Below are 144179 nucleotides of genomic sequence, written 5' to 3'. Positions count from 1 at the left end.
AACTGAGGGATGGTACATAGAAATGTGAGCTGAGACAGTGGTATTGACTCACTGTAGTATATAGCATACATTAAGGTGCTAAATTCTATGCCCTTGTTCTTACCAACATTGTTCCTTGTTTGAGCCATTTTTTATTGCTGTGTTATTAACATAAAGACTTTAAAATTAAATGTTAAATGTAAGTTGTGACAACATGATAGTTGATTAATTCAGGTACATGAAGATCAACATACACATAGCAGAGTAAAATTTGCAATGCACTTTAGCTATTAAGAAACTATAGGTGCAAGGAAAATAAAGTAGTGGGAATGAGTGTTATCTGTAGAAAAACTTCTTTTCTTGGAAGCCATATGGAAAAATGATTGAAAGATAATATTAAAAATTAAGAGGATGGCTAAAGATTATTCTACATCATTAAAAAAAGATTAAATCGTGAGAATAAAAAAATGCCTGGATCATGTACTTCATTATTTTAAAAAAATCCAGTTAGAAAATTTAATTTCATAAATTTTATAACAAACTGTAAAAATTAATTAAAGTGTTGCATCAAATGTAAATAAAAGTTTAATTATAGTTTGCTAATTTAGCAAGGACTTTTCCTTGTAAATGACTGATGAGAATGAAGTAAATGGAGATTCAGGGCGTTTGTACACATCTCTGTGTAGTTTTCATTTGTGGTGATAGATTGTGTACTCTAATAAAATTTGCCCGAAGATCAGAGAACAGAACAAGCCACTAGATTAAACATAGAGGCCAGACATTGGTGGCACACACCTTTCATTCCAGTACTGGGAAGCACACAAGCCTTTAACCCAGAAAGCAATGACTAGGCAGAAAAAGGTATATAAGGTATGAGGAGACAGGAACTAACAGCTTTTGGGTAGAAGCATCCCTTTCACCTGGAGGCTTTTTCAGCTGGAGCCTTTTGGGTGAGGTCGTAGAGGATTTCAGAGGTTTCATGGAATTGGTGAGGTGAGACATTGCAGTGGCTTATTCCTTTGTCTCTCTGATCTTTTAGCATTTAACCCAGTATCTGGTAATGGGGATTTTTTATTATAAGACCATTTTAGAATTTGTGTTACATTCATTAATCCAGATTTATGCCACCATAGCCACAAACTGAGACACTGGAAAGATCCTAGTTTTCTCTGATGGTGAAGGAAAGCCTTAGGGAAATTCAGGTGATTCAGCCCAGAATCCTGGATAAGAAATCGGTAGGAATCAGAGTTCAAAAGTGAATCTAAGTCATAAAATTACAAGAGTTAATATACTAATTTGAAGCCCTCCTTTTTTGTTTCAATTTTGAATGTTATAAGAACTGGGTAAGAAGATTTATTCCATGCAGTAATCCCAGAGTTAGGTGAGATATTTAATTTAATTAGTTACAAAGAATACTTTATTTTCATAAAATTATTTAGTTAACATTATATCTCAATCACTGTGCTCATAGATTTCTCTATAGTTTTTTGAGACAAAGTATTACACTGTAACTCAGTCTAACCTATAACTCATTATTCCCTTGCTTGAGGCTCCTGAGTCCTTGAGTCATGAATATCCAGGACTGTGCTCATCTTCTAATTTGTTTTTTACCAAAGAAATAATGATAATGATGATGATGATGATGATGTGCATGTGTGTATCTTAAATTTCTATAGTAAGATGACAATTTAAAAAAAAAACACATTGTCCAACTTGCAATAGTATGTAGAAAGATAGGATAATAACAAATATTTGGCATAATATTATGGAAACTAGAATTTTACTGAAGAATTCTATGTATTCATGGAGTCATGAATTAAGGCAAGTATGTGTCAAAGACTCAAAAAAAAAGGATATAAATTGATAATAATATGCAGATTAGAAATTAAGGTCAGAATGAATCTGAATGAATCTGGATTTACAATTTAACAATAAACTGATAATCTTCAATTTATCTAAAAATACTTAGGGCAGACCAGTGAAATGAATGGGTTCAAATCGCTTTACATTCTCATTTAATAGTTATATGACAAGTTGTAAATTCATAGTAGGTGCTCTAATTTATGTTTTTCTTGGATATGGCAGTTTTTTTTCCTAGTGTTGTGGATCCAGAATTTTATATTTATCCCAGGGCAATGTTATAATGTGTTTTAAAAAAACACCGAAATTGTGAGGAAATAATGGAGGGCTATGTGAAGAATTAGAGGAGGAAAGTTTAGAATTGACCAACACCTATGTACATACAGAATTATCAAACAATGAAAATAATATTGAATAGAAGCTCTGTCGCTATGAGATATATATTTAATTAGTCTAAGAAAGCAAGTGAATATTATTACTACAACTAACAATAATAGTAAACATCAATATTAATAAAGGTCTTCCTATGTTACACATTTGAGTATGGAATTAATTTTGATGATCAGTGTAATGATTATTGTCAAAGACAAACTGAAGAGATTGTAGTGTTAGCAGAGGAGCTTCAAGAAAGAGATGGGGAGACAATATTGTTAATGAAGATGGGAGTAAAGACTATAAAAATCATTAACAATCACTTGGTTTTAAATTGTATTTGTGTGGCTTTGATCCTGGTGTAAATTGAGAAGTTAACAAGATTAAGGCCAGCCGTCTTGGACACCCAAGCAAAAAGGAAGTTATGTAACTACATAGTCACATGCTTGTCTAGCATTCACAAGGCCCTAGGATGAATTGATAGTCAAATAAACAAACAGGTGAACACAACACAACAAAACAAAACACCTTTATTATAAAGTATTGTGACTTTTATATGAATCCTTTTTATGACCAGCTCCTATTATTTCATTTTCCTTGTATGCTATATGTATTTAACTTTCCTGGAGTTTTGTCAGGCATGAGAACATGAAAGCACTGATCTCGTTGGTTTTCTGATACAGCTGAATGTCCCATTTGCAATTATCTTCTATCATGGAACGTTCCAAAATTGAAGAAACAACCATAAGGAATTTATATGCAATTCATATGATGAATTATTTTTATTCCAGGTGAGAACATTACAAGACTAAAGAACAGATCTAACTTGTAGAGCCATACAGAGTTTGAGGTGAAGAATATAAACTGAAGCAGAATACTAATGAGTTCAAGACCATCATCTTTTTCTTTGTTGTTTATGTCGAGTGTCATCTAAGCTGTCAAGTTCTGCTGATCAAATTTCTTCTTTTTTCTTCCTGTTCTTTGTTTTTGTAACTGGTAACTCATGGCACATGCAATGATAAACCAGAGTTCTGTGACCACATTTATTCTTTTGGGCTTCTCAGAATACCCACACCTTCAGTCACCACTCTTCCTTATGATCATGGCCATATACACAGTCACTCTAGTAGGCAACCCAGGCATAATTGTGGCCAGAAAGATCAATCCTAAGCTACATATACCCATGTACTTTTTTCTGAGCCATCTTTCATTTTTGGATATATGTTATTCTAGTGTATTTACACCAAAATTACTGGAGATCTTGGTTGTGGAACAGAGAACTATTTCTTTAAAAGGTTGCATGGCTCAGTTTTTCTTTGGCTGTGCATGCGTGATTACAGAGATGTTCATGTTAGCAGTGATGGCATATGACAGGTTTGTGGCTGTTTGCAATCCCCTGCTCTACACTGTGACTATGTCTCATCAACTGTGTGCTCTCCTAGTAGCTGGAAGCTATATGTGTGGTGGTCTGTGTGCTGTGATACTCACATACACTCTCTCAGAGCTGTCTTACTGTAGACCTGGCATCATTGATCACTTTGGCTGTGAGTACTCTGCCATTATCTCTGTATCCTGCTCTGACTCCTCCTTCAGCCAGATGACATGCTTAGTCATTTCTATATTAAGTGAAGGTAGTAGCCTTCTTATCACCATGGCCTCCTATGTCTTCATAGTCATCACTATCATCAAAATGCCTGCTAAAGGTGGACTCCCAAAAGCTTTCTCCACCTGTACTTCTCATCTGACTGCCATTAGCATCTTTCATGGAATCATCCTCCTTCTGTACTGTGTGCCCAATGCAAACAGCTCACGGATCCTGGTTAAAGTGGCAACTGTGCTCTATACTGTCCTCATCCCTATGCTGAACCCCCTTATCTACAGCTTAAGGAACAAGGATGTGAAGGAGACAGTCAAGAGACTCATCAGCTCAAAGCTGCACTCTCACTCAATATAATACTGATAGAAAAATTTTAATTTACTATGTATTAATTCATAACCCAAATAAACATCTTTTTCATATACACTAGCAATGAAATATTAGTGTTTATTAAATATGTAATTATGTTTTCAGTCCTGTATTGGATTTTGAATTGTGACATCCTGATTGGTTTTCCTATAGTTTCACACAAATGTTCTGTACTCTGATTCACTTCCATTGAGCAGTTAAAGAAAAGAAACTTCAAAATCTCTGCGATTAGCCCTACAAAAATAAGAATGAAGAAGAAAACCTCTCCTCAGAACTCTGTACCTCTGATGCTCCTGAAGTTTTCTTTAGGCTCTTTTACTGCATCCACATTTAAGTCCTCACAATTAGCCCTTACCTTTTACTTGGAAAAATCTATAAAATAGATACTTAATGTTGACTTTGTTATAAATTAATGTCATAGATTTGTTTTATGAAAATACTCTATAAGGAAGCACATGTTGAAATGCCTATGTACATCTCTCATCTCTTTTTGTTGTATTTAATTTTGAGATTATAACTCCATTTCCATTGCCTTTCCTAACTCCAAACCCAAACATATTCCCAAACATATTTTCAGTTTGTATAATGTACATTTATGTATGTTTTCAGGGAGAACATTTGGCGCTTGTCAACAGATTATTGGTGTGCTCTTTCCTGGGGAGGATCATGTCTCTTGCTTTCAGTTCTCTGAGTATTAAAAGAGTCCAATTGATTCTGTCTTCCCCTATATTAGTTTCCCAGGAGTTAGAATTTTTAAATTGTGCCATTAGTCACTTACTTTTCCTAGGTTGTCAAATCATCAATGAACAACAGTAACTGCCTACTGAGTTGTTGAATCAATGAGAAAATAGTGTTTATTGTTGCATAAAATATCAGGAGTTTATTTCAAAAAGTCATAATGTTTAGGTTTTTTAAGCTTCATATACTGAAACTTTTCTTGGCAGTTATACTTAAACCTCATTCAGTTTTCTCAACCTTATTTAAGTCATAAATCAAATTTATCCATTTTGTTAACTTGAAAGCATAAAATCTTCACTTTGGGACACATTTTGTTCAAAAGTCTTTCATTGCATACTGAAAAAAAATGAGTCTTCTTGCCAAGCATTTCCACTTGTCTTAGCTTTGTAAATTGTTTTGAGAAAAAAATTAGTACATGTCCATATTCTGGGAGAGAGAGATTTGCTATTCATTAAGTTTGCAGGGCCTGATAGATTGACCGTGCTCCAGTAAAGGTCAGATATCCAAGAATATACAGGCAGCAGAAATTCATCTTGTTTCTCTTTTTCCTTTTTTTTTTTTTTTTTGAAAAGAGGAACATGGAAATTTGAGTGGGTATAGAGGGGAAGGAGATTTGAGTGAAATAAGTTATTGTATATGAACACATGCACACACACACACACACACACACACACACACACACACACACTACAGGAATAAAATAACAGGAATCAACAATCATATCTTATTGATAATCTTTCAACATCAACAGTCATGATTCTCTAATAAAAAGACACAGACTAATAGAATAGATGTGAAAACAGGCCCCATTCTCAAAAGATAAGTTTCAAATAGCACCATGGAGCCTGTCTTATCACCATGGATTAAAAATGAATACCACAAAAATATTAAAAAGCTTACAAATCCATGGAAACTAAAAAACTCACTACTGGATGAAAAAATAGGTCTAATACAGACATTTAGAAATAATTTAAATACTTTCTAGAACTGAATTAAAATGAAAATACAACATATTCAAACTCATGGGACACAGTGAAGGCATGCATAAGAGGCAAGTTCATAACACTAAGTGCCTACCTCTAAAATGCTCAGGACCAGATTGTTTTACTGCATATTGTAAGAGACGTTCAAAGAAATAATGCCAACATTTCTAGGATTATCCCACAAAATAGAAACAGAAGGAATATTGCCCAATTCACCCTATGAGGCTATAGTTACCCTAATACTCAAACCACATAAAGACCCCAAACAGAAAGAGAATTACAGGCCAATTTTCCCTGTGAACATAAATGCAAAAAATACTAAATAAAATACTTGTAAACCAAATCCAAGGACACATTAAAATGTCATTGACCATGATCAAGTAGTCTACATCCCAAAGATGCACAGATGGGTCAATATACAAAAATTAATAAATATAATCTACCATATAATCAAAATTAAAAAAGAAAAAATACATGACCATCTCATTAGAATCAGGAGAGACCTTTGACAAAATCTAACACCCCTTCATAATAAAAGATCTGGAGTGATTAGAGATACAAGGGAGATATGTAGCAATTTACGGAAAGCCTATGGTCAACATCAAACTAAAAGGAGAGAAACTCAGAGCAATTCCACTAAAATCAAGAACAGGACAAAGTTTTCCAGCTTATTCATATTTATTCAATATAGTACATGAAATCTTAGTTAGAGCAATAAAGCAACTAAAAGATATCAAGGAGATAAAAATTGGAAAAAAAAGAAGTCAAAGTATTGTTACTTGCAGATGGATATGATAGCATACATAAGTTATCCTAAAAATTTGGTCAGGGAACTCCTATAGCTGAAAAACACTTTCAGCAAGTGGCTGGATGATATATTAGCTAAAAAAAAAAAAAAATCAGTAGCTTTCCTGTATGTAAATGACAATAGAAAGAAATCAGGAAAACAAAAACATTCACATAATATAACCAAGCAAGTGAAAGACTTGCATAATAAAAATCTTTAAGTATTGGAAGAAAGAACCTGAAAAAGATATAAGAAGATGAAAATATTTCCTATACTCATGAGTTCACAGGATTAACACAGTAAAAATGGCAATCTTACCAAAACCATTCTAGTGATTAAATGAAACACCCATCAAAATTGTAACTCAATTCTTTACAGAACTTGAATGAACAATTACCAACTTCTTATTGAGAATCTATATTTAATAAAAGGTACCAAAAAAAATGAAAAATTAAGGTTCTAAAACATATTAGCTGTTGGTATGGGTTTTACATTTGCTGGATATTTCTTTTCTTTTCTTTTTTTTTCTGTTTCATTTATTTTAAGACAGAGGTTTTTTTGAGTGTGTAGCCCTGGCATTCTTGGAACTCACTCTGGCTCTTTCAAATTCATGACAAACTAACCTAGCCTCCAAATCTCAGAGATCTGCCTGCCTCTGCCTTGCCCTTGGGATGGGATTAAAGATATGAGCCACCACCACCCAGCCTTTGACAGGGTTTATTGTGCAGTATGTCATAATATCTGAGTTTGGATTTACCTTCTGGTTTTCTTTCTTTCTTTTTTTTTTTAACATGAGAGATAATTGCTATAATCAAGTTTAATGTAATAACATGGAATGCCAAAGATTAGAAACATTGTTAATAAAATATCTAATTGTTCTATTGTAAAAAATCATTTTTTTATTTTTTAAATTTTTTATTAAGTTTTTTCTATTCATTTTACATATCAACCTTAGACCTCCCCCTCCTCCCTCCTCCCACTCCCTAGCCTTCCCCCACAACCCACTCCCCATTCCCACCTCCTCCAAGGCAAGGCGTCACCTGGGGAGTCAGCAGAGCCTGGTACATTCAGCTGAGGCATGTCCAAGTCCCTCCTCCCTGCCTCAAGGCTGTGCAAAGTGTCTCACCATAGGCATTAGGTTCCAAAAGGCCAGCTCATACATTAGGCACAGGTCCTGGTCCCATTGCCTGGGGTCCCCTAAACAGTTCAAGCTAAACAACTGACTCACCTATCCAGAGGGCCTAGTCAAGTACCATGGGGGCTCCTTAGCTATTGGTTCACAGTTCATGTGTTTCTACTAGTTGGCTAGTTGTCTCTGTACTTTTTCCAAAATCATGGTCTTATGGTCTTGATATCTCTTGCTCATATGATCCTCTCTCTCTCTCGATCTCTCTCTCTCTCCCCACCCCATTGAACTCCTGGAGCTTTGCCTGGGACCCGGCTGTGGATCTCTGCATCTGCTTCCATAGATGAGGGTTCTATCAGGACAGTTAGGGTGTTTGGTCATCCTATCACCTGAAGAATGGATAAAGGAAATATGGTACATAGACCTAATGGAATATTATTCAGCAGACAAAAACAATGACATCATGAAGTTTGCAGGTAAATGGATGGAACTAGAAAATATCATCGTAAGTGAGGTAACCCAGACTCAGAAAGACAAACATGGTATGTACTCACTCATACATGGATGCTAGATGTAAAGCGAAGGACAACCAGACTGCAACCCACAGCTCCAGGGAGACCAGCTAGTAAGGAGGACCCCAGGAAAGCCACAGGGATCGCATAGCATTGGAGAAATGGATGTGATATACATTAGCAAACTGGGGGTGAGGGGGTAATGGAGAACAAGGGTTGGGGCACAGAGAGCTTAGGGGAATGGGAGGTTCGAGCTGGATCAGGAAGAGAGTAGGAGAACAAGGAAAGAGATACCATGATAAATGAAGACACAATGGAAATAGGGAGAAGCAGAGTGCTAGGGAGGTTCCCCAGGAATCCACAAAGATGACTCCACCATAGACTAATGGCAAAGGTCAAGATGGTGCCTGAGCTGACCTATACTGGTGGTTGGAGAGCTAAATAACCTTACTGTCATGACAGAAAATTATTATAATAATTAAAACAGGACAAATATCAGAATAATAGTAACATTATAATCACATTAAATAGATCTTGAATTCTCTTAATCACTATGGATGTCATAAATTTTTTCTTGTGTTAATATTTATTTGTATTAATACAGTTTTTGCTTAAAACTTTGATTATTCCTACCAAGATGCTTACTTCTTTCATCCTATTTTTATTTTTCACTAATTTCAGTTTTTTATATTCATTATCTTTGCTTAATTAAAATAGAATTGTATCATTGTCCAGCCCTGTTGTGAAATATTATTTTGAGATGTGCTTTATTTGTTAATGCTGTGGAATATTTGTTTAACAATACAAAGATGTGTTCCATTATTTTCTGTTGCATTTATTTAGCTCTGTAAAGCTGTGTACCTTTGCCTGTCTAAAACATCTGATTCATCTAATAAAGAGCTGAACATCCAATATCTAGGCAGGAGAAAGAAATAGGTGGGGCTGACAGGCAAAGTGAATAAATAGGAGGAGAAATCTAGGATCAAGAGAGGAGAGAAGAGAGAGGAGAGAAAGGAGAAGAAGAGACACTAGGGACCAGCTACCCAGCCACATGGCCAGCCACAGAGTAAGAAGGGAAGAGAGGTACATAGAATAGAGAAAGGTAAAATCCAAGAAGCAAATGGTAGATGGGTTAATTTAATAAAATTTGGCTGTAAATAAGCCAAGATAAGGCTGGGAATTAGTAAGTAAGAATAAGTCTCCACATTTTTATTTGGGAGCTGGGTGGTGAGCCCCAAAGAGTTAAAACAAATAAAGAACAACTGTTCCATTTCAAATTCATGGTATCTTGGTCTTTAATTATATATTTACAAATAGATAAATAGGTGCAACCTGACACATTAATTTAATATTGAGTCTCTATATAATTTTTGCTGACCACTGTGATTGAAGAAATGTGTAGGAGGCTTATCTCTAGGGAAGACTGATTATCCCCCTCCTAGATAGAGTTGTGGCCCAGTGAGATTTCTCCCATTCGATATGATATGCCAATTGGTATTGTCATTATTGAGTTAATTTAAGCAACCACATTGTTGAGACTTCGTGGGTATAGCTCCCCTGTCATATCTGGAAGACATAACCTTATAATAGATTCCCTCACCTTCTCTTACTGCTTTTTTCATTTCACTTTTCAGTATGTTTCTTGAGCCTTAGATGTTGTGGTTTCATTGTTGATGTATCCACAGGGGCAGAGTATTGTCATAGTCATTTGCCCTATGCATTTTCATTATTTGCTGCTTTTTAATTTTTTTTTTTTATAATTTTACATACCAGCCACGGATTCCCCTGGCCTCCCTCCTCCCCGCTTTGCCCCCCAACCCACCCTCCATTCCCATCTCCTCCAGGTCAAGGACTTCCCCCGGGGATTCAGTTCAGCCTGGTAGATTCAGTCCAGGTAGGTACAGTCCACTCCTCCCTTCACCCAGGCTGAGCAAAGTGTCCCCGCATAAGCCCCAGGTTCCAAACAGCCAGTTCATGCACTAAGGACAAGTCCTGGTCCCACTGCCTGGGTGCCTCCTAAACAGTTCAAGCTAATCAATTGTCTCACTTATCCAGAGGTCCTGATCCAGTTGGGGGGCTCCTCAGCTATTGGTTCATAGTTCATGTATTTCCACTAGTTTGGCTATTTGTCCCTGTGCTTTTTCCAATCATGGTCTCAACAATTCTCGGTCATACAATGCCTCCTCTTTCTCACCGATTGGACTCCTGGGGCTCCACCTGGGGCTTGGCTGTGGATCTCTGCATCTGCTTCCCTCAGTCAATGGATGAGATTTCTAGCATGACAGTTAGGGTGTTTAGTCATCCTATCACCAGAGTAGGTTAGTTCGGGCTTTCTCCCAACCATTGCCAATAGTCTATTGTGAAGGTATCTTTGTGGATTTGTGGGGACCTCTCTAGCACTTTGCTTCTTATTCCCATGGGGTCTTCATTTATCATGGTCTCATTTTCCTTGTTCTCCCTCTCTGTTCTTGATCCAGCTGGGATCTCGTCTTTTTCTGGTATAAATGCTGCTTCATTAATGAGAGGGAAGAGCTACACTCAACTGTCAGTGTGAGCATTAGCGTTGCGAATGAAGTTAATAATATTACTATTATAGGAAATTGGCATTAGTAGTTTCTCCTCTGAGACCCCTGACCCACTAACCTTGAGTAGTTGGATAGGTTTCCATATCAAGGCATGATTTCCTAGTAGGACTTAAGTGCAATCTGATAGCTCTTGGTTAATGCCAAGAAACAAGTGCAACTACCGCACCCTTGCAGTGCTATGCCGGTCATTGTTGTGGTAAATAGGCATCTCAGCTAGGTAGGACTTTTGACTGCTTTTGTTCCTTGGCAGATTACATAGCAGATTATGATAATATGACATCCTATTTCTCCTCTTAAGCTATGGTCTTCTAAGTCTTAAATCTTAAGTGTACCATGTATTCAGAAATAGAGACTTATCTCAAACACTTAGAGGAAACTAAGGTCAACAGCAACAGCCTATATTTCTTGGGAGCCTCCTAATCTCTCCTGACCAGTAACTCCAATAGAGTTTTCTTATGTCTTGTGTACATATATGCTATATATATTATGCATTGTATGTAAAATTGGCTGACTATAAAAGAAGATTCCTTATCTATTTTTAGACATCCTTAGTGTTATTTATTCATCACCTCTCCTTTTCCTTTTGTACTGACCACCTTCCCAGCACTAGTCAGGATTCTTGAGGGTAACAAAATGTACAGAATGTACATACATGTATATATAAATGGGCTTTATTAGAATGACTTACAGCTACTTTAACAAGATAGTCTACCAACAGAAGTTTGAAGGATCCAGCAGTTTTTCCACCATAGTACATGAAAGACTAATAGCAAAAGCCTTGTGTAATATAATACTCTATGTCTGATATTATAAGCAAAAAAAAAAATATATAAGTCATACACCAGTCAAACTGTATAATGTATAGTTTATATAAATGTATAAATACATAAATTCCAAATAATCAGAAAGTGTTTTACAGCATTCTAGAGACTGAAGGTAAATAATAAATTACATTGTATATTTCATATTGAAGTAATGCATATTCTGAAAATACAGAGAAGTAAAAATAGAATTAAAGTAATGGGACAGCCAAACTAGTACTTATTTTCAAAACTGTATGAATTTCATTGCATATGAATTACATTTCGAAATTTCGTCACTGAAAGAAATAATCCAATAAAGGATTTAAGATAATGGTTCAAAATGAAATGAATACAGGAAGATTGTTAGTAATGTTTAAGTATTGAAAACATTTTAGTTCATTTCAGTTTGAAGTACAGATAAAATTTTATAGTACATATTACACTCATATCAATTATATTTTAGAGTGTAAAATTAATTTTCAGCTTCTACCTGACACAACTCAACATGACTGTCATTAAGACTTGAGCTTAAGCTTTGCCTATGATTTGATATATTCATTAGGGATATATAGAGCCAGAAACACAATGACTTAAATGCTTTCATTACACCAAAGCCCTAGAGATGGAGCTTCAGAGATATAGACCCCAAATTTTCACTGGCACAATAGAGCACCAACTGCCTAATATTCATACACCATTGAACTGTTCACCTCAGGTAAGTTCCTGAGTTTCAACATTTAAAAGCACAAGGTTAAAATTATTGATCTTCTTTGGAAAACATTAAGAGCTGTATCCATGAACCAATTTCTCTTTGTTTATTTATATTAACACATTTTGAAGTATAATGAGTGGATGAAAGTTTTTATTTTCTCAAAAATACAAGACTTTAAACAAAAGTGTTAACATTTTCAAAGTAATAATTTTTAAATTTATCTTAATCTTTGATTATCTGACCAACATGAAGATATGCACATTAACTGAAGTTTTTGCTGGTGATCTTTGTTGATGATTCCTTTTTTAACAGGTTATAAAAGTACAACTTTATAAATAAAAACATGTGATAATTTGACTTCACCTTAATACCATGTAAGCCATAAATAGTACTTATTGAGCCAAAAAATAAAAACAGTATTCAGTGTATATCTATCCCTGTTTCCTGCTCCCCATATTTCATTTAAGGGTCCACATTTAAGGGTGCAAATGTATCTCATATTAAAAGACAAGCATATACAGCTCTGGAAATTTCATATTTCCTTATTCTCTTTTCAAATTCAAAATACAATTGTTTTTATTTAAGAACTTGACATAAAGCAAATGTAAGTGTATTAAGTTATAGATTTTCCAATTTGCTTTTAATATGTCTCTCTGAGTAATCAGATTCTAGTAGTTTCTGTCTAGACCATTCTTTGAAGCAAACATAAACAAGTGAAAATAAAACATATTCTTCATTGAAAACCTGATTTGTTTCCTTTGTTATTGAATGTTATAGACTACATAGCATCAGAATAAAATAACTTTAAGTTTCACCAGTTAGTGACATAAACTTTCATTGGTTTTTGAACTGACAAAAGTTTATTTCAGAATTTGTGGAATCTGGATACTTATTAATGTTTTTTTTTTCTAGGTAGATGTTTTAAATTATGGAAAAATCTAACATTTTATTTTATAGGCTTATATCTCTATGATTGCTGATTTGTCCACCTATGTTGAAGATTAAGTAAGTTTTAGTAAATCAAAATATATTTGCAAAGGAGTAAAGTGATTCAAAAATGTTGAAAATATAAGAAGTTACATATTTCACAGTAGTATCTGGATGTTATACCTCATGACAAATTAACCCTAAGACTATCAGATAGTTTTTATTATGATCAATATCATAAAGATCCATTTACGAAGTAAAATGTAACTGGGTAGATTTCTCAGGGAACAAAATTCAGAGAATGAATTATTTTCCTTTTTATAGATAACTAAGAATACATCGACCAATTTGAAAATATCTTTTAACATTTACACAAGAAGAAAGAAGAATGGATAGGGGAAATTGTTCCTCTGTGGATGAATTCATTTTCTTGGGAATTACCAATAACCCTCGCACAAATGTAGCCCTGTTCACCACATTCCTACTGGTTTATCTCATTACTCTTCTGGCCAATCTTGGGATGATCATTTTGATTACAGTAGACTCCCAGCTCCACACACCCATGTACTTTTTCCTCAGCAACCTCTCTTTCTGTGACCTCTGCTATTCCACAGCAATTGGACCCAAGATGCTGGTAGATCTCTTAGCTGAGGAGAAATCAATTCCCATGATTGGTTGTGCTCTGCAGTTCTTGACATTCTGTGTCTTTGCAGATTCTGAGTGTCTTCTGCTGGCAGTGATGGCCTTTGATAGGTACCAGGCCATCAGCAACCCCTTGCTCTACACAGTGAACATGTCTAGCATGGTGTGTTCCATGCTTATGGTGGGGGTTTACCTGGTGGCAACAACAGATGGTTTAATACACACAATCTTGGCATTCCGTTTATGTTTTTGTGGGTCTAATGAGATCAACCACTTCTTTTGTGATTTGCCTCCACTCTACCTCCTCTCCTGCTCAGACATACAAGTCAATGAACTAGCCTTATTTACTGTTTTTGGTTTCATTGAGCTGAGCACTGTCTCAGGAGTCCTGGTCTCTTATTGTTATATCATTTTATCCGTCCTGAAGATCCATTCTGCTGAGGGGAGGTTCAAAGCTTTTTCTACCTGCACCTCCCATCTAACCACAGTTGCCATTTTCCAGGGAACTGTGCTGTTCATGTACTTTCGGCCTAGCTCTTCTTATTCCCTGGATCAAGACAAAATAACCTCCCTGTTTTATACTCTTGTGATTCCAATGCTGAACCCTCTGATTTACAGCCTGAGGAACAAGGATGTGAAAGAAGCCATGAAAAAACTGAAAATAAAAATGTGCTCCTAAACAATTGTATTACATGTGCATGTTCACTTATAAATAATACCTTTTTTCTGGAAATATAATGAGGACATAGAAGAAAGCTGTAATTTTTTGTTTTAATCAGTAAAAATGTGTATTTGTTCTAACACCAAAATATAATAAATAGAGCAGACCTCAAAATATGGCATGTTTCAGTGAATGACCAATACTAATTGTTATGAATTATGCATGCATGGGAAACCCCCAGATGGCAGGGTCAGGGTACCCCACGGGTGCAGGGAACCAGGCTGGTATGCTGGACAGATGCAACAGCAGACATAGGAGACACAGTCACTCACACCCAGGCACTGCATCAAGGTGGAGAGAGTTTGTTAGAAAAATAGAAAGGCATCTAGGTTGTTTCCTAGACTGTGGAGCCCCCAGCTGGATCAGGCCCTCTGGATAAGTGAGACAATTGAATAGCTTGAACTGTTAGGGAGGCATCCAGGCTGTGGGACCAGGACCTGTCCTTGGTGCATGAGCTGGCTGTTTGGAACCTTGGGCTTACATAGGAACACATGCTCAGCCTGGAAGGAGGGGACAGGACCTGCCTGTACTGAATCCATCATGTTTAAATGAATCCCCAGGGGTGCCTTGACCCTGGAGGAGATGGGAGGGAAGGTGGGGGTGGGGGCGGGAGGGGGGAGGACAGGGGAACCCATGGCTGATGTGTAAAATTTAAAACACATAATAATAAAGAAAAAAAAAGAAAAATAGAAAGATAGGAGAGAGGGGGAGAAGAGAGAAAGAATGAGAAGAAGAAAGAGACACAGAGAGAGAGACAGAGAGAGATCAAGGGTGCTCATCTCATGGGAAGGAAAGGGAGAAGAGAAAGAGAGAGAAGAAGAAGAGTGTTTCCTTAAAAATGAGGCTTTTAGGCCAGGTGGTGGTGGTGCACATCTTAAGACTTTAATCCCAGCACTCTGGAGGCAGAGCCAGGTGGATCTCTGTGAGTTCAAGGCCAGCCTGGGCTACTAAGTGAATTCCAAGAAAAAGGCACAAAGCTACACAGAGAAACCCTGTCTCGAAAAACAACAACAACAACAACAAAAGAGGCTTTTATCAGGATGCAGGGCGGTGCCAATTGGCCGGTCAGAATATTAACATGAATGCATAGCACTCATGACTATTTCCTCATTATTTTTATTGGTGACTTACTTGTTTCATAATAGTTGTGTTTACCCTCCTTAATGAATAATTACTAGTTTCACTTTACCTGTTATATACCTCATGTTTCAAGACAAATTCAGTAGTTAATTTTCTAATGCTTTGTATTCTAGTAGAAGTAACAGACTTCAATTGAGCTTCAAAAATTTATAATGCACTTCAAAATAATCCTGAAGTAAATAAAGTGCAGGCTGTCTTCTACAGGAAATTACTTAAATTCAGTGTGCAGAAGAAAGGTATGGTTGACTGGAGAATTAAAAGTATGCATGTTGAAAAGATGAGCATATTATAGATTGAAGGTTTGACAACAGCCAGATAGAGATTGAGGCAAACAAGTCTATGGAATTTGGAAACTTCAGAGGTTTGCCCTGATTATGATGCTAAAATCAGTGACAGGGGTTCTACCATCAATGACATTCTTAATGTAAAAACATTGCTCTTCAAAATGAGGAAATTTTTGGAAGTGGAAATCTATATTCATAAATAGCTGCAACTCATGATCTGGTCATCTTCAACACTTAAAATAGAGACCAATGTCCCTTTATGAAAGCTCTTCAACTAACCTGGGCTTATAGGGCCTCACAGAGACTGAACCTCCAACCAGAAAGCCTGCAAGGGACTGACCAAGGCCCTCTGCATATATTTCACAATTGTGTAGCTTGGTCTTCTTGTGGGGCTCTTAACAGTGGGAGCAGGGGCTGTCTCTCACTCTTTGGCTGGCTTTTGGGACTCTTTCCCTCATACTGGGTTGCCTAGACAGGTCTTCAACTTGATATTCCATGTGTAGTCGATATCTATGGGAGGCTTGCCATCCTCTCAATAGAAATGGAAGAGGAGTGGATGGGAGGGCAGGCAAGGGGGAGACGAAGGCAGGGTAGAATGGGAGGAGATGAAGGAAGGGGAACAGCATTCTGGTTGTAATACATACATACATACATAATACATACATACATACATACATACATACATACGTACGTACATAAAAAGCTCTTGAGAGATTAAAGTGGTTTTGTGTGATGACCTTCCAGCTTCTGTCTATGTGATGGAACTTCCCTTCATCAACTATGTAGCATTTCCTTAAGGAAACATTCCTATTTCCTCCTCTCTATATTCATCCCTTGCTATAGGTTCTTCTTCACTGCCTACCTTTCTCTTTATGCTCTTATTTAATTTTACTCTTTTCCTACATAAGTATTTTCAAACTGCCATATTGATTATTTTTTTCTCCAGGTCTAAGGGTTTCATTCAAAAATCTAACATCATATTTTGAACAAAGAATGTTGAAAAATACCAAAATGAGATACTAAGTAACATAAAATTGTTGTATGTATTAGGTGTTGATAAAATTATTGGAGGTTGTAGTATGAAACATGCATGCACACAAATATATACAGATGAATGCATTTAGTATAATATATGAAATGACCTTAGATAAATAGGTGTTGAATACACACTAAAGATTAATTTGGATCGAAGAAATGAGCATATATTTGCATATTATTCTGTACCTCAACTCGTTCAAATTTTTTGACAGCTTAAGTACTTTTTTAGAAAAAGTCATAGCACATTTGAAGGGCCCAAGACACAAGTATGTTGATAATCATATACTCATCAGACAAACTAAATATCACGGACTGTCTCAGGCTTTCTTTCTGCCAGTCCAGGAAGTGCCCATTGCTTTCCCTGTAGGAACATGACAAAGGGTAACAGAACACCTGGAAGAAAAGTAACTATGAAGTATTCTTCCTTTATACAGAAGGCTTTATGATTTTTTTACCTCAGCTAACTGTAAATCTTCCTACAACATATGAATATGCCCATGGTTTGCTTCCTTATAGCTTGAAATTCTAACCCTCAAAATGATGGTATCAGGAGGTGAAATCTTTGAGAAATAATAATTGGTAAGTGTAGAGCCCTTAGAAACTGGACCTTTTTCCTCATAAACCATAACTGGGCCTCTTTCTGCCTTTTTGCTGTGTAAAGACAATGAAAACCCAGCTCTCTAAACCAGATAGTAAGATCTAACCATAAACACATCTGGCACTGACTGATTTTTGACTTCTGACTTTTTGACTGTGAGAAATATTTTGTTGCTCAGCATGAAGTAGCTGATATTTTTTACTGTATATGCACAGCCATAAATATTAAGTCAACAACATGGTTAAAGGTATTATTTGACATCTATTGAAATGTAAAGAAAAGCTTAACCTTTGCTGATTCCATGCAACTGACTTCTCTTTCTATTACAGCATTTAAAAACCAACTTGAGCTTTATGTGGTCCCCAATTTTATGTGAAGTGGTTGTAAAATAAATAAGTATGAAATGTTAACTTTAAATTCAACAGGATGATCTGGTTATAAGCATTATATCTCTGAATTCAAGCATTTGAAATGCTATTTGGTGACCCTACTTTAGGATTTTTATGACTACAATATAAGCTAACAAAGAGACTTCTGGATACATCAATGCTCAGGTTTGCCTTAGACATACTCATACTCTCCTCACGGCTTTTCTAAACTTTGTCTTTCTTTGATATCCACCAGTGACTAGCTGTGAGTATTATCCTAACACAATCATACCAGAGACTATGTTGGCAGGGTGAGAGATGTATCTATCTTTCTGTGTCTTATCTCTTCCTTCATTCTTGTTTCGGGAATAGATAAAAAATACATAAAATTATGTAGCCTATTTGTCCACCCACAATAACATATACTTCATTATTCTACATGAAACAGGATAAAATATAAATTATTTATATACATACTTGGCACCCAACATGTTGGCAAGAGTTTCCACCTAAAACCTGAGGGGGAAAAAAAGATGCTAAAACAAAGCTAAAAACAGCTTCCTAGTTGTCTCTCTCAAGATAGGGGCAGCCTGCCGGTTTGAGCTACTATGGTGGGTTCCTGGTGTGTGCCTCTGACCTGCAGTGTGGCAGAAATGAGGAGTCTACAAGCTGCACTTTACTGTGCTACGTGGTGGATTTAGCCTTTGCTAGTTTAAAAAAAAAAAAGGTTTCTGGGCTATGCATTGCTTTGATTGAACTGCTTCTGATAGTTGATGGTACACATGGCTCCAGAGCTGGCAGTAAACTATACCACTGCCACTTTGGGAAGCTGAGGTGGGTGGAGCCAGCAGCCACAGCCACATTTCAGTCTTACAAAGATGGATATTACACAGAAAATCTGGTTTGTGTCGTCTCTGGGATTTTTAACTACAGAAAAAGATTTGATTGTACAAGCTGTTGAGTTAAACAAATATGTAAATTTTAAAGGTACCTTGACTTCAAAATTTGGATATAAGGATATGTTGCTTTTGAAGAGTCTCTGCTTTTGTTTCCACAGAAAGCCAGAGGCTATGGATTTGTTCCAGATTAAGATACATCAGGTTTGATCAGCCAAGACCACCTGAAAGGTCTCCAATGACACCATGGCCTAGATGATCTGACATCCAGAATGGTTTCAAGGCAATTGGCTCAGAAGTTTACCCTCACAGACTACTGCATTGTCCTAAAATTTTCTTTGTGTCCCCATAAGATACAGTGCCCCCCTCCAGCAGGAAGTAGTAAGAGAAACTATGCCCAAATTCCCAAAATTATCAAGCTGGCTTTGGAGATGGAATTGGCTCACTCCTTCTCTCAACCTAGACATATTGCTAAAAGAAAAGCTTAAGAGATTTTTGTGTCCCAAATCAGAAGAGCCCTCTGGTGTGGGACATTAAAACAAAACAAAACAAAACAAAACAAAAACAAAAACAAAAAAAAAACCCACAATATTTTTATTTAAAGCAGGTTGATTATAAATGCATTCTCTTTCTAAACAAGAAAAAGGGATATAAAACTTTAGACTCACAAATATAAGATAGATAGGATATCTTCTTTAATATTATAACTATAATTCTTGCTTGATAATTGTTTTGTTATCTGAAATTTTACTATATAAAAGTTAAAACCTTGCTTTTTGAAAAAAAGAAAAGGGGAAGTGCTGTGGGATGTTCTGTATGCCAAATGTGTTGCTCTGATTGGTTAAAATAAATAAAGTCCTGATTGGCCAGTAGCCAGGCTGGAAGGATAGGGTAGGCGGGACAAGAGGAGGAGAATTTTGGAAAGTGAATGCTGGGGCAGAGATATACTGCCAGTGGCCACCATGACAAGAAAGAGACAAGGTAATGGTAAGCCACGAGCAACATGGCTAAGTATAGATTAATAGAAATGGGCTAAATATAAGAGTAAGAGCTAGACAATGGTAGGCCTGAGCTAATGGCCAAGCAGTTTAAATAATATGAATGTCTGTATGTTTATTTTATAACTGGATTGTTGGACTAACAGGGCTTGGTGGGGGCTGGAGAGAAACTCTCCAACTACACATACTATATCCTGCCTTTATGAATTATGATTTTACTATCTTGAGAGACCACTGCAAAATTAAGAATGTCAAAAATGTGCTGCTGTGTGCTTGTACCAAGATATTACACTATGTATCCATGCTTTTGGTTCTGAGTTAAATGTATCAATGATGCTAACTAAGTCAGTTAACAAAGGTAAAAATAAATAAAATGTCAACCATTGCTAAACTTATGCAGTATTTTCAGGAAGAAATTCCAAGCCAGTAATCTAATTAAACACTAATGTGTAACACAGAGAGGTCAAGGCAGAGTCTTATCAGTTTGAAGTCCCTATATTCACTGGGAGAAAATATGTCATCTACATAAATTTATATACCACTGATTAGAACAGAAAGACACATCTCAGGTTGGTTTCTTAATGGTTATATTTAAATAATACAGGAAAATACAAATATTTTCGTTTTAAAAAATCATTATTCAATGATGTCGAAGTTGATTCCATACATGTTCACTCTGTTAAATGCAATACATTACCTAATCGGCAAGGATATTTGCTTGTCAAAATTGTGTGAATTTGTATAACACTTTTGTGTGTGTGTGTAAAATCTGTAGAGGTTTTACCCATTTATCTTTTGACTAAGATTAGATACCCTAGAAGCAGCTAATTTAGAAATAAGGCAGTAAAGTTTAACAAGATCCAGATGCTCCTGCAGACATCCTATTGGAGGTTGATGGTCTTTGCAAATAATCCAGATAGCTTGTCAGCAGGTTGTGGTTTTGCTCCTAAAGTATAACCCAGTAGTTTCAAATGTGGTTTTGCACCAAAAGTCTATACCATATCCAAAAGTCATCTTGCCCGATATCCTTTTTAAAATTTATTCAATTTTTACATTTATTGCATTTTTTTCTCTTTCCTCCCTTCAATCACTCTCTTAAACTCCTCCATGATACTTTTCAAATTCATGGCCTCTTTTTCCATTATTTGTGCAACACTTTTCTCTAAGCACTTGGGAAGCAGATGCAGGTATATATCTGAAAGTTTAAGGAAAACCTGGTCTACAGAGTGAGTTCCAAGTCATCCCACTCTACATAGAGAGACCCTGTTTAAAAAAAAAATACTGAGAAGAATTAACAAATTAATTTGTTTGTGTACTTATCCTATTATTCATTGGTCTTTGTAAATGAATATTAATTTGTGCATTTTATAAAATTATGTCAAAACTGAGGAAAATAGTGTTTTTATGATAAAATAAAAGTTGGATTTCCACAACAAGTGAGCCAAGGACCCTTAATCAAAATTATATTACCAAGTATTGGAAGAGAAAGAATAGAAGATGAACAAAAGGCACATATTGCTAGTCCTTTGATTTGTTGGTTATTGACTGTGGAGTACTTTCCAACAGCCATGTGAGCAGGTTAATCACTAACCACAAGACTGGTGAGAAAACTATTGGTAACCTAACATTGGCAAGGGAAGCATCAATGAACATGTATATCCAAGAGTGAATCTTAATCCTTAATCTAAAAGGAGAAAAGATATAGCTTTACAGTCCTTCTTTTGCTTCATTTTTAAATGTTATGAACATTGACCTGATTTATTCCTTGGATCAATTTGCTTAGGTTCTTTGTTTTCTGCTGTAATCAACTTCAAAGAACATCTCAGTTACTATAAAAATTACCATTTTAACATTTTAACATCATTTCAACAATGAATGTTTTAGAAATCTTGATTATACTTTTCTTATTTTTGTGATGCTTTTTATTTTCTCAGCTCTGGAAAATTCCATGATTATTATATTCATCTAAACCACAGACAAGTAAAGATCATCTGAGTATTCCCACTTTATAATTAGCTTTGTAATGTATGCTTTTTCTTTGGGGATTTGGCTATTTTTTATAATCCTCTAACCATACTCCAGCTATTTAAAAATTTTCTTAGAGATGAAAAAAGCCTACTTGCTCTTCAGTAGATGAATAGATAATGAAAATACAGTATATATACACAATGGAATTTCCCTGTACTGAATAGTGAAAGTAATTATGCTTTTGTTGTCTTGAGATATGCTCACTATTGGCACATGGTTGCCTTAAATGCATGCATTTTCTGGGATATAGGTGTCTACTCTAATGTCTTTCTCCTATACTAACTCTCAAACTAATTGTAATATACACAAAGCTTGTATATTGGGAGTTGAAGTAGAATAACTTTTAAAATTGTAACAAACTTCCAAACTATAATAGGATATAAAAAAATTGAACAAATACTGGTGACTAGGGTAATTCATTCAAACTAAAATTATACCTAAGATTTCCAGACATGTAGAGAGTCTAGGATTAAGGGGAACATGTGTCAATGACCCAAACCATTAGGCTGAGATGTGAAAAATGCAAGAACAGGAAGTAAGAGAATCAAGCTGGTCAAATATTTAGTAATGAGCTAACACTTTCCAACTCTGTATAAAAATTCATTTTATAATGGCCCTTACTATTGGTGAAATTATGAAGGCCACTCCACATAGTTTAAAGGGAGGTTTATTTTGTGGGGTAACTTAAAAATGAAGGGATAGATAACAGGGTCGGGCAAAGGTATGGCACAGTCCAGCGGTGTTCTCTGGAGAACTCTGCTAGGTCTACCTCCTGCGTCCAGGGTCCTGAACCAAGAGAGACCTCTCCTCTCGATCCTGGGTCTTCAGCTTCCTCCCTCAGCCTGGCCTTGTGGGCGTGGCCATTATACTGAATCCTCAATGGGGGTTGGAACTTCCAGGCCAAGGCTGGGATGGCTACCCACTACACTTTACAGGTTCCTCCAAGGAATTTGGTCATTTTTTTAGAATTTGCTCATAATATCTAATGGTATTTGAAGAATGGTGTTTGTGTATTCTGAGCCATGTGTTATCTAGTGTGGGAAAATTAGTGCAAAAACAAGGAAAAGGGTGGAAGGATGAGGAGGTGAAATGGAGAACAAAGGCACAAGAACAAGTGTAAAGCTGCTTCTTAAACAGAAGAAGATTAGGCATCATGGCTTGAAATACTTGTAAACATACATGGCAGTAAACCAAGATTTTAATTATTCTGGGACATTCAAAATAAAAAATAAGACTTTTAGAAAGGAAATATCATAATAAATATCAACAATAAGAAATTTAATATTCAAAGATATACATTTAAATATAGATTTTTTTTTTTATTTTTAGACAGCATTTCTCTGTGTAGCTTTGCGCCTTTCCTAGAACTCGCTTTGTATTCCAGGCTAGCCTCGAACTCACAGAGATCCACCTGTCTCTGCCTCCCTAGTGCTGGGGATTAAAGATGTGCACCACCACCACCCGGCTTAGAATTAATTACTAAAAATGGTGTTTGGAATACTGTAGTCACAATACTAAAAAAAGATGTTGTAAAGGTATTCAAAAAATGTTGTATAGGTATGAGGAGTGGAACTATTGAGAAAAATAGTGGAAAACTCACTAATGAAGAGAAAATACAGGAAATGTGAAATTGTTCAGAATCCTTTGATTTTAAATCTGCTAAGTCTTATTTTGAGATCAGAAAATGTACTTAGATCATTTAAGTACCAGTGTTGTAATTATTCTGGAGGGTTTTTCTTCAATGAGTATTGTAGAACATTAATGGATATGATAGTTTTATCAAAACTATCTATATGGTAGCAGATTATTATTGGAGGCTTCTCAAATTGTATAGTTGTAGTACAGTATAAGTAATCTAAGTTTATAGATAAAATTTTGTCAACACATGTAACTGACTGTATAACATTCACAGAGTTCCAATAAGACAACATGCCATGGACAGTATGATCATACAGATAATGATCTATTCTTGGGTAATAGTAGTTACTGATATTATGGGAAACTATTTGTTGTTACAGACAAGATCAAGAGATGCATCAGTACTCTGAATATTCAACATGTGCTATTGTAATTATTATCTGATATTTCGAGAAAATAGAAAATTAGAACAGGCACTTAATTCATTTGCACATGAATATGATTCATTTTCTCTCGGAGCATGCCCTTAATTGACCATACAACTAAAATATTTTCAGATGTTTCAAATTAAATAATATATACATATATTATTGAAAATAGATTCTTAACATTTTTAATGATAAAGTTGTTGGGTTTCATTTTCATTTAAAATCCAAACAAATACCTGGCTATGTTCTTTTTTATTGTAATGTGCTATGAACATAGTGAGTGAATAATGAGCAAAACATAAGAAATGTGAACATTTGAAGACTATTCCAGAATTCTCCCACTTAGTGTCATGTTTGGCATTTGGAGACAAAAGTTGTGTATTTAGTGCCAAGGGCTGTGGGCGTTTACAGCATGTGACAACTAGTGTGTGACAAGTTGACCCACCACACACATAACCCCCTGCTGGGGAGCCCCACCTGGCAAAGCAGTGAGGTCAGGGGCTGTGGAAAACAGTTGTTTTCTGTCTGTAACTTTCTGGGTGCCATTCTTATGCCTCCTTAATAACGACAGCTATGGGGTGTTTTCCACAGCTCTTTGGTAGTTTGTTTTACATCTATGGGTGGACATTTAGCTTTGGATTTCTGTTTAAGCTGTATAATTCTGATGAACAGAAATATTATTAGAATATTCTTCTTTACTGACACAGAAAGCATCAGAATTCGAGGTCTCAAAAACAGTCTTTTACACATTTTGCAAAGACCTCAGAACTAGTCCAAAACAAAGATGCCCCTACAGAATATACACAAAGACTAATTCCCAGGTGTTGTTTATTGCTAAATCAAAGCCAAGCTGTTTACATAAAGACATATTCTTTACAGTAGATCCCTTTCTGCACATATCCTGACCACTCAATGTTCAGCCAATTGCTTAGTGTCTGGGACTCCTCACCAATTTAGAGCTACGAACATGGGTCACTGTGACATTACCAGCCTAAAAGAAACCATGCATCTTATCTTGTTTTGAGAATGGGTAGAGGCCTGAAAATGTAGCTTATAATTGTCCAGAGTTTGGCTAGAAAAGAGCAGCAGCAGTGACAGTGTGGAGAGAGATGGTTGTGAGGAGCTATGAGAGCTGCTGCAGAATGTGAGTGGTGTGTGTGTGTGTGTGTGTGTGTGTGTGTGTGTGTGTGTGTGTGTATGTGTGTGTGTGTGTATGCATTGGTGTGCTGAGTGAGAGATGAAGAAGCATGAGAGAAGTATGAGGTAGTAAGTGGGTGAAAGAATGAATGAGTAAAGAATGAGTGAATAATGCATAAGTAAGTGCAAACAAGTGAGTATGAGAAAGAGAGAGACCTGTGTGAAAGAGTTGCTGCTATAGAGGAGCTGTGCCTAGGAACTGAGTAAGTGATGTATGGCGAGAGAGCTAAATGGCATGTTTAGTTGTGCCTGTGTGAAGATTTATAACTGTGTGGGATCAAGGAAAATGAAGTTGTACAGAAGAGATGTAGAAGAGAAATATATGTAAAAGAAAGATGTGTAGACATGGAAAAAAGATGTAACTTTTGTATAGGAATGTATGGCTGTATATATGTAAAGAAAGGCATGTAGCTGTATGTAAAGAATGTAGCAGTGTGAAGATATGTAGTTGTGTGGAGACAGACCATTCTTATGATGAAGTAAAAGAGAAAGATAACATCAGAAATCATGTGCATTTCCTTATTTCACCAATTATAGATAGATTAAAACTTTTTTCTAATTATCCTCAGATAAAAAACGTTTCCTATCCCTCATTATTCTGAGGCATTATTTTTATTACCCTGAGCTGATAGTGGGAGCTGCTCTCTCATGGTCTGTGTTAATTTAGTTTGCACAGACCTTCTCTAACTTGAGCTTTTTGCCATGGCAAATTTTTAATACTTGAATGATTTTATTGTATGTCTTTAATATCATATAATGATATTCCTTCATGAAATATTCTAGCATCAAATAATTGTATACATATGCCTATAAACATAAACTATAGTTCATATAGAATTATACTGATGAGTACTACATTTTCACTTCAGAGGAGAAAAAATATAATAGCGGAGAACAAAGGACTTTGCCTCAAATCGTTAATCACTGATTGCCAAAGAAGGACCCAAAGTGAAGCAGAACATTTATGATTTTAATATACTCATATCAGATATTATGTTTAATGATGAGCCTCACCTGAGCTTCTGCTACTCCACTCTCTCAAGTTCTGTTCAATATCATTGTCATTCTTTTTCCTCTTTTATAACCTGAAAGATGACATCACATGAACTGCTGAACCAGAGTTCTGTGACCACATTCCTCTTGGTGGGCTTCTCAGAATATCCATAGCTACAAATACCTCTCTTCCCCCTATTCTTGACCATTTACTCAGTGACTTTGATGGGGAACCTGGGCATAATTGTGGTTATACGGATCAATCCCAAACTTCATACACCCATGTACTTTTTCCTCAGCCATCTTTCATTCTTGTGTTATTCTAGTGTATTTACACCCAAAGTATTGCAGATCTTAGTTATGGAAGACAGATCTATTTCTTTCAGAGGATGCATGACACAGTTTTTCTTCCTTTGTACATTTGTGATTACAGAGATGTTCGTGTTGGTAGTGATGGCCTATGACAGGTTTGTGGCTGTTTGTAATACCCTGCTCTACACCATTGTAATGTCTCATAAGTTCTGTACTCTGTTACTAGCTGATACTTACATGTTGGGTCGACTGTGTGCTGTCATATCCATTTATACTCTTTTACAGCTATCTTACTATGAATATGACATCATTAATCACTTTGGCTGTGAGTATGCTGCTGTCCTTTCTGTATCCTGCTCTGACTCCTCCTTTAGCCAGATGACATACTGAGTCATTTCTATATTCAGTGAGTTTTCTAGTGTCCTGGTTACTTTAGCCTCATGTGTTCACAGTTGTCACTATTATTAAGATGCTTTCCAAAGGAGGACTATGAAAAGCTTTCTCCATCTGCACTTCCCACCTGATTGCCATCACAATCTTTCATGGGACCATACTTCCTCCCATATTGTGTTCCCAACTCAAACATCCCATGGGTATTTGACAAAGTGGTCACTACTCTTTATACAGTCATGATCACCATGTTGAACCCCTTATCTACATCCTTAAGAATAAGGATGTGAAAGAGACAGGAGACTTATGAGCTCCAAATTGCACTCTCACTTGACATAATTGTGTGTGTGTGTGTGTGTGTGTGTGTGTGTGTGTGTGTGTGTGAGAGAGAGAGAGAGAGAGAGAGAGAGAGAGAGAGACTACAGTATCATTTTCTAAGTACAGACAGACTTAAATTTTCTGTTTAGTATAACCGCAGTACAATTTAACCAACCAAATGTCATCAGTTTCAGAAAAGAAAGTATTTCCATACTTCTCTATCAGACACTATGGATGTTAATATGAAGAAGAAATTCAAATTTAGAATTCACTACTTACATTATTTTTAATATGTAGTTGGCCTTATGAGAATTATTTACATGCAGATGATAAGTATCTGTACTGAACCGATAGTCTCATTTTCAAAACTCACAATTTGTCTCAGCTATGTTGTATGACTTCTACTTTCAACTTAAAACTGTGTATTTCATCTCATAAAGAGATTTTGGGTTTATTTTATGAAAAGATCGCCTCATTTCAAGAAATCAGATGACAAATATGAACTATTGTCTATATGTCTCACCAATTCTAGATAACAATATAGTGTATCTCAACTTAATAAATGTTGAAACAAAAGTGTTATAGTTTATTTTATTGTAATATCATTAAATCAATTACCTAGTAACACAAGACCATATTATCAAATTGTATCTTGGATCATGCGTTTTCTCTCAGGGTCTATTCCTCAGCAGTGAATCATACAATTCTACCTCATTGATTAACCAATAAGAAAATATTATTTATTTCCTTATCTTTCTTAAACCTGTATCTCGATGACAGGTTTTTGTCACTAAGGTAGATCTCATCTTCATGCCCCTTCTTTTAGAGCTGCCATCACAATGAAGATACTTTCCAGATGTAACACTAATGTGTTTTTCAACATCTTCATTAATAATGCACATCTCTAATCATTTCTGATCATTTACATGCCTATTAACTTCTCTACAAAGATGACACTGTTGTAATAGAATCCCGGTGTTCTTTTGAGAATAAATGTTTTCACAAGAACACTATTTATCTCATTCTTTATTATCATTAAAACAGAACAACTTTAGAGACATATCCATTTAATGCCTGAGCAGAACAATAGTGGAATAATACCAGGATCTTAACATCCAGTTATTAGAGACCTGCCTCTCATTCTTAGCAATAACTAACAAATGGCAGTTAATGTAAAATACTTGCCATTTATTTCAGAAAACACAATTAATACTTTAACTCTGTATGGATTAAAACAATAAAGTCTGCTATATGTTATCAGTATTGTCTATGACTGGAATATTTCTCAAAGTCAGAGTGTCTTCCTCTTGTGCACTGCATCCTGGAGAGTGAATGCAAATGAAAACACTACATAATACAACTTTACAGATAAGTCATACTTCTTACACATACACTTAGTTTTTTCCTACTTATTACTATATTGATTAACATCTTTTTTTCCTCTGTGACTCTACTAGGAAAGCCCTTTGGTTGATGTGTTTAGGTTTTGCACAAATATACATACCATTATACCTCATGTAGATCCTGAGTGGAAAGAAGTTTATACCCAGAATAGTCTTTCATGAATGAAAAATATAAGTAACTTAAAGGCAAATTTTTAAATACAGTGAAAAATTCAACAATAATAATTCTGGGAAAGAACAAAACTGAAATTCTGGAAATACAATCAATAAATTAAATATACAAATAGTGAAAATTATGATTATCACACAATGCAAGAGAAACAATGAATTTTAGAAAAAGAGGAAAATGACAAAACAAGACTATCAGAAATATAGAAAAACATTACAAAATACCTGTTCCAAACTCTGCTACCAGATAAAGAGATTAAAGATGAAATTCTGTATTATAGAATGAGCTTAGGAACAAGAAAAAATTATAACTTCATTTATTTAATTACAGAAGAAATTTCCATGACCCTAGAGAAAGTAGTTAAAGCATACATATTATGTATCAGATGAAAAAATAGCTATGTTATTTATTTTTAAGACAATCATCTATTAAATCAGTAGATAGATCTTTGTTAAGTCCCAAATGAACCATTCATAATCTTATCAAAGTATTTTATTACTTTTATTACCTTAGGTTTTTTTAAAATATACAAATACTTTGAAGATTAAAATATACTGAAATATGGTGTAAACATTCATTCTAATCTAATATTACAAATACCTCTGTCTCTCATGTATTATACCTTATTCAATAATTACCACAGTCCACCTTCAGCTCAATTTTTTTTCTGTAAAATTTGTCTTTAACATGTAACAGCTTGCTGCCTTTATTTCTATTGGTATAGAATTTCTACTTTCAGTTGTCTTTAAAGTTTGGAGGAGTTTGGAAATCTTCAGATGTTCTGAATAACTATACTAGGATAGGAAGTCAACTTCACAAAAAACTCCCCATACTAAAACATCTTCAGTATGAAACACCAAATATTTTGGAAGAAATTTACTTCTGATAGGGAAACATTGATACTGACAAATATTGGAGTCAATGAATATAATAAATAGAACCTGAGATAGAGAGATAACTAACTCACTTGTTGGTTTGTTTCACTGAGAGAGAGAGAGAGAGAGAGAGAGAGAGAGAGAGAGAGAGAGAGATCATTGAAGGACTGGCCAACCAATGATCTATGTAAACTAAAACCCATGATAGGAGTGCTGGGGATGTCTTTCTGTATGCTGTGAATGTGTTGCTCTGATTGATTGATAAATAAAATGTTCGTTGGCCAGTAGCCAAGCAGGAAGTACAGTAAAGGTGAGAAAAGCAGAGAGGAGAATTCTAGAGAGTGGAAGGCTGAGTCAGCCACCACCATGAGAGACAAGATGTAAAGTGCTTTTAAGACATGAGCCACGTGGCAAGGTATAGATTTATAGAAATGGGTTAATTTAAAATATAATAACTAGATAGCAAGAAGCCTGAGCCATGAGGCCAAACAGTTTAAATAATATAAGTCTGTGTGTGTTTACTTGGGTCTAAGTGGCTGCAGGCCCTGGAGGGAATGGAGAAATTTCCAGCTACTCAGGAGAGTAAGACTAACTTTCCATTGCCTGGAGCACTAGGACCCAAAGGCTGAATGACCTAGAGACCTAGGATAGAACCAAACATGACTAGAAGAAAAAAAAGTCAATGTAATGATTCCCAACTATGTTCTGCAATACACATACATTGGTGTTTAGCCTAAGTGTCATCAGAAAGGCTTCATCCAGCAACTGATAGAAACAAATGCAGACCCACAGCCAAATATTAGGTAGATCTTAGGGAATCCTGTAAGGATGGGAAGAAAGGATTGTAGAAGCCAAAAGAGTCAAGGACATCACAAGAAAACACACAGAATCAAATAACTTGGGCTCATAGGTGCTCACAGGGACTGAACCAACAACCAGAGAATCTACATAGGACTGATGTAGGCCTCTGCATATATGTTACAGTTGTGTATGTTGGTATTCTCATGGAACTCCTTACAATGGGAATAGGAGCTGTATCAAACTCTTTTACTGGCATTTAAGACCTCATACTGGGTCTCCTAGCACAGTCTTAATACATGGGGAGGTGCTTAGTCTTACTGGAACTTGTATGCCATGTTTAGTTGATACTTATGGGAGACCTGCCCTTTCCAAAGAGAAATAGAGGAGGAGTGGATTGGGAAGTAGGAACAGAAGGTAGGAGAAGGGACTGGGAGGAAAGGAGGAAGGAGAAACTGTGGCCTGGATGTAAAGTAAATAAATAAATTTATTTTTTTTAAAAGAGAGTGAAATTAAGAGTTAACTTGAGTGGGAGGGGAGGTTGGGATACTTTTTTATTTTATAATTTAATTTAATTTTACATATCAGCCACAAATTCCCCTGTCCTCCTCCTCCCTCACCCTCTCCCCAGCCCACCCCCCATTACCATCTCCTCTAGGGCAAGGACTCCCATGGGGATTCAGATCAACCTAGTAGATTCAGTTGAGGCAGGTCCGGTCCCCTCCTCCCAGTCTGAGCAAAATGTCCCTGCATAGGCCCCAGGTTCTTAAATGGTCTTCAGAAATTATTTTTATTATTAATATTATTTTACATTAAATGCCATAGTTTTGATAATAATGATATATCCTGTTTCATTCTCATCTACATACTTATTATTGGTTGCATGTATGTATGTGTGCATGAATTAAGTATATAAGGATGGCTGTGGATTGTAACTGTTATAATTTCAAAATTGTTTTATATCTCATTGCTAAATATGCATTGTAAACTTTTTGTCTACTGATCCTTTTTTATATTTTTATTGATTGCAATACTATACAATGGTAAGATAGAATCTTCCACAAATTATGCTGGCATAACTGGATATCAACATGTAGACAATTATAAATAGAACCATATCTGTCACCATTAATTAAACTTAAGTCCAAGTGGATCAAAGACCTCAACATAAATCCAGTTACTCTGAACCTGATAGAAGAGAAATTAGAAAGTAGTCTTGAATGCATTGGCATTGGAGATCACTTCCTATATATAACAACAATTGCACAGACACTGAGAGCAACAATTAGTAAATGGGACCTCTTGAAACTAAGAATCTTTTGTAGGGCAAAGGAAATAGTCAATAAGACAAAACAACAGCCTACAGAATGGGAAAAATATCTTCACCAACACCACATCTGACAGAGGGCTGATCTCCAGAATACATAAAGAACTGAAGAAACTAGTCATCAAAATATCTAACAGTCCAATCAAAAATTTGCTATAGAGCTAAACAAGAGAATTCTCAACAGAAGAATCTCAAATGACCAAAAGACATTTTAAGAATTGTTCAACATCTTTAGTCATCAGGGAAATGCAAATCAAAAATGACTCTGAGATACCATCTTACACCTCTCAGAATGGCTAGGATCAAAAACACTGATGACAGCTTATGATGGAGAGGATGTAAAGCAAGGGGAACTCTCCTCCACTGTTGGTGGGAATGCAAACTTGTACAGTCACTTTGGAAATCAGTACGGCAGTTTCTCAGAAAATTGAGAATCAATCTTCCTCAAGACCCTGCTATACCACTCTTGGGCATATACCCAAGGAATGCTCAATCATACCACAAGGACACATCCTCAACTATGTTCATAGCAGCATTATTTGTAATAGCTAGAACCTGGAAACAACCTAGATGCCCCTCAATGGAAGAATGGATAAAGAAAAGGGGGTACATATACACAATGGAGTACTACTCAGCAGAGAAAAACAATGACATCATGAGGTTTGCAGGCAAATGGATGAAACTAGAAAATATCAACCCAAGTGAGGTAACCCAGACTCAGAAGGATATACATGGTATGCACTCACTCATAAGTGGATACTAGATATAAAGCAAAGGATAACCAGACTGCAACCCATAGTTCCTGGGAGGCTAGCTAGTAAGGAGGAACCTATGAGGACACATGGATTCTTCAGTGATGGAGAAATGGATGAGATTTACATAAGCAACCTTGGGATGGAGTGGGGTAATAGAGGGCAAGAGACAGAGGGTGAGAGCTTAGGGGAGCTGGAGGTTTAAGCTGGAATGGGAACAGAGTGGGAGAACAAGGAAAGAGATAACATGATAAATGTAGACACCATGGGAATAGGGAGAAACAGTGTGCTAGGGAGGTTCCCAGGAATCCACAATGATGATTCTACCATAGACTACTGGTAATCATCTAGAGGGTAGCTGAGCTGGCCTACTCTGGTGATCTGATGGCTGAATACCCTAACTTTCATTATAGAACCCTCATCCAGTGACTGAAGGAAGCAGATGCAGAGATCAATGGCCAGGTCCCAGGCAGAGCTTCAGGAAAGTTTCATATGTTCATATAAGGCATTCTTTTTGAAATTGTCATTATTGCAATTTTGTTGGCTAAGGAATATTTCAAATGTACTGATTCTAGTTTCAAAGAATAACTCTTGAAAATGTTCATATTATTTCATCTCTTTTAGTTGTAATTATTTTTTCAGATTTATGAGATTAATTAATTATTAATTATTCTTGTCATTGAAAGCTTACCTAAAATTCACTATTAAAAGATAAAACAATAAATCCATAGAAGTCTGTTTAAAAAGTATTAGGGAAATTTATTAAGGTAAATTGAGGAAATACACTCACAAATAAAGAACAGAGTAAACAGCTGAAGTTGTCCTCTGATCTGACTGGGAGCGAATCCAACACACAGTCAGAAACAGGGAGCAGGGGCATATGACCCTTTTTCCTCTCATTTTAAGAGTTCAAGAACAATGGCATGAAGCACCGCCTTCTTTAGGCCCTATAGCCCAAGATCATGGGTGGAGCAAATACCACTACATAAAGATCCACCTTATACTACATTCTCAAATTTGTTTTTCTAGTCTACTTTATTTATTGTTATATTTTTATCTGTGTGATCTCATGTTAGAAAGGAATGTGTGAATGTGTTTATATGATAAGTGTATGTTTATACATGCCCAGGCATATGAATACAGGTACACACATGTTTTAGTATGTGTAGAGGTCACATTCCAACTTTGTGCTGTCTTCACTTTCCATCTTGTTGGCTGCAGAGTCTTGGGGCTCTTTGCTGCTGTGTACACCATGCTGTTGGCACATCAGCTTCCTGAGACTCTCATGGGCCACTTCCATCTCACCTTAGAACCATTGCTATAGCAATGGTGCCAAGCAGCGTACCTCACTAATTTTTAAAAGTATTTCTTTTATTTTTGAGATTATAATATACTTACATGATTTTTCTCTTCCTTTTCCTGACTCAAAACCTGCTCATAAGCACTTCCCTGCTCTCCTTCAAATCTGTGGCCTCTCTTTTCATTAATTGCTGTTGCATGAATATGTGTATGTGAGTATGCATATAGATTCCTAAAAACATAAGTACAACCTGATCAGTCTGTATAATGTTACATGTTTCTATGTTTCCAAGTCTTGTGTAACCAGTTGGTGTTCTCTTCCCTTGGGTGACACTATTTATTCCAGTCTCAGTGTTACTTTTTCATCTGCCATCATAAATCTCTTTTTGGAACAGATGTGGAACATCACAGAAAACTTTTTTTCATGTGGTTCTGGGAATTCAAACTCAAGTCATCAGGCTTGTGTGATGAGTGTTTCATTCACTGAATCATCTGCCCAATCCTTGCAGTACACGTTTATGTCGTCTTTTATTGTCTCTGAAAGCACTTTGGATACAGTCAACTTCTACACCCTAATAATTAAACACTCTCTCATTTTTTTTTAACTTCTTCTCTCATACAATACATTCCTTCTACAGTTTCCCCTTCCCACACCCCCAAATCCTCTCCAGATCCATTCGTCCTTCTTTTCCCCTCAGAAAAGTGCTGGTCTCTCTGGGATATCAACCAAACATGGCATGTCATGTTGCAATAAGACTAGGCACATTCCCTCATATTAAGGCTGGGTGAGGCAACCCAATAGGTATAAAAGTGTTCCATAAGCAGGAAAGAGTCAGGGAAAGCTCTCTATACTATTGTTAGGAGTCCAACAAGAACACAAAGCCACACAACTATAACATATTGTTAGTTCAGTCTCTGTGAGCCTCTAGGAGCTGTGGTTAGTTGATTCTGTGGGCCGTTTTCTTGTGGTGTCCTTGGTCCTGCAATCCTTTGTGCTCTTCCACAGGATTCCAAGAATGTGAGCTCCATCTTTGGTTTCACTATGGATCTCTGCATCTGTTCTTGTCAATTGCTGGATGAAGCCTCTCTGAGGACAATGGGGCTAGGCACCAATCTATGCCTTTTTTTTTTTTTTTTTGCCTGTTGTGTCTGCTCTATCCTAAGTCTCTGTGCTATCTAGCCTCTAGGTTCCGGCACTCCAGGAAATGTCAGTTATGTGCTCTCTCATGTCATGGGTCTCAAGTTGGGTCAGCCATTGCTTTGGTATTCCCACAAGTTATGCTCTACTATTAATTACACCAGCACATCTTGCAGGAAGGACAAATTGTAGGCCAAAGTTTTGTGACTGGGTTGGTGTCCCAATCTCTACACTGGAAGCCTTGCATGGTTACAGAAAATAGTTGGTTCAGGCTCCACAGGCCCCATTTCTAGGAGTTTAGACTTTGGGTGACCCCTGTAGATTCCTTGGAGTTTTCCTTGCACTATGCTTCTACCTCACCCTGGAAATGCCCCACAATTCCAATCGTCTCTCCAAGTATTTTCTCCCTCCATCCATAAAAATGTAAGTATTAGAATGGATCTATAGAGTGATTCTTTTAACACTTGTCCTACCTTCCTTATTGAGAAATATTTTCCATACAATGTCAATTTCTTTGGAATTTCTTCTCTGTTCTCCTTTGAAATGGTATAATCTGAGATTTTGTACATAAAACATGCCCACAGTTTATGGAGCACATCATGTAAAGGTAAAATGAAATGACAGTTTTGAAGATGAAGTTATTGTCTGCACATCAAAGAACTTAGTAACGCACACCTTCATGCAATTCTTCAAAGTATTGTAGAATGGTAATTTACCAATGTAGCATTTTGAGAATTTTTCCAAAAATAGAAAATGCTAAGGAGGTTTCCTGATTCACATAGGAGTCTAAAATCTTTTTTTGGGTATGTAGTTCTATACTAAGGAATATGCAATATGCAAAACACAAAAATGGAAATAATGGTAAAATCAATAGCTGTACTATTACAGATATATTTGTTAGGCTGTTGCTATAGCAATTTTTTTTTGAGACAGGGTTTCTCTGTGTAGCTTTAGAGCCTGTCCTGGAACTCACTCTGTAGACCAGGCTGACCTCGAACTCACAGAGATCTGCCTGGCTCTGCCTCCCAAGTGCTGGGATTAAAGGCATCCTCTACCACCACCTGGCACAATAAACATTTTTATTATACTTTCTCTTGATCAACAGAAGTACAACCTCAATGAAAAGGAAAGATGTTTATCTACTCTTTAAATATTTTAATGAAAATAATTTTTCATACAATATATTTTAATTAGTTTTTCCTTCCCCCAACTCTTACCTTGTCTTCCCCAAATTCCCACTCACCCAACTCTAAGCCCTTTTTTTCTTTCTTTTTAGAAAACAAACAAACAAGCAAACAAACAAACCAGAATAAAAAATAAAAAGCACAAGAATCACACACACACACACAGCTGATTATATTTAGTGGCTTTTTTCAGACATGGATATCAGTATAGTAATGATTTGGAAGATATTATGTTCTTAATGAGAGATGAGGGAGTTTCTCCTAATTGTGCTCATTTTAGTTTGTGATATCAAACTGTCAGGATTCTCTAGGGTCTGAATCCCCGAAGTGGAGTAGTTAGATGTTCAGTACATAAAATGTGCATAAAATATAATTTCAAGACCCCACTAAGAGCACCAACACACAGCTCAAACCATTGCTCCTTGGAAAAACAGTCCTTTATTGAGCTGTCAGCAAGAATTTACAGTTGTCTCTAAAGGAATGGCTGACTTAGCATGTAGGACTGTTTTAATGTTGAACAATGTTGTAGACACCGTTTTAATATTTAGCAAGGGCATAATTTAAAATTTACAATAGGAAAATATGTCTTTAGGAGAATATTTTTCATTTGGAATATATTTTGATTTCAACATTGAACATTTTTGAATTCATAATATTTTTGGAAGGAAAACTTAATATGATATGAACAACTGCTTCCTTGACAACAGGTCTGAATTTTGGTGCTAAGCAAATGTGATGAATCCTGGTATTATTTTACTGGTTTACTCAAAACTTCCACTCAGCTCCTTAGGACACCATCTAAGCACAAGGTTTTTAACGTTGTTTTATTTTCACAACTAATGTTTTCACTGTATGTATAGTTCCAATGTGCAATTATTCTTTTTCATAAGCTAATGTATAGAGAGATTTTTTTCACCACAGGGTTTTTCTAGGGACAGACAGCCCTTGCCTTCCTGGAATTTGCTCTGTAGACCAGCCTGGCATTTAAATCACAGATATCCATTGCTTTTGCCTCTGGAGTGCAGGGATTAAAGACCTGTGCCATCAGGCCAGGTTTACAACATATATTTTGCACTAAAAAGTTTTGTACAATGGTCATACAAGAAATACCTTTAAGTTTGCTTGAACCCTTGTACATTGCTACAGATCCCTCAAAACAATTTATTACACTACAGGCTTATAGTAAACAAATGGTATATACTCCTACAGAGTTGAAAACTAATTTAATTTTATGGATCTCTCTCTCTCTCTCTCTCTCTCTCTCTCTCTCTCTCTCTCTCTCTCTCTCTCTCTCCTCCCCCTCCCTTGTGTATGTCTACATACACACATGTGCATGACTTGTGTGTAGGTGCCAACAGATGTCAGAATCAGATCCCCTGAAGCTGAAGTGACAGGTGGCTATGAGATGCCCTTTATGGGTTCTGGAAAATGAAATCTGCTCCCCTAGAGTAAGTAGCTACAAGCACTCTTAATCATGAAGCCATCTCTACAACAACAGAGTAGAGATGTAAGACTATGCGACAAATATTTAACAAATTGTCTACATTAGCAATGCCTCTGAGTCTAATGATGAGTAATATTAGTGGAAATTTAAATTTTTGTGATGTGTTTGTTGTAAAGATATCTTTATTAAAATCATGTGTTAGAAATCTGTCTAATGATGATGGATACTCTCCTATAGTCACTGGTGGAGATTTAGAGATGAACTAATCATTGAAGGCAATTTATTTCATTTGTAACTTTATTTTCTTTTTACGTGATCTTTAATTTATACATAAAATATGCATAGTAATATGATACCAAGCAATAGTCCAATACCTGTATATATTATATGCTCTTCAAATTCTTGAAATAGTCATGACTTATCATAAATTCTTTAAAATGCATCATTTGAATTTTGAAAACAAACTATATATTTTTGTTACCCACAATTATCACATTGTGCACCAGCACACAAGAAACCCTCATTCCTCAGTATGGTATCTTGTCATATCTCCTTCCTTAGTTTCTGCTCCCAGTCACTTCCATTCTATTGTCCACTTATTTGAGTTGAAAAAATTGTACATTTTACCATTAAAATCAAAATATCACATTATATTTGTCTTATCAAGTTAGGTACATGTTTGTTACAGTTAGCTAAATGTTTTACTTCACATATCTTATGCATAGAATATCTTTATTCATTCCTATGTCATGTAAGTGGATATTGGCTCCTGGAAATGCTATTTAATGCTGTATAGTGAATTTACATCATTATATTTTATAAATACATTAACTGCTAGTAACTTTTAATAAACTGCTTGTGGTATTACACACACAACACAGCATCATTTGCAAAATATGGCATTTTCACTGTGATTTTTTTATTTTTTCTATTTTTTTCTGGCTGGGATTTCTACTACAATGTTGAATAAAAGTTTATAAAATTGGCCATGTTTGCCTTGTTCTGTCTCTAAGGGAAATATTATTTTGTATTTTATATGGTATTAGCTATTAATTATTCATATCACACAAAATGTTTAATATGGTAAGATATGTTCACTGCATATGAAATTTAATTCTTTCATAGTTTCATATGTAAAAGGATGGGAAATTTTATTAGATGCCATTTCTTTATGAGTCAGCATTTTGAAATATTTTTATACTGGATTTTTATGTGTTGCTTTTTTCCAAGCAATTTAACACCTAGTCTTGCTTTCATTTCTGACATATCACTTAATTATGACCTGTGATATACTCAATGCAGCTTTGAATTTAATTTACAAACAGTTCAATAAGAACATTTCATCTACATTTACAAAAGGTGCTAGCTTATAGAATTCTTCCTGGTGAATTGGCATCTGACTTTGTAGGTAAGGCAATCTGTGTTGATCTAATGAGTTAAGTTAGAAAATATTTCCCTCACATCAATAATTTTTAATAATGTGATGGGAACTGATTTTGTTCTTTAACTGTTTGGAAGAACCAGTAGAAACATCTCCTCTTGAGCACACTTGATGGGAGAACAGTTATGACTAATCCATTCTCATTACTCTCATTACTTGATTTTGACTTGTTCATAGTTTCTATTTCTTCTTGATGTAGTATTGACAGGAAAAATGTCTCCAAACTGACTCTTTCTTTGGGAATATTTTAACATACACATTGCCATACCTTTTCTAATAATAATCTCTAATGATCCATTGTACTTGTGATGTTCTACATTAATGTTTTAACGTTTAGTTATTAAATTAATGGTGATAACAAATAACACACAGCTTATTTTAGTGACAAGAACTGAAGTAAGACCACTAGAAGTGAGGAAAGCTTTGATGTAAAAACATAATACAAGGTGAAGACTTGAGGAGTAGCAGAAAAAGAGGAGAGAAACATGGTAAGTAAGGTATTAAATAAAAATAAATTTACATGAGGAATTTTGTTAAGATTATTGAAAAAATTACTTAACAATTTTAAACTCTCTTTATTTTGAAGTTCACCAAATTTTTATTTGATCTTGTTTTAGCTTGAGAAGATCACATAATGTTTATGACAGTATGATATGACCATACATAGGAATTATTTTTTTCACATCACAATAAAGAGATTTTAAATTGATTTCATTGACCTATAAAGAAAGATATGACATGTCTAAATCATCAATGGAGGAGAGTAAGTCAACAAAGGTCTCAAGTGGTGTGGAATCTCTATTGTAAGAGAGTGTGACATTAATCACATTATGTGCCTGAGGTAAGTTACATACTTCATTTAAACTATAAAATGATGTAATTATATGGAAAAGATAGATTTTTCTCTTCTATTTATGATACTCAATTATATTTATATAATTTCCACCTTCATTCCCTGAATCAGCCACGTGAACTACTTAATACTTCAAGTCCTCATGAATAACTAAAATAAAAAGTCCCTATTAACAAATCACAAGTATGTTTTAATTTTTTGTTTACATGAAGAAAGGGTTTTACTTTCTTTAATATGACAGAATATCTTTTCATTCCCAATATCTTCTTGTGTTTAGTCTCTAGTAAATCTTTGGTTATTCTTCCCTGTTTGATGAGCTATATGCTACTCATGGCCACACAAGTTGAAGAAAGCCATTGTGGAACTTTTAAAATTTATTTAATTCCATGATCAAGAAAACGTATTTGCTGCTGCTAAGACCCTTGAGTTTTCTAACCTGTCAGAAGGTGGAACTTAAATTCAATAATGATGGCATCACTGTTCTTCAAAGGCCAATCAAAATTATAACATGTGTATGATTTAAAAAGTAGGTTGCCAGGCAGTGGTGGCGCACGCCTGTAATCCCAGCACTCAGGAGGCAGAGCCAGGTGGATCTCTGTGAGTTCCAGGCCAGCCTGGGCTACCAAGTGAGTTCCAGGAAAAGCACAAAGCTACATAGAGAAACCCTGTCTTAAAAAACCAAAAAATGTAGGTAACAATGTAATATTCATATAACAGGTAAAAACAACATAGTGCTTGATGGATCAAATCTAGTAACTGTATTATTACATTTTAATCTATGTGATAAATGTTTATGTCTGAGGAATTCTTCTGACATGATTGTATGACTAAAACAATCCTGATTAATGTCCTTTGTCTTTGATGTGGGATTTGTTGTCATAAAATTTTACTTTAATATGTAATATTGTAAATTATATATATATATATATATATATATATATATATATACACACACACACACACACATATATATTAAAGTTGTGGTAATTTTATCAGGCACTACTGTTTAAATTCTAGATTAAAAAGAAAATTCTCTATGAATGAAGATCAAAATCAGTGAACATAATACAAATCAGAAATTTATGCAAGGAAGATTCTAACTGAAGTAGAATTCTCAGGAATTAGAATGGACCACCTCCTGTTTTCAACTGGCCTGAGCTAAAATTCTTCCAAACCACACTCTCCCAGTTTGCTGCTTTAAATCATGTTCTCTTTCATTATATTTTTCTCAATTAAGGATCATGGTGCTTGATATGGCAAACCAGAGTTCTGTGACCACATTCATCCTTTTGGGTTTTTCAGAGTATCCACATCTACATGCACCTCTTTTTCTCCTGTTTTTTATTACTTATGCAGTTACTCTGATAGGAAATCTGGGCATAATTGTGGTCAGAAAGATCAATCCCAAGCTTCACACACCCATGTACTTTTTTCTCAGCCATCTTTCATTTCTGGATATTTGTTATTCCAGTGTATTTACACCTAAACTGTTAGAAATACTGATTGTGGAAGACAGGACTATCTCTTTCAAAGGATGCATGACACAATTTTTTTTTTATTTGTGCGTTTGTGATTACAGAAATGTTCATGTTAGCAGTGATGGCCTATGACAGGTTTGTGGCTGTTTGTAACCCCCTGCTTTACACAGTGGCAATGTCTCCTAAGCTCTGTGCTCTCCTTGTAGTTGGAACATACATGTGGGGTGTATTCTGTTCCTTGACAATCACATACTCTCTTTTGCAACTTTCCTACTGTGGACCTAACATCATCAATCACTTTGGTTGTGAGTACTCTGCCATCCTCTCTTTGTCCTGTTCTGACCCCACCTTTAGCCAACTGGTGTGCTTAATTATTTCTATATTCAATGAGACTTCTAGCCTCCTCATAATCTTGGCCTCCTACGTCTTCATAGTTGTCACAATCATCAAGATGCCTTCTAAGGGTGGACTCCAAAAAGCCTTCTCTACGTGCTCCTCACACCTGACTGCCATCAGCATCTTCCATGGGATAATTCTACTTCTCTACTGTGTGCCCAACTCCAAAAACTCATGGCTCGTGGTCAAAGTGGCAACTGTGCTTTTCACTGTTATGATCCCCATGTTGAACCCTCTCATCTACAGCCTTAGGAACAAGGATGTGAAGGGCACAGTCAGCAGACTCATGAGCTTAAAACTGCAATCTCATGCAACATAATTCATGCACATGCTCTACCTTTTTATGCATACATATTATGGCATACAAGTTGTTACACACTAATGATAATTGAAATTATGGTATGTTTATTTCAAATGTATATTCTATATAATTTTTCTTGAATTTGCAATGCTTTTTTTTTATCTTGGTGGCAACATATTTCCTTGCACACATATAATATATTCAGCTTCATTACATGTGAAGTTTTTATATCTATTTTCTTTTTTAATTTTTCTTTTCTGAATACTGTAGAAGTTACATTGAGAAGGGAAATAACCTAGTCAACTCTTTCTAGTTTTATTTTAACTTGTGTTCAATAAATAAATAATGCATACAAAATGATAATTGTTTCTATAGTATTTAAACTGAAGTTCTGGTAACTATTTTTGAATCAGTAGCTTTGGGAAAAATGATTTTAATTTCCTCTTAATGTTGTATTTCATATAAAATCTTGTTTCATAGCATAAAAATACTATGTTAATTTAAATTTGTATGCATTGAAAATATTAGCTACTAAGTGCACTACTTGCTTTGGAGGGTCAATGTGATATACTAGAGCAATAAAATGTATTGAAACATTGCCACTATCAAAAAAGAATTCTATCTATTCACACTAATGTCTGTATGCATATGAGTGATTGACTGGACAATCAAAACTTAAAGATGATTGCCCTATCTTATGGATATTGAAAATACAAATTATATTTTTTAAAGATTTATTTATTTATTACTAATTTAGTGTTCTGCCTGCATGTATGTCTGCAGGCCAGAAGAGGGCACAAAATCTCGTTATAGATGATTGTGAACCACCATGTGGTTGCTGGAAATTGAACTCAGGACTTCTGAAAGAGTAGCCAGAGCTTTTAATCTCTGAGCAATCTCTCCAGCCCAAAATGATATTTTGTTATACAATAATTCTACATAAAAGTTAAAAGATGAAGTTCTGTGACACCTTTTACTTTTGAAATACATAAAATGGTCAAGCTGTTCTTTGTGTTGACTATTAAAAACAGAATAGGTCCCTGCACCTTGAAGGGAGGACTTTGATGAAAGCAAGTGTTTTAAGACTGAGTGCTCCAAAGTCTCTTACTTTCTACACATTGTCCCATTTGGAGTCTTTTTGTTAATTTCCATCTATTGTAAAAAGAATCCTTGCAGATTAATGCTAAGTGATGTACTTATCTATGGGTTCCAAAGTATGTCCTTAGGAATTATTTTATGCTATGTTCCACTTCATCATTGGACATATCATTCGCATTTCAAGGCAGATCCCATGCACAGGAATAGTTGGTCAACAGAAACCAGATTCCATCTTTTTTTTGTAGCAGGTATTTTGTTTTGATATTTTTGCTTTTGTTTTGGTTTTCAGATTCTAAAAGAGTGATTATGAAGTTAGATGAGTACAGAAGTGGGTAAATCTGGGTGGAGTTGGGTGAGGAGACAACTTAATCAAAACATACTGCTTTAATTTTTTAATAAATAATTAACAGAATAATGAAAGCAGAAACCAGAAAAGAGAATGACAGGGAAGGGACCCAGGAAGCAGAATTCAAAAGAACAATGTGTGAAAAAAATGGTGAAACACACTTTTCTTTATGCTTCTTTAAAATAAAACTAATAACATTTTAAAAGTGTAACAGACCAAATATCTTAATTTTTATTAGTATGTAAAAATTATTATCATGCTATAAGTCACCATTTATTTATTCAAAAGTATGCTTAAACGGCATAGAAAAAATCCACCATTGCTTATCTCCTTAGCCCTATATAATTCCAATCCCTAGTAACCATTATCCTAGTTTTCTAACTTTAGATTGGCATTTTTGTTTTACTTTGAAGTTTACCCACATGGCATTAGATATGCTTCCACTTCCACCCTTAATATTCATAATCAATATAATTGTCATTTAGGACTTTGTGTCACAAGATACTTTTTCAAAATGTGTTACCTGGAAGAAGGTATCTCAACTACCCCAACATTGACATGACTTCTAGGGTAGATTTCAGAAGCTTTGTATCTGCTGTAGAATAGACAAAACTATTTTGTGTTGCCATTAATAATTAGTTAGTTATACTTTTCTAGGCTCAGCAAATCTACTGCCAGTCAGTGTTTTATTTATCAATCAATCAGAGCAACACATTCACAGCATACAGAAAGACACCCTAGCCCAAAGTTTCTTTGCTGCATGTGTTATCAGCTCACTCCACCATTTTCAGTTTGGCTTAAAAATCACAGTTGGGCATCTGTAAACTTTAAAAAAAGAAAAAAAAAACCCTTGATTCTTAAATATCATTGCATTAGGTTGAAATCACTAATACATATAGCAGTACCTTTCTATTTTAATTCCCAGGATTCTCTGAAGTAAGACATCTAGATCAAATTAAAGGGTACATTTTTTACTGGTATCATCAGAAACAAATATCAGTATATTAATGACTTAAGAGAAATATGCTCTTAGTAATAGAAGAGGAAATTTGTTTCAATTATTTTGTTTTCTATTCTCAACAACAAATGGTCAGAATTCTCCTGAGTCCAGGTCCCCAAAACTGCTTGGTAGATGAGAAATAAACATGTTCATGGGATGTAGCTGCAGAGCTTGACTCTTCCACAAATGTACTCATGTATGTTCTTTAGTTAAGATAAAAAAAATCATTAATAGCATTCTTATTGAATTATATCTCACGAGTTACCATTACCTTTAAAAGAATTTCTCATTATGTGAGAATATTGATTTTTATTTTTAGGGATTCAGGGAACAATGAAAAAATGGAGATGAGTCAAGCATACCAAGAAATATATTTTGCATTCTATTTAAGAGTTTTTCTCTTTTTTTAACTGAAAATGTAACACACATTGTGGAAGACAAGACAATACTATATGAGGCTTTAACATGTTTATGTTTCATAATGCTTAAGACAAAGTAAGCATACCATCCTCCTGAATCATTTGGTTTATGTTTTTGTTGAAAATGGATTCTTCTCTCATACAATACATTCCAAACACAGTTTCCTCTCTCTCCACTCCTCACAGATACCCCTACATCTCTTCTCCCCAAGATCTATCCCTCCTTTGCTTCTTCTGCTTATAAACACAGTAATAAACTTCCCTGACATTCTATTCTTTAAACACATAGATAAGTGCAAATCTCAGCCTTCATCAGAGAAGCCTCTTTTTGCAGAAATGTTAATTAATATACAGAACCCCAACTGGTCCATATGCACAGAGTAAGTGACTGCAGAATGCTTTGCCCTTACTCGACAGCTATATCACACCTTGAGTTTCAGATGTCACTAGAGAAAAGGAGGCAGAAAATAATTTATTCATCAGAGTTAGTAGATGTCTGCAGGGAATCCATACCTGTGGAACATAACAGGGCCACTGCACACATGAGTTCACAGTGGCTGCGACTACACATAGAACATCTGTACAAGATCAAGCCAGCCGAAATCCCAGCAAAGATGAGGGAAGGGCTAATGTAATCTTATTCCTGTTTTAGATGCTGCTGGGAACTGATGGCTACTGTGAGAGGAGAGTCGATTTTCTCTCTCTCTCTCTCTCTCTCTCTCTCTCTCTCTCTCTCTCTCTTTTTTTTTACCTTTTTCTTCTTCATTTTCTACTCACTCTACATACCATCCACAGATCCCACCTCTTCCCTCATCCCACCCCCAGCCCTGCCTCCCAAGCCACCCCACATTCCCACATCCCCCAAATCAAGGTCTCCCATGGGGAGTCAGAAGAGCCCTGCACACTGAGCCTAGGCAGGTCCAAGCCCCTCCCTACCACACCAAGGCTGCACAAGATGTCACACCACAGGCACTGGGCTCCCAAAAGCCTGCCCATGCACCGGGGATGGATCCCAATCCCCCTGCCTGGGTGTTCCCCAAACAGTTGGAGCCAAACAACCATTTCCCATATCCAGATGGCCTAGTCCAGTCCTATGGGGTCTCCACAGCTACTAGTGTATGGTTCATGGGCTTCCACTAGTGTGGCCTGTCATCTCTGCATGCCTTCCCATCATGATCTTAACGTCCCCCACCTGCAGAATCCCTCCTCTCTCTCTTTGATTGGATTCCTGAAGCTCAGCCTGGCACCTGGCCTTGGATGAGAGTTGATTTTTTTTATGTCTGTGGCTGTGAGGGCTATCTATGCTACAGTAGATAGTTCTAGCACATACAGGTAGCACTAAGTGAACTCAGTGGGATTTTATAAAAGAGCACATAGTTGGGAGGGAAAAGTGGGGATAACAGATGGAGATCTGTAGGGGAATAATTGAAGGTAGCTTTGATAAAAATACATTTTATATATGTATATATATATATATATATATATATATATATATATATAAAATAAATTCTTTTAAAAATAAAATAAACAGATTTAATAGCATTGGTATTCTAAACCCTATCATTAGGTCTTTCCCTTGCTTTATGTGGAAGGCAATATAAATATTCTCTGTCTAAATTAAGTGTTATATTTTTCATCATGATTTTCTATTCATCTTTGATATGCTTCCCTAGAAGTAAAAAGAAGATAGTTGTTACTATTTAAGCGTGTTCAGAATATATTATATGAAAAAAATATTTCCAACAAAATAATAAGTGCATAGTATAAAATGTATGTATGCTGTGATCTACCTCATATAAGAATTCTAAAATGGCTGTGTTTTTGTTCTTGTGTTTTCTCCTTGAGCTCACATTCTTACCTAGAATAAAGTATAACAATGGTCATAAGTTTTCCTTCATCCTGAGATTTACAATGGGGTTTCAGAGGAACAGCCAAACTGAGACCATCCGAGGAAAGCAGGGCTGGAGCAGAGACCAGCACATCCAGTTCTTCAGACTCACACACACAAGTTCTATTTTTACATATTATTCACTGAAAAAATAAAACTAAAAAAAAAAAATCAAAGAACATTCTTCATGTTTTTGGCAATAATACTCCCACTTTCTCAGGAAGTGTTCATTTATATGTGCATAAGGACCACTGTGAGCACCAGAGAAATTCTTCAAAACATGTAGAAAGTTGCTTAAATGAAGGTCTATTTATTAAAAAACAAAAACAAACTAACAAACACAAAGGACCCAAAAACAAACAAAAAAGCAAAACAAAGTAACTGCAACAACACCCCCCCCCAAATATTAAAAACCTACAAGCAACCTATTACATCTTTGCTTCAGGCTAAGGAAAGTAGCTGCACTGTTTCACTCAGTGGAGTGCTGTAACTTAAAATAATTCATCATATTTAGAAAGTAAAGAAAATCTCTAAATTACAATACTCATAGTTCATTGCTCATGTGACACCTTCTCAAAATTAAAAAAAATACTTTCTAACCATGAATTATGCAAGTTTATACACAAAATAATATATAATTGGATATTCACATTTTTTCTTCAGATTGACAATTTGTTTCTTAATTCCCACAGTTTTGAAGGAAATTTTTCTTCCATATAGTATCATATTATGTGCCAAAAAGGATTCTATTCCTCCTTTCCTATGTGTGAGATTTTAATTTCTTTCTCCTGTCTCATTGGCAGTGCTTCTCTGTGGTGTGAAATATATACATATATGAAGCTGATCTAAATGAATTCATCAAATAATGAGGGAGACATAATTACAACTGGCCATCTCTTGTCACCAAATGAAGCTTCTAGAACCAGTATTGGATTAAACCTAATTTAGTTGTGGGCCAAAGAAGTTCCATGGAAATTCCCAGGCTGCATTGCTGAAAAAAAAATCCACATAACTCATGGAACATAGAGAAGTCCAACATGTGCCTAGGTTGGCCTTCCCCATTAAGTTATAGCATGTGACCAAGAACCTGAGACTAGATAGCCTAGAGGCCTATAACAAAAGTGAATACTACTGTTCTACTAAAAGAACATAGCAAGTAAAATGCATTCTAATGGCATCTGTTATACTCATAGATCAGTACCTTGCTCAGTCATCATCATAGAAGCTTCTTCCTATAGTAGATGAGACCAAATACAGAGACATGAATCCAAAGATTATGCCAAGAATGAGAGATCTTGGAACACTCAGCCCTAAACAGGATATCTCATTCAGATCTCTCCTGTAAGGGCTGGAAGGGAACCTGCAGAGAGGAGGCAGAAAGAGTGCAGGACCTGGAGGAGATGGAGGACACCAAGAAAACATGGCCCCTAAATTAACATGATCAGAGCTCATATGAACTCACTGAGACTGAGGCAGCATGCATAATGCCTGTCCAGGTTAACACCAGGTCCTCTGCATATATATTATGCCTTCCAGCTTAGCATTTTTATGTGATTTTGGAATGTGTGAACAAGTGGGTCTCTGTTTCTTATGCTTTCTCCTGAGCTCTTTCCCTTCCGTTTGTTTTGTCCAATTATAATGTGTTAGTGATTTTGTTGTTGTTTTGTTTTTGTTTTTGTTTTTTGTTTTTGTTTTTGTTTTTGAAGACAGGGTTTCTCTGTGTATCTTTGCACCTTTCCTGGACCTCACTCTGTAGACCAGGCTGGCTTTGAACTCACAAAGATCCACCTGGCTCTGCCTCCTGAGTGCTAGGATTAAAGGCGTGCACCACCACCGCTGCCACCACCACCCAGCCAATGTGCTAGTTTTGTTGTATTTTATTTTACCAATATCCCTTAGAGAAGCCTGTTTGTTTTCAAATGAGAAAACAGAAATGGAGTGACTGCCGGTGAGAGGGGAGGTGCGGAGAAATGCACGGAGGAGAAACCATGATCAGGATATATTATGTTAGAAAATAAATCTATTTTCAGTACAAGAAAAAACAAAAGAGCAGGAAAAATGTCTGAGCATCATTACTTCCTCATAAACCATGTCCATTGTCCGAGTGAGGACATGATGGACTGCTGGTGACCTGTGGATGAAATCTTCCGTCGTTCCAGTTATCTCCTCTGTAACAAGTGTCCCGATTCAAGAGTGGTATAGCCTGAAGTAAGTGAATTTCTAAATGGTCTTATTAAATAAAAAACACAGAGCCAGAAATTGGGGTTAAAGCCTGAGAGAGATCAGAGTAATAGGAACAGCCACAGCTAACCTTACCTCACCAACTCTCAGCTTCCAAATAAGAGATACTTCATGTCTATCCATACCTACATACCTTACTGGTCTGCCATCTGATTTGCTCTCTCTGTCCAGCTACATCACTTCATTACTTCCTGTTCCTGCCCAGCTCTGTCACTTCCTGTCTGTCTGTACAGGTGTTCAGACCTCCATGGTTAACTAGTATTGAAATTTAAGGTGTGTGCCACCACACCTGGCTGTTTCCAGTGTGGCTTGAACTCACAGAGATCAAGACAGATCTCTGCCTAGCAAATGATAGGATTAAAGGAATGTGCAACATTGAATGACTTTTATGTTTACTTATGATGGCTTGATTTTTCCTCTGATCTCCTGGCAAACTTTATTTATAAAAGCACAATGAAAATGTCACCACATTTCAGCACAAATAAAATATCATTACAGAGTGTTTTTTTCCCCACATTGTATGTAAATCAATACATTGAGCATCTGGGGCAATTGGAGAGAGAGGGAGAGAGAGAGGGGGGAGGGAGGGAGGGAGGGAGAGAGAGAGATGAGAAAAAGGATGAAGAGGAGAAGAGAAGAAAAGAAAAGAAAGGGAAAGAAAAGAAAAAAAAAGAGAAACCCCAGCCTAAAATGTAAACTGGTTACAAAGTTCTGCCTGGTCATTATCTACTCTTGCCACTGGAGGGTATCTCATGGTTTCTCACTTTATTCTGTAATAAACTCTTCCTGGTTTCTATATGAAAAGGAAGAAAAACATAAAAAGAAGTATAACTACATTTTCAATACTAAAAGAAAACACAATTTACTATGAGGAGTGAAAAAAAGAATGAAATTGCATACTCTTCTTCCTCCACTTCAGAGGCAATGCTTTCAATGTTTCCCTCATTATGACATCTTTGGATTTATTCTATTTACTGTATTCTCACATAGCTATTTTGTTCATGATTTTCAAAGTAAAACTTTCCTCTTTACAAAAAAATTAAATGGAAATTGGCAGTAAAGTATAATATCTCAAATTAAGAAATAAGCAGAAATTTTAGTTGTCCATTAGTCACAATAATTAAAGAGATAAACAGAAAATGCATACCACAAAAGAATTAGTGGTTTAAGTAATCGTTTTAGATATATTTTCTCAGAGGAAGAAGCACTTTTCTTTAATTATTTTATTAGTAGAAGATTAGGATAAATTCAGAAATCTCTAGGGTCTGTGTCCCCATGCTCAAGCAGTTGGATAGAGAACAAACAATACAGTGTTGAACATGATTTCAATACATTGGTCTTCTGCAGAATATTTATGTTCTCCCTACAAATTTTTGACACTTAGGAAACAATAGCATTAATTGTATGATCTATATCAAGTTTATTCTTCATGAACCACTTAATGTCTTTAAAGAAATGGGAAATTCTATAAGAAATTTTTAATTTTGAAGGAGACAGTGAGTTCTGTCTACTAGGATTCTATTACTTACAAATGTGTACCAAGAAAGTGTGGCCTTGGGTAAGTTGCTTCAACTTTGGATATCTGTGTATTGTAACACCAGGCTTACTGAAATCCAGAGAACCTTTGTTAGAGAAAACCTTATATTAATTGAGGTGGAATAATATCTCCTTACTGCAACTATTGCTAATATTCAGCTTTGAAGTAATTTTTCTCCTAAGACCATTTAACTCTTTTAATACAATGTTCTTAAATATTATGAGTTCTACAAAAAGGATTTCAAACCAAACACTAAAGATAAGCTTTTCCTTATGAAATGTAATGAATTTAAGAATGACAAATTATATTACACAAATGAATATATGCCAAAAGTAGCAAAGTAGTTCAGGGTTTGTTTTTTATTTTCCATTCCATGAAAACATAGGTATAAGGCACAGAGCAGAGGAAATATAGGGTTGTGTGTTCATCAGTAAAGTTCTTTTGGAAGAGATATTAGGTTGCTTTAATGGAGTATATATATATGTATATATATATATATATATATATATATATATATATATATATATATATATATATATATGAAATTTAATCACAAAAATGATTAGAGGAAATAAGTAATTGGATTGTACAATAAAAAATTAATTTATGGCATGGAATGATCCTCATATGTATTGGCAAAATAATTTGTTTTTATATTTCCCTAGTTACTATGAAAATTAATGTTGACTACTTTCCACATAATGTGTACTTTTGTCATGAAGTGTGGTCAATAAAAATTAAATTATTACATTCAAGACTAAAGAGTTCTCCTGTTGTAATTTCAAAAGCTCAGCAGAATGTACTGAAATAGAATTTTTTGACAGTCAGAGCAAAAGAAAACAATAAAAGCCATACCCAGAGGGAAGAAACGCATAACATTAATGTTGCTTGCATATTATATGATTCTGTATGTAGTCTCAGGATCCCTCACAAAAATTACTAGAACTTAGAAACAAACAACTTTATCGTTGTTATATATGAGATTAGAAGACATAAGAGAATGTTGTTAAAGCCATGAAAACAGAAAAATGGGAGATTGTATGCCACTGTTCTGAAAAAATATTGAAAACTTAACATTAGTACAAAATTTTAATTCTAAACTTACAATTCCTTGAGGTATGTGAGTTCCTAAAACATTTTTTCCTTATCTTTTGATGTTGCTTAGAACCCTAGCAATCCTGTAAATACCTGAATTATCTAAAAAAACATGATTTTACAAAAATATTGCCAGACATGCTAGTAGTGATTTTCCCCCACTTGCCCTTTTGTGTACTTGTTTGTTTTTAAACAAATAAAATAATAATTATAACATAGGACTGAAAATTAGTGTGGGATACACAGAGGGAACCTTCACCATCCCTTGAATCCTCACCATAGTGATCTACTGCATGCAGTATGAACATTTTATTAATAATGTGTGAATATTATTTCACAGTTTAGATGAAAATATTTAACCAACTGCCTATTCAAAAAGGAGTGAGAAATAGGTAATGGTTTAAATCTAGAGTTGCCAATGATAATGGAGTATCATGGTTTCTTTCAGTAATTATATTTAGAAAAAAAATCCTTAGTTGTATAAAAAAGAACATAATTATGGGAAAGGAACACAGTAATATTTCAAAAGAAGATTGAGCTTCCAAATTCAAGAAATCAAAAGTCTTTGCAATAATCATTTAATATCTTGATCTAATCTCATTTTACTACTAATTTCTGTTATGAATTATGATTATGGAAAGCTTGCAAGATATGTATAAACAACATGAAATTTTCAAATTGTCACACACATACTTTCTTAAAAGATCTTTATAATTTAATTTATAGAATAACAAGTAACCATATATTGGGAAAATAATTTATAATATACAATCAGTGGAATTTTATTTATTTATGTATGAGTGTTCTATCTGCATATTCCTCTTCTCGAAAGAGGAGAGCATTGGATCCCATTATAGAGGATTGTGAGCCACCATGTGATTGGAAAAAAAATTGAACTCAGGACCTCTGGAAGAGCAGCCAATGCTCTTAACTTCTGAACCATCTCTCCAGCCCTGCCAGTGGAATTTCAATTGAACCATTTAAAACATCATTTTAGTCGATGTCTAGTGAGTGTCCAATGATTGAATGCTATTAAACTGTGAGATGAATGCCCAATATATTTTATTCTCTACAATTTTTCTATTATATTTCTCATTATATACTAAATTACTTAATTTTCCAAAGCAATCCCTTTGTAAAAGATATAAAAACATAACAATGGGTTCTGATTGTTTATCTCCTTCCTTCCTTCCTTTCTTCCTTCCTTCCTTCCTTCCTTTCTTTCTTTCTTTCTTTCTTTCTTTCTTTTTCTTTGTTACTTCTTTCTTTCTTTCTTTCTTTCTTTCTTTCTTTCTTTCTTTCTTTCTTTCTTTCTTCCTTTCTTTTAGGTTTTTTGAGACAGGGTTTCTCTGTGTAGTTTTGGTGGTTGCCCTGAATCTCACTCTATAGACCAGGCTGGCCTCGAACTCACAGAGATCCGCCTGGCTCTTTGAGGGATTATGCTTGTTCTGTGGAAATGTGTTCACATAGGTATGGAGCCAGTTGACAAACTTGTGTTTTGTTCCTCAAAAATGCTATATTTACCTTATTTTGAGGTAGATTCTTGTATTGGCCTCAGACTTGCCCATTAGGCTAGACTGGCTGGCCCAAAAGCCTCAAGGCTTTACCTGTATGTGTCTATATGGTACTAGGATTACAAGCACATGCAGCCATGTCTTACATTTTATTTAAATAGTCGGAATCAAATATAGGTCCCCCTGCTTTCACAGCATGCTCTTTACTGATTCGGTAACATCCTCAGTCCTCTTATATATATTTTTCATAAAACAAAAACACTAATAACATTGCGTTTTGTCTTTTACAGAAAGAACTGATGGAGGAATCTATTTTCCCATGGACACCATGTCCTCAAATAAGACTCCACTGTGATGCAGGGTGGTGCAGAATGCAAACTGTTTGCATGTCCCTTCACTCAGTATTCTGAGCCTGTGTGTAGTGTCTACCTAGCCACATTTTCAACTTTGCTAGCTGTCTTTTTTGTTTCATTTTTTTTGGGGGTAGCATGTGACCATGATGTTTGATAACAGAAACAAGACTTTTCTGACCACATTCTTCCTGCTTGGTTTCTCAGAAGACACAATGTTCCAGGTACCCCTCTTTTTCCTATTCTTGACAATCTATGTTATTGCTTTAATGGGGAACTTGGGAATAATTGTGGTCAGAAAGATTAACCCCAAACTTCACACACCCATGTACTTTTTTCTCAGCCATCTTTCATTTCTGGATATTTGTTATTCAAGTGTATTTACACCCAAACTGTTAGAAATTCTGATAGCAGAGAACAAAACTATCTCTTTCAGAGGATGCATGGCCCAGTTTTTCTTTGGGTGTGCATGTGTGATTACAGAGATGTTCATGTTAGCAGTGATGGCCTATGACAGGTTTGTGGCTGTTTGCAACCCCCTGCTCTACACTGTGGCTATGTCTCATCAACTCTGTGCATTCTTAGTAGCTGGTACTTATATGTGGGGTGGAATTGGTTCCTTTTCACTCACTTACACTCTTTTGAAACTCTCCTACTGTGGACCTGGCATCATCAATCACTTTGGCTGTGAGTACTCTGCCATCCTCTCTGTTTCCTGCTCTGACACCTCCCTCAGCCAATTAGCATGTTTCATTGTTTCTGTCCTGAGTGAGGCCTGCAGTCTTCTCATTATCCTGGCTTCCTATGTCATCATAGTTGTCACAATCATCAAGTTGCCTTCTAAGGGTGGACTCCGAAAAGCATTCTCAACATGTGCCTCCCACCTGACTGCCATCAGCATCTTCCATGGCGTTGTCCTTCTTCTCTACTGTATTCCCAATTCCCAAAACTCCTGGCTGTTGGTCAAAGTAGCTACTGTGCTTTTTACAGTGGTAATACCCATGTTGAACCCTCTCATCTATAGCCTTAGGAACAAGGATGTGAAGGAGACATTCAGAAGGCTCATCAGCTCCAAATTACACTCTCACTCAATATAATTGAAAAAAAATGTGTAATTTTATGTCCAAAGCACATCTAATTATTTCATATTTGTCATAGATGATACTTTTTTACTTGATAAGTAAAATTATAAGTGTGTTTTAATCAAATAACTATTGAATATGTATTAGTTTTCAAGTATCGGAATACTTTGTGTGTTCTTTGGTTTGTACAAAACAAGATGCATTTTGACTTATTATGTTAGGTGTTTTTGAAAGAAATATATTTTAGCCATTTACTGGTGGACCTAATAAAGTTAGAATGAGATGACAAAGTCTATATTTACAAATTCATTACTTTTGGGGCTGATTGGGGATTTATATTAAGTTACTCAATCTCTTCTGATACTTTTAAAGGGACTGTTTTGACTCTGTATCTCACATGACACCTAACAATTTCACTACAGTATTTTATTTCAAAGAAAACATAGCTATTGAGCTTATTCACTGAAGAGTATTATCAGATTTTAAACAACCCAATACTGAAAATGTGATCAACTGACTTCAGCCATCAAATATGTGCAGTAAAAATGGATAAGTGATCAGCCTTAGCAAAATACATACAAATAGCACCATACATATTGAGCAGGTTGTACTTATGTATTTAGAATACATACACACACACACAGACACACACACACACACACACACACACATAAACACACACATACACACACACACATATACACACACAAACACACAATATTAGCAACAACTAATGTAAAAAAAGAGGCCATGAATTTGAAGAGTTAGGAATTGAATATGGAAGAATTTGGAGGGATTAATGAAGTAAATGCATAATAATCTCAAAAAATAAGAGAAATAAATAAAAACTAAATGAAAAAAGTAATATGGCAATTGAATAAGAGGTGTTAAAAACAATATCTAATGATCTGTTTTCTTTTACACACAATATTTTATGATTGAGTGATCCAATATCATAGTAATTAAATTACCACTTTATTACCAACAGTAATTACATTATCACAGTAAAAAACTATTATTCATTAGTAAATCATATCCATAGCTACATAGCTGATTGAAGAAAGTAGAAAGCAAAAATACATTCTCTCTTAGCCTTTCTCAAAAATATGTAGTAATTCAAACTATTTAAATTTTTCAACAAAATCTATTTCTTGTGTGAATTGTGTAAGTTATCATGATTTATGTTAAATAATAAAATAATAAACTGTTATAATTTATTCTTAAACTTTTAAAATTATCTACAATAGATTATAGATTGTTAAATTTTTAAAGAGTTTAATGATGGTCTTTCTGAGAGATAAGAAGATTGTGAAAATTTATATTGAATACACTGGAAAATCTAAAAGAAATAGATGAATCCCTAGACACTTGTAACCAACCACAATTAAATGCAGAGAACTTGTACAGGTTAAACAAACTTTAATTAACAATGACATGAGAACAAGAACAAAGATTCTTCCAATAATTTATGGACCTGAGACTTCACTGTAGAATTTTATCAATGGTTTACACGGAAATTAACATCCATGCTGTTTAAATCAACTCACAAAATTGGACAGGCTATTGGCTGAAAAATTCTACACCGCTAGATTTCCCTTGGTAGTAAAACTAAATAATGCTACAGCAAACAATTAAGCTGCATTCAGTATCCTGAAGAATTTAGATACAACATTCATCAAAGTACACTCACAGGCTGAATTCAACAAACAATGTGTGTTTTCATCATGGATTGAAAAGAAATCACATTCCCAAATAAGAAAATAATAAGTGGACTACAGAACACGAGTAGACTCAATGAAAGAAAATGTATGAAAATCTTGGTAGACAAAGTGGGGAAATCCCTTTGACAAAGTTCAAGACTATTTAATGGGAAATATCTGAGTATATTTGAAACAGAAGGGACTGATATCATTACAGTAAAAAAAATGTGCATCAAATGCAGTTTGTATTATATTAAGTGGGGAAAATCTGAAATGGAAAGTCTTTTTTCTAACCTTGTGCATGAGTACAAGAGATTAATGTGTAAAATCCTTTATCATCAGTGAAATTCAGTCAGAACTTTGCTGAGATTCCTTTTCACATCATTCAGAATGAATAAAACTCTAAAGTACTGGCAGGGATATGGGGTGGAGAGGATGCTATTCTTCAGAGATTCAATGTTAATTAATGCAACTGATATTGAAAACAGTTGGGAGTCCCCCAAAAGGAAAATTAGAAATACCATATGATCCAGGTACATCTACCATGAGGGTCCACACAAGGAATATTAGTCAAAATGACATAGAGTCCCTTGAACATACATGTTCATTATAGCCAGAAGAGCTAAATTATTGAATTAGTCTCAATACCCACAAACAGTGGAATGGATAAAGTAATGATATATACACCTATAATCAGTCATTAAAGAACGAATTTATGTCAAACAAATTTCTGGTAAAATGATGAAATAGGAAATAACCGTTAATACCACGAATCCTGTCTCAGAAAAAAAAAAAAAAAAAAAAAAAAAAAAAAAAAACGATTATGATATGATGGTTTCTAGCAAGAAGACTAGTTGAGACAAGAAATAAAGGTTTCCAGTCTTTGTTGTGTCCCCAAGGGAGGCCTTACCCTCTCTGAATAGTGGATCTGGATGGGTTGCAGAAGAGGTGGGAATAACAGTAGGTGAGGGAGGGGTAACTGTTGTTAGTGTGTAAAATTAATAACTAAACGAGAATGGAATGCTAAAAGAAAAGTAAGAGCTTGGCGGTGGTGGTGTACACCTTTAATCCTGGCACATGGGAGGCGGAGCCAGGCAGATTTCTATGAGTTTGAGGCCAGCCTGGTCTACCAAGTGAGTCCCAGGAAAGCTGCAAAGCTACACAGAGAAACCCTGTCTTGAAAAACCAAACATAAATAAATAGATAGATAGATAGATAGATAGATAGATAGATAGGTAGATAAATAGAAGGAAGGAAGGAAAGAAAGAAAGAAAGAAAAAGAAAGAAAGAAAGAAAGAAAGAAAGAAAGAAAGAGAGAGAGAGAGAGAGAGAGAGAGAGAGAGAGAGAGAAAGAAAGAAAGAAAGAAAGAAAGAAAGAAAGAAAGAAAGAAAGAAAGAAAAAAGAAAGTCACAAAGTGTGGAGGTGGTGGGCAGGGGACAAAAGAGGGAAATTACAATGTTGTGAATCTGATTAAAGTCTAAGATGATCTTGAATGAAATCTTTTAGAGTAACCCATTGCTTTGAACAATATAGATAAACATGTTATGTCTTCCCAGTTGACATAGAAAAGAACAGTAATTTTTGTTATTGTTGTTGCTATAGAAAAGTTTCAAAACAAATTTCTCAGGGGCTCAACTGTTTAGAGCATATCCACTCCTGCTGAGGAACCAGGTGTGGCACCTAGCATCCCCTGGGTGGTTTACAACCATGTGTTATTCCAGTTCCAGGAAATCCAATCTCCTCTTATGACCTCAGCTGTTTCCAGGAATGCACATGGTACACAAACATGTATTCATGCAAAACACCCATGCACATAAAATAAAAATAAGTATATCCAAGTTTCAAAGAAATGGTTGAAAGCTGGAGTTACTTATTTGGGGGAAATTGATAATTTTTGTCACAGACTGCAGTAGCAAGGGCCAGTGGTATTGGTGCACTTGGGAGGCAGAGGCAGGTAGAACTTTTCAGTTCAAAGTTGACCTCATCTACATAATGAATTCCATGACAACCAGGGCTATGTAGAGAGACCTTGACTCATGCAAACAAACAAAATCCCTGCAAAACAAAATACAAAAAAACCAATAAAACAGGAAGATCAATACTGCAGAAACTTTTTGTCCAAAAAATATATATATTTAGAAGGAAGATAGCAGCATTAGTAGGATGGCTAGACACATACATGAACCTGCTAGTATCTTAACATTATACAGCATCCTACATGTAGTCTAGAAAAGGGACTGACTCAGTTTCCTTCCCTCATTGGTAGACACTTGATAAAATGGAGTAGAGTCACACAAACCAGAAATGTTAGTTTGCAGACAGAGAAGTAGATACTTTGTGTTTCAAATATATATTTAGACAAAAAGTCACTCTAGATGTAGTACAAATCTTAAATGGTCTTATCAATAAACAAACCTGGAGCCAGGTATTGGGGTGAATGCTGGAAGATCAGAGAAGCAGAACAAGCCACAGCCACCTCACCTTGCCAGTTCCTCAGCTGATCCTGTTTCCTCAGACTAGAAGGTTCTGTGTCCTTATCCAAGTGGGTCTCAGCTGAACTGCTTCTTGAAAGCCTGAAAGCTTAAACACCTAATTCCTGGTTTTCATGCCTTATATACCTTTCTGCTTTCTACCTTCACTTCCTGGGATTAAAGGCTCACTTCTTCGGATTAAAGGCATGACTCACCATGCCTGGCTGTTTCCAGTGTGGCTTTAAACTCACAGAGATCCAGATGGATCTGTGCCTCCCAAGTGATAGGATTAAAGGCGTGTGTGCCACCATTTTCTGGCCTCTATATCTAGAGGCTGTTCTCTTCTCTGAACCCAGAGAAGTTTATTAGGGTACACAATATTTTGGGGAACACAATACCACATTTCCCCTTTTTGTCTAAAATTAAAAAAAGCTTATAACTAATACAAGAAAAATTATATCCAATAAGTACATACAATATATACAGTCATGAATTACATTAACAATGTCTAGTCCATTAACATTTGACAGATTCAGATGAAAAACTCCATTATATATATTAACAATGTCCAGTCCATTAACATTTGATAAACTCAGACAAAAATTTCATTACTTATCCTATTTAAAACAAGTAGTTCCTTTTAAAAAGTAGATTCAATAATTGGCCTTTTATCTCATCATATCCATATTCTCTTTTTTCTTTTCATAATAGATTCAATAATCTACCATTCGTCATTTTTATATATTCCCCCTTTTCTTTTTAGAGTAGACTCAGTGATCTACCCATTTATCCTATTATTTCTTTATCTTTTTTTCTCAGAGTAGATTCAGTGATCTACATTATATCTCTATTCTCCTTTTTCTTTCTTTTTAAACAAAAACTCTTTTTTTTTTTTTTTTTGGTTTTTCGAGACAAGGTTTCTCTGTGTAGCTTTCCACCTTTCCTGGAACTTGCTTTGGAGACCAGGCTGGCCTTGAACTCACAGAGATCCACCTGGCTCTGACTCCCAAGTGCTGGGATTAAAGGTGTGCACCACCACTGCCCATCCCTAAACAAAAACTCTGAATCTAATATCCTTATTCAGCTTTTTTCCTGACTATTAACAATTAACAACTTACAAACAACCATCATAAACAATGATAATATCCATAACTCATTAAACAATCAAAACCCTCCCATCCCACCCTTTGGGAATGTGGGCATTGTTTTCTTCAAATTACTTCCTGCTTTCTGGGGGTGAAGACATCTTTAGGGAATCCTGAAAAGAAAATTTTGGGTTAATTGTCAAGTCTTGTATCATTTGTCCAGTTGCTGCATAATAAGAACATGCAGGGCTTGTTTCAGTTCCCTATTCAAATAATCTGTCAGGCTGGATCATCTCAGCTAGTCATCTCAAAATTGTTTTGAGTAGTTTGTAGTCCAAAGTTGATCTTTTGGTGGTGTTAATCAGTTTAATCACTTTATCATAGTCCATGTGGATCCTGTCATCTTTTTGAAGATTACAGAGTCATTGTTAGGCGTGGTCATGGTTCCCTTTAGAATTTGTGTGTGTGTGTGTGTGTGTGTGTGTGTGTGTGTGTGTGTGTGTATTTCCGCTGTTGTTTGGAACAATCACAGTCTGATAAATAAATGTCTCTTGGAAGCATGAACATTCTTCTCTAGAAGTGAAAATCTTCACATCAATATCTCCTCACCATTTGTCTTGCCAAACATTTCCAAACTGACTTTTGCCGGTGTTTTTTTGTAACACAATCGTCCGGGCTTCTTCTCTGAACAAGTTGTAGTAAACCCTTCATCCCAAGTAGCAGCATCACCATAGTCACCAACACAATGAGAAGCAGCCAGCAACTTGGAGCAGCAGCCTCTATATCTAGACTATTTTCTGGCCTCTATATCTAGTGGCTGTTCTATTCTCTGACCCCAGATAAGTTTGAGTACACAATATTTTGCGGAACACAATAGCACCATGCTCTAATAGTAATAAGTTCCTTAAATGAGGTTCAAGCATTTGCAGTTGTTCTCTCAAGAAGCATATCAGTTACAGATTTTGATCCATTATCTCCTACTAATGATTCTTTCATTTTTATATTTACATATCAGCAGAGTAAAACCAAATCTGGCCATTAGAATCTCTCTCTCTCTCTCTCTCTCTCTCTCTCTCTCTCTCTCTCACACACACACACACACACACACACACACACACACACACTTATAGTTTAATATAATATTTTGATTGACACATTTAATTAGTATATTCTTTAATATTTACATATTTAATATTATATATTTAATGACAGTTAATATCCATAAAATGACAACATATAAGTGTGAATATGACAAATAATAATGTAGTAGGCAAAGTTTGATAACAAGACAAGTTTATATAGAAAAGATAAAAATACATGAAATTCAATTTTTTTTTCATTTTCCAGTCTTGAAATTTTTCATTTTCCTGTTGGAAATCTATAGTATATCCTTTATGGTTGTATGAGCATGTACAAAAAGAAACAAATTTTCATGTTAACCAAAGTGAGAGAGAGACCTGGATTGAGATCCTGAATTGACTCAGGAAGGCATAATTGATATAATAACAGCTACACTGTTCTCAGCATAAACATGAGATATAATTCATTTTCTCTCAGACATCACTTAGAAACTTTACCTCTGAACATGTGTTGAATGTTTGCCCACAGTGTTTCTGTTATCAAAAACCTACTGGAAAATAAAGAGCACATTTTGAGGTTTATTGTGAGAATTTTAACATGGTGTTCAGCACATACAATGTTTCCAGACCACATGTGGTAGTTTGGCCCACAAAGCCTCATAGGGAGTGGCACTATTAGGAGGTGTGGTTTTGTTGGAGTGGGTATGGCCTTGTGGAGGAAGTGTGTCACTGTAGGGGCGGGCTTTGAGGTGTCCTGTACTCGGAATACTGTCCAGTGAGTCAGCAGACTTCCTGTTGCCTACAAGAAGTAGGATTCAGCTATTTCAGCGCCACATCTGCCTGCACTCCAGTATGATCCTCATCATGAAAATAATGGATTAACCCTCTGAAGCTGTAAGCCTCCGCAGTTAAATGCTTTCTTTACAAGAGTCATCATGATCAACATGTCTCTTCACAGCAATATAAAACTAAACTCAGACTCCACCTTAAAAGATATGGCAGTGTATGCTGGGTGGTGATGGTGCATGTTTTTAAACCCAGCAGAAGCAGGCAGATCTCTGTGAGTGAGTTGATGACCAGCCTGGTCTACATAATGAGTTCCAGGACAGCAAAGGCTACACACAGAAATCCTGTCTTGAAAATTTAAAAAAGAAAAGAAAAGAAATATGACAATGTAAACAATGTCAATTGAAATATTGAAACAATTTAAAGAAATATTTGAAATAAAAATTTTTGAACCAAAATTTAATTCAGTGGCTCATTCTTCATATGGGAAGATGAAATCAATTTTAAAGTTAAAATTATTCAAAAATATTGTTCACAAGGAACACAGGCATAACTTGTTTCACCCACGTGTTATGTTTTTATTTATTATTTGAAAATGTCTTGCCATGTATTTTGATCATGTTCACTCTTCCTCCCCCAATTCTTCCAAGATCCACCTACTTAACCATCCCAATTGTCAGCGAAAGCTAATTTGTGCTGCACAGATATTCTTGGGCATATAGCCCTCCCTGTAGCCTTGGTGACTTACGAGTTTACACTCAGAGCTGTCCCTTCCTCTCCTAGCAGATCACAACTGCCAGTGGCTCCTTAGCTTTTGCTGGGGTTTGTGCCCACCTCCTTCATGCATGATGGGATTTGGTGTGGCTTGGACTTACAAAGGTCTTTCATAAGCTGTCAAGCATGTGACATATGAAATTGTAAGTTCCTATGTGCAGCCTCCCTGCTATGTCCAGAAGACACTGGTTCTTTGTTTCTGGTGAGCCTTGATAGGAGGTTATGATAATGAATATCTCCTATAGGGCTGAGCATTCTGCAGTCTCTTTTCCATGCTCCTTAGCCAGTTGGAAGTGATGGTGTTAATTATCATTACTATAAATATAAGCTTATTTGTTGAGACTCAAGAGATATATTAACTCACACTAGAAATTGTTTTAATACTATTTCCACTTAGAGGACTAGTAATAGATTCCCTCTTAGGGTCTGTGATCTGTCTAGTCATAGGTTCTTATCCCAATAATGATAGTTTAATAGTACATATAAATTTTTAGCAATTCATAATATAATTAAAACAAAGTACTTGGAATTAGGAAGTTAGCAGAAAACATTAAAAGGGGAGTGCTATTTTAGAATTATAAGAGAAATAAATAGAAAAAAATACTCAAAATAATAGAAAAAGTATAGGAGAATGTTGTGGGATATTTGTATACTCTGTGAAGATGCATTGCTCTGATTGGTGTACTAAAAAGCTGAATAGCCAATAACTATGCAGGAGGTATAAGTAGGACTTCATGGCAGAGGGGGAAAGGTGGGAGGAAGAAAGGCAATCACCAGGCAGATGCAGAGGAAGCATGGCATGCAGAAGGAGAGGTGACAGCCACAAGCTACATGGCAGCATGTAGATTAATAGGAATGGGTTAATTTAAGTTATAAGAACTAGTTAGGAGCAAGCCTTAGCTATAGACCAAACTTTTATAATTAATAAGTGGGGCTGGAGAGATGGCTCAGAGGTTAAGAGCATTGCTTGCTCTTCCAGAGGTCCTGAGTTCAATTCCCAGCAACCACATGGTGGCTCACAACCATTTGTAATGAGATTTGGTGCCCTCTTCTGGCCTGCAGTCATACATGCTGTATACATAATAAATAAATCTTAAAAAAAATAAGTCTATGTGTCATTATTTGAGGGCTTTTGATCCTGTTGAAAAAGTGCACCTAAGGAGAACAATGTGGATATTTCAATACTGGACTACCATAATTAACTTACAATAAGAATGATATTAGCATTCCTTAGAAGCTTACATTTCAGGCTTCATTGATTCAATATTATTAATATATTTTTCCTCACTATTACAGAATCAAGTTGACATTATTTTTAGATTTTAATTAAGCAATGGAATTTCATGCAAAATATAGGCTACTCAGTGCATCAAAAAAATATATTTTCTGGCAAACATTGCAGATCATGAGCAGCATAGAGTGCCTCTCAAGTATGAGGCAGATTCAGAAACCATGCTTACTCACAATGCTGTGGACCTTACAACTAAGAGCCTGACCAGAGGAAATCAGACTCTGGAGAATTTTTGCCTGGTGTTTGGAAAGTCTTTTGGACATGATCCCTTTTTACTAATTCAGCACATTGTTCTAGATTGTCCAAGCAACTGGGAAATTGCTGAGCATTTTTATCTTCTGTTTCTTGAAGTGTGTGGTTTGCCTAGAACAAACAGGTATAAATTCAATGCATTTGATTGGCTGGGGGCTGGTGGTGCATGCCTGTAATCCCAGCACTCGGGAGCCAGAGTCAGGCTGATCTCTATGAGTTTGAGGCCAGTCTGGGCTACCAAGTGAGTTCCAGGAAACGCACAAAGCTACACAGAGAAACCCTGTCTCAAAAAACAAAACAAACAAACAAACAAACAATTCAATGCGTTTGATTAACAAAATGTTCAGCATTGGTAAAAGCTGACACCTGTCATTTTTGCACACTTATACTTTTTGCTGCACTTCACTTTTGCTTTTTAAATAAGGCATTCAGAATTATCCTACATACACATGAAATTATGCCTCTTGTTGCATTTATTTGACATCTTATGGTTCCCTATTTATTAAATGCCATATTGTATATATATTTTCAGTCACAACACTATGTATTTTTATCTTTATTTTTGTGGAAATTCAGACTGTGTTTTCTAAAGTATGTTTTTGGAGACAGGGTTTCTCTGTGTAGTTTTGGTGCCTGTCCTAGATCTCGCTCTGTAGACTAGGCTGGCCTCCAACTATCAGAGATCCACCTGGCTCTGCCTCCCAAGTGCTGGGATTAAAGGCGTGAACCTCTACCACCACCTGACTTTCCAAAATATTTTTGAAGATTTTTATCAATGTCAATAAGTTTTAAGTAAGCTCCCTCAAATTATTTTTCATACTATAAATTCACCTTATAATTGTTTTTAAATTATATTAAGCTTGATTTAAAGTTTAGGATTTGAAGTTATGACAATTCATCATACAAAATATATCTTTTTACTATCTTTTAAAAATATATTTACTGTAAAGAATTAGGCTACCAAAAATACTCCAATTCTTTTGAGAATAAATTGCATGACTTTTCTAATGCAGTTATCATATCATTTTGTTTGTTTTCTACATCTCTTCCACTATGTATAGAAAATATGTCCTCTGCAGTTCAGGAAAACTCTTTCAACTAGTTTCCTCTGTAGCTCAGAAAAAAATTGACAGTCCTAATGATAGAATTTTAACTTGTATTTTCAGGATCCAGATTTTAAGATCTCTAAAATATCGAATTTATGATCTGGAATCTGGAATCCACTAGCAAGTTACATATAGCATGTGTGCAAAACCATCATTGGTGCATTAAAGAAAGCATTTTAGGTGTACCTTGTAGATTTGAATAACTCAATTAAAACATATTTATGTATGTACAAAGAAATAATGGGTTATAAAAATGAGAAGATTGAAACAGAAATTCAAATGCAACAGGAATAGCGGTAAAATTCCAATGTTAGTAGCATAAGATTCAGTCTTTCCAAAGTACAATACATATTTACTGAGGTTATTATGCAATGACAACCTAAGAAAATGTCTAGGGAGGTTAGTCAGCAAAATAAAATTTAATCGTCTTATTATTTATTGATGTGTTTTTTTTTTTTAATAAAAGAGTAAATGTTTGGTTCTCTTGTATTCTAGGTTAAACAAATCTGGGCACAGAACTGGTGTTCCTAAGTAGCACAGAACATTTAATTACTTATGCTCAGAAATTTACAGTAAATAAACACAAAAAGTAAGAATTCTTAGACAAGTGACAAAAATAAAATATTTTGTCAACTTTTAACCCTGGGTAATTTATTCTACTCAAGTGTTGGTCTATTTCTATGCAATTTCAATCAAAGCTAGACAGAATGCATACAATTCAGGATTCAATAAATGCAGGAAGGGAATGGTGTTGTCAAATACTAAACATGATGTATAAAATTACATTACAAAGGTCATTATCCTCTCTACATATGCTGTCTTGTTAGCCCTAACTCAGCTTTTAAAATTTTAGACTCCACGACAACTTGTCAGTCCTTCCCTTGAAGGGATATTAACAGTCACTGTTACCACATCTTCAATATCTGTTAGCACTCACCCTGGCAAACTAAAATCTTCTTTGTGAGTAAATGAACTTCCTTTTCCTTGTTCAGTGGGTCCTCTCACAATCAGAAGATGAAGGCACAGAAGGCTATTACTATCAGATTTCTTTTTTTTTTTTCTTTTTTTCTTTTGTTGGAGCTGAGGATCGAACCCAGGGCCTTGTGCTTGCAAGGCAAGTGCTCTACCATTGAGCTAAATCCCCAACCCAATGGGTGAGAAAATTTGATTCAGAACTATGGTATCATACAAAACTGAAACCGAGCTGGAATTTTCAACCTCTCAGTGTGTGTATAATTTATGTAAAGTTTTTTATTAAAGTTAAAACTTTTTAGAAGTATAATATTGCTTATTAAGATATATGTATATGTGAACAGGTAGAAAGATGGATATAAAAATAAGCAATCATACCATTTCAAAAAGACAGTGATAAAAGTTTCAAGATAATTCCAAACTGTACTTCCTTAAGCCATGTAAAATTTACATCCTTATAAATGACTTTCTGGTAAGATCATTGAGAATCATCATACTATTTGACCAAAGAATTTAAATGTAAAATTCCACAAATAAAAAAAGCTGTTCACAGACTATAGAATATTCCTTGAAAATCTATCATGAAAGCTTCCATATGAAATCCTGTGAATTTCATCTCAGTGACACTTTGTGGAAATTTAGTACTTTCATCATCTCCAAAATGCTCAAAAAGCAAGAAATATCCTTGTAGAAATACTGTTAAAACTAATATAGGCAGACACACTTGAACCACATTTGTTACAATTAATGATCCATAGTTTGAAAACACATCTCTTTTTTATTCTATTTTATTTCTCTTTTTTCTGTATCATTGCCTTTAAGATGAAACTACACATTATAATTTAAAATAAAAGATTTATAAAAATCAGATACATTCAAGGTGCATATATAAGTAGTTAATTCTTTTAATTTTTTTACTGAGAATTTCATTTATGAGTACTATTTTTACATCATTCCCGCTTTCCCTCCCTTTTCTCCAATTCCTCCTGAGCCTCTGACTCGTGTGCAAATTCATGGTCTATTATTCTTTAATTATAATTATTTCATATATATGTGTATAAGTTTATAAATATAACCTGCTGAGATCATTTAGTATTGTTCAAGTTTCTTTAAGACAGACCTCTTGGGATTGGCTAACCTATCAGGGGTTATGTCCCTAGAGAAGACTGATTCTCACTCTCTCACTAACCATTAATAGTCAGTAACTCCTCCTTTAGGAGTATAGCCTTGTGAGAATTCTCCCATCTAGGTTCGCATGTCAACAGTGTTTTATTTTAGACCTTGTTGAGATATCATAGCTATAGCTCCTCAGTTTATATATATATATATATATATATATGATTCTTCCTAACAGCAGACTTATTGTCCTGGTTCTCTGGCTCTTACAAATTTCTGTCCCTTCTTCTTTGATGTGCCCTTACCAGCCATTCTCATCCTGTGGGTCACAAGCCCTTTGGGGGTTGCATATCAGATACCCTGAGTATCAGTTATTTATATTATGATCCACAACAGTAGCAAAATTACAGTTATGAAGTAGCAAGTAAATAATTTACTGTTGGGGTCACAACAACATGAAGAAGTATATTAAGGTGTTGCATCATAAGGAAGGTTGAGAACCACTGACTTCGAATTGGATACGCGAGCTGCATTGTAGATGTATTAAATAAGACAAGACATCACACAGCCAGTTATTTTCTGCGTTTTGACAAATGGTGGCTCTCTATAGTGACCTATGTCTGCTACAAAATGAAGCTTCTTTTATGAGGGTGAGAACTGTGCTTTTCTGTGGGAATAAAAATAAGTATTAGAATGCAATTAGAAATTATATTGACTCAGTGAATTACTATTAATAGCTTCTCTTCCAGGGTCCATGGCCTCCACCAGCCATGTGTAGCAGGATAGGTTACAATAACAGACTTTTTCTCAACTATTGAATGGGACTTAAGTCCAGTTTTAAGGCTATTTTTAAACTCTAGGATATATGTACCATTATTGCGTCTTTCAGAAGGTCTTGCTATTTATATGTAAATAATTTATGCTTGGATTTTTATTTACAGAGGAGGGACATGAGGCATTCAGAGAAAAAACACATGACATGTTCAAATAGAAAGTGGGCAGTGAATGAGAAAAAGCATAAGTATGTCAAAAGAAGTCACTGATACACATTTGATAAATGATGTCCCAGTGGCTTGCCTTGGAAGTCTGCCTCATTCCATAACACCCACTCCTCTGCTGCAGACTGCTGCTCAGCATGAACTCTGTGGTTTCTTCCAACAGAAGCCAAGGTGGAATGAAGGAAATCGAAGCATGGTGTCATCTTTCATTCTGTTGGCCTTTTCAGAATTTCCACACCTCCAGGTGCCCTTGTTCCTGGGATTCTTGATCATATACACAGTTACTGTGTTGGAAAACCTTGGCATGATTTTTATCATTAGGATTAATCCCAGACTCCACACTCCTATGTACTTTTTTCTCAGCCACTTATCCTTTGCTGATTTTTGCTACACATCTGCAATTGCACCTAAACTGTTAGACCTCTTGCTTGTAGAAGACAAAACTATCTCCTTTGAAGGGTGCATGGCACAATACTTTCTTGGATACACATTTGTGATTACAGAAATGTTCATGCTAGCAGTGATGGCCTCTGACAGGTTTGTGGCTGTTTGCCACCCCCTCCTCTATACTGTGGCTATGTCTCACCAACTCTGTTCTCTCCTGGTAGTAGTAGTGACTTACATATGGGGTGTACTCTTTTCCTCAACCCTCACATATATCCTTTTACAGCTCTCTTACTGTGGACCTAATGTCATCAATCACTTTTGCTGTGAGTATTCTGCCCTCCTGTTTGTATCCTGCTCAGACACCTCCCTTCAGCCTAATGGCGTGTCTCGTCATCTCTATGTTTAACAAGGCTTGTTGTCTCCTAATCATCATCACCTCCTATGCATTCATTGTTGTCACTGTCATCAAAATTCCCACCATGGGGCCCCTCCGGAAAGCCTTCCCCACCTGTGCCTCCCACCTCACAGCTATTGGCGGCATCTGTCATGGAATTGTTCTCCTCCTATATTGTGTGATCAAATCTAAAAGTTCGTTATTCTTCTTGAAAGTGGCCACCGTTTTCCACAGCATGGTCATACCTATGCTCAATCCCCTCATCTACAGTTTCAGAAACAAAGATGTTAAAGAGACTCTCAGGAAGTTAGTCTACCTAAAGTATATTTTTCGTTCAATATAACCAACATGTTTTTAATTACTTTAACAAATACACTTTATATATTTTATTGACAATTTGTAGCTATCTCTATCAATAATAGAATTGTGTTTATTGGGAAAATAGATAGTACATATAAATTAAACACCTACAATACATGAATCTTAGTATGATTTAATAATTAACTGTAAGAAGTAGAGAAAAGAAATTTTCATGTTTTTCTCAGAATTTATTATAATAATGTGGAATTTTTAAATCTTTTCAAAAAGTATATTTTACAATTACTAACTGACTTTCATATATATAAATACTTAGATGTTCAGGCAGCAACATGAAATATCTAAACAAACAAATAAAATTACATTTAATTTCAAATAGACCATTCTGACACCAAAAAGTTACCAAATAAAATATGATTATATACATGTATATCTATTACTTTTATAGTGTATACTATGATATAGTTCAGTTTATTCTAGCTTTATAAATTAAACATTTTCTTTGCTCTATTAGAAAATAGCCATAGGATTTAAAGTATATTCTAATCTTCCAGCTTTTTCTTTGTGATAGTGTATCATTCAGTGGTTATTGTTATTCATGTAAAACCTAGTTGAGATTGTTTTCGTTTCACTTCCACTGTAAAAATCATATTGGTGAAATTGCTTTACCCAGGTTCTTTCATAACTATATAACATAACAACAAGTATATTGATATTGAAATAATTTATGCATTCAATGCAGACATTGGCTATTTATATGGAAAAAAGAACAATCGTTTAATAATTGCTAACTATATACTGTAATTAGCTAATTATATGCTGCATGCCATCCACTTTCACCTGTGATTTTGGGGTTTCGAGTCTAGTCTCCTAAATTAGTAAATTTTAGTGTTCAGGCCTGTGTGCATGAAGACATCTATGGAACATTAATCTACTCTTCGTGTTGGGAGCAGAGTCAGGACTGAGTAATCTAACTCAATTCAAGATTATCTTCAATTTACAGATTACCTTTCACCTGTTACCACTTTATAACTAAGAAGAAATTGGAAGCCTAAGCCCCAAATCTATACAGGAATCTAGAAATGTTTTGTGAACAAACCAAATATTGGAGTAACAGGGTGTCATGCTTATTGAAGCCATTGATAACATATTTCAGGTGCTACAATCCATTGCATTGTTCCTAGGACAATTTGAATTGGTGTCCTCATTGTTATGTTACATATTATAGATATTTAAGTGAAATGTTAAATGTAACTTTTGTTTTCCTGAAATTTAAGAACTTCAGGATAAACAAGGAAAATACACGTGAAGTATAATTGGAATATAATTTCATACACTAGCAAAATGACTCCTGGAGATAGTGGAAACAAAGGTAGAAATGTTGAAATAGCCTTTTCACTTTTGTTGACTGATTTTACAGTGACATAAAATGAAATCATGAAAGAATAAGAGGAAAGTGACAGGTAGTGGTAAGAAATAGGAAAGCAAAGGCCACCATCAGTGAAGAGAGAAAACAAGAAAGTCTGACCTAAAACTGAATATTAAGGGTCAGAGGTTTTAACTATATTACAAACTCAAAAAACCTGACTATTAAAGAACTATAGAACATTAATTCTTAGGTTTATTTGCAAAGCCCCAATCAGTAATGCCTCCAAGTTCTAGGTTTAATTAACTCTATATAATTATGTGATCATATTCACCAAATTATCACTATGATATTATTGCAAGTCATTTGTTTTCTTAGTGTATTTATTGGTGCAAAAACTGATTCAGACCTGGCTCAAAAAGCTAATGAGACAGTTAAGAAAGAGATAACAACAAATCTTTTGAATTCTTATACATTGCTGTAGTCCCCTGAACTTAGTAAATTAGAAATGTATATGGATAATTTATAAGTGAAATAAAAAAATCATTCTGATTTAATGAATTGTCCTTATATATATAGTCCTGTTCTGTATCAATCAGTCAAACAAGCAAAAACTCTTAGTAGATAAGCATTGAGTTTCTGGTTCTTTAGTAATCTTTAGACAGATTTTAGGGTGGTAGTGATTTGAAGTTATTATGTCCAATTAATTCACTACATGTTATTGGGTATAGAGAAAGTAACCTTCATTTAATCTGGCCTGGAGGAATTTACTCAGGATGGAGAGTCTAGTTCTTAGTGATGACTCTTGTAGAGGATGCTTAATGTTATAACAAGAATATTAGGTTGAACCTCTAAGACATTTTTCATTCTGACAGGTAGAAAGCTACTTATGTAGAGGGAGAACAAAAACCTCTTAAATATCTTGAAATATTTGAAAGTTTAATCTGAAAGAGAATAAATAGGTTGTTAAAAGTCATTAAACTCTTAAAAATAATTAAAAATGTTAGAATATGAAATTGAAAGAAAATTATGAATACAGATATTCTTAAATATGGAATTGCCTGTGATATTTAGTATTATGGTATGTTAGAAGGAGACTATTAGGTGGGAGTACAGGATTCTGAATTTTTGAATGTATAGAAGCAACACTACTGATGAAAACAACAGAACATCTGAACAAAATCAATAATCCTACGATTTTAAAACATACCAAGTGTATTGATAGGTGTAGTGTCATGTAAATATTCTCAGTTAAAGTTTATCCTAATCATTTTACAAAGTCCAAATATACTGCATGAAAAAATGTGAATAAAAACAAGAATGCAAGATATAGAACCTATTTTAAGTATGAGAGTGTTATACCTTGGGCCATATGATTGCTGTGTCTCTCAAGGTGTGTACTGTAGGGAAGCTAGAAGCTGAATGAGGGATGAATTTCATTCTTGGACCAGACTTTGCTTCTTCAGTCGGATATTATGCTGCCTAGGAGCACTCTGCCATCCCTGCTCTATATTCTGGAGTTATCACTTCCTTACAAAGAGAGCATGCTTTGTCATTTGTATAGCAGTGAACTTGGAGCTCTGAGGTGGTCATTTTACCTAAATTTTCAGTTTTTACTTCATTAGTGATTAATGGCTGCTGGATATGATCCTAGTATATTGTACAAAAAATTATTAAATACAGAGAATTTGCTGGTCTGTGGTGGTGCACGCCTTTAATCCCAGCACTTGGGAGGCAGAGGCAGGCGAATCTCTGTGAGTTCAAGGCCAGCCTGGGCTACTGAGTGAGTTCCAGGAAAGGCACAAAGCTACACAGAGAAACCCTGTCTCAAACCCCCCCCCCCAAAAAAAATACAGAGAATTTCACTAAAATGCAATAAAAAGGTACATGAAGTTGTGAGGTAAAATGGTGGGCAGTGTCAAGGGACAAGTAGTAATGGACAGAAAAGAGGTTCATTTGATCAAAGTACATAACATGTACATATGGAATTTGCAAACAATAAAACAGATCCTAATTACATACTGCAAGAAATCTTTACCTGTGCCCCCTATATGGTGGCAACAGCAATTTCCATGGAATATTTCCTCACTTTTACACAGTACTCATGCCATGAGCTCATAGCTACTGGTCACTGTAAGCTTGCATTTCACCACTGTGAGTCTACTGTTGGGTTCTTTATCTATAGACTTGGAAACAAGAAAGCAGTGCTGAAAATCAGAAAACTAGTTATAAAAATGTCTTGTCACTGAGTATAGTCACACACACATACATGTACATTTTCACACCACTTACACTCTCACATACATGTACATGCATTCTCACTATTTTTAACAATGCTATATATTTCCTTGATACTCATTACATTTTCTTCAAATAATAGGGTCATATTTCCAGAACGTGGTTACATGGTTTATACATAACTTTGGGTATTAGATACCTTTATTATTACCTTACTCAGGAGGTAATCAATTGTAGTAGGCATGCCATGCAATTATCAAAAATTTCTCACTTATCTTTAGGAAAACTCCCTGCTAAGTTCTACTAATTTTTCTAAAAGTCATACCAGTTGTCAACAAAGTCCATTGATATGATTATCTTGTCCTTCTAATTTAATTGTCCAAAATAGTCCCAGAATTATTTTTGCAAAAAATCAACTTGAATTCATGTCCTTATCTTGGGGTTACTAACAAAGACCATTGAATCCTGTTATTATTATTGCTACACAATCTCCTGTACCTCTAAGATGTCTGATACCAACTTCTGCACTCCAGAGAAGCTGCACTCACATGTATATAAACTCACATGCAGAGAAATAAAAAATCACATTATTAAAAAACTGAATAAATCTTAAATATATCTTCTGTTAAAATATGTCAGATTTGATGTGCTTGAGGGATAGTGATAGAAAAGAGTCATAAGTTATGTTTCTTGATAATATTATAGTAATGATATTTTTCTTTTCTTGATAGGTATGCAACATAATTTATTCAGTTTAATAAAGCAATAGCTCACTTCATTATATTTCAGTTATGCTTCAATATAAGTAATCAATAATAAATTTGAAAAAGTATTTAGAATTTTGGTAATATGACACCTACATTTTGAGTATTTCAACAGCTACTCTGAACACAAATTTTGAGGCTGTCTGTTATTTATTTACTAAAAATAGATTTTTTTCTTTCATACAATATAACCCAATCACCTCCCCCTTCCTCCCCATATTCCCTCTTCCACAGATCCAACACCACCCCACCCCACCCCACCACCCACTCCACCCCCTTATAATTCCCCACCACCCTCAAACCCCTGTCTCCCTTCAGAAAAGAACAGGCCTCCAAGAGACAACAAAACACAACAGTAAGACAAGACAAAAGCTTTTACAGTGAGGTTGAACAAGGCAACCCAACAAGAGGGAAAAGAGTCTTAAAGCAAGCAGAAAAGTAGAAGACATACCTATTCCCACTGCTAGGAGTCCTGGCAAAACACCAAAAAAAACAGGCATAACACTTATGCAGAGGATGTGCTGCAGATCCTTCCAGGCCCTGTGTTTTCTGCTTCATTGTCTTTGAATCCTACACTTATTTTATTCAATGGGCCATACTCTCCCAATGTCCTACTTTTCCTCCCCCTCACCCCATCTTCTGTGGCATTCTCCAAGCTCTGGGGGAGGAACCCTAAGGAGACTTCCAATTTAGAGATTTCCTCCACATATTGTTTACCTCTGGTTCTCTGCATCTGTTCCCATCTACTACCAGAGGAAGCTTCTCTGATGATTACTGGACAAGGCACCACTCTATAAGGATAGCAGAATATCACTGGGTATCCTTTTTTTTTTTTTTTTTTTTATAAAAGATCAGTTATGTTTGGTTCTCTGGGCTTCTAGCCTCCAGTTCCTGGTAACCCAAGCAATGTTGAGCATTTTCTTCTTCTCCTTGAATGGGCCACAAGTTAAATCAGATATTTGTTGGTCACTTCTACAAGTTCTGCACCACCACTGTGCCAGGATATCTTCCAGGCACGACAGATTGTGAATCAGTGGTTTTCTGGTTGTGTTGGTGGTATTCACTATTCACCTTTCTCTTTCAGCAGCCTGCAGATTCCCTTCCTATGCCAAAGAGGCTAGAACATTTGAGTAAAGGCTCCTTGCCAGCACTAGCTCAATCTCTCCACATTCAATAAACTATGTGGATGTTGGCCTTTGAATGGGACCCAAGATCAATTTGCAGAGATCAATTCTCTGTGCTAGTATCAGCCTTGGGTATTTGGGAACCTCCATGGGATCCACTAGGCCAAAAACTCAAATAAATACAAATTAATCCTGCCACTGAGGGCCTAGCCTGGCTAAAAGGGAGGGTGAGATCCAATTCCAAATCTTCTGTTACAAGGAGGAGTCCTCAATAGGATCACCCCATAGATTCAAGGAAATTCCCACTGTGTTGTTTTCACACCTCCTCAAATGCCATTCAATTCCAGCAGTCTTTCTCAACACTCTGTCCCTCTATCCCATCTTTATGTATCCAGTTCCTATCCCCACCCCTAACTGGTAATTCTTCAAAATCTATTTTATTTCCCCTTCCTAGGGAGATACATGCATAGTGCCAGAGCCTTCCTATTTAGCTAACCTCTCTGGGTCTATGGATTGTAACATATTTATTATTTACTTAATGGCTAATACCCACTTTTAAATGAATACATACAAATTGATCTTCCTGGGTTCAGGTTGCTCAGAACAGTTTTTGTTTTTTTTTTCTAGTTCCTTCCACTTGCTTGAAAATTTCTTGATGTCATTCTTTTTAACAGCTGAGCAATACTCCATTGTGTAAATGTACCACATCTTGTTTATCCATTGTTTTGTTGAGGGACATTTAGTTTGTTTTCAGTTTCTGGCTATTATGACTAAAGCCACAATGAACATATTGGAGAAAGTTTCCTCATGGGAGAATGGAGTGTCCTTTGGGTATAATGTCCGAGAATTGTATGGCTGGGTCTTGAACTAGATTGCTCCCAGTTTTCTGAGTAACTGCCCATATTGATTTACAAAGTGGATGCACATGTTTGCATTCCCACTAGCAATGAAGGAGTGTTCCCCTTGCTCCACATCCTCTCCAGCATAAGCTGTCATTTGTGTTCTGTATGTTATGATTACTATTTAGTGAGGATATTTTTTCTGGTCCAGTTGTAATCTATTTGGTGTTCTGCATGCTTCTTTTACCTTTATAGGCATATACTTCCTTAGGTATGAAAATTTTCTTTTGTGATTTTGTGAGTATTTTCTGGGCCATTTAGCTGGGATTATTCTCCTTCCTCTATTTCTATTGTTCTTAGATTTGGTCACTTCATAGTGTCACACATTTCCTGGATATTTTGTGTCAGGAATTTTTTTTAGTAATTATTAATATTATTGTCTGATATAGCCATTTCTTCTATCATATCTTCAATTCCTGAACTTCTTTCTATCTTCTGGATTCTGATGGTGAAGTTTGCCTTTATATTTACTGTTCAAATTCCTAAATCTTTCATTTCAAGAATTTATTCAGTTTGTGTTTTCTTTATTGCTATTTCCATATACAGGTCTTGAAGAGTTTCATTAATTTCCCTCAAGTGTTTGTTTGGTTTTTGTGGATTTCTTTAAAGTATTTCTTAATTTCACCCAATTTTTTGTTTGTGTTATCATGGCTATCTTTCAGGGAGTTAATTATTTCATCCAATTGTTTATATTTTCTGGATTTCTTTAAGGGATTTATTCATTTCCTATTTAAGGACCTTTATTATCTTCATGTAGTTGATTCACAGTCTTTTTCTTGTGTTTTAGTTATGTTGGAATATTCAAGGCCAGCTGGGCTCTAGTGAAGCCATATTGTACTGGCTAATGTTTATTGTATTCTTATGTTGGTATCTTGCTCAATCAAAGGTCACACCCTCCAGAAGACCAGGTAGCCTACCTGTAGTTCTTCTCTGCTCTCTCTATTCCCCCATCATCGGGTTTTCAGATGGTTATAAGACTAGGTGCTGGTTTCCGGATCTTTTTTTTTTTTTTTCTTTTTGTCTTATTTTTGTTTATTTGTTTGTTTCATTTTTTTCAAGGGGCATTTTGTTCCTTGGTTTGTGTTTCCTCTCTTGATTTTCAGAGAGTGTGTTAGCTTTGTTGTGACTATTTTGCTGCCCTGTTCAGCTGGTGAGTTTATAGGGACTGTCTGTTGGTGTTGCATGCTGGGATGCAGAGATGAGTGAGTGGTGGGAGGTCAGAAAGGGATGGTCTGTGGGATTCATTGCAGGTGTTGACAGGTTGGGAGACATGCTACAGCTGGTATTCTGTTGCAGAACTATGCGCCAGTCTGAGGGTTTTGGTCTGCTGGGGGAGCAGAGAAAGCAGAGAAGACCTATGGGTAGGCTACCTGGTCTTCTGAAGGGTATGACCTTTGGTTGAGCAAGGGTGTTCACTGGAGTTGGGGGCTGGGACACAGCAATAAGTAGTAGGAGGTAAATCAGGAGGCTATGGTCTATGGGATCCACAGCAAGCATGCACAAGGGAAAAAGAGGCTTCAGTTATTTTGCCACACTGGGGACAAGCCTAGGGGATTGTGTATGCTGGGGGAATAGAAAGAGCTGAAGCAGAGGTTATAATATAGGGTGTGTTTTAGTAATAAACACATGTGAGAGCAAATAAGTCTGCAAAGGAATAAAGAGATGATTTTTTTCTTCATTAAGAAACTTTTTATTCATTTTACATACCACTCATAGATCCCCTCTCTTCTCTCCTCCTGCTCCCCCTACAGCCTGTCCCCCCAACCTTGCCCCCTTTCTCTCTTCTGAAATGGCAAGGCCTCCCATGGGAAGTTAGCAAAGATGGGTACATTCAGTTGAGGCAGGTCCAAGCCCCTCTCCCTGCATCAAGGCTGTGCAAGGTTTTCTACTATAGGTAATGTGATCCCAAAAGCCAGCTCAAGGAGATAGCTCAGCTGTTAAAGGCTAGGCTCACAAGCAAAAATATAAACAGATGATTTTTAACTGTCAGGAACACACAAAAATACCAACTTACTGTGAGGCATCCTCAGCATAGGAGGAACATATTCAAATTGGTCCGATTAAACCATTCTTTTATATCCATGACTAGTCAGTCATGGTGGCTCCACATACCTGAAGCCGATGGTGAGGAACATATGCCTAAAAGCTCAAATGTTTCATTAAGGGGAATTCTGCATGCTGTTCGAATTCTGAATGCTGTTCATATACCTGGACTCAAACACCCTTTGATAAGAGTGCAAATTGGTCACTTTTTCTACAGATTAAATTGGCAATACCAATTATAATTCAAAATTATTAATTCATTTAATCCATTTTAAATGACATTAAGAAGAAGGGGAAGGAATGGGATGAAAGTGTTCAATATACATTTCATATGTGTATGAAATTTTCAAAGATTAAATAAAGTATTTTCCAAATGGAACAAAAGTATAATGGATATTATAACAGTAAATACTAGATAATCAAATGATCATCCTTGTGTGTTTTACATCAAATTATTTTTAAGAAGTAATTAAAATGTTAAATAATTTTAATATGTACCTATTTATAAATTTATATACTATATATTAATGCCATATATGTATGTCTGCAAAACCACAAACAAGAAGCAAACATTAATCATAATGACAAACACACTAGCTATATAGAAGTAGACATATGGCATGTATTCATATGTAAACACATTACTATATCTGAGGATTCAAGGACAATCAGCATGAGATGCATCCAGGGATAAAACCAATGATTTTCAGAACACAGATATTTTAGAATATTATTTGGGATCCATATTTGACCACTGTATTATGTACTGTAAATATTTACACTCAACTAAATATTTATACTAAATTAATTTTTGCATTTATTATTTTGTGTGTGTATGACAAGCATGGTATGCATGTGTGTGGAGTTCAGAGATAACTTTCAGGAGTTGGTTCTCCCCTTCAACATATGGGATCTGATGAGGAAACCTAAATCCTCAGGTCTGGTGGTGTTTTCCTTACACCCTGAGCCATTGTGCCAGTATTACCCACGTGTTTGTTTGTCCTATTTCTCTATCTTTTGTCTCCTTTTCATTTTTCTTTTTACTTAGAGGTTTCCATTCAGTGTAGTTTAATTATATTCCTTCCCCTCCTGTAAGTGCTCCCAAAACCTCTCTACCTCCCACCCATTGCACAACATGCTCCAACATGCTCTTTCCCTCTCAGTCCCCACCTCTCTCTGTCTCTCTCTGTCTCAACAACACCCAGATCAAAACAAATAATGAAATTATTGTTTTAGGAGGAGGGACTGGGAGGAGAGTAGGGAAGGGAAACTTTGGTCCGGATGTTAAAAAATAAACAAGTAAAAAACAAACAAAAAAATTCTTTTTAGAATTTCATACATGAATACTGTATTTACATTATTTCCATCCTTCTTCTAACACCTCTAATACTTTCCTTGATACCTAATCATTATTAATTTCATGACCTCTTTTTATATAATTACTGTTGTTACATGCATATGTGTGTGTTTGTATGTCTGTGTGTGTGTGTGTGTGTGTGTGTGTGTGTATGTAAAACTCACTGAAGACCATTTGGAATTTTATAACCTATTGCAACCAAATGTTTTAATTTAGTGCTTCAATAACATTGGCACCATCCAGTGTTTTTGAGGCACTACATTAAAAACATTTGGTTGCATACTTTTTATAATCAGTTTTCTTTTTATAATCAAAGAAATTAAATGTTATGATTGATAGTTGTTTTCATGTATGTTTTGTTTACATATAGATAGATAGATAGGTGCTTATTCTGTACAGATAGAAATCACTCGGCCATAGTAAGGAATGGTAAAGTGGCATAGAATGGCATGACCAAATGGTATGATCTTCAGTACCAACTGGTCTGTGCAGTGTCTGACAATTCAGCACGCACTACTAAAACTGAATGTTTGATACTGGGCAGCAATTTAGTGTAAAACTCTCGTACATACAGGTAATAGTATATAAAAGAACTAAATAAGTAGATTTTAGGAATATATATGCTTAAAGTTATATAAATATGCATGTAACAACAGTGGAAAAGAGTCCATGAAGTTGAAAGGCAACATGAGGGATATACTGGGTGGTTTAGAGGAAGAAAAAAGAAAGGGAAAATTCCCTCAACCCTAACCCAGAAGCTGTTTCCAACTGATAACCACTTACAAAAGAAATTTTCATTTTCTCCAAGGAGTCTCATTAGTGAAACAAAATACTTTTCGGTATAGGCCACATGCTCAGCAGTATTTAGCCAACAGAAATTAAACTCAAAGGAGTTTCCTTGTCTCATATTATCATGCCAAGGCTTTATTTTTTAATCTAATTTTTCATTTTACTTTATTTATTTCATATTCTCTTTTTCTAACTTAAAGGTCTTTGCATATGTATTATAGCTTCCAGTTTAGTGTTTTTATGGGATTCCTGAGTGTGTGAATGAGTGGGTCTCTTTCTCTATATGTCTTCCTTGTGCCTTTTCTTGGGCTCTTTTTTTGTGTTTGTTTTATAGTATTCCAATATAGTAGTTTTTGTTTTGTCTTATATTTTATTTTTATCCCTTAGAAGGCATTTTGTTTTCTAGTGAGAGAAAGAAAGTATGTGTATCTGGATGGCAGGGGAGGTGGTTAGGAACTTGGTGTAGTAGATGGAGTGGAAGCCATAATCATGATACATTATGTAAGGGAAAATGCTGTTTTCAATAACAGAAAAAAAAATGCTTAACTGAACAAAATTAAAATGAAAAGTTATCTTCAGAGAATTTTTATTGTATTTCTTGAAAATACTGAAGATCTACTCCATAAAGTGTTGTGTGGCCTACCAACACTCTAAACAAGCTCTATCTGCCAAATGTTCTTTAAGAAATGTCATGAATGCTGGGTTATATAGCCCAAATAGAATAGTGGCTTGCATTGTACACTGAACAAGTCAGTCTTATTTTGCTTTATTTTTTACACAAAATACATACTCTTTCGGATTGTTTCACAAAAATGATTGAATTAGTTGCCTAAAATTGGTATATATTTTCCCCAATTCCAAAGAGGTCCACTGAGCTTAATAGTATGAAGCATTGTCTGGGTGTTACTTTAATGTCTGTGGATGAGCATGTCTTAATTATATATTAACAAAGCTTAAGAGTGAATATTATGGCACAGTGTTTTCTGTGTCATTTCAAGGCAAGTCTCATTATTAAAGATTCATCAAAACAAGATATAGATTCATCTTAATTGTCTGCTCTGAGGCCTGTATTGAATATTTTCTTTGATTTTCTCTAGAGTTTTAGTCCCCAGAGATAGCAGGTAAACATATATGGTCTGTCTTCCTGCTGTGCTCCATCCACAAACCACCAGGATCATGGTGATACTTTCTGTGTAGCAAGTAAGTTTATTCAGATTTCTTTCACTACTGTGAAATTATTATTCTTTTGACATTGTAACTAATTTGCTCTTCGATCTTCTTTCTTTCTATGTAAAGTAATTAATGCAGAGACAATAATATTCATTATATATATAGATATTTTGCTTCACCCTTTGAGAATCCACTAATAATGAAAGTATTAAACTTCTGAGTCTGCTCAGGCCTCATGATATTATAGTACAAAAGATGGCCAAATGGTATCACTATATCTTTTCTCTTGGATTTCTCTAATCTTTATTTGTTAGAATTAAAAAAAAAATGTTAGATTTTCACAAATAATCAAGTTATAGTGGCATCTTTATACTTCTTTGATTATTATTTGACATTTCTCACATAATTTTGAATTAAACAGGAGACTCTTCTGCCTCGGTTGCTCACTGATAGGAGTTATGGTGCCAACTGAAAGAAATGTGAGTGTGGAGATTATCTTTGCTCTTTTGGGATTCACAGATTACCCTGAGCTTCAGATCCCCTTATTCCTGGTCTTTCTCTTTATGTATATCATCACTGTGGTGGGAAACCTTGGGATGATAGTGCTAATTCATATCAACCCCAAGTTCCACACTCCCATGTACTTCTTCCTCAGCCACCTTTCTTTTGTTGATTTCTGCTACTCAACCATCATTACTCCCAAGCTGCTTGAGAACTTGGTCCGGGCTGATAAAACCATCCTCTACTTCAGCTGTATGTTGCAGTACTTCTTGTCCTGTGTGGCTGTTGTAACTGAGTCCTACTTGCTGGCAGTGATGGCCTATGATCGCTTTGTAGCTATCTGTAATCCCTTGCTGTATACTGTGGCCATGTCACAGAGGGTGTGCATCCTGCTTGTAACCGGATCATATCTCTGGGGCACATTTGCCACCTTGATTCTCCTATGCTATGCTCTCCAGCTCAAGTTTTTAGGATTTAATGTTATCAATCATTTTTTCTGTGAATATTCTGCCCTCATTGCTGTCTCTTGTTCTGATATACAAATCCCCAGCCTGCTACTCTTTTGTTTTGCAACCTTCAATGAAGTGAGTACACTACTGATCATCCTCACATCTTACATGTTCATTTTTGTGACAGTATTAAAAATCAAATCTACTAGTGGACGTCGCAAAGCCTTCTCTACCTGTGCCTCCCACCTGACTGCCATAACCATATTTCATGGAACCATACTTTCCCTGTATTGTATACCCAACTCCAAAAACTCCCGGCAGGTAGTCAAAGTGGCCTCTATCTTTTACACAGTTGTCAACCCCATGTTGAATCCTCTAATCTACAGCCTGAGAAACCAGGATGTTAAGGAGGCTGTCCAGAAATTAGTGGGCACAAAGGTCCCACTTTCCTGAACCATCTTAAGGTGTGTTCAATAATTAGAACAATGGCTGTTTCTAGCTTCTATGGTACGTATTTGCATGAATTCTATAGATTGTGATAAAACACAGATTGATTCATTTAACTCAGTGGATGTTTACTATGTAGATGAAATACAAAATATTTTGGTGAACAATATTTATTTGAAACCTATAATAAATAAACCACAAAACACTAGAAACCATTACAGGCTCCATTGTATGGAGGATATATTTCTGAAAGGATGATTATAACTTATGCAGAAAACTTGTCTGGTTTTGTTGCATGCTACACAATAAGCTTCTGGCACTAGAGTACACAGAAATGCTCTCATTGTTAAGAGAGGCATTACTACACTACATTATTAAAACACAAGTGAGTAACAATAGATCATATATTCATTCCTTGTGTCCTATAAGGGGTTCATATAGAGAACACTGAACTCTATAGTCATCTTTTGTTTAGAGGTTGGCATCAAAATGATGATTACATTTTTGTATAAAATAACACAAACATCTAAGGAAATAAAGACTTGGGAGACATTACTCAAAAGCTTAGCTCTACAAATTGAATACAAACTTCCTTTTATATAATGCAATTATTAGACAAGTTAGCACTTTAATGTATTGGGCAAAAAGTTTAACTTACAGAATAATCAGCTGTCAAAATATCTAGAAGCACCATTTATAGTAATTCATATAAAGATAAAGAAAGAAATTTTTAGGCATAAATACTTAAGATCATATTTCAATATATATATTTTATAGTTTATATGAATGAGTGAACAAACATACATATCTGGTGGCAAAATTCCCATGAATTAAAATGAATTTGAATGCTAAAGCAATGCTAGAGGAATTAACATAAAATATAACACTTACATTTATAAAAATATCATCACTTTAGAAGAATAGCCATACAAGAAAAATATTTTATATATTATTTTTATTTCCCAAACAATGACTTCTAAAGCTTAAGATTTAAATTTTATGAAAACAGCAAATGTCCTTGAAAATTAATAGATTGATAATAAATACTGATAAAATGTCACTTACATAGATAAACTGATATAAGATATACTTAGTTTGTATTAAAACTACAATAACCTTTTAAAAAGAGTTTTTCCTCGTAACAAAAATGGAGTAAAATCTGATCTCTATTATCATTTCTTATCTGTAAGAAAGGTAGAAAACCAAAACTTTAATGACACAGCTGTGGTCCTAGGATAATGGCACTCATAGGCCCATATGTTTGAATATTTAGTTCTCAGTTAGTGGAACTGTTGGGGAAAGATTAGGGGTGTGGCTTTGCTGGAGGAGGTGTGCCACTGGGAGTGAACTTTGAGGTTTCAAAAACCTAACACAAATTCTAGTTTCCGTCTGTCTGTCTGTCTGTCTGTCTATCTCTCTCTCTCTCTCTCTCTCTCTCTCTCTCTCTCTCTGCCTCCTGCTTGTAGAACAAGGGTGAGCTCTCAGCTACTTCTCTAGTACCATGCCTGTTTCTCTGCTGTCATGTTTCTTAGCATGATGGCCGTGGACTCTAACCTTCTAAAACCATGCAACCCCAATAAACACTTTCTTTTATAAGTTACTGTGGTCATAGTCTTTTATCATTGAAATAGAAAAAAAAAAAACTAAGACAATGCATATTAGGTGAAGTGGTAAAAAAACCAATATATTAATGCATTACATCAGTGAGATAACAAGATCAACTTTTACATTAGACATATTAGAACTCTTACATTCCAAATCACAAAAAAGTAACAAATTTACAGGTGGAAATCTACCCAGCATAATGCTTAATAGAAATGAAGTGGATGGAATTCAATATTACATTTGTTTGCTATCAAGGAATAATGAAATATGAAAATGTTTAAGTATTGGTTTTGTGTTTCCAGATGCATTTAAAAGTATTTATTTTGCTATTTTATTTTATGTATATGAGTGTTTTACTTGTCTGTGTACCATGTGTATTCTTGGCTCTGGGGGAAACTGACAGAGATTATGAAAGATTGTAAAGCATCATATGAGGTCTGGGTCCTTAACTCATGTCCTATGGGAAAGCAACTGTTCATAACAACTAAGCCATTTCTCAAAGAGACATCAATTGCATTTTTAAGCAAGTAAAGACAAGATTTGGAAGCGAGATTGTAATATTAACAAATGTGTCAAATAGTGGAAATTATAGTTCAAAAAGCAAGCAAGAAAATATGGAATAATATTTCATGAAATACATAAATAAATTAATAAATAAATAATTATAGGCCAGAGCTTCAAGAATATGAGAGAAGAATTAGGTTTCAAAACTTGGAGAATATAATCATAACTTGATTTAGGAATTTCCTTGAAAAAATGGCCCTAAAAATAAGTATCAATTAAAAAAGTAGAAATTAATGACATTAATATCAAAATATTCTGTAAATTACCAATGTTAGGAGTCTTTCTCAGTCCCACTAGCCAGCTCCCAAATAAATGACATGGAAACTTATTATTATGAGAGCTCAGTCAATAGCTTAGACCTGTTTCTAACTAATTCTTAAAAGTTAAATTAACTAATTTCTATTAATTTGCTTTCTTCCTCATAGTTTTATTACCCTGTACTGCCCATGTTGCTTCCTCTGAGTCTTGGAGTCACTTCTGTCCTTCTTCTTCCAAGTGTTCTCTCTGGCCTGAAAATCCTGCCTAGCTAAACCAGAGTGACACTTCTTCACCTTTCACAAAATGATTATTTCACAACAAACAATGTTTTCCTCTGAAACTGAACTCAAAGTCCCTGGGATAAGGACAGATGTTCAAGTATAGATGATTAAAGATAAATCTTGGTTAGTTTAATCCCAAACAGCTAGAAACATAATATCAAAAACATGAAAGAGATATTTTAAATGGCATTATTTAGCTTTCAGATAGAAATTTATATAAAAATGAATATTCACTGTAGCTGATTTAAAGGTACAATATGTTCAAACTTATTTGACATAAAAATGCTAAATAAATGTACAAATAAAAACTTCTGGTTACTACTAAATGTGTGCTGATCATTGTTATGAAAATAAAGAACACAAAAATTTATATTTTCCCTTTTAATTGATCAAAGTGAATGAGAATATGAAGTTCAGAATTAGTGAATACACATAGAACCAAATTAGAAAGATCAAATTTGCATTTCAAATAATGAATTGTAATAATAATCTTTATGTGTACTAAAATCGTTTGATAACATACTGATGAATAATCTGAAAATAAAATAATCAGTCTTGGCAGTACCTGAATGAACAGATGAGAATGGATCATGAAATACTAATTTCCATTTGCCTCCAGTTGGTGGTGACTGACAAAGCCAGTTGTTTTATTTAGAAACAGAAATTTAGAAATTAACTCAAATTTTAAAATATTTTATCTCACTATCTCTTATAACTGACAGTTTCAATGACCAAACCAATAGCAAAGAAATCAGCAAGACAGATTCCAAGTATGAATGAAATACAAATGTTCCATCCTGTCTATCCCCAAATTTGCTCCAAAATACACATCTGATCTCATGTACAAACCTGTTACAAAATGCAGAACACACCATTACTCTTTGAGCTTGCTTGATTCTTGATCAATTCAAACATGGGCGGGGGGGATACATCTGGGGATATAGCAGAAATTTAAACTTAGATTAGATATTTAATGAAACTGAGAATGGTGATTTTATTAAGTGCAATTTATATCAGGTGTTTAAATAATTTTCATTTTACAGTGTTTACATTTTTAGCCAGGTAGTAGAGGTGCATACGTTTAATCTCAGTACTCCCGAGGCAGAGATAGGCCTGGATCTCAGCGTTCAAGGCCAGTCTGGGCTACCGAGCCAGTTTTAGGGCACCCAGGGCTACACTAAGAAGCCCTACCTTGAGTTAAAAAAAAATGTTTATATTTTTCATGAACCATCAATGGTAGTACAATTAACAAATGAATTCTGAGAAAGAAATATAAAAAGACAGCAGTATTTTAAATGACCCAAATTAATGGGATCAGAATAAATCATGAACTAGTCATTATGAATACCCTGAGTTTTCCAACAAAGTAAATTTTTGACATTCTGATTTTACAGGTTGATCACAGAGTTGTTTGGATGAGAAACACACTAGAGAGTGAAAACAGTAGTGTCTGAGAATAATTCATATGCTCATTTGTTTTAAAGCTTGCTATCTTGAACATATTATCAAAGATGTTTCAATGGAATACTTAAACAAATAAAGATATGTAATAACATTAAGATTTTTTGATGGTTTTGTCATTACAGATTCATTTTCTATAAATCTGAATGTATTTACACATAACTTCTTTTTTAAAGATTTATCTATTTTATTGGATATGTATGTGATTTGCCTGAATGCTGTATGTGCATCATGTGCATGCCTGCAGTGTCCAGCAGTCAGAAGACATTGGGTCCTCTGGTACTGGGATAACAGAGAGTTGAGAGCTGCTGCCGTGTAGGTGCTGGGAGAGGAACCCAAGTTCTCTGGAAGAGCAATAAGTGCTCATAACTGCCAAGCCACCTTTCTCATCTCTATCTGTACTTCCTTAAGAAAGTGCAGTAAGAAGAAAGATGTTACCATAAAAGGAGAAATGGGACAGGGTGAAATGGGGAGGAAATGACCAAAACTCAATACGTAAAAGTACAAAATTGTCACGAAATAAACTGAACTAAAAATTAATTAACTTAAACTTTACAAATATTGTTCCATAGTTTTATTATATTAAGCAATACCAACTTACTACTACCATAAAAACTGGTTTAATACAGATATAGATGTATCTAGGTAGATTTCCATTATTCATTTTTTACCATAACTAATGTCAACTACTGCTATTCTTCTAATATTCTTGCAAATGTCATTATAAAGTACATAATATACTCACATAGTACAAATTTACTAGCTTTCATAGCAGATAAACTTTTAAAAAATATAATATATTATTTATTCTCTGAAATTTTATTTTTTAAGAAATTTTTTAATTATTATTAAGAAATTTTCTATTCATTTTACATATGAACCAAAGGTCTCCCTTTCCTCTCTCTTCCCTCTCCCAGCCTTGCCCCCAACCCACTCCCCATTCCCACCTCCTCCAAGGCAAGGACTCCCATGGGGAGTTAGCAGAGCCTGGTATATTCACTTGAGGTAGGTCCAAGCTCCTCCTCCTGCACCAAGGCTGTATGTGAGGTGTCTGACCACAGACACTGGTCTCCAAAAAGCCAGCTCATGCACCAGGGATACATCCCATTGCTAGGGGACCCCTTAAACAGGTCAAGCTAAACAAATGCCTGGCCTATGCAGAGGGCCTAGTCCAGTCCCGTGGGTAACCCATAGCTGTTGGTCCATAGTTCATGAGTTCCCACCGGTTTGGTTTGGCTGTCTCTGTTGGTTTCCCTATCATGATCTTGATGTCCCTTACTCATAGAATCCCTCTTCTTTCTCATCGACTGGACTCCTAGAGCTCGGCCTGAATTTTTTTTATTCATTTTAGATACCAACCACAGATGCCCCTCTCTTTCTTCCTTCTGTCCCCCAGCCTTTTCCTACAATTTAGTCCCTATCCTCTCCCCCAAAATGGTAAGTCCTCCCATAGGGAGTCAACAAAACCTGACACATCCAGTTGAGGCAAGTCCAAGCCCCTCCCCCTCATCAAGGCTGTGAAAGATGTTCGACCATAGATAATGGGCTCAAAATAAGCCAGCTCATGCACCAGGGATAGATCCTAATGCAACTGCCAGGGGCCCCTTAAACAGAACAAGCTACATAATTGTTAATGCAGAGGTCCTAGTCCAGTCTCATGCAGGCTTCACAAGTGTTAGTCTAATGTTTGTGAGTTCCCACTGGCTTGATGATCCCATTGTCTCTGTAAATTTCCCCATCTTGTTCTTGATACCCCAGGCTCATAGAATCATTCTTCCCTCTCTTTGGCTAGACTACTGGAGTTCAGCCTAGCACTTGGCTGTGGATCTCTAAACTACTTCTGTCAGTTATTGGATGAAGGCTCTTTGATGACAGTTATGGTTTTCACCAATCTTATTACTAGGGTAGACAACTTCAGGCACCCTCTCCACTATAGTTACTAGTCTAATCTGGGAACTTCCATAGCATTAGGTTTCTCCCTGTTCCCATGTCTCCCACTATCAAGATATCCCTTTCATTGTTCATAGATTCATCAGTCAAAGAAAACACTAAAACCAACAAAGTCATGACCCAAAATGTTCAAGAAATTTGGTACACCATAAAAAGACCAAACCTATGAATAAGAGGGATAGAGAAAGGAGAAGAATACCAACTCAAAGGCACAGAAAATAAATTTAACAAGATCATCAAAGAAAACTTTCCAACCTTGAAGAAAGAAATGCCTATGAAGATACAAGAAGCCTATAGAACACCAAACAGACTAGACACCCCAAAAAAGTACCCTCGCCACATAATAATTAAACAACTAAATGTGCAGAATAGAGAAAGAATACTAAGGGAAGCAAAGGAAAAAGGCCAAGTGACTTATAAAGGCAAACCCATCAGAGTCACACCCAATTTCTCAATGGAGACTTTGAAAGCCAGAAGGACGTGGATAGATATAATGCAGACACTAAGAGACCATGGATACCAGCCCAGACTAATATACCCAGCAAAACTTTCAATCATCATAGATGGAGTGAGCAAGACCTTCCAAGACAAAACCAGATTTAAACAATACTTATCCACAAACCCAGCCCTACAGAAAGCACTAGAAGGAAAATTCCAACCTAAGGAAGGCAGACACACCCATGAAAACACAGGCAATAGATAATACCACAGCAGTCAACCCCCAAAAAGAGAAGTACACACATACTACCACCAAATAAATGACAATAACAACAGAAACGAACAATCACTGGTCATTAATATCCCTTAATATCAATGGACTTAATTCACCTATAAAAAGACACAGACTAAGAGAATGGATACGAAAACAGGACCCATCTTTCTGCTGCATACAAGAAACACACCTCAAATTCAAAGACAGACACCTTCTAAGAATAAAAGGCTGGGAAAAGATTTTTCAATCAAATGGTCTTAAGAAGCAAGCTGGTGTAGGCATCCTAATATCCAGCAAAATAGACTTCAAAATAAAATCAATCAAAAGAGATGATGAAGGACATTACATACCCATTGCAGGAAAGATCCACCAAGATGAAGTTTCAATTCTGAACATTTATGCCCAAACACAAGGGCACCCACTTATGTAAAGGACACATTACTAAAGCTTAAAACACATATAAAACCCCACACATTAATAGTGGGAGACTTTAACACCCCACTTTCACCTCTGGACACATGGGGCAAATTGAAACTTAACAGAGACATAATGGTCTTAACTGATGTTATGGCTCAAATGGACTTAATTGATATGTACAGAACATTCCACCCAAACAAAAAAGAATATACCTTCTTCTCAGCACCCCATGGAACCTTCTCTAAAATCGACCACATACTTGGCCACAAAGCAAATCTCAACAGATACAAAACAATTGGAATAACCTCCTGTGTTCTATCAGACCACCATGGTTTAAAGTTAGATTTCAACAACAACAAAAAACTACAGAAATCCTACAATCTCATGGAAACTGAATAATGCTCAACTGAATCACCAATGGGTTAAGGAAGAAATAAAGAAAGAAATTAAAGACTTCCTAGAGATCAACGAAAATGAATACACCACATACCTAAACTTATGGGACACAATGAAAGCAGTGCTAAGAGGGAAATTCATAGCACTAAATGCCCACATAAAGAAGCTAGAGAAATCTCCAACTAGTGACTTGACAGCACACCTGAAAGCCCTTGAACAGGAAGAAGCAAAGTCTCCCAGGAGGAACAGACGCCAGGTAATTATCAAACTGAGAGCTGAAATTAATGAAATAGCAATAAAGAGAACAATAAAAAGGATTAATGAAACAAAGAGTTGGTTCTTTGAGAAGATCAACAAGATAGACAAGCCCCTACCCAAACTAACCAAAAGACAGAGAGAGAGCATTCAAATTAACAAAATCAGAAATGAAAAGGGGGACATAACAACAATGAGGAAATCGAGAGAATCATCAGGTCATACTTCAAAAACCACTACTCCACAAAACTGGAAAATATAAAGAAATGGATAATTTTCTGGATAGGTACCACATACCTAAGTTAAATAAAGACCAGATAAACCATTTGAATAGTCCAATAACCCCTAAGGAAATAGAATCAGTCATTAAAATCTCCCAACCAAAAAAAGCCCAGGACAAGAGGGTTTCACTTCAGAGTTCTACCAGATCTTCAAAGAAGACTTAATACCAATACCCTTTAAATTGTTCCACACAATAGAAGCAGAAGGAATATTACCAAACTCCTTCTATGAGGCTACAATTACCCTGAATCATAAATCAAACAAAGATGCAACAAAGAAAGAGAACTACAGACAGATCTCCCTCATGAACATTGATGCAAAAATACTCAATAAAATACTGGCAAACAGACTCCAAGAACACATCAAAACAATTATCCACCATGATCTTCAGGCTTCATCCCAGTGATGAAAGGTTGGTTCAACATACAAAAGTCTGTCAATGTAATACACCATATAAACAAACTGAAAGAAAAAAAAAAACACATGATCATCTCACTAGATGCAGAAGAGGCATTTGAAAAAATCCAACACCCCTTCATGATAAAGGTATTGGAGTGATTAGGAATACAGGGAACATACATAAACATAATAAAGGCAGTCTACAGCAAGCCAACAGCCAACATAAAATTAAATGGAGAGAAACACAAAGCAATACCACTAAAATCAGGAACAAGGCAAGGCTGTCCCTTCTCCCCATATTTATTCAATATAGTACTTGAAGTTCTAGCCAGAGCTATAAGACAACATAAGGAGATTAATGGGATACAAATTGGAAAGGAAGAAGTCAAGCTTCACCTATTTGTAGAGGACATGATAGTATACATGAGTGACCCAAAAATTCAACCAAGGAACTGATACAGCTAATAAAAACATTCAGCAATATTGCAGGATACAGGACCAACTCAAAAAAAAATCCGTAGCCCTCCTATATACAATAGACAAATAGGCTAAGAAGGAAATCAGAGATAGATCACCCTTTACAATAGCCACAAATGATATAAAATACCTTGGGTTTACTCTAACTAAGCATGTGAAGGACCTATATGACAAGAACTTTAAGTCCCTGAGAAAAGAAATTGAAGGAGATGTCAGAAAATGGAAAGATCTCCCATGCTTATGGATAGGCAGGATTAACATAGTAAAAATGGCAATCTTACCAAAAGCAATCTACAGATTCAATGCAATCCCCATCAAAGTACCAACACAATTCTTCACAGATCTGGAAAGAATAATACTCAGCTTCGTATGGAAAAACAAAAAACCCAGGATAGCCAAATGAATCCTGTACAATAAAACAACCTCTGGAGGCATCATGATCCCCAACCTCAAGCTCCACTATAGAACTACAGTAATAAAAACAGCTTGGTACTGGCATAAAAACTGACATGTGGACCAATGGAATCGAATTGAAGACCCTGACATTAACCCTCGCACCAATGAACATATAATTTTTGACAAAGAAGCCAAAAATGTACAATGGAAAAAAAGAAAGCATCTTCAACAAATGTTGCTGGCGTAACTGGATTTCAATGTGTAGAAGGCTGCAAATAGATCCATATCTGTTACCGTGCACAAAAGTTAAGTACAAGTGGATCAAAGACCTCAACATAAATCCAGTTACTCTGAACCTGATAGAAGAGAAAGTAGGAAGTACTCTTGAACACATTGGCACTGGAGATCACTTTCTAAATATAACACCAGTAGCACAGACACTGAGAGAAATAATCAATCAATGGGACCTGTTGAAACTGAGAAGCTTTTGTAAAGCAAAGGATATGGTCAACAAGACAAAGCAACCGCCTACAGAATGGGAAAAGGTCTTCACAAACCCCACATCTGACAGAAGGCTGATATCCAGAATATATAAAGAACTCAAGAAATTAGACATCAAAATGCCCAACAGTCAAATTAAGAAATGGACTATAGAACTAAACAGAGAGTTCTCGACAGAGGAAGTTCAAATGGAAGAAAGACATTTAAGGAATTGTTCAACATCCCTAATTATCCAGGAAATGCAAATCAAAATGACACTGAGATACCACCTTACACCTGTCAGAGTGGCTAAGACCAAAAACACAGAAGCCAGCTTATGCTGGAGAGAACGTGGAGCAAGAGGAACTCTCCTCCACTGCTGGTGGGAATGCAAGCTTGTGCAGCCACTTTGGAAATCAATATGGTACTTCCTTAGAAAATTAGGAATCCATCTTCCTCAAGACCCAGCTGTAGCACTCTTGGGCATATACCCAAGGAATACTCAATCATACCACAAGGGCATTTGCTCAGGCATGTTCATATCAGCATTGTTTGTAATAGCCAGAACCTGGAAACAACCTAGATGCCCTTCAGCTGAAAAATGGATAAAAAAATATGGTACATATACAAAATGGAGTACTACACAGCAGAGAAAAACAATGACATCATGAGGTTTGTAGGCAAATGAATGGATCTAGAAAAAAATTATCCTGAGTGAGGTAACCCTGATTCAGATGGACAAACATGGTATGTACTCTCTCATAGGAGGATACTAGATATAAAATAAAGATGACTAGACTGCTATACAACTCCTGGGAGGCTACCTAGAAAATGGGACCCTAGGAAAGACACAGGGATCACCTAATGACAGAGAAATGGATGAGATCTACATAAACAACCTGGATGACAGTGGGAGTAATGAAGGGCAAGGTTTGAGGGAAAGAAAGCTTAGGGGAGCAGGAGATCCCAGCTGGACCAAGAACAGAAAGGGAGAACAAGGAATAACAGACCATGATAAATGAAGACCACATGAGAACAGGAATAGGCAGAGTGCTGGAGAGGTCCCCTGAAGTCCACAATGATACATCCTCTGTAGACTGCTGGCAATGGTTGAGAGAATGCCTGATCTGACCTGGTCTGGTGATCAGATGGCCAAACACCCTAACAGTGGAGCTGGAACTCTCATCCAATAACTGATGGAAGTGGATGCAGAGATCCTCAGCCAGGTCCCAGGTGGAGCTCCAGGTGTCCCATTGTCGAGAAAGAGGAGGGACTGTATGAGCATGAATTGTTGAGACCAAGACTGGAAAAAAACACAGGGACAAATAGCCAAACGAATGGAAGCACATGAATTATGAACCAAAGGCTGTTGAGCTCCCAGCTGGATCAGGCCCTCCAGATAAGTGAGACAATAGAATAGGTTGAACTGTTTGGGAGGCATCCAGGCTGTGGGACCAGGAACTGTCCTTGGTGCATGAGCTGGCTGTTCGGAACCTTGGGCTTACATAGGGACACTTTGCTCAACCTGAAAAGAGGGGACTGGACATGCCTGTACTGAATCCACCAGGTTTAAATGAATCCCCAGGGGAGTCTTAGCCCTGGAGGAGATGGGAATAGATGGGAGGGGTTGGGGGGAAAGCGGGGGTGGTTGCTGGAGGTGGGAGGACGGGGAACCCATGGCTGATGTGTAAAATTAAAACACAAATATAATAATAATAATAATAATAATAATAATAATAATAATAGTAGAAGGCAGTTTGACAATACTAACCAGTTATTTTAACCAGTAGATTTACCACAAGTGCCTATGATCTCACCATTCACCAGCTTTTGAAAAGTTTTACTTGTACTGTTCATGCATGCACAGTTGGGTTAACATCCAATTGGAAATACATAGTTACCCCCATAGCCACCTCGCCATTATTGCACCAGTGAGCACACTCTCCTGGCAGGTCAGTATTGTAGGATGCAGAGTCTGGTGTTGTATAAGACCACTGACATTTCTTCTTCCTTAGTAGACATGTACAACCTTCCAGCACTATGAAAGTATTTTAGAACAAATGTGCTTGTACATTGCAAACAAAACAAAACAAAACAAAACACAACACATGCAACACATTTTATAACTACTTGAATAATTCATTTCTTACTTCATAACTGTAACTTACTGTGTCCTTGTCTGACTTATTTTCAAAAAAATAACATTTGTAGTAACATCCCTTGCAGCATTCTCTGAATATATTTCTATGTTTACTTTTGAAAATCATCTTGTATATACAGATTTCATCAACAATGAGATTTTTCCTCCCTGTGTTCTATTAAAAATAGTGAAGTACTCATGATAAACCTGTCATAGATGATTGTGTAATAAATGAGTAAGTACACGAGTATTTATGTGTCTTCCTGTTATATATAACACATTATTCTGAATTTCTCCACTGGAAAGGAATGTTTGGCAACCTTTATATTTCTTTTTTCTAGACAGGGTTTCTCTGTGTAGCTTTGTGCCTTTCCTAGAACTCACTTGGTAGCCCAGGCTGGCCTCACACTCACAGAGATCCTCTTGGCTCTGTCTCCCGAGTGCTGGGATTAAAGGAGTGTGACACCACCAGGCAACCTTTATATTTCTAATTGTTGATTCAAACACTTACAGTAATCTGTAATTAATGATGATGCTCATATAAGTAGAAAACTCAGATAAATTGAATATATTTCTGTAATAATTCCTTATCAATAGTATATATATATAACCAACTTGCAAGAGTTTGCTCAATGAAAAAGCATGATAAAATTAGATGGAAATGTTCTTACAGTTCTTTGTTGTTGTTGTTGTACAATAATTTATTGAGATCCCTCCCTTCAAGCCTCTGCAATCTCGAGGTCACTTTCTCTGTTTGTAGACCTTTTCTGCTAGTTCCAAGAAGATGGCTGGGGTCAGGGGCGCAGAGTACTCTTCTATGAGGCTCTTGAGGCTGCTGTAATGGTCTTCCTCATACTTGAAGAACACGGCTGGCAGATCCAGCGCTTCATACAGGGCTTTCACCCGTGCCACCTTCTATGGGTCCTTCTGCCCATAATTCTCCTCTAAGATCTGGCACAGTTGCAGAGTGGCTCATTGCAGACCCCGAACCACCAGCCAGCTGCATTTGTTGTCCTGGATGTCAGTGCCTATCATTCCAGTCACGCTGGGGTCACCATAGAGATCAAGGTAGTCATCCTGGATCTGAAAAGACTCGTCCATTTCCAACAGGATCTTCATGGCATTGACATGTTCCTTCTCCCCATCAAGGCCTGTCATGTACATGGCAGCCGCGACAGGCAAGCAGAAAGAATAGAATGCTGCCTGGTACTTGACAATAGATTTGTACCTCTTTTCAGTGGATCTACCAAGATCCACATGGCCCTGGGGGAGGGAGAGCTGTGATGAGGTCGAGAGTCTGCCCAGTCTCCGTCTGATAGGAACTCTGCAGAAAGAGCTCCAGCAGGTTGAGGTAGTAGGGCTGCTCCCTGCAGTAGACTTCAGCGCGCGGTAGATGCAGGCTTCCAGAAGCAGAGCGTTGTTGATGGCATTCAAGCCTATGCCTGACTTCTGACATCAGCAGATCTGTCCACGGCAAGTGAGGGAAGAATCCATGTCATCTGACACACGGCAAAAAGCCTGGAGCAGTTCTACACACCAGCCCACAGGCAGGGCCCGCTGAAGACTCTCAGCCTCCAGTTTCCTCGGCTCCACCTGCTCCTGGAATGCTTGGAGCAGTCAAACCCCGATAGTACTTGCCTCCCACAGCATGGTACTCTAGGACCTCCTTGAGCAGGGTAATGGTATCGCCTGTCTCTGGGTGGCCTAGTTCATCCTCAGTCAGCACCTTGACGATTTGGGAGAAGTGCTGGATGAAACCCTGCCTTTCTTGGTTAAGAGCGTCCAATTTCTGGTTCCCATTCATTGTGAGAGAGGAGTAAAACGCTCTGTTCCTTAATGCGAGTTCTCTTCGCTGTCTCTTACAGTTTTTTAAAGGGAATAATTGAGATGTGAGTTTACATTTGCAAGTAGTTTTAGCAGGTGTACTTCAGCCTTAAAAACTCCATGACTTGACAACAGAAAGAAAATTAGTAGTATAGAGTAATTTTGTTTGTGTTTAAATTGACACTTTTAATTGGCATCTTATATACTGATATTAAATTGGCATTTCATGAAGATACAACCGAAACTGAATTTGGTGGATTATCTTCTCTCTTAATAATTGGTGAATTTTGTTTTATTCCAGTAACATGAAAAGTTGTATTCAACATTCAATAAACATGTATGGCTTAGTAATTCATGCAGGAACTCTGAAGATATTGATGAACTAAACAATAAAATCCATGCTTTTGTGCACATTTTATTTGGCAAGGTGAAATAAACTGTACAATAAGTACAATGAAAATAAATATAAGACCCATGTTTCAACTATGATCAGTAATGCCTACACTATGTAGAGCAGTACCTTCAGTTTCAGAGGGTTTGTAGAAGATGGGCTGGATTCTAAGTACTGAAGCATGAAAGACCATATCCCCCAAAATGCTCATTTTGTGAGAAACAAAACAGCTTAGGATTAACTGGGTGGCTCAGTAGAGTCACTATTGAGAAAAGAAGCACCTACTATGAAGAAAACAGGAACTAAATCTTTTCATTATTTGAGGTTTACATTTATAAAGTTTTCTTTCATCTTTAATGAACCATAATGACCTGAGATCCACAATGACCTGAGAACCATAGTGACCCAGGTTATTTACCTATTCCAGATATAGTCAGCATCCTATAGAAAGAGAGCATCATGCCTGATAAAAAGATTAAAATACTGTTTAATACTGCTGAGTTCTATGATATATCATAACTCATAATAGAAAAACCCTTAGGAAGTTGTTCTTTGGCTGTGAAAAATATGTGAGTTATTTATGTGTATATAATATGTGTACCTCAATTATATATATATATATATATATATATATATATATATATATATATTCATTTTACATTATATTTATGAACTGTCCCTAATTATGATGTAATTTGCTCTCATAATTATATCACATTGAAGTTATTAATTATAATTGTTTATTTTGTGATCTCAAGAGATTTTAGGAATAGTCTCTAAAGGTTTTTGTCTCTAAGGTTGTAACAATAAATACAGGAATCCAGCTGCCACTCTCCAAAAGGAAAGGCCCTGCCTTTATCCTTAGCAAGTTAGTTTCTAAATTCTAGATGTCAATATCAATGGAAATTCAGTATTTATAAGGATAATATTCTTTAAAAAAATGTGAATGAGCCAGAGTCTCAGGGTACACTCTTTCTGTGAAGCTTTGCTTTAGAGTCCCTGGCCTAGGTAAGTACCTTAAGAATCCTATGAAAGATAGTGCCTTGGGTGGGAAAAATAATAGCTTTTTTGAGATTATCATTTTTCTAAGATTTTGAAAATAATTCAAGGATGAATTCTCAGATATTTATGTGAGATGCAATAAACATTGTTAACTAATTAAAACATTAAAAATGATGGTATTGATTAAGATTACAAAGAATAAAATTAATACAACAAGGAGTTTATTTATCTTTTTTCAACAGGCATTAATCCTCACCAGGTATTTAATAAATTACATAATAAAAGACACAAGCTCCATTACCTAAAAAACAGAAAAGTGAGTTCCTTTGAAAAATTAAGCAAGATATTATGAACACCTGGTAAATCAAGAATCCTTTGAGAATTCCACACATTTATATTTTGATCATATTTGCTGCACCCTCACATCCTCCAGTTCCATTCCCCTTCTGAAACCATTTAACTTCCTGTAATTTTTTTCAGTGTATACTCTGCCTTTATTTGCAATGGGAACATGACTTTTGCTTCATTTATATAAAAGTACTCTTTAAAATTTCAACTCCTGATTTTAATCTGGATTTCATTCTGAATTTTTTAAAACTGAAAACAGATTTTTTTCTCACATAGTATATCCTGATTTTGGTTTCCCCTACCTCTACTAACACAGTTCCTCTCCTCTCCACCAATCTGAATCTGCTTCCTTTCTCCCTCTCATTGGAATCAGAGGCAGAAAAAGGCCTTTGAAAAAATCCAATGCCCATTCATGATAAAAGTTCTAGAGATATTTGCGATGCAAAGGATATATCTCAACAGAATAAAGACAGTTTACATTATGCCCAACATAACTTAAATTGAAAGTAAATCAAAGCAATTCCACCAAAATCAGGACCAAGACAAGACTGTCCACTCTCTCCATGCCTATTCAGTATAAGACTTGAAGTGTTAGCTAATGCATTAAAGCAGCTGAAGAAGATCAAGGAGGTGCAAATAGGAAAGAAGAAGTCAAAGTATCTTTATTTGCAGGTGATATGATAACATACATACATGACCCAAACTCCTACAGCTGATACAAACTTTCAGCAAAGTTGATAGATTACAAAATTAATTCACAAAACTCTCCTGTATACAAATGACAAATTGATTAATAAAGAAATCAGGAAAGCAACATCTCTCACAATAGCCTCAAATAATATAAAATATCTTGGAGTAACTCTAACCAATCAAGTGAAAGTCTTGTAATGTGATTTCTGAAAAAAAATAAGATTCTCTTTATTTGAATGAGAGAAAATGTACTCAATTATTGAGAAAATAAACAATTAGACAACGTTCAAGGTAAGATGTCAGAACTATTGATATTTCAAATATTGTAACACACGATGCATAACTTAATTCCTTTATATATTCCTAGGTATTTTTTTTTTTTGTTGTTACTGATAGTAAGACTGAGATAGCCATTCAGTATGTGATTTTAGGTTACTTCCTGTGAATCAAAAATAATCCAATACCGCTGAAAGTTGTATGTAATATTTGATTTGAAATAGTCTCAAATCTATCCACATCTCTCAATTTACTTACTTGCCGTGATTTTCTTTCATTTGAGAGGTTAAGACTTTATTCAATAATTCATTTTAATTCTAAGTATCTTTCAAACAGTTATATTTTAATAATATACACAAGCTTTATTATAGGTACACTAACTTTGAACGATATTATGCTTTATTGTTCAAGCTTTGCGAAGAGTGTGAAACAAACTGGCTATGTCTATTTTTACTTCCTAGGTATTCTAGATTCTTACAAGGAGGAGTGATGTCTCTGTCAGATGGAAATAACAGTGGGGCCATTTTCACCCTCTTGGGCTTCTCAGATTACCCAGAACTGAAAGTCCCTCTCTTCTTGGTATTTCTCACCATCTACAGCATCACTGTGGTAGGCAATATTGGCATGATAATCATCATCAGAATTAACCCCAAACTGCACACCCCCATGTACTTTTTCCTCAGTCATCTCTCCTTTGTGGATTTCTGCTATTCCTCTATTGTTGCTCCAAAGATGCTGGTAAATCTAGTTGTAGTGGACAGAACCATATCATTTTTAGGATGCTTGGTTCAATTCTTTCTTTTCTGTACTTTTGTGGTAACTGAATCTTTTTTATTAGGAGTTATGGCTTACGACAGGTTTGTGGCCATCTGTAACCCTCTACTCTACACAGTTGCCATGTCTCAGAGGCTCTGTGCCATGCTGGTCATAGGATCCTATGCTTGGGGGTTAGTATGTTCCTTGATACTAACCTGCTCGGCTTTGAATTCATCTTTTCATGGTTTCAACACAGTCAACCACTTTTTCTGTGAGTTCTCCGCTCTCCTTTCACTTTCATGCTCTGACACATCTGTCAGTCAACTGTTGCTTTTCATCTTTGCCACTTTTAATGAAGTCAGCACACTCTTTGTCATTCTCTTGTCTTATGTGCTCATTGTTGTTACCATTCTGAAGATGCATTCAGCCAGTGGACGCCGCAAAGCCTTCTCCACTTGTGCTTCCCATCTGACAGCCATAACCATCTTTCACGGTACAATCTTATTCCTCTACTGTGTGCCCAACTCCAAGAACTCCAGGCACACTGTCAAAGTGGCCTCTGTGTTTTACACAGTGGTGATCCCCATGTTGAATCCCCTAATTTACAGTCTCAGAAATAAGGATGTCAAGGACACAGTTAGAAAAATAATAGACACTAAAGTATTTTCTTCTTAAGCATAATATGTCTGAATCCTTTATGTAAAGTATGTCTATAAAGGTTGACTGAATGGATTCTATTAAAATTATTATAATTAATATTAGAAATTGTGGTGGAAATTAAGTTTTATTCCAAGAGAATAAATTTGACTTTTGTCTTTTAGGAAAAAAGAAAGAAGTCTGTCCTTTTATTCCAATAGCTTGAAGTGTGCTCTTTAAAAACATATTTGGTTAAGAATTTTTAATTTCTTGATTTTTGTTACCTCAGTCAGTATGTAAAGGCAATTGATTAGAAAATATTACAGATCTCAAAAGAGATAGAAGGATGATGTTTAATGCATTCACTCTGAAGTAATAATAGAAGTTTCAGGTAAAATATATGATTTATCCAACATTTATATGAACCAATAGAAGATATCTTAAAATCTGCACACAGAAGTATGGATCAAAAATGAAAAGTGATTTTTAAAAGCATCTATTTATTTCATATGTGATATCAAAATATCAATTACCCTTTGAAAATATTTGTTATTTCTTTGTTGAGAATTTCACAGAAGTATGCAGTGTATTTTGAACATATCCACTCCAAGACCCCACCTCTAACTCCTCCTAGGGTACTCCAAAATATTACCCCACAATTTCATGCTCCCTCCTCCTTTTGTGAAGACCATTGATCCCAATTAATACTCTCATATTGTCCTGGATGAATGCATTCCAACTGGAGCATGAGCAATGTACCAGAAGCAATATAGTCGAAGAAAAATGACTCTTTCTCTCCCAGGAGCCATTAACCTCTAATAGCTTGTCAGTTAAGAGACTTTACATGCTCCTACCACATCCATGTTTAAATTAGTTACTTTGATCTTATGTGGGCCTTATGACAGTAACTACAGTTGCTGTGAGTGCAAGAGCTCATGTCCCTCTCATATTGGGAATAATTCATACAGCACCACTTGTATAATAAAGGAAACCACTCAGAAGAGTATCTTCCAGAATGGGATAATGTTGTATAGCAGGTTATTCTGAGTTCAAATATCCCTCCCAGAATGGAGGGGGAGATTCATGAGACTCAAATAGTAAATGAACTCTCATATGTCATGGAAGCAGAAACTTAGAAGATTCTGGAATACCCCTTCAAGATTTATAAAGAAAAGTAAACAGTTGTCTGTACTTAAGACACTGAAAAGCTGTGAGTAAATTCTTGAACCTGTAGAGTGAGTTACCAGCTAGTTATGCAGAGATTGCTGGAGCAGAAGCTTTCATGAATTCTCACCTACACTGACCTGGGCTTTTCAGTGCTGAAGCTACTTCTGCATCATCCCTGTTTCTGTAAGCCATTCTTCAACTTTATTTGGTGACTCAGTAAAAATCTATTGATACTCCTAGTTTGACTTTTGTGCATTAGTTGCTTTAGTTCTATGGTGGGTTCCCTTTCTGAGTTGAGTAATAACCTGGGTATGTTTTGTGTCCCTAGAAAAAGTCTGTCACACACCAGAGAGACAGTCTTAATTAGGGTTTCTATTGCCGTAAAGAGACACCATGACCATGGCAACTCTTATAAAGGAAAACACTTAGTTGGAATGGCTAGCTTACAGTTCAGAGGTTCAGTTCATTATCATCACAGTGAGACATGGCAGTGTGCAGGCAGACATGGTGCAGGGGAACAAGCTGGGAATCCTACATCTTGTAGGTAACAGGAAGTAAACTGTAACATTGGGAGTAGCTTGAGCTTAGGAGAACTCAAAGCCCACCCCCACAGTAACAACTTCACATCCACTCCAACAAGCCACACCTCCTAGTAGTGCCACTCCCTAGGAGTTTTACAGGGGCCAATTACAAACAACTACAGGGACTATTTGTAAGCTGAATCTAGAACCAATGGTTTAAATCCACTATGTAGAGTGAACTTCAAAATCTCAGCAAACAAACAAACAAACAAAAAAATCAAATGAAACATAAATAAATAAATAAATAAATAAATAAATGAATGAATGAATGAATGAATCAATAAATAAATAAATAAATAAATAAATAAATAAATAAGCAAATAAATAAATAAATAACAATGCCTTCATATACACATCCAAGCCACTGCCCCGGCACTGGAGACCCAGACATTGGGCATACTGCAATGAAGAAATAGGTAATGGAGAGATGAGAAAGAGACTGTATGTGGTGGAGAGATGGGAGAAAAAGGGAAGCATAGCCGTCCTACTCTATGGAGAGAGGTGGAACAGGAGATGCAAAGGTGGTGAGGAGGAAAAGGCCCATATGAGGAGCTGGCACAGCCAGCTGAGGCAGTGATGAAGTCTTGGCTCAGGCTGCTGCTGTGACTAAGTCTTCAGTCCTACTGCAGCTAAGTCTGTGTCGATGTCTGATGCCTGTATTACCACCAAATGCCATGCAGATGTCTCTGGCTGGACCCACCCAGAGCTAGGCAGCTCCTGCCAAGTACTGCACAGCAGTGACAGCAGTAGCATAAGGGAGAGCTGGCCTTGCCCTTGGGTGGAGGGAGTAGAGGGAGGTCAAGCAGGCTGACCAACTCAGCTGCCACCCATGCCCAGATCCAAGGCCATGAATTGGCCCACCCCAACATCTCCCCCACCCATGACCTTCTGAAGTATGTTAAGGGACTGGTTTTGCAGAACCCATAGCCACAGGATCTCCATGACTTGGGGCAACAGCAGGATATCCTAGAGGAGTTTCAGTGTAGGTCCAGTACTGATAGTGTAGCAGAAGCCAAGAGGCCTTGGACCAGACCAATGATTCATTGCAATGAACACTTGCAAGTAAAGCTAGTCAAAGGGTTCCCAATGCCACTACAATGAAAGAATATGTGATGGAGAAGTGGGAATGACAGAGGAGCAAAGTGGTAAAAGTATGGCAGAATTAGAGATGTAACTGGTATGAGAGAAGATTGCAATTGATAGAGGAGCAGATCATTGCCCAGAGGAGTTAGCAAGATTTTTTTTTTTTAATTTAAAATTTTCATTTTATTTTGAGGAGGAGGTGGAGGACAGATATAGAAGGACTGAGCAATGGGAGTGGGATTAGGGTGTATGGTGTGAAATTCACAATGAATCAATTGAAATTTATGTTAGATAAATACTAACAGAATAGAAAATGCCTTCTGATAATAAAATAACTGAAAAACTAAATAAACGTGCTGTATAAGAGAACATGCCAAATGCAAGAAATAAAAATTCAATATCAGAGAAATGAAAATGTGTTCACAGAGGGAAATCACCTCATCGCAATTAGAAAGGTTGTCGTGAAAAAGAAGGAAAAAATAAGGAATGCTGAGAAACATATGAAGGGAAAAAACTTTGCACAGTGTTAGTAAAAATGTAAATTAGAATAACAATTGGGGGAAATGAAGAAGTTTCTCAAAAACAAACAAAATAAAGCTTTTTTAAAAATGATATGCTTTTCTAATCCCAGAATTTAGAAAGTAAAGGCATAAGATTTTTGAGTTTGAGACCATGTTGGGCTACATAATGACATTCCATTTCACAATTGGTCAAGAAAGATGAAGCAAAACTGGTGAAACTAAAAATTACACTATATCACCCAGACATCTTAACACAAAGTAAATGTTCCCAATAAAGTCATTAGGCCAACCATCATAGTTATCTGAAAGTTCCAGCTCAATGACAGCTGAAGTAATGCTCACACTGTCAAGAATATGATCCCAGTACACATCAGCAGATAAAGAATATGTGTTAACACAGTAGAGCACTCGACATCCATAGGAACAAGTGAGGTATATGTAATTTATGACACATAGATTGAACTAAAGCGCCTCCTATGAACCATGGTTGGCCACACCCAGAAAGACTGATCATGCTTTATCTCCTTCACAGGTTCGGTATAAACCACTGGTCTCTTAGAATTTGAGAGTAGAATGATCTTTGCTTAGGTATACAAACAAAAGCTGTTCACTTGCATATTTGGCTTTTGTTGCTTATATCAAAATATAATTTCTCAAGAAAGACAGAAGTAAACACAAACTGTGTATTAAAGTAAATGCAAATCTTGGGTTTAAAAGTTAAATAATTTCTAAGTAATACATTGTAAAAGATAAAATTTGTGAAAATTCAGAAAAATGGAAATTCATACAAAAGGAAAGGAATTCCCTCAGACAACCAATTCCAAAAATATTTTCTTATTATTTTCTAATTCACAATCAATGGAATGTGTTGTTTATTTAAAATGCATACCAAATAAACATTTTTATAATTACCATAAATACAAAATAACTTGATCGAGTAACTTTACTGAGCTTTTGTATCTTTATATTCCAGATTATATACTTGTTCGTTTTTCCATTTTTTTCTTTTTGTTTTGTTTTGAACCTTTTTTTGGGGGGTGGGTGAGGTCCCCGGGCAGTGGGACTGGGACCTGTCCTTGGTGCATGAGCTGGCTTTTTGGAACCTAGGTCCTATGCTGTGACATTTTGCTCAGCCTTGGTGCAGGGAGGAGGGGACAGGACCTGCCTCAACTGAATCTACCAGGCTGGGCTGACTCCCCAGAGGAGACCTTGCCTTGGAGGAGGTTGGAGTTGGGGGGTGGATTGGGAGGGAGGGCTGGGAGAGTGGGGGAGGGAGGACGGGAGAATCCATGGCTGATATGTAAAATTAAGTTTTGTAAAATAAAAAATATATAATGAAAAAAATAATTTTTTTATTCATTCCACATACCAACCACAGATTCTTTTTTCAAAACATATATTTTTCAGCACATTTATTTGCACCAGTGGCTGTGGTACACTTCTTTAGTCCTAACACTCAGGAGGCAGAGGCAGGCAGGTCTCTCTGAGTTCAAGGTCAGCCTGGTCTACAGAGTGAGTGCTAGGACAGCCAGGACTATTTCACATAAAAACCCTGTATGGAAAAAAATTGTATTTGCTCCACCAGACTGATAGTCATGTAAAATCATGCACATTCATATTTGGTTCTGAAAAGGACACTTGTAGGAGATAGTTCAACCAAGTGGTTCAATAACATAAAATCTCATATTTTTATCACCATGGGAAATAGGACATAATGACTGTTTTTTTTTCTTTTGAGTAATATTCTGTAAGTAATAAATTTACAACATTTCAGGCCACAATCAACATTTCATTTAAGATAAATTAGAATTAGTTTGACAAAAACTCAGATGAAATCCAGTGAAAAATTATTCAGAAGCCAGTTGGTGGTGGCTCACGCCATTAGTCCCAGCACTCAGGAGGCAGAGGCAGGCAGATCTTTGTGAGTTTGAGGCCATCCTGGGCTACCAAGTGAGTTCCAGAAAAGGCACAAAGCTACACAGAGAAACCTTGTCTCAAAAAAAATTATTCAGAGGGTGATAATTTTTCTGACATCATCTATGTAGAATAGTATTGTTATAGCATAGAATAGTACTGTCTACAGGCTGGATAGACAAATGTGAAAATACTACCAATCATTTAGGACTTTAAGATTCTATTATTCATTATCACACTTACTTAAAATATATTTAGGATGATGAAATCACTTCATACACATTTCTATTCAAGTCCTCCTCATATATGCACCACAAAACATATGCACACAGCAGAGGAAGAAAAACATACAAGAGTCATAACAACTTTGTTCAATGAAATAACTGTCAGATTTTGAACTAAGTAGCACATTCTAACCTCATGATTTCACTTATGATTTTTATCTCCTAATTAAAACTTATTTTTGCCTCAAATTGAACTCTGAAAATTCAGCTTTCATATTTGGCAATCATGTTGGTGAGACTTCATGAGTGTGGCTTTTGACATTTGTAGGAGACACAGTCTCCCAGCAAACTTCCCTTTCCTCTGTCACTTACAATCTTTCTGGACCCTCTTCTTCAATGTTACCTGAGTCTTAGGTTTAAGTCTGCTTTGTAGATATACCTACTGAGATTGAGCTCTACATTTCTGTTCTTTAATTGCTTGTGGTTTTACTGTAATAACCCCTCACTGTTGCCAAGGGAAATTTTTTGTTTTGGATAGGGTTATTATCTAATAAAAAAAAGTAAGAAAGAAAAGAAATTAAAGAAAAAAAACTTAGCTCTCTGTTTTCCATTACTAATTTTAATAGAAAATACTTTATAATTTAAAATATCCTTCTGAAACAATTTTTTTCTCCATCTTTTTGAGAATAGTTGTGTTCATTACTTCACAATGTGCATGCACTTCATTTATATAATATCAATACTAACTCTGCATTCTTGAGACAACATCTATTCTGACTGATATTTGTTTACTTAAAGCACAAATGAATGTATTTGAGAAATCCATTGGCTTGAGTTATATTATGAAGTAAAAATACTAACCTAATTATACATTCTAACCCATAAAGCAGTTATTGTAGATGTATCCTGCTTGTTAAATAAGAAACACAGAGCCAGTAGCAGAGTTAAAAACCACGAGGTCAGAGCCAAAGCAGAAAACCTTACCCTTCACTGCTTCTGCGGTTCCTCCTCTCCTCAAGAGACCTACTTCTGTGCGTCCTGTCTATTTAAAGACTTTCTGTTCTCCTCCCTCATTGGTTGTAACCCAGCCACATGACCTCCTCGTCACTGCCTGTTTGTACAGACCTCCAGGTCTTCTATGGTTGGTATTGAAATTAAAGGCGTGTGTCTGCTATGCTGGCTGTGTCCTTGAACACACAGAGATCCGCCTAGCTCTGCCTCCCAAGTGCTGGGTTTAAGGGCGTGCCCCACTACTGCTCGGCTTCTGCTCTGGCTTGCTCTGACCTCAAGGCAACTTTATTGACATACAAATAAAATCACATTTCAATACAAATAAAATATCACTATAAGTTATGCTGTCTTTAATCTTTTAATCAGATTCTATAGGTCATAATTTTACCTGTTTTATCATTACTGTACTGCATATCACAGAGATATTTTGTCGTGCATGAAAAGGAAAGAGCCAATGTTATATCATACAAATCCATTTCTTTTCAATGAAAAAATTAGTTCTATTAAATGCAATATGCTTAAGAATAAATTTCTTACACATTCTTTATTTAAACATCAAAGTTAAAATTCCAAAGAAGATGACTGAGAAAAGATAAAAGTTTGAAGTTAATTATCTTGCTGACTATGTCTTTGACATTTTTATTTCTCAGACTGTAGATCATGGGATTTATCATGGGGATCACTACTGTGCAAAACACAGAGGCCACTTTGATGATGTGCCTAGAATTCTTGGAGTTCAGCACACAGTAGAGAAATAATATGGTACCAAGGAAGATGGTGATGGCTTTCAGGTGAGAAGCACAGGTAAAGAAAGCCTTGTTGCATCTACTACCTGAATGCTTCTTCAGAATGGTAATAACAATGAACCAAGAGGATGAAGAGAAGTGTGCTTAGAGCACTAAAGGAGGAAAAAAAAAGGAATAGGAGCAATTGACTGACTTCAGTATCAGATCAAGCAAGGGAGAGTAGTGAGGAAAACTCACAGAAGAAATTACCAATTGTTGAAACCAACAAATGATAATTGGACAGACAAATTGATCAAAATCATGGACCATGTGAATGCACCGGATCCTTACCACCAGCCCAACACAGAGTTGCTATGATATGGGTACAATATAAAGCTTGGGGTTACAGATGGCCACACCAACCAGTCATAGGACATCACTGTTAGCAAAAACGATTCAGTAACTGAGAAGGTACAAAAGAAAAAGTATTGCACTATACATACTCAAAATGAAATAGATCTCTCTTTTGCAACAATGTTCACCATCATTTTGGAGCAATGACAGAGAAATAACAGAAATTCATAAAGGAGAGGTGGCTGACGAAGAAGTATGTGGGAGTTTGCACTTTGGGGTTAATTCTGATTACAAGGATCGTGCCGATATTGCCTACCACGGTGATGCTGTAGAAGATGAGAAACACTAAGAAGAGAGGGACTTCTTATCTTCACAAAGAGAGCAATGGATACTATGTCTACACCACAGATACTTAGCTCAAATATAGAGTTTGTTTAATGAATACTACATTTGACAGACCTATTGTCACTGGGAGAAGCTACCTGAGAAAACAAATCAAGTAAAGAAAAATTTTCAGTTGTCTCACAGATTCAAAACTTGCAATTGAGAGGTCAGGAAGCATTAATAGAAGGCTCTGCCCTAACAAGCTTTCTATATCCCCTCTTTGATTTAGCCTGAGAATCTGGACTATCAGATGGCAGATCTTCTTGTCTTAGTTAATTCTATCTAGGGGAATCCTTCACAAATATATAACTCAATCTCCTGGAATTTTCTCATGGCCACTAAATTCACATGTGAGTGATACGATTTGCCACAAGGAAATGGATTGTTTATAAATCAATTGACAAAGGAGAGAGAGGTATTATTATTTTATGTATTATATATATTTTTCTCCTTAGTTAGAGAACTGAAGAAATTTCATACTTACACCACCCTCACATTCGTGAGAATACACTTCTTTTATATTAAAGGACATTTTTCATGGGAAATGGAAAGAATTAACTCTCAAGAAGCACAGACTTGTAGATGTAACCATCTTGTTAAATAAGAAACACAGAGACAAATATAGAGTTAATAGCCAAGAGGTCAGAGCAATAGCTGAGAGCTGAAAACCTTACCCTTCACTGCTACTGCTGTCTTTCCTCTCTGCAAGAGACCTACTTCCTGTGTCCTGTCTTTTTTTTATAGACTTTCTGTTCTGCCTTCTCTTTTGGTTGTAAACCCAATCATATGACCTCCTCGTCACTGCCTCTCTGTACAGACTTCTAGGTCTTCTATGGTTGGTATTGAGATTAAAGTCATGTGTCGCCATGCTGGCTGTATCCTTGAACACACAGAGATCTGCCTAGCTCTGCCTCGAAAGTACTGGGATTAAAGGCATGCAACCACCATTGCTGAGCTTCTGCTATGGCTTGCTCTGACCCCAAGGCAACTTTATTAAAATACAAATAAAATCACATTTCAGTACAAATAAAATATCACCATACAGACTATGTCATAACAGTTAATTCCAAAGACTAAAATGAACAACTTGGTGACAAATTTTGGATTTTTCTATCCTTCCTCCACCTAAGTATAGATTACTTAATCCATGAATCATGGAGGGAGAGAGAGAGAGAGAGAGAGAGAGAGAGAGAGAGAGAGAGAGAGAGAGAGAGAGAATATTTTGATTCATGTGGAGAGAATGGTCCAAGGTCTTGTGAGATGTTTACCAGCATCACTACTAAATACATGCATTACTCTCTTGTGCTGAAAACCAATTATGTCATTAGAGACTGAAAAATGTCTCAATGATAAATTTATTCCCCACAGGGATACACTATTGATAAACTGTTAAGAGCCTGATTTCTCATGTTTTGACTTGAAATCAGGAAATATTTTTGAAAATAAAATTTGTTAAACTCAGTAAACTTTTGTTTTCTGTTTAAAGCAAAGAAAACTTCTGTATTAAGAATAATTAACTGTATGCAAACTAGAGTTTGTTAATTTAAATGTGTAGTACATCTTTGAATGAAGAAGACAACTTGGGATGCACCATGTGACAGACTCTTGTCTGGGTTACATTTCCTTCAAGGAGTGCCTCCTTGGTACATTTGTAGCCAGATGTTCCCAACAGACTTGCAAATGAAAGAATATAACATTCATCTTCCTCTCTTTGATACTGCTCTGTGTCAAAGGCTGTAACAGTATGCCAGTCAAAAAGCATCAATCAATTCTCTTTAAGTGGGTATAGTAGATCTTCCATGTTTTTAAATAAAGTTAGCCTTATTAAGTATTGATCTTAAATGTGTGTGTGTGTGTGTGTGTGTGTGTGTGTGTGTGTGTTACTATTTTAGGTATTCTGGGTATTGTCTCCCTAGTTTGAGAACTGATGGTATGTCATACTTGACCCCCTCCCCCCATTGTGAAAAATGCTCCCTTTTTAGTAAAGGACATTTATATTCAGAAGTTGTGGGAGCCTATTTCAGGTTCCTTGTGGCTTTATTCAGCAGGTCTGCATAGAGAAGATGATTGGACCAAGGGTCTTAGTGAAGGTGTCTGATATGGTCTGCACTTGGCTGTGCTGGGGGGAGGTCTTTTGCTCCACCTCTTGGCATCTCTACAAATAACCTGGGGCAGAGACAGTTGGGGCCAGTTGGAATAGGTTCCTGGCCCTCTCAAGGCTATCCTATATTTTCTATCTGTTTATCTCCACAATCCAAATCCTTCTATCTAGTATTTCCTGCTGCTCGCATTCAAGAAAACTCTGAGGTACTGTGGGGTTGGTGGGTAAATGCAAGAATTAACTCCCAAGAAGCACAGACCATGGCACAGTAGTTAGTTGGAAAAACTAAAATTTGTTGACTTCAGAAAAAAAAACAAAAACAACCTCTTGCTTTTCTGTTTAAATAAAAGAAAACTTCTGTATTAAGAATAATTAACTGTATGAAAACTGGAATTTATTAATTTGAAGTTACAGTACATCTTTGAAGGAAGAAGACAACTTGAGGATTCACCATGTGACAGACTCTCATCCTTGATACTGCTCTGTGTCAAAGGCAGTTACAGTATGCCAGTAAAAAAGCATCAGTTCTCTCTAACTGAGTATTGTACACCTTCTTTATTTTTAAAATAAGTTTGTTCTTTTAATTATTGATCTTAAACTTCTCTCTCTCTCTCTCTCTCTCTCTCTCTCTCTCTCTCTCTCTCTGTGTGTGTGTGTGTGTGTGTGTGTGTGTGTGTGTGTGTATGTGAAGCAACAACAAGAACATAGGGAAAGGAGATGTAAAGATGCTGTATCCAGAACATGACAAGTCATTGCAAGAATGATATTACAGCATTCAAGGTTGCTTGCTTTGGACCTGCAGAAGTTGTGCCTGTTAGCAGATCATTGAGGAGGCTAAATCACAGGACCATACCCTACCTTTCTGAATTGTTGGCTATTGTTGAATTGCAGAGAAGAGATAATGCTTGTCTTCACTCGAGTGCCCAAATTTGACCCCACAGCTCTCCTGTGATATTTAGAAATGCATGGCCAAACATGAATCTCCAGTTGAATTCAGTGGATCATAAGAAAATAATTCAGAGAAAAGAGTTTTGGAAAAGTACTCTGCTGAACTGTTGGTGACAAGGGTCTTAGGAAGAAGTATATGGCTTAAAATATGTTACTAATGTTGTGTTATCATGTTCTAATTGATAGTTGCAAACCAATTAAAATCAGTGTGTTAGAAAGCAAACAATCTTTTACACATTCTGCTCATAGAGACTAATTTATACATAGTGCATAACACATATACACAAAACATGCAGAAAGTGGTACTACTTTAGCACAATAAAATGTTTATTGAATGACTGGCACAACATTGCATTCTTAGCTCTTGCTTATATTTTTGCTACTTTCTCTTGAAAAAGATATATTCTTAACATCATTGATCTTGAAAAATACCACAAACTCCTTTTGTGATGGCCAAATTAAAACAAACAAACAAAACCCAATAATATCAACAATAAATACTCCACATCCTTTAAAATGTTTTGTTGTCCTTATGTGCATATGCTGTGTTCAGGGGATGTTTTTACACAAGCCTTGGTTCCTGGTGGAGGTCAGAGGACAGCTCAGTGAAGTCAATTTTTTTCTTCTATATTTCCTTTGGGTCAGGAGGTCAAACTCAGGTAGTCAGGCTTATATTGCAAACACTTTACTTACTGAATCAACTTAAAAGCCTTTTTTTCCTTTTTAAAATTATAATAATATAAACCTTCAAAAGTTCCACCATTAATTTGAGATTTCCTTTCTTTCGAGATTGTTTTGGTACATTCTGTTTTTATTCCTATACACTGGCCATCTACTTGCTTTAAAGACTAACAACATTAGATTTTGCCTTAGCATACTGGATATATCTACTTTTACATCACACATGTGTTCTATGAAAATCTCAGCTTTCTGAGGTATCAGATATAAGGCAATTCCATTATATAATATAAAGTTTTCCCCATGGCATACATCTTTCATCTTCACAACGAGATTATAAAATATAATGTTACTTCAGTATTGGGGTGGAATATAAATGGCTAGTGAATTCTCTGGTTTATTTCTGAAAAGTGAATACAGAGAACAGGGAATTATCTTTAAAACAATTTCCATTTCTGTTCAGCTGAAGGTATTAATCATTAATTTCAGTGTGATATTACTCTCCAACTCTCTAAAACTCCTTTACTAAGGCCACGGTTAAAGATCTCGAGAAGATGATTGGAGGAAAATGATAAATTTAATATCCATTATTTTTCTGATTGTGTCCTTCACATCTTTATTCCTCACACTGTAAATCAGGGGGTTGACCATGGGAATCACCAGTGTATAAAACAAAGAGGCCACTTTGAATGTGAGCTTTGAATTCTTGGAGTTGGGCACAGAGTACAGAAACAAGATCGTGCCATAGAAGATGGTGATGGTAGCCAGGTGTGAGGCACATGTAGAGAAGGCTTTGTGGCGCCCACTGGATGATTGCATCTTGAGTATGGTGGCAAGGATGAACATATATGACAGGAGGAGAACGAGAAGAGTACTGATGGCATTCCCCGTGGAAAGGGAGAACAGAAGCAGTTGGTTAAAATGAGTGTCGGAGCAGGAGAGGGCTAGTAGTGAGGCGAACTCACAAAAGAAATGATCAATCACGTTGAAACCAATGAAAGATAACTGCACAGCAGAACACGTCATTGTCAAGGAGCATGTCAGTCCCCAAGCATATGATCCCACCACCAGACGGATGCAGATTTTCTGGGACATGGTTACTGTGTAAAGCAGTGGGCTGCAGATGGCCACAAACCGATCATAGGCCATAGCCACTAATAGAATGGACTCAGTTACCACAAAAATAGCAAAGAAAAAGTATTGTACTAGGCACTCTATAAAGGAAATGGTTCTGTCTCTTGCAACAAGGTCCACCAGCATCTTGGGAGCTATGACAGAGGAATAACAGAAATCCACAAAGGAAAGGTGGCTAAGGAAGAAGTACATGGGGGTGTGCAGCTTGGAGTTAATTCTGATGATGAGGATCATGCCAATATTGCCTACCACAGTGATGCTGTAGATGGTGAGAAACACCAAGAAGAGAGGGACTTTCAGTTCCGGGTAATCTGAGAAGCCCAAGAGAGTGAACATGGGCCCACTGTTATTTCCATATGTCAACGACATGTTTTTTCTTCTCCAGAATATGGAGTTTATCCTAAAACTTAATAAAATAGAGAATAAGGGACCTGGGAGTATTTTTATTGTCTATACAGCCTCACTGTGTTATAATTCCTGGATTAAAAAGCAAATTCCTCTTTGAACGTATCAATTTTGGTCTGTCAGAGAAGCTATAGGTCACACATTTTAGAAATTCAGAATCATTTTTAGAGCTTTTTAAAGGTAATACAATTATTGAGTTAAATTGTATGCTGGAATGTGAGTTTTAGTGCTTATTCTTGCAAGAACATGGAATTTTATTATCTTCATCTCCAGTTAATTTTATACCTAATAGAGTAGCTTCTCATTTTCATTATATTTATTCATAAATTATTAACCGATATAATACAATATTTTCTTAAACCTCATATTCAAAAACAGAAATCTCAAATGTCTAAACATAATTTATATCATATATATAAAGACTGTGTATCTTACCCTGGGAAACTACTTTCTAAAACCTAATAATTTACACAGGAGCTGGGCATTGGTGGCGCACGCCTTTAATCTGAGCACTCGGGAGGCAGAGCCAGACATATCTCTGTGAGTCTGAGGCCAGCATGGCCTCCAAAGTGAGTTCCAGGACAGGTGCAAAGCTACACAGAGAAACCCTGTCTCGAAAAAACATAATAATAATAATAATAATAATAATAATAATAATAATAATAATATACAGGAAAACTTCCTTATTTTTCATATATTGCCTAAAGAATAGAAACAGGATAGAATATAAGGAAATTTTACTTTATGGAGCATAGGCAGACAGAGCAGTCTGTAGAGTACTTTACTAGTGGAACCAGGGACCTGAGGTTTACTCCAATAGCTTAAGTTAAAATAGTTGTACCAGTTGTGTGTGATAATATGAGCTTGTAGCCACTGCACTGGGGAAATGGACCAATGTAGATCTGCATGGCTCACTTGATAGCCATGGCAGCCTTTTTGGTCTTCCAAATCAAGATAGATGTCGGCTGAGGAACACCTCTGAAGTTTTCCTGTGGCCTCTACAGACATGTGCACATGTGCACATTAGAATGAGAGTGACAGAAATAACACAGACAAGGAGACAGAGAGGTTGAAACACACACACACACGCACACACACACACACACACACACGCACACACAGACACAGACACAGACACACACACACACACACACACACACACACACACACACACACGCACACACGCACACACACACACACACACACACACACGCACACACGCACACACACACACACAGACACAGAATGTGTATTTCTATGCAAGAACCAATCCAGTGATTTGAAAATACAGACAAATCTGTATACCTATATCTAGTGTCCTGGTATTTAGATTCAAATCTGTCCATTCATTTCTCAAGCAACCCATATCCCCATTTAACTTTCTTGTCAAGATATTAACATAATTGTTTTAAAGTAATTATACTTTCCCTAAGGAACAAAGTAGAGACTTTAAAGTATCAGATGTAATGAGAATAATGTAATTAAAACTAAGTTGTACCAGAATACACTGTCAAGATAAAACATTAAGCTAAGACATAAGGGAATCTCTCACATGCAGATATATGTTGTATTAAAATATGGGAATATTTCATCATGCTCAATAATGCCATACACCAAAATGACTTATCTTCATATTGAGTTATTTTCCTAGTGAAAACTAATACCTACCTCTCCTTTGCAGCCTGAAAGCAAACCTTTTGCAGATCAAGTGGAACCTCTGTGAGTGGGATGACCAACAACAGTATTTATTGCTCAAGCCTTGGAGACACAAACTCTGGAGACTTGAATGTTGCTGATCTTTTGAGGCCAAACCATAAGCAATTAAAATTAATTACTTTTGTCTGATATACTAGTTTTAAGATCACCAATACTTTAATGAGTCATAAGTTACATGTTTCATGCAGCATTATATGGCTCACAGTTCTCATATGCAGCATACAATTAAGAGCAAAATAACTGGTTTGTATAAAATGCACACATTATCTTTTTAATACTGAGAACATACAAAGTGCTTTTCAGGAGCTACTAATTATAGTTATTTGCTGATGCTTCCCATAATTGCCCTAGTCTGGTAGTTATCATTTAACATCCTATCCGATTTCAAATGTAGCCTGTGTTCATGAAACACTCTTTCTGCAAGTTTTCTCCCCTTAACCTGCACAATCTCTAGTTACATACAGCCTTTTCCTTCAGTGCCCAGATGATTTCATCAAAAGGTCATCCATTCTAACCATATATTTGAAAATAATAGTTATTTCACAAATAAATAATGATCAACTGTGTGCATATACATGCTTTCAAAATCCATCATGGGGTCTACATTTTGACAAATCATGGACTAATATAATACATAACTGAATTCAGATTTTTTTTTCAAATACTAATTCAAGTCTCTGTGTGTATAGCTATATAGATACCTTATGGAGCATGGGGAGACAAAGAAGTCTATAGAGTACTTTACTACTGAAACCAGGAACTTGGGGTTTATTTGATAACTGAACTTAAAACAGTTGTGTATGACAACATGAGCTTGTAGCCACTGCAATGGGGAGATGGACATATGTAGATCTTTGTGGCTTGCTTGCTAGCCATCAGAGCTTTCCTAATCTTTCAAAGGTAGATGATATATGAGGAACATTTTTGAAGTTATCCTGTATCCTTTAAACACATGTATATATGCACACAGACAGAAATAGATTAAGACAGAGACAGAATGTTTTCAAATTATATGGTCTTTCTTCATTCCTTCATTATAGAAGTTTATCCATATTTTCAATTATGTCTATATTATTTTTGTTTTATATCAACAGTATATGAATACTTTCTGAAGTGAAGAATACTACAAACTAAACTGTATTTACAGATGTTTACAGATATCACCTGACTACAGGAGAATGTTCTTTATGCTTATGAGTTCTTTGAACTTTGCTTGGGACAGAAAATATGGCAACTGTAAATGAAATCTAAATCCCAAGATACTAATCAAATCATAGCATAGATTGCCTATGGCCACAATAATATAAAAAAAGAAATTAGTAGAATATTTTTTCAGAAATTGGATAAATTTATAGAAATGAACAAAAATATCATGATTGATCTGTATTTAATTATAAAATTAATTAAATACTCCCAGGAAATCCATGGACATAAAGTTAAAGCATACTAACATATAAGACACAAAAACCAACAGTAAAAAGGAAGATTGTCAGATGCATTTCTACATGAAAGACTAACATTGTAAATTGTTTAACAGTATGATTCAGGGAACTAAAATATGAAAAACAAAGGAGACTCAAAATGCAAAGAACAAAACATCAGATTGCAAATAACCAAGACAAGGAAAAAAACTACACATTTTAAGCTAAAAGTATGCTTTATAAAGAACAAATTTCACAAGCCTTTACAAAGAATAAGAAATATACAAAGAATAAAATAGGCAAAGATAGAGGTATCAAAATAGATTTATAACAGTCACAATAGTAAAAATTATTATTAGATAACATTTGATTAGTTATTTGAGGCTTTCATACAATATATTTCAAAAATGTATATCACTTCAACTACTTCCCCTTCTACACTTTTTCATTTTTTTTTCTTTTTGTCCCTTTTATTAAGCACAGTTTCTTTCCCCATACAATATAATCTGAACACAGCTTCCCATCCCTCAACTCCTCCCAGTCATTCCCTAATCTCTCCCATCTGGATTCACTCTTTTCCTATCTCTCCTTAGAAAACAACAAGCTTCTAAGAAATATCAACAAAACATAACAAAATGAAATGTAATAAGATTTTTTTTAAAAATCATATCGACATTGGAGAAGCCAGGCCAACAGAAGGAAAAGGGCCTCAAGCAAACACACAAGAATCAGAGACCCACTCATTCACATATTCAGGAGTCCTGCAAAAGTACTAAGTTAAAAGCTGTTTTATATAAGCAGAGGATCTACTGCAGACCTGTGCAGATGCTATAATTTCTGCTTCAGTTTCTGTGAGTTCATATCAGCTTTGCTCAATTGGTTTAGAGGGTCTTGTTCTCCTGGTGTCCTCCATTCCTCCTGTCTCCCCTGCTCTGTCTGCCTCCTCTTCCATGGGGAGCCCTGAGACTGGGGGGAGGGATCTAATATAAATGTCTCTTTTAGAATAGTGTGTTCCAAGGTCTCTTTCTCTGTGTAATATCTGGGCCTCTGTCTGTGTTCCCATTTGCTACAGGAGGAATCCTCTCTGATGATGGCTGAATAAGGCACCAGTCTATGAGTACAGCAGAATATCTTTAGGAGTCAGTTTATTGTTACTTTGGACTACATTTGGTTTCCATACCTCCCCTCAAATGCCATTCAGTTCTAGGTATCTCTCCTGTAGTTCTCTTCCTCAATCCCATCTCCCCTCCCCCTTCCCACCTGAGCCTACTGTTCTGTTTTCCCCTTCCCCTCCCCCTCTGCTCCATCCCACCCCTAATTATCCTCTCCCAGGGAGATCTATCTATCTACCTTAGTCCCTTCCTCTATGCCTGTCTTCTCTGGGTGTATGGATCACAGCTTAGCTATCTCTTACTTAATAGCTGACATCCAGAAGTAAGTGAATACACGACATATTTATCTAACTGGGTCTGGGTTACCTCACTTAGAGTGATTTCTTTATTCTAGTTCCATCCATTTGCAAGAACATTTCATGATGTCATTTTTTTAAACAGTTGGGCAACACTCCATATTCTAAATGTACTACTTTTTTATTTATCTGTTCTTCTGTTGATAGACACCTACATCATTTCCAATTTCTGGCTATTATGAATAGAGCAGCAATGAACTTGGTATTTTTTTGTGTAAATGCTTAAGAGTGATATAGCTGGATCTTGAAATAGATATTATCATTTTTTCTGAGGAACTACCATACTGATTTCCATAGTGGCTATACAAGTTTGCACTCCTACTGGCAATGAAGGGATGTTCCCCTTGCTCCTCGTCCTCATCAACATGAGCTGTCACTTGTCATCAAGTGGAATCTCAAAGTAGTTTGATTCACATTTCCCAGATGACTAAGGATGCTGACTATTTCTTTAAGTGTTTCTCAGCCATTTGAGTTTCTTCTATTGAGATTTGTACCCTAATTTTTAATTGGTTACTTGGTTTTGTGCTGTCCAATGTTTTGAGTTCATTTTATATATTGGATATTAGTCTTCTATTACCTGTAGACTAGATAAAAATCTTTTCCCATTTGGTAGGTTGCGACTTTGTTCTAATGATGGTGTCCTTAGCCTTATAGAACCTTTTCAGCTTCATGAAGTCCAATTTATTATTGATCTTAGTGCCTGCAATAACCGTGTTCTGTTCAGAATGTCTTCTCCAGCGCCAATGAGTTCAAGGCTTTTCTCCACTTTGTCTTCTATCAGGTTTCATGTATCTGGTTCTATGTTTTGGTGTTTGATCTATTTGGAGTTGAGTTTTGTGCAGGGTGATAAGTATGGATCTATTTGGATTCTTCTATATGAAGTCAACCAGTTTGATAAACACCATTTGTTGAAGATGCTGTCTTTGTCTCTAGTGTATATTTCTGGCTTCTTTCACAAAAATAAAGTGTCCAAAGGTATATGGATTTATATCTAGGACTTCAATTTGTTTCCATTGAACAACATTTCTATTTTTATGCCAATACCATGCTGTTTTTATTAGTATAACTTTGTAGTACAACTTGGGATCAGGAACGGTGAGATCTCTTGGGTTTTTTGTGTTTCTATATGAAGGTGAGAATTGTCCTTTCAAGAATTGTAAATAAAGGTGTTAGAATTTTATGGGGTATTGCATTGAATCTGAAGACTGCTTTGGGTAGGTGAAAATATGCAAACATAGGTTAACTAAATAACTTAATCTTGAATAATCAAAGAGCCAACTAATAAATCAAGGAAACAAGGTATTCTTGAAGCATCTGAAAAGTAAGGATTGTAAGCACTGATTTTGAGATACTGCAATAGTACTAAGATGGTCATTTATCACAAGGAGTCCAATATCAGAGGCAAATGATATCACATGAACAATTAAACTACAGTTTCAGGAACTAGAATTAAAACACAAAGCACACTTGGAGACAGAGAAATGGTTTTGGAATTAAGAGCATTCACATGGTAGCCAATATGCATCTGTTACCCATTAACTGGAGAATATGACACCATTTTCTGGTTCTTTGGGTACTGTAGACATGTGATACACAGATGTATATGAAGGCAAAATTACTATACATATAAATACAAATCCATTAATAATAAAGAAAAATATATACTCCAATGTTAGTAAAATAAGAGAAATTTGACCCGGACCTATCCTTAGTGCATGGGCTGGCTGTTTGGAGCCTTGGGCTTACACAGGAACATTTTGCTCAGCCTGGAAGGAGGGGACTGGACCTGCCAGGATCCACCAGGATGAATTGAATCCCCAGGGAGTCTTGGCCCTGGAGGAGATGGGAATGGAGGGGAGGGGATGGGGGGAAGATGGGAGTAAGGACGAGAGGGGGGAGGACAGGGGAACCTATGGCTGATGTGTAAAATTAAAACACATATAATAAATAAAAAAGGAGGAAAAAATCTAAAAACTAAACAAAAAAAAGACTAAAGATTGAGCAGATTTTTTTCCCTAAAAGTTAAATAAATTGTGATATCAAACATTACAATCTGTGATTTACTAAAGTTACATCATATTACTTCATTAATTTTCACTCCCTATTTCAAGACCTCAAGAGAATGGGACTAGATTGTCCCAAAGGCTTGTGCCCCCTAGGCTGTAACTTCTAATATAATAATGTAAATCTCTCAGACAAAAGACATTCTACAGTTTTTTACAGGTTGAAGATTGAAAGAAAAGATTGTTTTCTTTCTTCTTCCTTCCTTTCTTTCTTTATTCTTTTCAGTCAGCGTGATGATTTTGGAGGAAAGAACCCAGTCCTTGCTGTTTCCCTGGGTTTTGGAGCTTGTGTCAATAATGAAGAAGTGGAGAGCAGTCTTTCTGCAGACACTTTAAAGGGCTCATCTAAACTCTTCAGCACAGGTAAAGGACAGATGGGGTGTGTGTGGGGATAGAAGAGACTGGAAAATATGAGAAATGTTAGTCATCTAGGTTCTGTAAGTGTGTGAAATCAGTGAGATGATAAGATATATAATTATTTTTAATTAATCATGAGAGAGAAAAAGCAGGTTGTAAAAAAGTTGAGTGGGAAGGGTAGTAAAACACTTGTGTCTTGGAAATGGACATTGGGGCTAGAAAAGTATAATCAGGACAGACAGAGTGGTGAAAAGAAGAAAACACAAATAAAGTGTGATGGAAAATGTCACAAGGAAAGCCATTCATTTATGTTAATCAAAGAAACAAATCAAAGTGGAACTGTCTATGCTAGAGAAAAAAATATCAAAAATACCAATTTCCTTTGGAATTATAAGCTCTGGGAGCAAAGAAACAAGCAAATAACATGGGAAAAGATAATAAGGCAGATTTATGTGCAAGGTAATAACAGGACTGTTCTCCTGGATCCACTCTACTCTGTGAAATTCATGCTTACAGGAATTGCAATATTTTGCAAAGTGAATCATTATGAACATGTGCATGTGACAGCTAGAGTTCCTTGATTAATAATAGAATGTCTTAAGAGGTTGCATGTCATATCTCAATTTCATGAATATAAGAGCACAGAGAAATTATACCATGGTCTATATAACCAAGAGATTATTACCAGAAGGCACAGAGATACATAATCTAGGTAAGGAAGTATTTGGTACTTGACCTCCAAGGAAATAATAAAATGCAGTATTTTTATTATTAATCACAAATTTATATTTACAGGACATCCCTGTAGAATGTAATATTAGTTAGTTAGTTAGTCTGTTTGTTCGTTTTTTTTTGTTTTTTTGTTTTTTTCATTCTTCTCAGATAATTGAGGGGGAGAATGACTATACTAAGTGTCTTGAGTGGAGAATCAGAAAATGAAAAAGGCAAACAAAGATACATGGGCATAGAAATGTGAAGTTTCCGTCAGTCTTCATGAGAGCTTACTCTGATGAGAGAATCCCCTTGCATTCAGTTTTCTTGTACCTTTTCTTGGTAAAGGTGTTAAAAATATCTATTTTCCACCATGAATGCTCCATTTTCCACAGTTTTACCCCAACAGTATTTACCAATATTCAACAAGATGTTTATTAAGAGGAAATATGTCATCATCTGGGCCTAGAACATAATCTTTCTGATGTTCAGGAGTGTATATGTGGCTAGGTGTGTGAGCATCAGAGGTGTAGATATGAGTATGGAGGCAGGGCTCTATCTGTATGCTAGTGAGAAAGTCACATTTCTCTGCCTTGAATCCTAATGAATACTATAAAGAAGTAAAATACAACTTCTTTTTGCTATGCTTATATTATTCTGTCAATGTGCAATGATTAATAAATAGAATTGTCTGAATTACAGGGCACATTAACAGAAAAAATAAATATAATGCGTCTGGTTTTAAAATATACCAGGTCACTGGGCTGAAGAGATGGCTCAGCCATTAAAGGCTAGGCTCACAACCAAAAATAAAATGTACTGGGTCACAGGGTAAGGAAAAAAGTGAAACAAGATAAAAAAAAGAAGCACAACACAAATTATTAGGACTATGTAAAAGTATAATAAAAACATAAATTTTCTGTAATACTGAGTATCAGTTTAAGATAATATTTCATTATATTAACAACAGTCTTACCACTTAGGGACTTACAGTATTCAATGAAGAAAAATTAACTAATTTATATTAAGTATAATACAATTTCATTCTATAATCAGAAATATAAAAAGTCAAGAGTTTGCATTTTAACTCAATGTGTGTTTAAGAAGAAACTTTAAATATGGTATTTCCATTAGTTTGTGCCCTGGTCCTTCTTTAAAAGTCTCAGTAGTCTATCTAATGTGACGGCCGGTTTCCCGAAACTCCGTCCGCCATCACAAGATGGCACTGACTTCCTCCCAGGGCAGAGCCCTGGGTTGTTTACCACGTCGGCTCTCCCGTTCAACTCCGCCCAGTAACAGCAATGCACCAATCCCAATCCGCCTAGTGTATCAGGCCAGCAGAGCACGCCCACATCCTGCATAAAAGCCCGTCAACTACTGTGGTCGGGGCCCCTCACCTCCAGCTCTCCCTCAACCAAGCAGTGCTTCAATAAACCGTGATTGGAGAAGAATCCCTGTGTCGTGGCTTTCTTCCCCGCTGGCCGGGGCTCGCTGCAATCTAAGACAGCAAGTACACAAATGATGAAAGGTATACTTTACCTCACTCAGCACAGTTTAAAGGTGAGTAAGTGTTTCACAGGTAACCTCTTTCTATTAATGTTTCTCATTTTCAGGACTGATCATACTCTTACAAACCAATGATGTCGCTATCAGAAAGAAACAATAGTGGGGCCTTGTTCACCCTCTTGGGCTTCTCAGATTACCCAGAACTGAAAGTCCCTCTCTTCTTGGTGTTTCTCACCATCTACAGCATCACTGTGGTAGGCAATATTGGCATGATCCTCATAATCAGAATCAACCCTAAACTGCACACCCCCATGTATTTCTTCCTCAGTCACCTCTCTTTTGTGGATTTCTGCTATTCTTCCATCATTGCTCCCAAGATGCTGGCAAACCTTGTTGCAAGAGACAGAACCATTTCCTTTATAGAATGCATAGTACAATACTTTTTATTTTGTATCTTTGTGGTAACTGAAGCCTTTTTATTAGTGGTTATGGCATATGATCGGTTTGTAGCTATCTGCAACCCCCTGCTTTATACTGTAGTTATGTCTCAGAAACTCTGTGTCACACTGGTGGTGGGATCCTATGTATGGGGTCTCACATGTTCCTTGACACTGACAGGTTCTATTGTGCAATTATCTTTTTATGGTGTCAATAGAATTGATCATTTCTTCTGTGAATTCTCTTCACTGCTAGCCCTTTCTTCCTCTGATTCTCACATCTGTCAATTACTCCTGTTCACTTTTGCCACTTTTAATGCTGTCAGCACACTCCTCCTCATCCTGTTGTCTTACCTATTCATTGTTGTTACTGTCCTCAAGATGGATTCAGCCAGTGGGTGTCATAAGGCTTTCTCCACCTGTGCCTCCCACCTGACAGCCATCACCATCTTCCACGGTACTATTTTATTTCTTTTTTGTGTGCCCAACTCTAATAACACCAGGCTCACAGTCAAAGTAGGCTCTGTGTTTTATACAGTGGTGATCCCCATGCTGAACCCCTTGATCTACAGTCTTAGAAATAAAGATGTCCAAGACACAGTCACCAAAATAATGACCATGATACCACATGTTAAGAATGATAGACATAATTAAAAATTTCAGACATTTGGAGTCAAAAAAATTCTCATTGGACTTCACATTATTTGTGGTCTTTCATGAATATATGAAGTGTCATCATATATATAGTCTTAAACACACTTTTAAAATTAGTTGAGTTAATATTATGCATGGTTAAATTAATGGGTTTGGTTTGGAAAAACAAAATCTACTTCTTTTACCTTCTGAAAAAGGTCAATGATATTTTAACATTTCATTCCAAAATGGGTCATGATAAATAGTTTAAAACATAATTATTTAGATTACATGATGATATATTTGTCATCTGAAAATACTTGTATAATCTAATAAATATTATTCTATCCTCTACTCTTGTCAGATGTTTAGGACACAGGAGCATCTTAAAAAACAGAATGTTTTCATTCTCACATAAAATGGAAATCATTGTGAATATGAGAAATAGTACTTGCCTTCAACAATGCAGTCATCTATAGTATGGAAAGGATGAATGTGACTATTGCATGATACAGAAAATAATTACTTTGATAGAGATTTTTAAAGAAGTGCATTTTGTAATTGATCAAAGGGTGATAGGAGGATGTTTTCACAAAAATATGTATAATTACAAATTTAGTTCATAAAAACGAATATTTATCTTTTGCATATAACTTTCATTGAGGAATGGATTTTACTCAGAAGAAAATAAAGGTATAAAATCAGGCATACAAGAATATTGTTACTGTATCAATAATCAAAAATTATTTTGAGAGCTAATATGACCTTATTGATGTGCAATTATATGTATGTGCATGTACTCAGCAATAATAGTTATTTAAATAATTTAATCTCAGTATGTTTTAATGGATATCAAGAGAGACTCAACCAAAATTTAAAACTAATTAATTTTATTAAAGAAATTTGACATCCCATATCAGGTCTTATGTGGTCCTGTCTACCTTTTATTTTATACTGATATGCTGCAAGATGCAGGAAACAGAAATCAGAAGATGTCGCCTCAAGATTATACAAGCAGCAATAATTGATTGCTTAGGAGAAGGGATCCTCTGACTAACCAAGCTTTCTACAATTCATGCAGAGAGGAATTAGGTCATGGGGGTCTACACTTGAAGGATTTACCTTATTTTCAGTCGTTCTCTCACTGTTCCCTGGTTTCCATGAACTCACCACACTTTTCTCCCATGATGCTCTTGTCCTCCCACAGGCTTTTAGACAATGGCTCCTGCCAAGGAGCTGAAAGGTCTTAGCCATGAACTCAAACAAGCTTCCCTGGCTTACATTATTTTTCTCAGGTATGATGTCACAATTTTAGAAACAAATACAGAACTTCAAGAAAGGGAGTCAACAAAACAGAAGCAAGAGAAGAAGGCAATTATTTCTTTGAAATACAAGCAATAGCAACAACAGGATGCTATAGGGCTCCTTTTTTATTAAGAATTTTTTTATTCATTCAACCACAGATCTCCCTCTCATCCCCCCTCCTGCTTCCACATACCATTCCCCTCCCGACCCACCCCCTCATCCCCTTCTCTGAAAAGGTAAGGCCTCCCATGGGGAGTCAGCAAAGCCTAGCACATTCAGTAGCAGCAGGGCCAAACCCCATCCCTTGCATCAGGACTATGCAAGGTGTCCCACCATAGATAATGAGCTCTGATAGTGATATTTTACTTGTATTGAAATGTGATTTTATTTGTATATTAATAAAGTTGCCTTTGGGTCAGAGCAAGCTGAAGCAGAAGCTGGGTGGTGGTGGTGGTGCATGCCTTTAATCCCAGCACTTGGGAAGCAGAGCTAGGCAGATCTCTGTGTGTTCAAGGATACAGCCAGCATGGTGACACAAGCCTTTAATCTCAATACCAACCATAAAAGACCTGGATGTCTGTACAGACAGGCAGTGATGAGGAGGTCATGTGGCTGCGTTTACAACCAATGAGAAAGCAGAACAGAAAGTCTATAAAAAGAAAACACACACAGAAGTAGGTCTCTTGCAGAGAGGAAAGACAGCAGAAGCAGTGAAGGGTAAGGCTCTCAGCTATTGCTCTGACCTCTTGGTTTTTAACTCTGCAACTGGCTCTGTGTTTCTTATTTAACAAGATGGTTACATCTGCATTTGGCGCCCAATGTGGCAAGAATTCATTAAAAAACCCGCTTGGCTTGGCAGTGGGTCTGGCTTCCCGCCTGGCTCGGGCTTAGCTCCTGTCTAACCCAGGCCTAGCTCGGCTTAGGACTCAGGCCCAACCTACCTTAGCTACAAGTGGTTACTGCTGTAGCTGGAGTTACTTGCTTAAAAAGCGAGTGCTACCAACAACTCAGGCCTGCAGGAGCTACCTCTAATTGCAGTAGCTACACACAACTGTAGATAGGCTGCTTTTGGCTGAAATGATCGGTTGGAGCTTAAGGAAGCTAGAGCCCAGGCTCGACTGGGCTCAAGCAGGGACACGTGGTTGGATTCAAGCTTTTAGCCAAAATGTGGCTACGCTTTCTTGCTTTCTTGCTCTCTCTCTCTCTCTCTCTCTGGATTCCCACCTCAGAATCTACATAGCTGTGTTGAAATTTCCTCAGATTTCTACTGTTCTATGCAGAATTGGTAAGTCAATTATATCAGATATTTTAAAGGAAACTATTTATAAGAGATTATTTTCCACATTAAAAATAATGGGTTTTATGTGTACATTGGAAGAAAACTGGGCTTTGTGTGAAATTTTAGGCAGTCTGACAATGGAACAACTATATGAGAAGATTAATGTTGATTGAATTAGGTACATTATTATTCTTTTTATCCTTATTTTACTGTTTAAAAAGATAGTCAATTTAAGTGCCAGGATAAAAATTTTAGAAAAACTTGTTAAACCTGTTAAAATGAATCATAGAGAAATCCAGATTCAGACAGAAGAAACTAACAGTGAAGTTGTTTCAGGACTGGATTATAAGGTTACAGAAAGAAAGCCTGTTTTCACACAATCACCCTTAATTTATCCAGTAACCATACAACAGCAACCTGGTCAAGTGAATACACAAAATACTTGGACTCCAGTTGAAATGTTAGACTTATGAAGTTTTAAGGAAGCAATAGTATCTTATGGCATGCATTCCCTATATGGAAAGCAAATGTTAAACTCCTGGTCAACTTATAATAGGATAATACCACAGGACTGACAGGAGCTGGCACTGGCTGTTCTAGAACCCAGACAACAGCTCCAGTGGCAAATGTGGTTCAAAGAGGAAGCTAAAACCATAGCAAAACAATGTAGGGATAAAGGTATACAAGTCTTCCAGGAACAGCTTGTTGGAGAAGGCCAATATGCTGCAGTACAAACACAATGTTTGTATGATATCCAAACTCTAATTCTATGTCTAATGGCAGCCTTGAATGCATGGGACAGAGTTGAGGAACCGGGAAAGAAAACTGAGTCATTTACAAACGTTATACAGGGTCCAAAAGAATCTTTCACAGATTTCTTACAAAGACTAACTTCAGCAGTAAAGAGAATGGTGCCAAATTCAGAAGCTAGCCAGATAATAATTGAATCTTTGGCTTTTGAGAATGCATATGCAGCATGCAAGACAATAATCAGGCTGTTAAAGGCAAGATCTGCACCCTTGGAAGATTGGATTAGAGACATGGTTAATGTTGAGGCTCATGATCATGATAATATGTGGATAGGAGAAGCAATTTCAAGAGGTTTGAGGAATGTCAGATGTTTTGGATGTGGAAAACAAGGACATTTGAAAAGGGAGTGTAAACAGGGCACTTCTAGAAACAATGTTTCTTCAAGGAACAATGGCAACAGAATGCCCCTTCCTTCTGGAGTATGTGCAAGTGTGGTAAGGGAAGACACTGGACCAATGAATGTAGATCAATGAGGAACAGACAAGGTAATACTTTGCTTCAGTATTTGGGAAACTCCCAGAGGGGCCTCAGGCAGGCCCCTACAGTGAATACATTTCAGAACTTTCCTGCAATCGCAGAGGAGACCCCTACTCAGAGCAGTTAAATGACCAAATGCCTATTGGTATAAACCAGGCTACTCAGAGTAATGGAACAACTGAGACAGAGAGAACAGAAAATTCAGGAGAAACCATAAAGAGAATTTTTTGGCAAACTTCTATAAATGAACAAAGACCAAAATTAACAATAAAAATAAATGGTATTTTATTGTCTGGTCTGGTAGAGACAGGTGCTGACATGACCATAATTGTGCCAGAAGTTTGGCATCCATCTTGGGCTCTTCAGGAGGTAAATGTTCAACTGTTAGGAATTGGAACATTATCTCAAGTGAAACAGAGTGCACAATGTCTCGAATGTATAGGCTCAGAAGGACAGAGAGGCAGAATAAAACCATATGTGACTAACGTAGCTATGAACGTGTGGGGTCGAGACCTGTTACAACAATGGAATACTCAGATTAACATCCCTCCAACATCAGAAATAAATCATAAACTAGCACATGTTTCTGAGAGAAATATTAGAAGGTATTATTCTAATGAGTGGTCACCAGCCATCCATATTATACAAGTACAGGGCACAAAAACTGATCTTCCAAAGACACCAACAGCTCTACCTTTAAAATAGTTAACAGACAAGCCTGTATGGGTTCAGCAATGGCCTTTAACAACAGAGAAACTCCAGGCTTTAGAAGAGCTGTTAGAGGAACAGTTAAATGCTCGGCATATTGAAGAATCTACTAGCCCATGGAATTCTCCTGTATTTGTTATTAAAAAGAAATCTGGTAAATGGAGAATGGTAACAGACCTTAGAGCAGTTAACAAAGTAATTCAGCCAGTGGGCTCTCTACAATCTGGGATTCCTTTGCCTACTCTGTTACCAAAAGGATGGCCGCTCATAGTTATTGATTTAAAAGACTGTTTCTTTTCAATACCCTTACAAGAAAAAGACAGAGAAAGATTTGCTTTCATGGTGCTTACTTACAATAATTCTCAATCGGTTAAAAGATTTCAATGGAGAGTCCTCCCACAGGGAATGTTGAATAGTCCAACCCTGTGCCAATATTTTGTACAAAAGCCCTTGGAAGTGACACGTAAAAAATTTCCTAAATCTATTATTTATCATTATATGGATGATATTTTACTAGCTGACTCAAATGCAGATACTTTTTTGAAGAAGTAAAGAAAATATTGCCTTGCTGGGGACTACAAATTGCTCCTGAAAAGATACAAAGAAGAGATTCTATTAATTATTTAGGATATAAAATAGAGCTACAAAAAATTAGACCTCAAAAGGTACAAATTAGGAGAGATCGACTACAGACTCTTAATCACTTCCAAAGATTATTTGGAGACATTTCTCATCTATAAACTATTGTTGGGGTAAAAAATGATGAACTGAATAATTTGTTCAAAACCTTAGAAGGTGGCAAGGACTTACATAATTCAAGAAAATTACCACCTGAAGCTGAGAAAGAATTGGCCTTGGAAAAAAAGAAAGTACATGAAGGACACATGGATCATATTGATCCAAAGCTGGATTGCATTTTGGTTATTTTACCTTCTAGGCATTATCCTACAGGAATATTAATGCAGAGAGAAGATATTATATTAGAATGGATATTTGTACCAAATAAACCAAATAAAAAATTAAAAACTTATGTAGAAAAAATCTCTGACTTAATTTTGAAAGGAAAATTGAGACTTCATCAATTAGCAGGAATAGACCCAGCAGAAATTGTTGTACCTTTAACTAAAGAGGTCATTAAAAAGTTATGGACCATTATTATCTTAACAAAATGTAATTAATTCTAGAGAAAAGGCTTTGATTAGCTGCCTACACATGTCTTTGTGTTCGAATCTCTTCTCATTTTTCTGTAGGAAATCACAGGCAGGCCTAACATCAACTGAAATCTCCAGGAAGAAGATGGGACCCCACAACAACAATTCCAAGTGAACAATAATAATATCACTAAGCTGACAAACATCATTTACAGATCAGCTTTGGACTACAAAGTGCTTAGAGCAATCAATTCTGAGATGGATAGCTGAGATGATCCAGGTTCAAAGACTACTTGAATAAGGACTTGAGATAAAACCTGAACTTTGACATTATGGATAAAAAAGAATATAGTTACCTTTCCTAGAATTTGACTATTAACCCAAAATTTTTCTTTTTAGAATAAAGATCTACAGAATATGGCATTTAAAATGTTTTAGTAACTTAGGGATTTTTCTTTTTTGCTATGACTGTGAGACATGTCGGCTCCTGGCAGTACCAATCTACTTCAGAGAAAATATGGGCATTGAAGAAACTGCATATGGAGTTAACTTTCATTATGGCAAAAGTTAGCCACTGGACAACAAAGCATCCTCAAATCAATTGCTGACAAACAGGACAGACAGGACATGATACAAAGGACTACCAATTCTTGCCAAAACAAGTGTGGTTGTGGCTTTAACAAAAGGCATCTTCTGAAGCCAGGACAATATCATCCTTGAAGTGAGTGGCTTTTGCAATCTGGAAAAGGTACTGTGCCCTTTTCTTTGAAGGCAGCTGAACAGGGAGTGGGCCAATGTCTTCTGATGTGCAATGGAATAGCAGATGAAACAGTTATTCTTGAAGAATAACTAAGCTCACCCCTCTCAATAGTAGACTGGCATTGAATAGAGGGATGTGGAGAAGAACAGGATGCCGAGATGAAGCCACATATACACAGCCAAGAAAAATAGACAGCTGAATTAAAAAAAAATCAACAATTTCCATAATTTAAAATCCTGAATCATGACATGACACTAATGGAATTCAGGTGTTTCTGGTACATGGAGTGCTCTCACCAAATATGAAGTCAAACTGTTGACCTTGTATACATCCTAGTTCACCAATGAGTCAGTCAGATAAGCTAAGCCTATAGGCAGAAGATGATTCCCCAACACTGCGGAGAAACCTCAGGTGATTGTCCAGGCAGCTGGCTGTTTCTGTCAACTAACATTTTTTTTTTGAAAGCTGCTTGCATGCACTTCCTGTTTTTATTAGATAGTATTATTTCCTTCTTGGGTCTCTGAGGGAGTTGAAGATCAGTTAGTTATAGTTATAATTTTCTTTGTTAAGGATTTCAGAAAAACTCACTCTCACTAAGAGCTGTAAGTGTATAAATTTGAAGATGTTATAAGACATTTCCGTTAGTAATATAAGTTAGGATAGAAAGTGAATCAGGTACATTTTGGACTTACCAAAATAGGATTGATAATGGAATTATTTTCTCTGAATTTGTCAAATACAAATGGACTAGACATTTTAGTTATAACTTTTTCCCTTTTTTGCTTTTATTAAAATAGAAAAGGGGAAATGTGGTGATACTATACTTGTAAAATGTGATTTTATTTGTATATTAATAAAGTTGCCTTTGGGTCAGAGCAAGCCAGAGCAGAAGCTGAGTGGTGGTGATGCACACCTTTAATCCCAGCACTTGGGAGGCAGAGCTAGGCAGATCTCTGTGTGTTCAAGGACACAGCCAGCATGATGACACATGCCTTTAATCTCAATACCAACCACAGAAGACCTGGAGGTCTGTACAGACAGGCAGTGACGAGGAGGTCATATGGCTGGGTTTACAACCAATGAGAAAGCAGAATAGAAAGTCTATAAAAAGAAAACACACACAGAAGAAGGGCTCTTGCAGAGAAGAAAGACAGCAGAAGCAGTGAAGGGTAAGGCTCTCAGCTATTGCTCTGACCTCTTGGTTTTTAACTCTGCAACTGGCTCTGTGTTTCTTATTTAACAAGATGGTTACATCTACAAGATGGTCATATTTTATTTATATAAAAAATCTATCAAGGTGTCTTCCTGCTTTATAATTGCTAATAATTCAGTAAACTACCAAAGAGATGAGTTTCACAGTATCATTTTTATAATACATATATATGTTATACATATATACATATGTTATATATATATAATTTTTCTGTCTTATTTGTTTTAGAAATATCTGGGAGATCAGAACATGTTTGAGGACAGCCTGCTCTACATAGAGGGTTCAGAGTAAACATGAGATACAGATCAATATCTTGTATTAACATAAATAATCTAGAAATTCAAAACTGAAGGAAGAACAAAAATTAATCCAATCAGAATAAAAAGATAATGTAAAAATAAGAGGAAAAGTAAACCCATCCCACTAATATTCTTAACCTTCATAGATTCAATTTACTTTTTTTAAACATTGAAAAATAGATTCTTCTCTCATACAGTACATCCTGACAACAGTTTCCCTGTATCCACTTCTCTCAGCTTCCCACAATATCTAGGCAAATATCCAAAAAACTTGATCCTACAATAGAGATACTTGCACATGAATGTTTATAGCTGCACTGCTCTCATCCAAAGCAAAAGCCGGTGTAGATGTCAACCAACTAAGGACTACATACATGGCACATGCAGAGAATTAAATTTAATTCTTCATAAAGAATGTAGGAAGATGGATAGAACTGAAGATCATGTTAATAAAATAAATCAGACTTATAAATAAAAACATCGGATTTTTTCTCTCATATGCAAGTCTTGTATTTCAGTATTTGCATTTGTGCATATATGTTGGCTTGTATTTCATGACTCTATAAAGAGGCAATAGGATAGGATAAAGCAATCTTAAGTAGGCAGGGAATCAGGGCTAGAATCAAATGAGAATAATAGAACACATACTACATAAATGTAAAAGAAGGAACACTGCAGCGAAGAAAGGAACCAGTGTATGTACACCATAGTACACAAAAGAAGGTTAAAGGAATGAAATTAGTAGAGAAAACATATTTATGAAAAAAAGAACATAACAAAACCAACTACTTTGCATGCTCAATAATAGACACTAGAATGAACTATACAAATAGCCTATGAGATGGCCACAAAAAAAGACATGAGAAGGATGTGAAAGTAAAGTTAGTGTGTCATGTTGGATTAATTCCAAGAATAAAACTAGATTAAGTAAAATCCTGAGAATTATGATTAGAGGAATACCCTATAGAATATAGTTAGCAATGTATCAAAACTGGTTCAATACTTGTGGCCAATTTATGCACTAACAAATATAAGGGATAAGTAATATAGAAATCATAAAGAGGTGGGAAAAACAGGTCTAGAATATTTAGTCCTCATTATTAATTAAATCTACATCTACTCTAAAAAATAAACACTATCAATAAGAAAAACCATAACAAAATATAATAAAAAGGTTAATTTATGTGAAGTTTATGAGTAATTGTTGCAAAGTATTTTTTTTTAAAAATAAGCCAATTCCTATAATATTTTTCATATCTTTAGGTCTAAGGTAAGGGAGACACCAAAATCCTCTTATGTGAGCCATCTGCTAGGATGCTTATAATCTAGTTCCCAGAGCTACTATCCATAGTTGCTTTTTCCATTTTGGTCTTATAGGAATCTGTCATTCAAGAGACATACATTGTGTGATATTATTTCTAATGTCACAAAAATGAATGGGAGGGTACTAATATATGTCCATCAACTATGTGACATCTGATTTCAACATATCACTCCACAAACTAAAATATGCATAAAATATGATTATCTTATATAAAATGAACATGCAAATACAAGAGAGAAAGAAGAAAGTTATAGAGTTGATTGTCTTGACGAAAAGAAAAATGCCAACCTTCATGAGAAAACCTCAAGTAATTCTCATGCTTTAAGCTTTGAGCATTTACTCTTGATTTTCCCATTGGAGTAGTTAACACAGATGTAAATATACAAAGAACACCCTGTGTATAAAAATGAGAGAAACGATAAAAGGACACTTTGAAAATTACTTCAAACTTAAGAAATTCTCATTGATTATAGGTAACTACATATAAGCCATTGGCAATTGGAAACATTGATTCTAATTGCACTCAATGTTTGGACACTCTGGTGCATCTATAAACACACATACTGCATGAACACACATTTTTGATGACCACCTTGTATACTTAGGAAAAGACCAGGTGTGGGAAGAGAGGGGAGCCAGTGCCATGGTCTCCATCAAAGCACACAGAGTCTGCTCTCCCAGGATCACTTCAGCAACTGTGTTCTTCCATTGTCAGATGGTTTTACAAACCGAAAAGACACATCCAGTTTCTTCTAACAGAGATCACATGTTTTTAGCACAGGGTAGGATTCATCTGCCTAAGTTTCAGTCACCTCATCTGTAAAGGTTACAGAAATGCTGACAATATTATAGAAATTATGACAATAGATATTCTAAATGTATTACTTGGGGTGTAGGGAGGGCTCAGCAACATTCACTCACTTCTCCTTCTCTCTGCTCTTTAGGGAAACTGTGGTGATTTCCTATCCTTTATCGTATCTGTAGTGGACTGTTGAAAAAAGAAAAACATGTCTTATGCCACCTATTCACATATAACACAAAGGTAATGCTCATCAATAAATTTGAATTAAATTGTGTTATCTTATATACTGATTCACACTAATTAATTTCCCCATTTTATATCTCATTGTACTAATAATTGAATCTCAAGAGGGAGTAATTTTCTTGCTGTCACAATTGTATCCCACAGAGATTGATGCTTGTTTTTAGAAGCTTAGGATCATAGACTTTGGGGATGTATACTCACACATAAAGGCTGTAGCATTTTCCATAGTGACATCACCAAGAACAGAGGGAGGCCTGTAATGTTTGTTTCACAGGTTTGTTGGTTGGATCTGTATAAATACATTATTTTGTGGTGGAATACACTAAAATAATGGTTTCTTAGAGTTCAAAATTGGGATTTTTCTCTATGGGATAATATTATTCTTCTCACATATAAAGAAGATTTTGTAAATGAAGACTACAAAACTAAACCTTTGTTATTTTGTGTTTTATGCCTTGACTGTAGAGTGTGCATTAGCAGATACCATGCTATGAGAATGCAAGTAGGAGAATGTACTCCTTACTTGGTAAGGTATAATCCCAGCAGGAAATCCTATCACTTTAATCCATAGCAAGACAGAGTAGAGCTACTGGTCTGAAAGGGAAACAGTGTGAACAAACAGAAGTGGATGCTTGCTTCTGTCTCCTCTGCTACTTTCTCACTCATGCTAACTTCATCTATTCCAGCTGGCAGAGGCTGTGGGGAGACTGGGCTCACAGTCACCCCAACACTGGGAGGAGTAGATAACCCTCAGTACTGCTCATGTAGGAACATAGACACGTGAGCTATGTCTGAAGCAGAAGAGAAAGGATTTGTTTCAGTTTTGAGATAAGAAGTCTGATATACCCCTCTTATGCAGGTTTCCCAGCTATAGACCCAGGGACCCTTTAGTCTAGAACCTACTTTATTTGTGCAGTGTATTTAGTGTGAAATGTAAAGTACAACGGGGAGATCAGCAGCCTTTTCTATTAGATATCACTAGACCTCCTTCCTCTTGTACCAGCAGGAACTGTCCTTGGAATCTGACACATACCCTCTTGCATTACACTCCTTACTAGTAAAGAAGCAGTGCTTGGGAGACAATTAGTAAGATATTTTTTCATCATTAATCATGGTAATGGTAAAGCATTTTTAAAATTATGTTTTCCTTTGAACTCAGAGGAAGAAAAAACATTCACTTTTCTTGTACATTTGAGGAATGAACACCTTCAAAGCAGAACAATGGCAAGTGTTAAAAATTAGATATAATAAATATATTCTCATCTTTTAAATCAGGTGATAAATTGAGAAAAGAAGGTGGTGTTCTCTATATTCATTCCTCCATAAACATCTGAATGCTGCCGCAAGAATGTTTCTATCTAAGGTTAGGGAAAGTGGGCAATTAAGGGGCTCTTTACATTTTTTAATTCAAATTCCCAAAACATCCCAACATCTTCACAATTATAGCCTGGGATCTTGATTTAGAATCTGGTTATGTTATAAGTTCTTTATTAAGATATAATTAAGGATAAAAATAATTATGTTGAATGGAAAAAGCAAAGCACGCAGTTTGTGTGTACAATATTCACACTATATCCATCATGCTTTGAACTTCCAGTAACTTCCTCTCAGATTTTGTGAGATCAAATATATACAATTATCAAATCAAGTGATGTTTTTATATCTATTAATGATATTCCTAATCAACTCAATTTTCTACTTGATTTATAAACTTTTTGTTTTGTTTTGCTTTTTGATTTTGAGACAAGATTTCTCTGTGTACCACCCTGGCTATCTGAGAATTCATTTTGTAGGCAAGGCTAGCTTCAAACTCACAGAGAACTAACTGCCTGTCTCTGCTTCCTGAATGCTGAAAATAAAAGTATGAACCACCACTGCCCACCTGACTTATACATATTAACACATTAAATAATTCACAATTAATAGTAGGCAATAGTCTTAGTGATGTTCTGTCAGAATTTCATTAAAATTCTGTTTGAAATTCCCAGGAAATTCAAATTCAAAGTATATATTTTAAAGTATATATATATATATATATATATATATATTAAAATATAATATATATAAAATATAATGTATATATTTATAGTTAATATATATTTAACTGAAGAACCATGCATATATAGTGGAAAGCAGCACTCAAGAGTATTTGTTCTCTGAACCATGACTGAAATTAAATCCTAAAATTAAATAAATCAATATGATTATTTCACGGAGGTGAATGGTATTATAGAAAGTAATCCAATTTTTCCAATTTAAAACACCTTGGGGGAGCAAATAACTCAACACATCAAGCATTTAAGTTTCTCGGAGATAGTGGAGGTTATCTCCAAATGTAGAAGTCATTTCCTAGGGTCTTAATATTTAGAAGATTGATGAGGCTTCTGGGTAAATATAATATAGATTTTAGAGATCAAGGAGTTAACCAAATAAGTAATACTTAATATTTCTTTTTAATTTAAGGGCTTGTTTACAATTATGATAAAATCACTATGTACAATGTATACATTTTAATTTTGCTGTGATATTTGAATTGAATTGTGGGCTTTAAGCAATTCTATTATCAAAGCCTTAGTTAATGCTAAATTCAGATGAACATTTGTTCATATCCTTACAGATATTTCCTACAACTCTGAATCCAGAATCTATTTTTAGGAATGAGGTGAAACTATACTTTAAATCATGCAATAAAGAATAATGCAGTTATTTTCTCCATCAAATTTTCAATGGGACACATGGTTGAGGGAAACTGCACCACTGTGACACACTTCATTCTCCTGGGATTTTCAGATGTCCCTGAGTTGAGTGTTCTTCTCTCTTTGGTGTTTCTTCTCATTTATGGAGTCACTGTATTGGCCAACCTGGGCATGACTGCCCTAATTCATGTCAGCTCTCAACTACACACACCCATGTACTTTTTCCTCAGTCACCTGTCCTTAGTGGATTTCTGCTACTCCTCCATCATTGTGCCTAAAATGCTGGCCAACATCTTCAATAAAGACAAAGCCATATCATTCCTGGCATGTATGGTCCAATTCTATTTGTTTTGCACCTGTGTGGTCTCTGAAGTTTTTCTGCTGGCTGTGATGGCTTATGACCGCTTTGTGGCCATTTGTAACCCACTACTTTACATGGTCATCATGTCCCCAAAGCTTCGCATGGTACTGGTGTCTGGCTGCTACCTCTGTGCATCAGTGTGTTCTCTAATTCACTTGTGCTTAGCCCTTGATATCCCATCATTTAAGGCAAATGTGATCAACCACTTCTTCTGTGATCTGCCTCCTCTCTTAAATCTTGCTTGCAGTGATGTCACCGTTAATAAGGTGGTGCTGTTTTTTGTAGCCACCTTCAATGAGAGCTTGAGTATTGTGATCATCTTCACCTCCTACTTGTTTATCCTCATCACCATCCTGAGAATGCGCTCTGCAGAGGGGAGATGCAAAGCCTTTTCTACCTGTGCCTCCCATCTCACAGCCATTACTGTCTTCCACGGAACAATTCTTTCCATTTATTGTTCTTCCACATCAGACAACACTGGGGATGCTGACAAAGTGGCCACGGTGTTCTACACTGTAGTGATTCCCTTGCTGAACCCCTTGATCTACAGCCTCAGAAACAAGGACGTTAAAGGTGCTCTCAGGAAACTTGTGAACTCTAAGATACATGCCTAATGAACATTATATTGTCAGTGTGTAGAATTCTTGGGTAGACACTGGCAGAAGGATTAATAAATAGATGCCACAAAGTTGAGCTAGAAAGAGAAGGAATGAGCAGGGCCATTCATAGTGACTTTTTTTCAGTTTTGTGACTCACATTTACAAGCATAGCACTGTAAACTTTCCAAAATTTAAAGTTGATTTCCTTGCTTGATTTAAATCTGTTGGTTATGAGTTATGCCCTAACAAGTGAAACATATTTCATTTTGGGCAAGATCTTTCTTAATCTAAAAAGAAGTGTTTTGCAAAGTTTATAATTTTACTTTTGTACCCATAATGGACATTACGATTCCTTTCAAAATAGAATGTCTGTAATATATGAAAATCATTAAACTAACAAACCTGAATGCCCAGAGTGAGAAGACCATGGAAGACCATGGATATTTGCTCAAGATTTTATTTAGTTTGCTATTGCAGGCTCATTGCTCATTTTGTTTTCCCTTTTATAATGCTGCTACACCACTTGTTGCTTTTGGTCTATTGGATAATATGCATTCATTTAAAAATACTTTAATAATATTGAAAAACACAAATTATGTTTTTTAAGTATATTGATGTTTGAATCTGTGTGTAATCTGTGCATATGAGTGCTGTATCCACAGAAGACAAGAGTCTTGGGGTCTTCTAAAACACCTGATTTGTGTCCTCAGAATGATACTCAGGACATCTGAAAAATCAAAAAGCCATCATAAATGCTGAGCCACATTAACCGTCCAATAACAGAGTCTAAATCATACATAAGAAATTTTGAATTCCTAGAAAGTAAAAGCTTCCAGTTGATGTTTTATTGTATCTACAGAGAACTCTCATTGCAGATAGAGTTAGTGAAATGTCTCTTCCTTTTTTTTATATCTAATTCTGTGCTCATTGCTAACACTGCTGCTGCTGAAATAGAAGTCACCTCTGTTCACATTCTATGCTTATATACACACTCACAGATTTTATTTCATTAAAGTTGTACTTTGAGGATCTCATATATGGATATATTGCTTTCTCATTACTGTCAACCCAATCTCTGTGAGTCCCTCAGCGTTTATACTCCCTCTCATTGAATGTCTCTTTCCCATGTTCATGACTCTTCCTCTTTTTTGTGACTCATAAAGTTCAGTCAGGGCCATCTGTGCTATCATGGGTTTGAGACTACCTATTGGATCATGATTCCTCATCAGTGGGTTTGAAACTGAAGATAGTATCTTTTCTTCCTCCATACCCCATCCAAAGTCCATAGTTCAACTCACACATCTTCCATCATGATGCAATGTCTGTTATTTCCAAAATTTCCATGTTTCTCAGCCATGTTCATTTTCAGTTCTATCTACACTATTAACAGTTTTATATTACACCTTAGTATTTACTCCAATTTGTTAAGTGCATTCAGTTGTTGATAGAAGCCTCTCTCCTTGAATCTATGATGTTATAAAAGCAATGTGTTGGAGTTCAGGAAGCCAGGTTGGTTTCTTGATTGACTATTCTTTGTCTTTAATTTTTATTCATTTACTTTTGAAGTTTTGTACAATTACCTATATAAACTCTGGAAACCTCATAGGACAGAAAATTTACACTGTTTATCTTTCTGAGACTGACTTAATTCTCTTCATATGATTACATGAATTTTCTTACAAATGGCCTAACTTTTGCATGAATTCCACTGTATGAAACACATCATCTTTATACATTCCTCTGCTGTTGGAGACCTATTCTGGCTCTGTATTTTACCTATTGTGAATAATGCTACAATAAATATTGACTTTAAAAACTGTCATTATTTTAATTTTCCTGGTATGGTGGAAAGCTCATGGGGATGTTCTTTATAGGTCTATGCAAACTCTATGCCATTTCATTGAATTGAAGAATTTCTCAGCAAACCAAATGAAACCCAGTCAGCATATTAGTGGCTTCAATGTATACTTTAGGAGAGACATTTACCTGTTTGCACCCCAACAAGAGTGCATTGTTCTTTTCATTGTGATTGAGCATGCACATTCAAAGTTATTTCTCTAAGATTGCTCCAAGTTTACCCTTTGTTGGGTTACAGACATAAATCATGTGTGAGGACATGCTTAAGTCACTCAATGATACAGAGGAAGTAAGTCTATATAGGAAAAATTATGATAAAGCAGCTGCATTTTCCATAATTCCATAAATTAATTAGGCTCATATTTTCCTAAGTTTTCTTAACCAAAATGAGACTGCATGAGGCAAATGATCCTGGTGAGCTCACAGAAAGTAAAATATTATTTAGAACCTGGAAGGAAATGGAAGGGAGACATAAAACCTCAACTGTAAGGTTTCAGATTGGCCATTTATGTTTATATTTATATTTTGTGTGTTGGCTTAGAATGGTGCACTCATAGCATGTAATTGGCCAGGAAAACTATAAAGAAACATTTTTTTTTTACAATACCATTCCAGGCAATAAAATCACCTTATCCTGACTAATATGAGATGATAGTTACTCCTGTATCAACCCAAAATTTAGAAATGAGAGAAATTTTTATAATAATTAAATGCAAACTTTTAATTTCATTGATATTTTTCTTTAATTTTAATAAGGTACTATGTAATCACCATGATCCTGCTTTCACAGGAAGTTAATGATTTTCCATAATGATTTTCAATATAACTTAAAAATTATTCATGCTTTGAATAAGATGAATTTATATATATGGTAATTTATGTATTATACATGCTGTTAAAATGTATTATATACATATTTCTGAATACCTAAAAACTTAGAGAAATAAAGAGACACCAATAATTATTGTTCCATTCAATTTTCTTAACAAATTTGTATGTATTTTTGCCCAGAAATTTAAATGATTTTGGTTTTGGTTTTCTCATAAATTTTAAATTGATATTTATGACATGATCATCAAATGAACATTTCCAAGACAAATAGTAGCATCCATGCATTATTTACTGAGTTTAACGTTTAAAACATTCCTGAGAACAACAATGCTAACACTCAAGCCATTCCTGTTCTAACTCGTAGCATTTATACTGGGACAGAATTCATTGTACAGCAGTTTGGCTGACCTCCCAAAGTCTCTCAAAGATGTGTTTTAGCAATACTTTTTTGTTAAAAATAACTTTACTTGACATGGCATTTGTACATGGTATTCTTGAGAAAGCATTATATCCATCTAGTATTATACAGAAAAGTACAACATAAAGGCCTAGATTGACATTTTAAAGACTGAAGAACAGCCAGATAGAGCAGATGATGGGCATGGTCCCATGTGATGTCATCACCCTCTCTATCTAGAAGGCAGAACACAGTGCTGACCTCTTTCTGAGCTGTGCCTTTGTCCATAGAGTCAAGCAGATAGGGAGGTGCAAAGCCAACATTTTGCCTTTTCTAGCCCCTTATTTTGATTTTCCCCCTGTTTTGTCACCATTTTTCTTTTGCAAGACTAACACAAAGACCATATTGTATTTGGGTTGACTATAATGCAATTTAAATCAAGTAATATATGTATAATTTTTAGAAGAATCTGTGTGTATTATTATTTACCAGTTCTACCCATTAGAATGTGGTCCTGGCTTTGATTTAAAATGTTTCCTAGCAACACGGTAAAAGAAGGCTTTATGAGAAATCTCCATGCAATATGAATTATATTTTACACTCTTGATACAAGAATGTCAACATCCAGAATCATCCATGAAGTCTGATGTACAGTGTGTTTTGATTTTTAAATTGTTTTCCATTATTTGTGTATGTGTTCACACATATAGGAGTCTTTCTCTCTCTCCCTCCCTCTCTCCCTCTCTCCCTCTCCCTCTCCCTCTCCCTCTCCCTCTCCCTCTCCCTCTCCCTCTCTCTCTCCCTCTCCTCTCTCTCTCTCTCTCTCTCTCTCTCTCTCTCTCTCTCTCTCGTCTCTGTGTGTGTGTGTGTGTGTGTGATTGTACATAAGCGAACATTAGAGGAAAACTCTGAGAGTTTATTTGCACTTGATCTTTGTGGGAATCATGGATCAAACTTAGGTTGTTGAAAACAATTTGCTGGTGCTTGTATCCAAGGAACTATCTATCAGCAAATATGCTTGGTTTTACATGATGATTTCCCAAATTAGGTTGTTGGCATTTTAAAAACACGTTTGTATTTTGAAAACCTCACATATGAGAACTGCAACTTTATCACTTCCAAACCTCTCTATCTACAATCTTCTTTATGCTCACTTCTAATTACATGCTGTCTTCTTTTAATTATTATTTGTGTGTTTGAATGTGTGTGTGTACACATATATATGTATTACCTACTGAGTCCATTTAAAGTTGCTTGTATTTACATTGTCCAGCATTGATCCCATGGGATAGTTTATGCTATTATGTGGGAGTTGGATATTTTTTGATATACATATAATAATTATACATATAAGGGGGAAATTCTGATGTTTTGATTGCATGCATGCATTATTCAATTATCAAGCCAGAGCAATTCTCCTGTTCAGCATTCAATACAAATTTCTTTTTATAATGACAATACTGAGCTTGTTTGATTCTTAGCTACAGCAGTGGGGCAGAAGCCAAAGTAACTGTAGCCACCCAAAACATGCTTTCATAGGTCTCCTCTCAGGTCAAGCTGGGAGTCTTGCTTGACCCTGCAGAAAAAAAAAATGGCTAATGTGTCAGTATGAAGCAGAGTTGGAATTTATCACATAAAAGTTTCAGCACAGATTTACAGAAAATCTTGATAGAGAGAGGTACCCAGGGAATGGATAGACCACAATTAACTGTGAGTGTTTCTCAAGAGAGTGTTTCATTCTTTTATCTTTATATGGATTTTTGTGGCTTCTGGAACTGCATCTAAAATCCGCTCTACGGAAACTTAGATTTGATCATATTGTTAATCAAAATATTCACTGAATAGGTTTACTGTTTATAAGGTAAATTTCTAGGTCACTTAGGTTGTTCAGAAAATTAGAGATATTTTTTCACTATGAAAAGTTTAGTTTTGTTCATGAGATCTCCAGAAATTTTCTAGGTCTAGGAAACAAGTGAAGGGCTTATTTGTAGGTTTATTAGACTTAGACACAGGAACAGCTCATTATTTTAACTCTTTATTTGATAATATCTCTCCTTAAAGGAATGTTATTTAATCTCTATAATGGTAGAATTCAGTCCAAATGATGTATTTTCTCATGTATAGTACATTGTTTTAACTTTACTGACATTGCTGTGCAATAGCTCCCTAAACCTGGGTGGTTTATAAACAGATTTCCGATGATGTTCCACAGAGAATAATTTTGAGTCTTCCAGGGCATACATCATTAGTTTAACTTTATTAACTCTGTTATGGCACAGAAATTAGTCTTTGTTTTACATAAGAGATCCTTTTCCCAGGAGCTTAATTTACACAATAAACCTTTGCTTATGAGAAATGTTTAAATCTCCAGTGCTAGGAAGAAAATGTCTCAAGTTTGCTCAAAAGCATATGGCTCTAGTTACCTGGACTTGGAAATGGATTCATTTTATTGAGTAAAGTCACGTTAAAATGTATCTAAGCTTTCTGTCTTCTAATGCAGATTACATATGAGAAGTTGTCAACTTTAAAATTTCCAGGAAAAAGTTGCTTGGTGTTTTATGGAGAGATAGCTGATGATAAATGAGAATAGATTCTTCTAATATTAGGCATTTTGAGCCTGGAAAATTTCAGACTACAGAAATGTAAGCTATCTTTCTCTGTCTGTCTGTCTTTCTATCTCACTTGCTCTTTCTTTCTCTCTCTCTCTCCCCACTCCCACCTCTCCCTCTGTGTGTGTATTTATGTATGTGTCTCTGTGTGTATTTGTGTGTGTGTGCGTGTGTGTGTGTGTGTGTGTGTGTGTGTGTGTGTGTGTGTGTGCATGTGTTACTCTTTTTCTTGCTTCTACCAACTTACTTCATGGCATTTTGCAGAGGATGAGTTTC

The 144179-nt window shown here is 35.9% G+C and overlaps 9 protein-coding genes, 1 non-coding gene and 4 pseudogenes across 10 annotated transcripts; 10 read left to right on the top strand and 4 right to left on the bottom strand.

Annotated features, from left to right (window-relative positions):
• Positions 1-3214: 3214 nt before the first annotated feature.
• LOC118582972 (olfactory receptor 5D18-like) lies at positions 3215-4165 on the top strand. The gene has a single exon (XM_036186160.1). It carries the CDS (start codon positions 3215-3217, stop codon positions 4163-4165), a length of 951 nt encoding a protein of 316 aa, XP_036042053.1.
• Positions 4166-13735: 9570 nt separating this feature from the next.
• LOC118581804 (olfactory receptor 5W2-like) lies at positions 13736-14671 on the top strand. Its single transcript, XM_036184242.1, has one exon. The coding sequence runs from the start codon at positions 13739-13741 to the stop codon at positions 14669-14671; it is 933 nt and encodes a 310-aa protein (XP_036040135.1). The 5' UTR covers positions 13736-13738.
• An 11747-nt stretch (positions 14672-26418) lies between these two features.
• LOC118581803 lies at positions 26419-27360 on the top strand (annotated as a pseudogene).
• A 13903-nt stretch (positions 27361-41263) lies between these two features.
• On the top strand, positions 41264-42215 carry LOC118582871 (olfactory receptor 5D18-like). The gene is given in 2 exon segments (XM_036186009.1): positions 41264-41569; positions 41571-42215. Coding segments are annotated over 2 exon segments (951 nt in total).
• Positions 42216-53831: 11616 nt separating this feature from the next.
• LOC118582959 (olfactory receptor 5D18-like) lies at positions 53832-54782 on the top strand. Its single transcript, XM_036186141.1, has one exon. The coding sequence runs from the start codon at positions 53832-53834 to the stop codon at positions 54780-54782; it is 951 nt and encodes a 316-aa protein (XP_036042034.1).
• An 11602-nt stretch (positions 54783-66384) lies between these two features.
• Positions 66385-66459, bottom strand: Trnaa-ugc. The gene has a single exon. It is a non-coding gene; the product is annotated as a tRNA-Ala (tRNA).
• Positions 66460-68535: 2076 nt separating this feature from the next.
• Positions 68536-69522, top strand: LOC118582995 (annotated as a pseudogene).
• A 12183-nt stretch (positions 69523-81705) lies between these two features.
• Positions 81706-82650, top strand: LOC118582861 (olfactory receptor 5D14-like). Its single transcript, XM_036185989.1, has one exon. The coding sequence runs from the start codon at positions 81706-81708 to the stop codon at positions 82648-82650; it is 945 nt and encodes a 314-aa protein (XP_036041882.1).
• Positions 82651-95458: 12808 nt separating this feature from the next.
• On the bottom strand, positions 95459-96536 carry LOC118581203 (annotated as a pseudogene).
• Positions 96537-99737: 3201 nt separating this feature from the next.
• On the top strand, positions 99738-100679 carry LOC118582691 (olfactory receptor 5D18). The gene has a single exon (XM_036185737.1). It carries the CDS (start codon positions 99738-99740, stop codon positions 100677-100679), a length of 942 nt encoding a protein of 313 aa, XP_036041630.1.
• A 7010-nt stretch (positions 100680-107689) lies between these two features.
• LOC118581802 lies at positions 107690-109897 on the bottom strand (annotated as a pseudogene).
• A 2971-nt stretch (positions 109898-112868) lies between these two features.
• LOC118581800 (olfactory receptor 5D18-like) lies at positions 112869-113834 on the bottom strand. The gene has a single exon (XM_036184241.1). The coding sequence runs from the start codon at positions 113832-113834 to the stop codon at positions 112869-112871; it is 966 nt and encodes a 321-aa protein (XP_036040134.1).
• A 9409-nt stretch (positions 113835-123243) lies between these two features.
• Positions 123244-124203, top strand: LOC118582829 (olfactory receptor 5D18-like). The gene has a single exon (XM_036185942.1). The coding sequence runs from the start codon at positions 123244-123246 to the stop codon at positions 124201-124203; it is 960 nt and encodes a 319-aa protein (XP_036041835.1).
• Positions 124204-137288: 13085 nt separating this feature from the next.
• LOC118583095 (olfactory receptor 5L1-like) lies at positions 137289-138224 on the top strand. Its single transcript, XM_036186413.1, has one exon. It carries the CDS (start codon positions 137289-137291, stop codon positions 138222-138224), a length of 936 nt encoding a protein of 311 aa, XP_036042306.1.
• The last annotated feature ends 5955 nt before the right edge of the window (positions 138225-144179 follow it).

Source organism: Onychomys torridus, chromosome 4 (assembly GCF_903995425.1).
Source record: "Onychomys torridus chromosome 4, mOncTor1.1, whole genome shotgun sequence".
NCBI lineage: Eukaryota > Metazoa > Chordata > Mammalia > Rodentia > Cricetidae > Onychomys > Onychomys torridus.
The sequence above is the reverse complement of the archived record's forward strand: the minus strand, read 5'-3'. Positions and strand labels throughout refer to the sequence as shown.

Bases quoted from the DNA above. Each gene is read 5' to 3' on its own strand.
- LOC118582972 (XM_036186160.1), top strand. From the start codon at position 3,215: ATGGCACATGCAATGATAAACCAGAGTTCTGTGACCACATTTATTCTT.
- LOC118581804 (XM_036184242.1), top strand. From the start codon at position 13,739: ATGGATAGGGGAAATTGTTCCTCTGTGGATGAATTCATTTTCTTGGGA.
- LOC118582959 (XM_036186141.1), top strand. From the start codon at position 53,832: ATGATGTTTGATAACAGAAACAAGACTTTTCTGACCACATTCTTCCTG.
- LOC118582861 (XM_036185989.1), top strand. From the start codon at position 81,706: ATGGTGCCAACTGAAAGAAATGTGAGTGTGGAGATTATCTTTGCTCTT.
- LOC118582691 (XM_036185737.1), top strand. From the start codon at position 99,738: ATGTCTCTGTCAGATGGAAATAACAGTGGGGCCATTTTCACCCTCTTG.
- LOC118581800 (XM_036184241.1), bottom strand. From the start codon at position 113,834: ATGTCGTTGACATATGGAAATAACAGTGGGCCCATGTTCACTCTCTTG.
- LOC118582829 (XM_036185942.1), top strand. From the start codon at position 123,244: ATGATGTCGCTATCAGAAAGAAACAATAGTGGGGCCTTGTTCACCCTC.
- LOC118583095 (XM_036186413.1), top strand. From the start codon at position 137,289: ATGGTTGAGGGAAACTGCACCACTGTGACACACTTCATTCTCCTGGGA.